Source organism: Mirounga leonina, unplaced genomic scaffold (genome assembly GCF_011800145.1).
Source record: "Mirounga leonina isolate KUSES-001 unplaced genomic scaffold, KU_Mleo_1.0 Mir_175, whole genome shotgun sequence".
Lineage (NCBI taxonomy): Eukaryota > Metazoa > Chordata > Mammalia > Carnivora > Phocidae > Mirounga > Mirounga leonina.
Genome location: NW_023270453.1, coordinates 35,759,959 through 35,868,093, shown reverse-complemented (window position 1 = coordinate 35,868,093; position 108,135 = coordinate 35,759,959). Strand labels below are relative to the sequence as shown.

The 108,135-nt window shown below is 45.0% G+C and overlaps 2 protein-coding genes and 1 pseudogene across 4 annotated transcripts in view; 2 read left to right on the top strand and 1 right to left on the bottom strand.

The window, feature by feature from the left end:
• Positions 1-1,675: 1,675 nt before the first annotated feature.
• TMC5 (transmembrane channel like 5) lies at positions 1,676-73,520 on the bottom strand. 3 transcript variants are annotated; one of them, XM_035022368.1, is made up of 21 exons: positions 73,140-73,520; positions 50,647-51,510; positions 47,402-47,565; positions 42,042-42,131; positions 36,317-36,416; positions 33,800-33,887; positions 33,110-33,358; positions 29,780-29,931; positions 26,887-27,031; positions 25,642-25,797; positions 21,529-21,680; positions 19,279-19,357; positions 18,197-18,294; positions 16,287-16,382; positions 13,621-13,696; positions 13,306-13,439; positions 10,936-11,109; positions 9,233-9,311; positions 3,968-4,072; positions 2,744-2,786; positions 1,676-1,993 (listed from the first exon to the last, which is right to left on the bottom strand). In XM_035022368.1, exons 2-21 carry the CDS (start codon positions 51,435-51,437, stop codon positions 1,947-1,949), a joined length of 3,018 nt encoding a protein of 1,005 aa, XP_034878259.1. In that variant the 5' UTR covers positions 51,438-51,510; positions 73,140-73,520; the 3' UTR covers positions 1,676-1,946. The 3 variants fall into 3 exon arrangements, with proteins under 3 accessions (XP_034878259.1, XP_034878261.1, XP_034878260.1); XM_035022370.1 differs by lacking the exon at positions 25,642-25,797; XM_035022369.1 differs by lacking the exon at positions 73,140-73,520 and having other exon boundaries at positions 50,647-51,820.
• LOC118021958 lies at positions 23,290-25,116 on the top strand (annotated as a pseudogene).
• A 21,250-nt stretch (positions 73,521-94,770) lies between the features above and the next one.
• Positions 94,771-108,135, top strand: part of TMC7 (transmembrane channel like 7) — a 50,180-nt gene continuing 36,815 nt past the window's right edge. The window contains exon 1 of the mRNA XM_035022367.1: positions 94,771-94,853. Within this exon, the coding sequence (XP_034878258.1) occupies positions 94,787-94,853 (67 nt within the window). The 5' untranslated portion in view covers positions 94,771-94,786. The remainder of the gene's footprint in view (positions 94,854-108,135) is intronic.

Sequence of the window (108,135 nt, the reverse complement as noted above, 5' to 3'; positions counted from 1 at the left end):
AGCAGCCCTAGCAAGCCAACACATTCCCTATCTCAAGCTCAAGGGTTTTTTGTTGTTGTTTTGTTAATTTTTTAAAAAGATTTTATTTATTTGAGAGAGACAGAGCACGAGCCGGGGGCGGGGAGGGGGGGGCAGGCAGAGGGAGAGGGAGAAGCAGACTCCCCACTGAGCAGGGAGCCCAATGCAGGACTTGATCCCAGGACCCCAGGATCATGACCTGAGCCAAAGGCAGACATTTACCCGACTGAGCCACCCAGGCGCCCCTCAAGCCCAAGTTTTAAAAGCATCTTCACATCCAAATGTGTGTGATACCTACAGATTAGATCTTTCTCCTTTGTTTATAGCTCCAGGAGAAGCAGGAGTTGACCCAAACCATGGAGGCAAATGGAGAAGCATTCCAGATATAAGCCCTTAGCATAGGGTAAATAAGCAAAAATGCTACTTACAGAAGGAGTTCATATTTTAGTGGAGAAGCCAATGAAGCACAAAACAGAGTTAAGGTGACACAGGGGGGAAAAAAACCACTTCAAGCATCAATTCAGTGGGCTGCCTTCACTGACCCCACCGACAAGTTAAGTCTCCCCATAGTCCCCTGGGCTTCTCTTTCACAGCATCTATCACAATTACAATTAATTACTATTTAATTATTAATTTCCTGTCTAAATTAATCTGCTAGACAATAAGCACAGGAGAGCACAGACTGTGTCTTGATTTGCTCACCATCTTGTTCATGACTACTTGGCACGTATTTGTTGAATGAATGAATGAACACTACTAGTAACCACTAGCAGGGATAACACCAAAAAAATTAACTCAGTTGATGAAATTTAGTTGATGAAATGAGCTAACGAATAAATAAGTGAACGAAAACGTGAATCGATGACTGAGCATTGATTGGATGCTTGTGTTTCAAACACATGTTAAATGTTGTCAAAATTCAGTTCCAATTACATTTCATGGTAGTGATTACGCAAGAGGGGACTTCTCCCCTGAGTAATTTGGTCAATTCCACCTTTCTGCTGGATGCTTCAGTTCTAAGTACAGTCACATGCCTTGTGAATCATTTGGCAAATCTGCAAAAGAAACTCTATGTTGGAGCGCCTGGCTGGCTCAGTCAGAAGAGCGTACCACTCTTGACTTCAGGGTCCTGAGTTCAAGCCCCACATTGGGTGTAGAGATTACTTAAATAAATAAAAACTTTTCAAAAAAGAATGCTCTATATACATATGTGTGTGTATACACACACACATACATATATATTCATTCCACACACGTATACATACATACATGTTTCACACATCACCGCTGATTCCATGTTCGATTCAACATAAGACTTTGATGCTGACTCATGTATCAACCTCACAAGGGTAGAGTCCCCGTCCACACCCACACCAACCCCAGGTCAACCCCAAAGACTCATACTTGATATGCAATAAAGTTTGTAGATAAGACCTCTCGTTGTAGTTCACCTTTGGGTAACATGGGGTAGGACAGATGTAGTTCAAAGTCACAAACAAATGCAGGTTCCCCAATTCAGAGGCCTCACATCCCTGATTGAGGATCCCATTTTTATTCAGGCTGGACCATTTGTCTGAGCACCGGTTTCCAAATCTTTGCCAGGTCTGGGAGTAGAGATTTCTAAGGACCAATAATTCATATGCACATCTCTTAAAGACTGAACACATAATTCCCAGGTTATCTCTTCTGGGTCTTTAGGAATCAGTTTAAATGTTACAATAGTCTTTATTTTAAAATTCCGAATATTTTATCTTGGAAAATCAGCAATCCAGGTATAAAAAACCAGCAGGGAATGGCCAAATTTGCTTGAGTATATACACTGGGGTCAGTTTCCCGTCCTGGCTAATGGCTTGAATTCTCCTCCTGGGAAGCTTAGAAAGGCCCGAGTGTCTTTTCATTTGATTGGTGTCTGGCTGCCACAATAAACATCACGCCTTTGAATTCTCTTCTTGAACTGATCGCCTAAATCGCAGGTCTAGGTTGGACACGGAAAAGAGAAGTTAGCCCAGATGCACACTGCCTCATGTTTCCAAGGGAAAGACCAAATTTAGGATCCCATGGCTTCTCACACCTCCCGCCTTCTGTTACGGTTCTGCAATATTCTCCCCTTGAACTCCCATCATTGGGTGCCATCAGTAAATGCTATCCCAAAAAGATGGATGGGTTTGTTTGATTCCTCCCCTGTATTCATTCCCCTCTGGCTTCAGCTCCTGATTTTCCTTGGGAAGCCACCCTTCCCGAACATTCTCAGTCCCTGTGGTCTGTTTGGTTGCACCACCTCTATCTACAGATCTCCGATCTGGCCACTGAAATAATCACATTTTCATGGCCACAGTAATTGGTTCCCGTACATCAACCAGTCAGATCCAATGGAACACACTGAGAATTCTGGGTCTCTCATTCTTTCCCACTAGACTTGAATCTGAGAAGGTACAAGAGGCTGATAAAAGCATCTTGCAATTGTGAGGAAGAGCCTATTTGAGAAAGGAGCTAACATGGAAAAGAACGGAACAGAAAAAAAAAAACAGGTTCTGGTGACATATTGTGAGTCTCAGCTTCTGGCCATGCCTCAAGAAAGAATTATTCTTGGATTTTTGCTAAAGCCAGTTTGGGCTGGTTCTTTTAATTGAAAGAGTAACTGATGCATGAGCAGTTGTGACCCTCCACCTTGGGATATATCACTTTGTTACACTGGGTCTCCTTCAATGCCAATTTGGTTACTCACCACGAGCAGCATCAGGTTCCCTGACAGGTAAGGGGCCTGGTTGCTGAAAGGGAATAAAACAGGTGGCCTCATCACTGGAAAAGAATTCGACTCAGGTCCTGTTGCATAGTTGGTGGGATTTGTGAGCCCCCACCATTTTAAAATTAAGATGTGACAAATGAAAACCAAGGCTCAGCCACAGACAAAGCGAAAGTGTTTTGTTTGGTCTTTTAGGGAAAGTGATTCCATTAATTTATTCATTCATTTCACAGACATTTACTGAGCAGCTACAATATGCCAGGTAATGTATTAGGGCCCAGGGCTGGAAGGGTACAGACAGGGTCTCTGCCTGCATAGGATTTAGAGTCAGGCCTCTAGATCCTTTATCTACATCATGCTGATGGTATTAATTTGCACAGATAGTAAATGGCATGGCATGGCACTGTCTTCTGACAAGATCCTCATTTCCAAAAACTAGCGGCATGTGAATTAAGGTAGGTTTACTGTTTATCTCTATTTTCCGGGACACCAAGGAAGCCAGCATGGGCTTTGGACTTAGAGCAGGGTTTCAGACACCTCTTACACCCTCTTGGTAAGCATGAAATTGGTAAAATCTTCTTAAGAGTATGATATGGTAACATCTATTAACATTATCATGTGCATGCCCTGTGGCAAAAATACTCACATAAAATAATTAAAACAAGAATGTTTCATTACGGTTTTTAGTATTAGAAACAAAAAACCTGGAAACAACCCAAATGTCCAAATATGTACAGACTGAAACAATGTCAGAAATATAGCATGAAGCGATGAGGGATGGGGTTATGATACTATGTGTACAGTATAGCCCCATTTTTCTAATAAATTAATAAACAAAAGTGCTAGTAGATGCATGTATACTTGCAGATGCCTAGGGGAAAAGATCTGGAAGAGTCTACACTGAACCATTAACACAGTGGGGTAAGATTTCAGGGTACTTTCCTTCTCTGTGGGATGTACTTCTGGATGACTGGATTATACAAAAGATGCATCCAAGCCCCATGAGGGCCTTCACCATAACCCCAGCACCGAGAACAAGGGTCAGCATGGAAAGGGTTGAATAAATATTATTCGTTAAATAAAAAAATACAGAAATGTTTAAACATAGAAAGTGAAGTGCCCTTATGTTATTCTAGTTTTCTGTCGTACATTTCATGAGGAGGCAAGTCTGTGTCACAAAGACCCCAAGGCAACCTCCTGTCTCACCTCTACATCTCTCCTTTCCATTGTGAATGAGGTGGTGTTTGTTCTCTTCTCCATATCCTGCAGCTTGGTCAACTTTTCTATCAGGAACATTTTATCTTTGCCCTCCTGCCAAGAAGGAAAACAAAAACAAGAACAAAAACATGGAAGATGGTGTGAGGTCAAGAAGTAAATGATGGAAAGAAGGTTGATTTTTTTTAGGCAGGTAGGGTCCCAGACACAGGATAGAGACTGCCACTGTGTTTTCTTTTTTTTTTTTTTAAGATTTTTTTATTTATTTGAGGGCAGTGGGGGAAGGGCAGAGGGAGAGAGAGTCTTAAGTAGACTCTGCAGTGAGCACAGAGCTCGATGTAGGGCTCGATCTCATGACCCTGAGATCATGACCTGAGCCCAGGCCCAGGACAAATGGTGTATAGTAGCCCCCTTCTTGGCATGCCCTCTGTCTCAGAACCCTGTCTGGGCACCAGCATTGTTGCTGTGTCCTCTCACTGAGCATGTCAAAGCTTACAGCTCTGCATTTAGGGACATCAAACATATTGCACTTGTCAAAGTTATCAGTGTCAATGGAGTAGACCCAGATAAAGAATTCTCAAATTGGGAAGGGAAACTGAGGAAGGGGGTATGTCTTCCCCAGGAGCATGAATCACTTACCTGTGAATCTGCTGCAGATGGGAGGGTGGAATATTCCACCAGTATTGAAGTGGGCTAGCAAGCACCACTGATGGTCTGGCCAGTCTAGATCAATCCCATTTCCCATGCCCTTGTTTCTCCTCAAACTTTCACCCAACAATTATTGAGCATCCAACAATTATTGCTGTGGTATATGCTTCATAATAATTTTCTATTTCCCTTATTCCTTCTACATTTATTCACTAGAATTCTGCAAGGAAGAGCTATCCTTGGGAATTGGCATTTTAAACGAGTCTGCTAGCTGTCTTGGATATAACCAACTTGTTTGAAAATTGCTGGTGTCTAGCCTCTGTTTCCATACTTTAGTGCCAATTAGAATTACCTGGAGAGCTTGCAAAAAATCGGACTTCTAGGATTTATCCAAAAGATCTTGACTCAGGGAGGCAAAGCTGCATGGTAGTTAAGAGTACAAACTTTGGACTTGCCCAGTTCAAATTCCACCACTTACTAGCCCTGTGACTTGGGGCAGGTCACTTCACTCTGTAAGCCTCAGTTTCCTTTATTTTAAAATAGGGATTAAAGATGTATACACCCCAGAGAGAGTAATAAAAGTTAAATGAGAAATTTTGTTCATTATTTAGCACATACCAGGCATCATGTAAGTGCTCAACAAATGTCATCTGTTGCCATTACTGGCTGGAGATCAGGGTAATAGGAATTTGCATTTTTAATAAGCATCCAAGAGTTTCCAATGTAGGTGATCATACTTTGAGAAGGATTGTTACTGAGCCTATTCCTAGCCTCTTAGCAATGGGCCTGTCTTTGTGGTCCATCCTCTGGGCAAGAATTGCAAGCACAAAGGCCTGGAGATGCTTCTGGTGCCTCGCTGAAATGATGCCATCTAAATTCCTCCCCAGTTTACTTGGCAGTGCCCTTACAAGAGAAGGTTTTAAAATCAAAACCCTCCCCTGTTAAGATCTTCTTAAGACTTGCCCAAAATATTCAAAGTGCTGCATCAGAAAAATACAGGCCATGCTTGCAGGGACAGGCAGGAGAAAGAACATAATTAATCCATGCCCTTTCTTTACACCATATAAAGGACCAACCCACGTGATCTGAAACCCCAAAGATTCAAGCAGAGAGAACCCTGGGGAATCCTGCTTCTTTCTCATGTTCTAAGATGTAAGTGTTCGTGTCATAATTATGTTGGTATTTAGAAGAAAAGGGAACCAGCCCAGTAGCAATGAGCAGACTGTGGTCTCTAAATACCATTTCACCAGGACTCCTTGAATAAATGTCTGATTCATGTTCTGGGACAGGTAATAAACAAGAAGGGCCAGGAACATCTTGTCCTTCCAGGTAGCAAGCAAGCTATCAAAGACTTCTGGAGTCATAAGGGGTCCCTGGGTGGCTCAGTTGGTAGTGGATGCCTTCGGCTCGGGTCATGATCCCGGGGTCCTGGGATCGAGCCCCACGTGGGGCTCCCTGCTTAGTGGGGAGCCTGCTTCTCCCTCTCCCTCTGCAGCTCCCCCTGCTTGTGCTCTCTCTTTGTCAAATAAATAAATAAAATCTTTATTTTATTTTCTTTAAAGCTTCTTTTTTTTTAAAGACCTTATTTTTTATTTATTTGATAGAGAGAGACACAGCGGAAGAGGGAACACAAGCAGGGGGAGTGGGAGAGGGAGAAGCAGCCTCCCCACTGAGCAGGGAGCCCGATGCGGGGCTCGATCCCAGGACCCTGGGACCATGACCTGAACTGAAGGCAGATGCTTAACGACTGAGCCACCCAGGTGCCCCAAGATTTTATTTATTTTTGACACAGAGAGAGTGTACAAGCAGGGGAAGAAGCAGGCAGAGGGAGAGGGAGAAGCAGGTTCCCCGCTGAGCAGGGAGCCCGATGCGGGGCTCGATCCCAGGACCCTGGGATCATGACCCGAGCTGAAGGCAGACGCTTAAGGACTGAGCCACCCAGGTGCCCCATAAATAAAATTCTTAAAAAAATAAAAAAGAGGGCGCCTGGGTGGCTCAGTCGGTTAAGCGACTGCCTTCAGCTCAGGTCATGATCCTGGAGTCCCAGGATCGAGTCCCACATCGGGCTCCCTGCTCGGCAGGGAGCCTGCTTCTCCCTCTGACCCTCCCCCTTCTCATGCTCTCTCTCTCTATCTCATTCTCTCTCTGAAATAAATAAATAAAATCTTTTATAAATAAATAAATAAATAAATAAATAAATAAATAAATAGATAAATAAATAAATAAAATAAAAAAGACTTCTGGAATCATGTCAAAGGAGCCCGAGAGCTAATCCAAAAGGATTTCCATTAACAAAGGATGAGACTATTTATGCATAAACAAATTATTATAATTGAAAGATGTCCAAGTATACTTAAATCTATGAATTCATAAGGACAATTTTAAAATCCTCACTGGCCACATTTGGAGATTGCTAGGTGTAGTAGGTCTAACAGTATCTCCCTTTTATTTTTTATTTTTTTAAATATCTCCCTTTTAAAAAGATATGTCCAAGTTATCCTAACCCCAGTACCTGTGAACATGGCCTTGTTTGGAAATGAGGTCTTTGCAGACATAATTAAAGATTCTGGGATGAGATCCTTCTGGATGAGGATGAACCCTAAATTCAATGACAAGTCCTTAGAAGAGAAGGAGAAACAGGCACACAGGGAATAAGAACTTGCGAAGATGGAGGCAGAAACAGCAGCTAGGAAGCCCTGAGCCGAGAAACAGCCAGGTGAGCCATGGCCCCCAAAAGAAGCTAGGAGAAGCATGGAGGAGATTCTCTCTCAGAGCTTCAGAAGGTACCAACCCTGCTGACACCTTGATTTTGGACTTCTGGCATCCAGAACTGTGAGAGAATAAATTTCCATTATTTCAAGCCACCAAGTTTGTGGTTATTTGCTATGGCAGGCCCTAGAAAACTAAGACACTAGGATACCAACCCATCCTTTCAAAAACTGGTAAATAAAGGGGAGAAAATCATGCATCTATGTTGCCTTTCCTCTATAAATTGTATTACAAGGTAATCAAATAGTTGGCGAGCAAAAATTCCTTTTTTCATGGAAGAATTCTAGCCAATCAATGCAGAAGAATCTCTAGGAGTAGAGTACCACTATTTTGTCATCTCTAACGAAATCAGTAGGTCCTCTAGGCAATATTCATCAAAGGCTACAAAATCCATCAGGTGAAAGGCGGATGGGGAGCCTTATGAAGGGTGGGTCAGGCCAACAAAGCATGGACCCACTGATTACTTTTAACATCACACAAAAATAGACAACTGGACATTTTCTGTCTCAAGGTGATGCTGTAAGAAGTGCATAGCATCATCTATGAAGTATTCTTGCTAAAACGCTGAATCTGGATTTAATCAGGTTTTTAAATCTCATCACCAGGGTACAGGAAATAAAAAGAAAAAATAAACATGGTAAACACCACGGCAAGGCCACAAATCAGATATATCCAGTAAGAACTACAAGACAAATGACCCGGTTTCTTCAACAATAAATGGCAAGAGAAGAGAGGAGGGGTGAATGACTATAGATGAGAAGAAACAAGAAACATATCGACCAAATGCAACCTGCAGCACTTTCTCAGGCCCTGATTTGAACAACCCTACTATAAAAAGACACCCCATGTGGGCGCCTGGGTGGCTCAGTTGGTTAAGCGGCTGCCTTCGGCTCAGGTCATGATCCTGGAGTCCTGGGATCGAGTCCCGCATCGGGCTCCCTGCTCGGCAGGGAGTCTGCTTCTCCCTCTGACCCTCCCCCCTCTCATGTGCTTGCTCTCTCATTCTCTCTCTCTCAAATAAATAAATAAAATCTTTAAAAAAAAAAAGACACCCCATGGGACAATCGGGGAAATTTGACCATTGATTGCGTATGAGCTAATAGTAAGGAATTATTGCTTTTTTTTTTTTTAAAGATTTTATTTATTTATTTGCAGAGAGAGACACAGCGAGAGAGGGAACACAAGCAGGGGGAGTGGGAGAGGGAGAAGCAGGCTTCCCGCAGAGCAGGGAGCCTGATGCGGGGCTCGATCCCAGGACCCTGGGATCATGACCTGAGCCGAAGGCAGACGCTTAACAACTGAGCCACCCAGGCGCCCCAGGAATTATTTCTTTTAGGTGCAATGATGGTATTGTGGTTATGTTTTTTAAAAGTTTATATCTCTTAGGTGCAAAGAAGTTTTTACAGATAAAATGATATAAGTCTAGGATTTGCTTTAAAATAATCCAGAGATTTGCAGTGAACGGTTAGTGTAGATAAGAGGATACTGGCACGTCTGGGTGGCTCAGTCAGTTAAGCATCTGCCTTCAGTTCAGGTCATGATCTCGGGGTCCTGGGATCGAGCCCCAAGTTGAGCTCCCTGCTCAGCGGGGAGTCTGCTTCTCTCTCTCCCTCTGCCCCACCCCCACTCATGCTCACTCTGTCTCTCTCAAATAAATAAACAAATAATCTTGGAAAAAAAAAAAAGAGTACACACATGTTGATGGTAGTTGGCACTGGGTGGTGGGCAGGTGTGGGTTCATCATACTATTCTATTTTGGAATATGTCTGGAAGTTCCCATTATAAAATGTTTTTAAAAAATGGTGGGAGGAGGATAACAGAGGGACTAATGGAACTTACATTAATAATCTGTTCATGGAGCAGTCTGATCATAATCTTTCTTCCCTCTGTGATCTGCCAGTAAAGGTAGGTGATGATTCTAGAAGAGAAGAAAAGAAAGAATGACAGACACTTTTGCCAATGTCTTGCGGGCCCCAAATTCCAAAAGAGTGCAAAGAAACCAAGATATTTGCTTGCAAGTGGATTTTGGCCCCACAGTGTTCCCGAAAAGTTGTGTCTGGATGAGTTACAGGTTAAGTACACCACAGCAATGGTTCTAGGGGCACCTGGGTGGCTCAGTCGTTAAGCGTCTGCCTTTGGCTCAGGTCATGATCTCAGGGTCCTGGGATCGAGCCCCACATTGGGCTCCCTGCTCAGTGGGGAGTCAGCTTTCCCTTCTCCCTCTGACCCCCCACCCCACTTGTGCTCTTTCTCAAGTAAATAAAAATAATAATTTAAAAAAAAAGAGCAACAGTTCTCAACCTGGCTGCACATGGAATCACGAGAGATAGAAAAAAGACTCATTCCATGACCTCTTCTCAGATCAATTATTCTCATAATCAGTTGTCTGGCAGAGGGCCAGAAAATAGTATTTTTACAGATTACACATGATTCTCATGTGCAGCCAGAGTTTGTGAGTCTGCCCAGTGCTATTCAAACTTCAACGTGATACAAATTTCCTGGGAATTTGTCAAAATGCAGATTCTGGGGTTCTGTAGGTCTGGGGTAGGGCCCAAGATTCTGGATCTCTAACAAGCTCCCCAGTGAATCAGAAGTGTGATACAACAAGGCCCTAGGAAAGCTCAGCATTTTAAAGAGGCTAGTGGCAACCTAGTGTAGGGAAGGGAGGGCATGACCGGGAGCGAGGACACCCAGGTTCTAGCCCCTGTGTCACTCATAGGCTGTGCAGCCTGGAGCCTATTTCTGCAAGTCAGTCCATCTCTGTCTCATCACTTCCACCTGCAAACCTGAAAGGCTGCTCTATAAGCAACATCCACTGGTTCCACTAGTCTGTGCTTTTGAGTTGTGTCTCTCTCTCTGAGGAGTTGCAATTTCCAGTGCTATCAGGGCTAGGCTTCTAAAGAGGGACAGCTATTAGCCAACCAACTGTTCATGCAGGAAGATGAACCTGGTCTTGGCAGATCTGTTTTTTCATAAGAAGTCAGAAACTGGCTCAGTCATTAAGCGTCTGCCTTCGGCGCAGGTCATGATCTCAGGGTCCCTACTCGGCGGGAAGCCTGCTTCTCTCTCTCCCACTCCCCCTGCTTGTGTTCCCTCTCTCGCTATGTCTCTCTCTGTCAAATAAATAAATAAAATCTTAAAAAAAAAAAAGTCAGAAATTGATTGTTTTTATTTGGAAATGGAAGAACGCTATCCTATGTACCAACACTGCCCAACCCATTTGAACGTAATCACAATCTCAGAAAGAATCACACCTAAAATTTTCCTAAGCAGTCTCAAATCAAAATTTTCATTTTGTTTTCATGTAATTTCTTAAGAGGGAGCACAGAAGGTATTGCTTTCTTCATAAAACAGGTAAAAAAAAAAAAAAACACCACAGAAAACAAAAACAAAAAACCTAGGACAAGGGCAAAGTCAGGGGCATCCAGAACACTGAGCTAACACTGTAGCCCTTTGCCTTCCTGGCAAACCTCGCCCAGACTATCCACCAGCAGAGTTAATGGTATGTTTCCCCCTCCGGGTTCCCGAGGTGCTCCACTTACAACACAATGAGGGTGAGGATGAAAAAGAAATGCACGCTTCCGATGAGGTTCCGGTAGATCCAAACAACCCACAGGTAGCTAGGCCTTTTACTCAAGGTGTCGATCCAGCCGTAGATGGAGTAAATGAAGAAGGGCAGACCTCGGAAGGGGCCACAGTCAGCTGAAGGTTTCAATCTGGTAAAACAAGGGACAGAGGGGCGCCTGGGTGGCTCAGTTGGTTAAGGGACTGCCTTCGGCTCAGGTCATGATCCTGGAGTCCCGGGATCGAGTCCCACATCGGGCTCCCTGCTCAGCAGGCAGTCTGCTTCTCCCTCTGACCCCCCCCCGCCCCATGCGCGCTCTCTCTCTCTTTCAAATAAATAAATAAATAAAAATCTTAAAAAAAAAAAAAAAAAACAAGGGACAGAAAAACCTCTCTAGCACAAGACTCAGGTATAGCTTTTTCTAGAATCAAACTGTCCTTTCTGGGCTCTGGACCTAGAACCAGCAATTCTTGTCTGCTGTACATATACCCTCCTTCCCGAGGAAACCCTCTCCCTCACAGCCTCAGCTGGGATATCTTATACTTGTGACCTACGCTCTGAGGACCTGCTCCCAGACAGCTTCTCACTGGATCTACTGATCGCCAATCCAAAGAGCAGATGTTGAACTCTGCGATATCCTGGCTTGAAGAAATGAACTGGGTGATCAGATTCTTTTTCTGGGGAACTTGAACTAAGAAATATGAAGAGGGGACCTTGTGATCTGTGGAGGCTGAAGTTGTGGCAATGGTGGCCACGTGTAGTCAGTTGTTATGAACTAGCACAAACTAGAGGGAAACTAGGAACTGGTTAGGAAGAGAGAGAAAAGAGAGATACAAAGACGTCGTAAAACAGAGGAGCCTCCCTTGAAGCCACTTGAGTTCCTGATGGTTCCAGTTCTGCTTACAACCTAAAAGTCAACTCCTTCGTTCGTTCATTCATTCATTCATTCATTCATTCATTCATTCACTCATTCATTCTATAAAAGTTTACTGCACCTGTACGAGGTGCTGTGCTAGATACTAAGCCTTGGGGATTCCATAGTAAACAAGACAGACATGGACTCTGCCCTCTCGGATTTACATTTTAGTAAGAAAGATGGACAACTAGGGACACTTGGGTGGCTCAGTCGGTTAAGCAGTCTGCCTTCAGCTCAGGTCATGATCCCAGGGTCCTGGGATCGAGCCCCGCATCGGGCTCCCTGCTCAGCGGAGAGCCTGCTTCTCCCTCTCCCACTCCCCCGCTTGTGTTCCTTCTCTCGCTATGTCTGTGTCAAATAAATAAATAAAATCTTTAAAAAAATAAAAAAATAAACTATGAAAAAAAAGAAAGATGAACAACTAATGAGTAATGATTAAACAAAGATCCAAATGAAGGCATCTCTGGCCATGAGCGATGGAATGAAGAGACAAGAGGTGGAACTGACATAGATAAGCAGGGTCACTTCTGAGCCAAGAACCAGAGGGCGGGCAGAAGGCCACCAAGCAAAGGGAGTCGGGAGAACACTTCAGAGGACTCCACCCTGTGTCAGGAGAGGCTCACAGGGTCCCAGGTGTGAAGCAAGAGCCATGAGGATGAAGGAAGGTGGAGCCAAAGTGGGCTGAGGTTGGAGAGCTAGGAGGGAACCAGCTCAAGCAGGGCATTTCCGTTCATTTCGCTCAAGTTCTGTCCCCATTCTGGGAAGTTGCAGTCCTTCCAGGAAGTGAGGAAACTGTGCCAAGTCACCTGATGGGTGGTGACCGAACCAAGAGCTACTCCCTCCCTTGGTTGTTTTGTCTGCTGATTTCCAAGGGAACTTGGGTTAAACAATGTACTAAGCGCTGTCTTCTCACTCTGATGTTTTGACATCTGGGGTCTTATTGACCCTGGAGAAATAGCCCTTGATCCAGAGCCCATATCCCACCCTCCACCTACTCTATCAGGCTCTCACACTCAGGGTCACTATCCCCCTGCCCTGATCACCCCAGAGCCAGGTACCAGACAACTCCAGTCAGCCCCTTTACCTCAAAACCCACTGAAATTGTTCCAATTAGCCAATCCTAAACCTGCCTACTCCGCCTTGCTCTTTCCTTCCCACCGAAACCACAATAAAGGCTCTTGCTCACATTTTCTCCTCACTCCCTCTGCGTCCTGACCAACCCTGGGGCTTCCTCATGTGGCCCTCCGTGGCGTGGTATTCCCACCCGCCACCACCACTTCTACTGGGGTCTGAGAACAACAGATCATCTTTCAACAGCATTCGCCTTCTGATCTGCTGGTCTCACCATACCTTAATAATAATAAAGCTGACATGTTAAAACACTCACCCACCACATCTCTAAGACCTCACCACAAGGCCACTATCTCCTACCTCCAAATGGTGATGGCTAGGGTGCACAAGACCCCAGTGAAGGATGGGAAAAAGAGCAAGAAGATGAAGAATGTCATCATCTGTGAGGCTCGCCAGGCTTTGCTGGGAGGTTGGAAATTCATCATCAGGCTGATCTGAAGAGAGAGAAACGGCCACCTCCCATCTGTGGTCAAAGAAGCAGGGACCCCAGCCAGGCACCAGCTTCCTGACCCCCTTCCCGGCACCACCCCCCACCACCCCCAACGCAATTCCAACCACCATGGGGTCACATGGGACTGAGAGAGGCTAATCGATTCCAACTTCAGACTGACTCACATTTTTGACGTAAAACATGATGAAAAGAGTAATCATTTGGATAAAGGGCAGCAGAGGGCAGAAGAAGGTTCCAATCCTATGAGGGAGAAAGAGTGTCAGAGGTCAGGGGGAGACACGCAGAGTGGGGAGCGGGGGCAGATACAGGGTGTGCAGGGAAGGGAAAGAGGGTGTTAAGGGGTGAACCGTGTTTCTCCAAAATGCATACGCTGGAGTCCTAACCCCTAATACCTAGGAATGTGATTATATTTGGAGATAGGGCCTTTAAAGAGTTAATTAAGGTACAGTGAGATCACTAGGGTGGGCCTTAATGCAATCTGACTAGTGTCCTTCAAAGAAGAGATTAGGACACACAGAGGAACCATGTGAGGACACTGGGAGAAGGTGCCATCTACAGGCCAAGCACAGAGGTCTCAGAAGAAACCAACCCTTGAACACCTTGATCTTGGACTTCTGGCATCCAGAATCGTGAGGAAATGTTGTTAAGCCACCCCGTCTGTGGTACTCTGTTATGGCAACCCTAACAAACAAATACAGAGGGAGAGTGCTCTGTCCCCCTGCAAACCAGGAAAATCCCCACCATACCCAAGATCCTCAGCTGCTCTCTTCCCAGCTTTGGAAAAGAGATTTTGCAGAAAGTACCACCCACATACCACCAAATGGCCTTCAGCAAGCCCTAACCTAGGTGTCCCGAATGTGGGACATGTCCCTCTCCTCCCTCCATGGCAGTAGAGAAGGTCTGGAGGTCCTGCAGGGACACTGGGTTACACATGAGAAGGACATTCCCCTCAATTCTCCCTAACACTCCTGAGTAGAGATTTCCAAGAGAAGAAAATCTCAATTTGGTGGGCCTAACACTTGCCGACCTCCCTTTTTCTCCTAAAAGAAATGGTGGGGACAAGCTTTAAACTGAGAACCTTGGCAGACAGGAGCACCCAGCTAGAATTTGACTGTTTGTGATAGGCTTGGTTTTATTTTATTTTTTAAAGTGACTGACATTTTTCTTTAAGTGATCTCTATGCCAGAGAACCTACGACACTGAGATCAAGAGTCAGATGCTCTACCAACTGAGCCAGACAGGTGCCCTGGTTGGATTTACTTTTCAAGTTACTTGAAGTTTCTCTCAAATGACACAGGTTTTCCACTTATGGTTGTAAAATAAAGACTCCTTTAACAATGTATTTAGGGGCATCTGGGTGGCTCAGTCGTTAAGCGTCTGCCTTCGGCTCAGGTCATGATCTCAGGGTCCTGGGATCGAGCCCCGCATCGGGCTCCCTGCTCCGCGGGAAGCCTGCTTCTCCCTCTCCCACTACCTCTGCTTGTGTTCCCTCTCTCGCTGTGTCTCTCTCTGTCAAATAAATAAAATATTAAATAAATAAATAAAATAAAATAAAACCAGTACAGGTGATATGTAGACATGCCAAAAAATAGACAAGCTGGTGTGCAAAAGATACTTACCTCACCTCATCTCTACCATCGTCCCTAACATACACTCCCTTTCTGTTGTCTTCTTTTTTGTTATAGAGAGAGAAAGAAAGAGAGAGTGAGCAAGGGAGGGACAGAGACAGAATGCCAAGCAGGCTCCACACCCAGCACGGAGCCGACAAGGGCTCGATCTCACGACCCCGAGATCATGACCTGGGCTGAAACCAAAAGCTGGATGCTCCACCGACTGAGCCACCCAGGCACCTTTCCCTTATCTTCTTTTAAAGCTCATGAGCAAAGGCAATCTTCTCCTAAAAAGCACAGAGGTTAAATCTATAATTGCCGTGGAGAAAGGAAAGGATACATGGGTTTTCAGTTGTGCTTATTTACAGTTTATTAACACAAACCATAAAGGCCCAGAAGTAATAATGGCCACCTCTGATTGGAACTTTTCCCCCCCGCTCATGGCTAACATTTCCCTTTGGAACCTTCAGCAAGTGATCAGTAGTATGAGCACTTGGTGTCTAGAGTTCAAAAACCCGGCCAAAGTAAGCACTCGATAAATGGAAATATATTGTTATTATCACATCAGCTGATCTATGAACATCATTTAATTAAACAATCTAAGAGTGTTCATATGTGCCATAAGATTGAATTGAAAGCAGGGTCTCAAAGAGACATTTGCATACCCATAATCATAGCAGCATTATTCACAGTAACCAAGAGGTAGAAGCAACCCAAAGGTCCCTCCATGGATGAATGGATAAACAAAATGTGGTATATCCATACAATGGGATATTATTCACTCTTACAAAGGAAGAAAGTACTGATGTATGCTACAATATGTAGAACCCGAAGAACATTATGCTAAGTGAAATAAGCCAGGCACAAAAAGATAAATTCCGTATGATTCCACTGACATAATGTATCTAGAGTAGTCAAACTCACAGAGACAGAAAATAGAGTGCTGGTTGCCAGGGGCTGGGGAAGGGGGAACTGGGGAGTTCTTGCTTGATGGGTAGGGAGTTTCCGCTTTGCAAGATGAAAAGAGTTCTGGAGATCTGTTGCACAGCTATGTGAATAGACACGACTCAACTGTACATTTAGAAAAGGTTCAGATGATTATTATATGATGCATTTCCCTACGACAGTTTTTTTTAAAAGTGCTCATAAAGGTAACAATACCCACAATATCCCCACTTACAAAATATTTCTGAGTCAGTCTGAAGATTTTCAAAACTTACCACACCAGAGTTTGTGCATAGATCAGTTCCAGGACGTTCCTGGCAATGTCAAACTCTTGTAAGCCAAGGCTTGTGATAAACTGCATTCCAATGAGTCTGTGAAAACATCACTGAGTTTAGTACCCAAATCATCAACTCTCTCCTTCAAAAGATTCCCCACAATCAACAAAGTAGAGCCTCACCAGTTTGGAATAAAGTCCTAAGTTTCCTTGCAAATGTTTGAAAGGTTCCAAGTACAAGCATATTTTCAAAGAAATAATTGAAGGAATTGAGGGAAAATGGAATTAATACAATACATTTGAATAGAGGTACTGCTGAAGTGGTTTAAAAAAAATTCTAGAGGGGTGCCTGGGTGGCTCAGGTTAAGAATCTGACTCTCGATTTCGGCTCAGGTAAAAATCTCAGGGTTGTGAGATTGAGCCCCGCATCAGGCTCCATGCTGGGCATGGATCCTGCTTAAGATCCTCTCTCTCCCTCTCCCTATGCCCCTCTTTCTAAAAAAAAGAAAAATTCTAGAGAACATTATTTAAGTTATCCCTCCTGTTATTTAAATAGTTAATTATAAGCTAACAATAGATATTATTTAAATGAGATCACTATTAAAATTATCCTATTATCTCATTTATACCACTCTTTGCTTATTCAACCTTTTTCTCAGGGACCAGATAAATTCAGAACCTCCAAACCCAAATAAACTGAACATTTTTCCATTTCTGGTTACTGCTATTGGATTAATAGTGCTTGCTTGCTTTCTAAATCCACAAGAGGAAGCCAAGGTCTCCATTTATTCTGAGGAAACTTGAGACCACTTTGAATTCTTCATACAGAGAGGATGCCAATTAAAAAAAAAAATTGCCATGAAAAAAACAAAAACAAAAAAACCTCCCTACCTTTACGTCCAGACCCTGAACAGAGGCTGTAATGAAAGTGAGTTTGGGCAGACTGAGTGAGGAGATTGGGCATGCAACCTACCCACCGAGGAAAGAATCTTTATGTTATGCCATCTTATCATGGGGGCAGCTCAAAGAAACGTGTGTCTATAAGGAACGAGATGCTCGGCATATTATTAACAAATAAATGAATAAATCAGTAAAAGAGGACTATATATGGGTCAATGATTACACTGCCTCAATTCTGTATACCTGGCATCTGAAATAACAATCACCATAATAATCAAATTCAATTAAATGAATCATGACATAAATCTAGATGTACTGTTAGGGAAAGATACCACAGCAGAGTTTTAAGATTAATAAGAGCACACACCACAGTGATTTTCATTGTGACTCCATTTTTGTCTTTGAAATTATATAATACACACACACACACACAAAGCAGTATGTGCACAGAAAAATCTGGAAGGATAAAATTATCTATGGTGGAGGGGCGCCTGGGTGGCTCAGTCGTTAAGCGTCTGCCTTCGGCTCAGGTCATGATCCCAGGGTCCTGAGACTGAGCCCCGCATCGGGCTCTCTGCTCCACAGGAAGCCTGCTTCTCCCTCTCCCACTCCCCCTGCTTGTGTTCCCTCTCTCGCTGTGTCTCTCTGTCAAATAAATAAATAAAAAATCTTAAAAAAAAAAATTATCTATGGTGGAAAGTTCTCAAATGACTTTCAGTTTCTATGTTTTATTTCTAGCCCTTTTTTTTTTTTCAAGAGAAGGTTGTAAAGGGCTAGCTGAAACTTGGACAACAGGACTGTCAGATAAAAGTGAAATATCAGTTAATTCAGAAAGAATCAGTATCCCAAAGAATGAAAGGCAGACTTCTAACAGTGCACACTAAAGTATATAAGGGATACTTATGTACTAAGTATATAAGTATAAAGGATACCCATACTTCCTGCTCAGCCAAGACTATGGCTCTGGTTCCAACATCAGGTATTAATTACTCAAGGCTGACAAATATTTACCTCCTCAGGAACTCGCCCAGGAAGGAATCAGCTAAAGAGAACACAAAATCCATCAGAAGGAGTCGGTAGATTTCCTGGCCAATGAGGGTTTCCCAACACTGAAAGGCAAACAAGAGTCAGGAGATGCGAAGCGGCTTTGCTTCTTCCTCAATTTCCATCTGTTCCTGGCATCCTGCACTCATCAGGACATGGCTGGTGGCTCGGTCTGACCGAGTCCTTGTGTGCGCAGAAAAGCAGACCCACTCCGGGCAGAGATGCACCATTAACTTGTTGAGTTTGTTTTCAAGGGTGTTTATTCCCTTTCTGTGCCCCTTCTTCCCCCGGTAAGTCTTGCCCCCCACATGTACCCCAAACTTTCCCTTCTCATTATCTCTCCTCTTAAAACTTTTCATCCCTGTCCTATGCCCTCTGGATCCCATTTCTCAGCCAGGGAGAGCAGAACGCATCGATGGCAATAATGCCTTCACTCGTTTTATTAACCTCATGAAAATTCATTAATATCTGCCTGACTAAGAAAGTGCCCTAGGGGGGTGCCTGGGGGGCTCAGTCGTTAGGCGTCTGCCTTCGGCTCAGGTCTTGATCCCAGGGTCCTGGGATCGAGCCCCACATCCAGCTCCCTGCTCAGCGGGGAGTCTGCCTCTCCCTCTGCCTGCCGCTCCCCCCTGCTTGTGCTCCCTCTCTCTCTTTCTCTCTGTCAAATAAATAAATAAAATCTTTAAAAAAAAAAGAAAGAAAGTGGCCTAGGAGTTTAGCAGGCTAGCACAAACTAGAAGGCTGAATTAGTCAGTTCATAAAACTGATAGCCACTTACCTGTGCAGGAAGTCAGTGCTATGAGCTGATGGACTGAGAGCTTTTAGATTTGGCTGAACAAGGAGAAGGAGGTTTTGAGTGCATAGCCCAAGGATGGATGGATGGACGGATGGATGGAGGGAGGGATGGATAAATGGATAGATAGATGAATGGAAGGATAATATGATATCTACTCTAAGATCATGAGTAGAAACTCTGAGAAACTCACTTCTTCCCTGGTGGTCAAAGGTTAAGAAACCAAACTCAAGGCAGAACAGCATAGAAATCTCACCTCTTCACCAGCCTGGGCCACAATGTTGAGCCAATAGTAACAAAGAATTCCAATGACTGATATTTTCAGAAAGATGTTTCTAGATAACAGAAGAGAAAACAACTATCATTACCTTCCATGACAGTCATTAGTACTGTTTGCCAATATGTCCTTTTGGTCATGTGGTAGGACCGAAATTTCTGCTCCCCTCTGGTTTGAGTGGGGCCATAGGGCTAGTTCTGGCAAATGAGTTGTGAGCAGAAGTGATGTGTGTCACTTTGTGTCACTTCTAGGCTGCAGCATTTAAATGCCAATAAGACTCTCTGGAACTCACTGTCTTCCCTCTGAAATGGCCATCAGCAATATTTGAGATGGTTGCTGCTCTCAGCCTGGATCCCGGCATGAATGACATGACCAAAACCCTCTGCCATCCACAAGGGTCATACAATATGAGCAAGAAATAAATCTTTGTGTTCTAAGCCACTGCCACTGAGAAGAGAGGGGATGTTTGTTACTGCAGCATAACCTAATTTATATCAACTGATATACCCTCTTTCGGTGCATCTCCAAACTATCTGATTTCACTTCTCATTGACTATAATAACAGTAAACATACATACTATTCACCGGGTGCTGACCATGGACAGTACACTGTGTTAAGAACTTTACTGAATCACCTTAGTCTTTACAAGTTAATGTTTACAACTTTCTAACTCTTAATACTTACAACTCTATCATCACGTAGATAGTATTTTATGTCTATCTTACTGACGAAGAAACTGAAGCTCAGAGGTGAAACAATTTGTCCAAGGTCACACAGCTTCCGAGGGGCATGACAAAGATTGAAACAGAGGACCATCTGCTCTAACCCCCTGAGCTCTTAAACCCAGTCATTTTGCCTTAAATCAACACGTGCTGGTTTTAATAGGGCTTCAACATTGGTGTGCCAACAATCGTGTGCCTCTAGACCAGTGGTTCTCAAAGTGTGTCCTCCAACCCAGTAGCATCGGCCTCATCTGCAAACTTGCTAGAAAGGCAAATTTTCAGGCCCCACCCCAGAGCTACTGAATCAGAAACTCTGGGGACAGGGCCAAGCAATCCCTTCAGGTAATTCTGGTGTATGCTGAAGGTTGGGAATCATTGTGTTAGACAGTAAGTTTCATGAAGGAAGGAAACTGGATCTTTTTCAAAGCCAGATCCTAATCTCTTGCTCATACCTAGCTTGCAGTAGACCCTCAATATCTCCTGGATTAATGAGTTAGTGTACCTTTGCTGCAGGGTGGCGCCACATTAAACTTGAGAAAACATACTCATCTAAGCTGAGAAAAGCTCATCTTATATCAAAAAGAATTGCCTATTTCGAACCTTTCCCATTTCCTCTTCATGCAGAGAAGATTTTGAACATTTTGAATATTTTGTGAAGCAGTATAAATGACTGATGTCTGCGAAAAGTCCATTAACCTCTTTATGTGATCAGGAAAAACACAAATAGCAAAGTGATTGGTTCAAAATGGCCCACTAAGCACACAGGTCTACCAGCTCTCCATCCAAATTCTCCAAATGCTGTTGGAGAGCTGGTCAGGACTCAGATCTCAGAGGCATGGAAGGCAAAGGCTCTCGAATTGATCAGTAAAGAAACTCAATCTGCATTGGACAGACCTATTATTATAAACACCACCATAACCAGGAACTGGTCAGGGAACTAACCAGAAGAAGGAATAAGGACAAAATTTGGGTAATTTTGTGCTTTGTTTATCGAAACCCTGGGTTCACCTCTAGCACAAAAAGTGATGTGTGTCCCAGCCGATGAATTGCCAAAAGTACCCTCTCTACCTCCATATGGGTGTCTGAATTGCAAAAATGCCTCTCTTCCTCCCAGCTGAGGCAGTGGCTATCCGGGCTCACAGCTTGACTAATGGGAACACTGGATAAATTTCAGTCCTCGCGCAGCTCCTCAGCCAGGAGCCTTTCTGCAGTCCACAACATACACATCTGTACATCTCATAACTGAGACCTATGTTAAACCTCAGGCTGATCGCAATCGGGAAGGATAAGCCCTTACTTTGAGCAAAAGGCAGATGGACTGCTCCGTATTTCCTGAGCGCCTTTTGGATTTTCTGGCAATGAGCCCCCACCACACGAACACACTCTATTCCTGCAACTCTTTCTGGAAAACAGCACTTTGGTACTTGAGCCTAACCCTTTCTAGCTCCCACCTCATTGCCCCCCATGGAAATGGAGGCTGGTGCTGGAGGCGGCGGACACACCTACCGGATCAGGAGGGCATAGACTTCGTGCCGTGGCATCTCGTACCGCTCCACGAGCCTGAACAGGGAGTAGAGGCGTGGCACTGCCAGGTTGATGCAGGACACAGTGAAAGGCAGCAACAGTACTGCTCCAGGGTCCTTGTGCTTCTTCAGGAACTGCAGGGGATGGAAGGCAAGAGCTGAGAGGCCGGGTGTGCACTGAACTCCTCTCGGCCTCCCACAGGCGACTGCCCACAACGGGGAAACCCCAGGAGTAGCTCCTCAGGGGTTCTTGAGCACTTACCCTGAGCCAAGCACCACCCACACGACTGGGTGTAATCCTCACGACAGCCCGGCAGGTGGCTATGAACAGACTTACCTGATGGGCAAACTGAGGCCCAGAGAGGCAAAAATGCTTGCCCAGGGTCACCCACTAGGGGCTGGCAGATTTGAACCGGGTCCATGTGTCTTAGGGCCCTGAACGCAAACAGCCATCCTGTGACTTTACCATCCTCAGCAAGAGGTCTAGGGCCCCGAGAAGGTGCTCCCTGGCTGTCAGAGCAAAACCTTAAATCCGGTGAAGCTACAGCACGTGGGTATTGATCACTGTAGCATGTTTCCTCCCCTATCCTGGGTGGCCCTGTTCATCTTTACCGGGCTTTGCTGTCCTTGGATGCTGAATTAGGGGAAAGGGGGGGCCTCTGCCAGCCCATGCCGTACCTTTGTATGAGGCCCAGAGAGACACCCCTTCCTTCATATGGATGTGACACCCTGGCATTTGGCTAAGAGTGGGGGCTAGGGTGCCCCTCTGCCAGGCATCCTTGGAGTAAGGGATTCCAGTGGATTTTTCTTCTGTCTCCCACTACCCCCTCCCCCACCCCCAGGCCTGACCCTGCCTCCCTTTACCTCTGGATGGTTTTGGAATGCCCCGCTTGCACTTTTGGCAGTATTTCTGTAGCCATAGATCCAAATGCCGCCCCCTCCCCATGCTTATAAGCTGCATGAGGAGCCAGAGACATAGCTTCTCTGAGCTTCTTTTCCCTGTCTGTATAATGAGGAGATTATCGTGTAACCCATAGAGTTATTTGAAGAATTAAATGAGAGCGAGGGCACCTGGGTGGCTCAGTCTGTTAAGCGTCTGACTCTCAACGTCGGCTCGGGTCATGATCTCAGGATCGTGGGATTGAGCCCTGCATCCGGCTCCATGCTCAGTGGGGAGTCTGCTTAAGATTCTCTCTCCCTCTGCCCTTCCCTCCACTCTCTCTCTCTCTAATAAATAAATCTTTAAAGAAAAAGAATTAAATGAGACCAAATAAGGCAAAGTCTGGCCCCTGAATAACACAGGTAGGACACCATTCACAGGAAATGATAGTTGCCAATGAGTATGACCCCTGGAGTGGTACAAGGTTGTTCCTGCCTGGCATAGAGCAGATGTTCAAACAACAGGAATGACTCCACTCTGCCTCCTCACCTCCTTAGCTGCCCTCCTTCACTTCAGGTGGGTGTAGAGGAAAGCTTCCAGGTGAAGAAGAAACTCACAAGTCTTCTTTAGGCCTATAGCTGCCTGGTCACAGTTTGCATCCTAAGTAGACATTGCTAAGCCCTTAAGCATTGAGACTTAATTTCCCCTCTTTCAGGGCACACCTTAATATGGTTAATGGCAAACCCTTAGATTTATATAATCCCACATCCATTTTCTTCCTGGCTTCTCCTTTACTTATTCAGCCATTTGGTTGAGCACCTATTATGTATGAGGTATTGAGTCTGGAGCCCAGCTACCAGACAAATGTATAAACAGGTATTTTCTTTTTTTTTTTTTTTAAAGATTTTATTTATTTATTTGACAGAGAGAGCAAGAGAGCACAAGCAGGGGGAACAGTAGAGGGAGAGGGAGAATCAGGCTCCCCACCAAGCAGGGAGCCCCATGTGGGGCTTGATCCCAGGACCCTGGGATCATGACCTGAGCCGAAGGCAGGCACTTAACCATCTGAGCCACCCAGGCACCCCCGGTATTTTCAATACCACACATGACAAGGGCACAGGAAAAGCCTGCAGAGTCAGGAACACTCAACTCAGTCTAGTGAAGGTGATGGTGGTGAGGAAATGACACTGTGCCGAGGTCTAGAGAAGGAGAAGTTTGCCAGATAACAGAATTAGGGGACGTGGGGTGGACAATGAACTGCATGTTTCCCACCTAGAGATAAGGAAATGCATGATATGTTCAGGGAACTGTGTTCAGTTCAGCATTTAGTGTTGCTGGTGTGTAGGATATGGGTAGTTGTGGGGTGTTGAGACTAGAGATGTGGGCAGGGTCAGATCATATAAGATCTGTCAATCATGCCATGGAGGATAGATTTTATATTAGGAGTAACATGAAGCCATTAAAGACAGTGACATGGGGCGTCTGGGTTGCTCAGTCATTAAGTGTCTGCCTTCGGCTCAGGTCATGATCCCAGGGTCCTGGGATCGAGCCCCGCATCGGGCTCCCTGCTCCGCGGGAAGCCTGCTTCTCCCCCTCCCACTCCCCCTGCTTGTGTTCCCTCTCTCGCTGTGTCTCTCTCTGTCAAATAAATAAATAAAATCTTTAAAAAAAATTAAATTAAAATTAAAAAAATAAAGAAAGTGATGTAATCGGACCAACCTGTACCACAATTCAAGAGGTCAGCAAACTGGCTACAATTAGCCTCATTTTCCAACGGATTTGAAAGCCAAAACCTACAGAAAAACAGTACTTTGCCCAGATCACCCAGCTAAATAGTCTCCGAGTTCATATCACTAGGGAAAAAAAAGCTAACATTCCTTCACCACCCACAGTACTGGACACTGAGGAGATTCTTCACAAAACTTTTCTCTGGTCCTGACCACACACCTACAAAGCCAGGTCCGATCATTCCTGTTTTGCAAGTGAGGAATACAGGGCTCAGAAAGGTTAAATCGGGAAGAAGGGCCTGGCCTTCGAGTGACAGCGACGCAAGATGGCAGCCACCACGGGCTTAGACTATTTATGAAAACCGAATATACAGCCTTAAAATAGAATGTGGACCTAAATACCCAGAAGCACCCCCCTTTGTAAGATTTGTAACAAAAATTAATATGAATGGAGTTAATAGTTCTAATGGAGTGGTGGACCCAAGAGCCATATCAGTGCTAGCAAAATGGCAGAATTCATAAAGCATCAAAGTTGTCCTGCAAGAGCTCCAGCGCCTAATGATGTCTAAAGAAAACATGAAACTCCCTCAGCCGCCCGAAGGACAGTGTTACAGCAATCAATCAAAAAGAGAAACCACAGGGGCACCTGGGTGGCTCAGTGGTTAAGCGTCTGCCTTCGGCTCAGGTCATGATCTCAGGGTCCTGGGGTCAAGCCCCGCATCGGGCTCCCTGCTCGGCGGGAAGCCTGCTTCTCCCTCTCCCACTCCCCCTGCTTGTGTTCCCTCTCTTGCTGTCTCTCTCTCTGTCAAAAAATAAATTAAAAATTTTTTTTTAATTTTAAAAAATTGAAAATTTTTTTTTAAATTAAAAAAAAAAAGAGAAACCACAGGCCCTCTTCCCTCCCCCCCATTCGATTTAAGCAGTCATTTTCCACAGTAGCACATTTTCTAGATACGTCTTGTAGACCTCAAAGTACTGGAAAGGAAGCTCCCATTCAAAGGCAATTTATCTTAAGATTCTATAAACGATACTAATTTTTTGTCCATTTGAAATATATAAGTTGTGCTATAACAACAACAACAAAAAAGAAACAAAGGTTAAATCGTTCACAAAAGTCCATCAGATCACAATATTTCCTGAGTATCTACTTAGAGCCGGGGGCAGTGGGAAGCATTAGGGATATAATAAGGAAAGAAGAAACCCCAAATCCCAGGTCTGTGGTCCCGGTGTTCATCTCTCCACTGGCCCAGAGCTGCTCTCCTGAGGTGTGCACATACATCACCTGGCGACATGGTAAGGATGGATTCTGAGTCCATGGGCCAAGGGAGGGACCCAAGATTCTGCATTTTTTTCACAAGGCTCCAGCTGATGTCAATGCTACTGGCCATGGAGTCTGTGAGTACTGCTCTATGCTGCTCTTCCCTCCAGCATCCCATCCCTTCACCTGGTTCTGTGCTCTGGACTCTGGGACTCCCTCCCCTGTGGTTACCTCTGAGTTGTTCTCAGCCAGGTAATAAACAGCTACGCAGCAGGCAACCGCCACTCCAGTGGAGACAACCCAGGCCGCCAGGTGGGCAGAGAAGCGGATCAGCTGCTGATTGAGCCTTAACTTGACATTCTCCTGACGGATTTCCGACAGGTTTTCCTACAAACACAAGGAAGTCAAGCTGGCCCACAGGACCCTCTCCACTGTTAGCAAAGACTCTCCGGGTGAATCTCTGTCACTTCAGGACACAAACCCACCCCAGATCCACAGAAGAAAGAAAGGGGAAAGTTCATGTCGGATGTGGATTATGAGAGACCCATGGGAAAATCTCAAATGGACCAAGAACCCCCATCATGGCGTCAAACACTTTTTCCATCTTAAGAGGATTGGGACCGTGCTCTTGAGGAAAGTGCTTTGAAGTCATGAAACTCTTTTTTGAAAAATAGGCTGGGTATCTACACCAAGGAAGTTAGCATCGTCAAACCTCTTGTCAAAGCTCCTTTGCTAATAAATTCTGCTTCCTCTTTCTTTTTTTTTTTTTCTATTTCACCCAACACCCGCCCCACCCCCCCAACCTCCCATCTGGCAACCACCAGTTTGTTCTCTGTATTTAAGAGTCTGGGTTTGGTTTTGTTTGTTTGTTTATGGGGTTTTTCTCCTCTTTCTCTTTAATAAGTTTTTTTCTACAGACCAGGGTTTCTCAACCTCAGCATTAGTAACATTTTCAGCCCTTTTTCTGTGTTGTGACAACTTTCCTGTGTATTGCAGGATGTTTAGCAACATCCCGGCCTCCACCCACTAGACACCAGTAGCCCCCTCACCCTCACTGTGACAATCAAAAAAGTCTCCAGATATTGCCATATGTCCCCTGAGGGGCAAAACCGTCCTGAGTTGAAAACCACTGGAAAAAATATTAAACTTGAAACTGTGAGGTCAAGAAGCATTTACACTTAACGTTTTGATATAAATCCCTCAACTACCCTCCAGTAAGCTCGTACCAACTACAGAGCCAGCATAGCATGTGAAAAGGGTCATTCCCTAAACCATCACCAGCACTTGGGCATTAGGAATATTTTTAGGTGTTTTTGGTTCAGTTAGTTTGTTTGTTTCTTTTCTTTCTTTCTTTCTTTTTTTTTTTTTTGCCAGACTCACGGACCACCAAAAAAAATCATTATCACTTTAAGAAAAGTTATAGACATACTGAAGGAAGTTGGCTCTGGGAAAGTGAGCACAGCAAGTTCGCCTTACCCTTATTTCAGTGCTAAGATTCTTCTGTTTCAGCTTCACAGCTTTTTCGTGAGTGACGGTGAAGTCCCAGCAGAAAATCAGTTTAGCGATTCCTCGGGAGTAAATGTGGGGGTTAATGAAGTTGTTCCGGAAGTACCTAGCCATGCTGGGGAAGGCAGAAACCAAAATACTCAAAAGTTATTGGAGCAGGCACTGGGGAGTGCAGGAATTAAACAAAGGAAAGTCCGATCATCAACAGCGAAAGGCAACATGGCAGAGCCAGCCCCAGGTTCTACTGAACAGTGCGAGCGCCGACATAATGGTTAAGAGCATTGGCTTCAAGATCCGACAGGCCTGGCTGACTATCCTGGATGGCCACCTGGGGGATCTTTGTTGTATTCACTGCTATGAGCCTCGGTTTCCACATCTATATAATGGGGATAATCATAGGACCCACTCACAGAGCTTTTACGAAAATTGTGTGAGTTTCTGTTAGCTGCAGCACCAAATTGCCCCACACTCAGTGGTTTAAGACAACACACATGTAGGGACGCCTGGGTGGCTCAGTTGGTTAAGCGACTGCCTTCGGCTCGGGTCATGATCCTGGAGTCCCGGGATCAAGTCCCGCATCGGGCTCCCTGCTCAGCGAGGAGCCTGCTTCTCCCTCTGACCCTCCCCCCTCTCATGTGCTCTCTCTCAAATGAATAAATAAATCTTTAAAAAAAAAAAAAAGGGCGCCTGGGTGGCTCAGTTGGTTAAGCGACTGCCTTCGGCTCAGGTCGTGGTCCTGGAGTCCCTGGATTGAGTCCCGCATCGGGCTCCCTGCTCAGCGGGGAGTCTGCTTCTCCCTCTGACCCTCCCAACCCTACTCCCTCTCATGTGCTCTCTCTCTCAGTCTCTCTCTCTCAAATAAATAAATAAAATCTTTAAAAAAAAAAAAAAAACAACACATGTATTCTCTTACTGGAAGTCAAAAGTCAGAAAATGGTTCTAAACTCAAGGTGTCGGCAGAGCTGTGTTCCTTCTGGATGCTATAGGGGAAAATCTGTTCCCCTGCCTTTTCCAGCTTCTAGAGGCGGCCCGCACTTCTTGGCTTAGGGCCCCTCCCATCTTCAAAGCCAGGAGAGCAGCATCTCCCATCCTCTCTTTGACCCTCCTGCCTCCCACTTGTAAGGACCCTGATGATTAACTGGCCCATTTTAAGATCCTTAATTTAGTCACATCTGCAAAGTCCCCTTTGCCAGGTAAGGTAACATATTCACGGGTTCTGGGGATTAGGACCTGACATCTTTGGGAGGCAGGGGGCAGTGTTCAGCCCACCACGCGAGGCAATGTAGGGGTTAGAACAGCAAGCTCTTTTTAAAGGCAGACGCTAATATCACGGCGACATCAGCAGGACTCAGTGAAATCAGCCTAGGAAGCATTTAGCACTGAGCCTGACATGTAAAAAAATGCTGATTAAATTTCACTACCTCTCCAAAATCTGCCACCACTGACTTAACAGCAGCTTAAGAAGCATTTCGTAGTTTCAATAAAATAGAACAAAACGAAATCTCATTTTAATTGTTGAGTTATAGTGCTGGAAGTGAGGTTGTTACGGGCTGAATTGTACACCCTAAAAGTCTGTATGTTGAAGTCCTAACCCCCAGTATCTCAGAAAGCGACAGAATTTGGAAGTAGGGTGTTTATAGAGGTAATTTTGTTAAAATGAGGTCATCAAGGTGGGCCCTCATCCAATATGACTGGTGTCCTTATAAGAAGAGGAGATTAAGGGGCACCTGGGTGGCTCAGTCGTTAAGCATCTGCCTTCGGCTCAGGTCGGGATCGAGCCCCACATCAGGCTCTCTGCTCCGCAGGAAGCCTGCTTCTCCCTCTCCCACTCCCCCTGCTTGTGTTCCCTCTCTCGCTGTGTCTCTCTCTGTCAAATAAATAAAATCTTAAAAAAAAAAGAGGAGATTAAGACTCAGACATGCACTGGAGGGAAGACTATGTGAAGTCACAGTGGGAAGGTAGCCGTCTATACGCCAAGGACGGAGGCTTCGGAAGAAACCAACACACCAACACCTTCACCTTAGACTTCCAGCCTCCAGAACTTGAGAAAACACATTTCTGTGTTTAAGCCACCCAGCCTGCGGTACATGGTTATGGAAGACAAAGGTTGAACACCTGTACCTCCTCTTGGACAGTTGTCCCTTTGACAACTGTCCAGCCGTGCCCTTCTTGTCATAGAAACAGTTGGGTCGGGGCGCCTGGGTGGCTCAGACGGTTAAACGTCTGCCTTCGGCTCAGGTCATGATCCCAGGGTCCTGGGATCGAGCCCCACATCGGGCTCCTGGCTCAGCGGGGAGCCTGCTTCTCCTCCCTCTGTCTCTCCCCCTGCTCATGCTCTCTCTCTCTCTCTCTCTGTATCTCTGTGTCTCAAACGAATAAATAAAATCTTTAAAAAAAAAAGAAAGAAATAGTTGGGTCACTACAACCTTATTTTCAGACTGACCGATTTCTTTGAAAACACACAAAAGCCTCTCTTCTTATCCAAACTTACAGTCTGTGGCTTTTTTTAAATATATTTTTTAAATTTTTTAAAAAGATTTTATTTATTTATTTGAGAGAGAGAATGAGAGAGAGAGCACATGAGAGGGGGGAGGGTCAGAGGGAGAAGCAGGCTCCCCGCCGAGCAGGGAGCCCGAGGCGGGACTCGATCCCGGGACTCCAGGATCATGACCTGAGCCGAAGGCAGTCGCTTAACCAACGGAGCCACCCAGGCGCCCCAGTCTGTGTTTTAAAACAGGAATGATCAGACAGCAATAGGAAGTCAAAATTGCAGAGAAACTGTTCTCTGGGTCGCTTTTGAGACTCTTGAATTTTACCTAAATCTAAACAGAGCTTAGAATCAAGAAATGCAGACGCTCCATACCTGAATAGCAAACTGAAAAAACAGATGACCAAACATGCTCCAATTGTGAAGAGGTAGGCCAGCTGCATGTTGTAGGATGCCCCACCGTTCCTGTGCCCGATCGTAGAATTGGTGTAAAAGCCATAGTACATCACTGTGTCTCTAAAATAACCCTGAAAGGGACAATAAACCCTAGGTCAGGTGGGTCTACCGAGAAAACGATGACTATGGTCAGTCAGCACAGTGCATCTTTCCCATCTGCAAGAAACTTGCATCAGTCAGTTTAGACATTTTATTTGCAGAGAAAGGGTACCCAAGGCCGCTGAGAATGTAGACATTTTATCACTAGGCTCTTCAAGTTGGAAAGGGCTCTCAAACCCTCCTTACAATGGAGGAACCCAGCTGTCACCACCTGAAACAGTGATCAAGCAAAGCATGACTAAAACCAGAAAAGCCAGCCATTATGGGCCTCTGTCATCTGTTAAGTATTATGGTCAAACATGTTCAATAGGAAAGGAATCAAGCCATTAGGTCTAAATTTCAATTTATGGGAAATAATGGGTCAGAGTAACAAATCAGACAGACCATAAGGAAACAATCAGACAATTCCAGAAGGTAGGACATTGGTGTCTGCATGACAACTGGCCTGGTTTCTACAACAATGTCAAGAAAAAAGGGGGCTGTGTCTGGAGAGATCATTCTAGATTAATTGAGAATTCAGAGAAAACACAAGCAAATGCAAAGTATGGGCCTTAACTAGATTCTGGTCTGAATGAGCAAGCTAGGAAAGACATTTTGGGGACAACTGGAAAATTTGAATATGGTTTGGATTTTAGATAATATTAATTTTTAATTTTGCTAGATGTAAGAACTGCAGAAAGTGTCCTTATTTTTCAGAGATGCATGTTGAAGAAATTCGGAGTAAAATATCCTGATGTCGGGCGCCTGGGTGGCTCAGATGGTTAAGCGTCTGCCTTCGGCTCAGGTCATGATCCCGGGGTCCTGGGATCGAGTCCCGCATCGGGCTCCCTGCTGGGCGGGGAGCCTGCTTCTCTCTCTGCCTCTGCCTCTCTCTCTCTCTGACTCTCATGAATAAAAATTAAAAAAAAATATCCTGATGTCTGTAATTTACTGTAAAATGCTTCCAAAAACTAATAAGATAAAACAATATGGCAAGATATTAATAATTTAAAAACCTATGTAGTGGGTATATGAATGTTTACTTACTATTCTTTATTTTCCTATATGTTTGAAATTTTTCATAATAAAATGTTTCATATATACAAATATAAAAAATATACATCAGGGGCGCCTGGGTGGCTCAGTTGGTTAAGTGTCTGACTTTGATCTCAGCAGAGGTCTTGATTCTCACGGTTGTGAGTTCAAGCCCTGTGAGTTCCATGCTAGGCATGGAGCCCACTTAAAAAAAAAAAAAAATATATATATATATATATATACACACACACACACACACACACATCATAACGAGGAGAAAAATGAAGATGAAATTTACAGAATAATTCCACTTCAATGCAGCTATCCCAAGGAAAAATTTTTAACAGAAAAAGAAATTAAAAAGATAAATGGAAGAACCTGACTTTGAACATTCTACTTCAAGAGTCAGCAAATTTTTTCTGTAAAGAGCTAGACAGTAAATCTCTTTGGCTCGGTAGCTACAGCCACAACTCCACTCAGCCACCATAGCAGGAAGGCATCATAGACACATAAACAAAGGGATGTGGCCATGTTCCAAAAGGACTTTATTTATGGGCACAAAGTTTAATTTCACGTATAATTTTCATGTTTCACAAAATGTTATCCTTGTTTTGATTTTTTTTTTCAACCATTTAAAAATGTAGAAACAGGTGGCATGCCAGATTTGGCCCCGGCTGTTGTTTATCAATCCCTGGCCTATAGAATCCCAATGGCAGGAATGTCTTCTGGAAAGTAAACTCACAAGGCAGGGGCCATATGTCTCTCAGTAGGGAGCTGGGTAATGAAAAAGGATACTGCAGATCTATATAGATGCTCAAGATACATAGTGAAGCAAAAAATGTTGCAAAGGAAGACCTGTAGTATCCTGGGTTTTTTTAAATTATTTTTTTAAAGATTTTATTTATTTATTTGAGAGAGAGAGAGAGCACAAGAGGGGGAAGGGGCAGAGGGAGAAGCAAACTCCCTGCTGAGCAGGGAGCCTGATGCGGGATTCGATCCCAGGACCCTGAGATCATGACCTGAGCCAAAGGCAGATGCTTAACCAACTGAGCCACCCAGATGGCCCATCTTTTTTTTTTTTTTTTTTTTTAAGATTTTATTTATTTATTTGACAGAGAGAGAATGAGAGAGCACATGAGAGGGGGGAAGGTCAGAGGGAGAAGCAGACTCCCTGCCGAGCAGGGAGCCCGATGCGGGACTCGATCCTGGGACTCCAGGATCATGACCTGAGCTGAAGGCAGTCGCCCAACCAACTGAGCCACCCAGGCGCCCCTCAGATGGCCCATCTTTTTATTATTATTTTTTAAATGTTTACCTATCTACCTACGTATCGACCTAAGTATCTAACTGCATATAGAAAGAAAACAGTGGACAAAGATATGCTCTGAGCTGGGGCATTAGACAAGGGGAAAAGGCTAACATGGACTTTCACTTAGTTTGCTCTCTTCTACAGTAGGAACTTTTCAAAAGGAGCACTGTATATTGTGGAAAGAAAAATAAGAAAGAAAAGGTAGCTCTATGAACACCAATATGACAAGTCCACCACAGAGCAGGTGAAAGAAAGCAAGTCATAGGTGGTATATATGAATAATTCATCTTTTGTTAAAAAATCAAAAGAAATGGATGCATATGTACATGTGTATGTATGTGCATGTGTGTGTGTCCGTATATGCACAGAAAAAGAGATCGTGAACAACACAAACTATTAATATGGTTACCTCTAAAGACAGAAAGTCTACTGTGTTGTGTGCATGTCACTTTGGGGGAGAAAAAGAAACGTTTTAAAGCCCCACTTTCAGGGCACCTGGGTGGCTCAGTCGGTTAAGCGTCTGATTCTTGATTTCAGCTCAGGTCATGATCTCAGGGTCCTGGGATCAAGTTCCATGTCAGGCTCTGTGCTCAGCAGGGAGTCTGCTTGAGAGTCTCTCTCTCCCCCTGCTTCTCCCCCCCTTCTCTCTCATTCTTTCTCTCTCTCAAATAAATAAATAAATCTTTAAAATAAACAAACAAATAAAGCCCCACTCCCCCTATCATCTAACTCCCAGGCAAAGTGAGAGGTCTGGAAGGGTGACTGGCAACGTATGTCCGGGGGATTCCCAGCTGGTGAACTCCGGGTAGGCAAAATGAAGGACTTACCACCCCAGTGAAAAACTCCAGTCCGGTGAACTGGAGGGTGTTCTTCTCGGCCACCGTAAACTGAGGGATTATGATAAAGCTGAAGGTCACAATGAATGAGAAAATGTTGAACTTCAAAAGCCACCTCAGAAAGTTGAAATAGGAGAGGACGCTGGTTCCGAACTTGCCTCCGATGACCTTGAGCGTCTTCTGCCATAGGCTGATGGAATCGAGCAGTTCTGAGAGGCTGTTCTTAGATCTCCGGTACGCCTGGGGTAGGGACACCAAGCATGAGGCTTAACATTCCCTCAACAAACACCTACTGAGCAGGTCCCCTAAGAGCAAAAACAACCACTGTGTCTAGAGTATTATAACATGCCAGGCATGCGCTAAGCATGTTTGTAAATGTTATCTCATTTAATCTGCGGGACCACTCTTTAAGGTGAGTGCTCTTATTACCTCCCCAGGTTTGCTGTCAAAGGTGACACTCACAGTAGCTCAGCTGTCCAAATAACTCAGCAACCTCTTAGATTTTTGCATCCCTACCTGGTTTCTCTGCACCTAGACTGACCCAATTTCTACAGCTTTCAATGAAAAGCCCTGAATTTTGCTTTCTCTTCCCCTTGGGTCCCTTTCATTCCCACTCTGCCACCTCCCTGTTTTTACTCTCTTGTTATGCCCATTTTATTGACTGCAATAGAGGCCTCTTACCCGTGAAATGGAGTTTAGACACTGAGCACAGCAGTTGAGCTCAAGCATACGACGGGACCGCTTACTTTTCTCTTTGTCAACCATTTTCCTGTGGGGAACGGCAGAAGAAAGGGAGAGACACCCATGCTGTAATGATTTCGTTCCCAAAATATTTACTGAGTGACTATGATGTGCTAGGCAGCGCCCGGGTAGCAAGACAAAAGAAAATGATTTCCCCGGCTCATGGAGCAGACATCTCTACCAGTTGGGAGAGAAAGACAATAAACAATAAATAAAAGGTGTACTATGGAAAAGAAAAAGGAAAATAGAGCAAGGTAAGGAAATGGGAAATGCTGGAATGGGGACTGTGCTATAATTTGAAATAGCACAATATTCAAGCAAAGTCCTTTAGGAAGGGAGGGGTTAGTAGTATGGATAAGGGATTGTTGTGTCCATAGGGAACAGCCAACCTGGGACCCCAAGGAGGCTGGGATGGCTAGAATGGAATGAGCAGGGGGAAGGGAGGAGGGTTTGAGTGATAATGAAGGGTCCTATAAGTCAGTGGTCCTCAACCTGGGGAGATTTTGCCCCCCAAGGGACATTTGGCAATGTCAGGAGACATTTTTGGTTGTCAAACTCTGGGGGAGAGAGGCTTGCTACTAACATCTAGTGGGTAGAAGGCAGGGATGTGCTAAAACCCTCTACAATGAACTGGACAGAACCCCACAACAGAGAATGATCCAGCCCCCAATATCAGGCATACCGGGGTTGAAAAATCCTGCTGTAAAGTCTTTGGGGCCCCTATAAGGCCCTTATCCTGTGACAGAGGCAGCCATGCAGTTTGAAATGGAAGAGTGTTTTCAGAAAGATCCAGCCACAATTGGGTTCTTTACCTTTCCATGAATTCATTGCATCTACCTTGCTCTGGTTCTTTTCTGGTTTTCTTTGTCCATCCAAACGCCCACCCCCACATCACGGTCTTCCAAGGCTCAGCTCACATGCCCTCCTGCTTTACCCAAGTAGGCTGTATCACTCCAGCTAGTCCTGTCACTGCAGTTTCCTCTACCTTGATTTGGCCTGATTTCCTTTTTCTCAAGTGAAAGTTACTTATTGACAAATCCATCTCCCCTGTCAGACTTTGTAAGTTATCTTTGCAGCCCCAGAACAATTGCATCGTTGAATTATTTATTAGCCGTTGTTGCATCCACTCCACTAGTTTCCAAGGGTACAAATTGCAAAAGAAAAAGGATGAGGAACAGTAAATGTGAAGTCTGATGGCTAAAACAGCCGTCATTCTTTCACTGTTTTTTTTTTTAGTTCCTGCCGTTAGAAAGCTTCTGAGGACTTCTTTCTTTTTTTCTTTCCAGTAAACTTTGAATTTTAGAGTAATTTGAGATTTACAAAAAAGTTACAAAAACAGTACAGAAAATTCCTATACACTACTCACCATTATTTTTTCCTATTAACATCTTACATACATTTATTTATTTATTTATTTATTTAATAGAGAGGGATGGGGGAGTAGCAGAGGGAGAGGGAGAGAGAGAACCTTAAGCAGGTTCCATGCTCAGTGCGGAGCCCAACGTGAGGCTCAATCTCACGACCCTGAGACCACAGCCTGAGCTGAAATCAAGAGTTGGACACCCAGGCTACTGAGCCACCCAAGCACCCCAACATCTGACATTTCCATGGTAGTTGTTGAAACTAAAAAATCAACATTAGCACATATACCAGTACCTAAACTCCACACTATTCTGATTTCACTCGTTCTTCCACTAATGCCATGTTCTATTCCAGGACCCCCTCCCACATTCTATTTAGTTTTTATGTCTCTTTCGAATCCCCTAGTCTGTGACAATTTTTCTGACTTCCTTTATTTCTGATGACCTTGACAATTTTGAGGAGTACTGGTCAGGTATTTTGTAGAATATCCTTCCACTGGGGTTTGCCTGATTTTTTCTCTGGGAATACTGGGGTTATGGTCTTTAGGAGAGAGTACAACAGAGTGGATGTGCTCTTCTAATCACATATCTCTGGGGATGCTAACCTTGATCACCCAGCCAAGGGAGTGTTGGCTAGACCACATCACTGGAAAGTCACTCTCCCTCAGTTCCCATGCTCCACCCTTTGAAAGCACATCACTAAGCACAGCCCACACTCCAGATAAGAAGAGAGAGGAACATCTATATAGATTATTTGGAATTCTTCTATAGGAAGATTGTCCCTTCTTTTGCATTTATATATTTCTTTTTTTTTCTTTAAGATTTATTTATTCGAAAGAGAGAGAGATAGAGTCCGAGTGGGAGGAGCAGAGGGAGAGGGAGAGAATCTCAAGCAGACTCCACACTGAGCGCAGAGCCTGATGTGGGGCTCAATCTCACAATACTGAGATCACAACCTGAGCCAAAACCAGGAGCTGGACACCCAACTGACTGCACCACCCAGGCACCCCCATTTTTTATCTTTCTGAGATGGGACAAAGTAGAAGACTGAAATTCATGTGAAATCTGATAAAGAAGAAAAGCTTTGGGTCCATACTTAAGGTTCCTTTTCTCTTCCATGGTTCTTGGCTGAGTCCTGATGGCTTTAATTCTGTCTCTAGATGTCATTGGTATCAGAGATGCGATTAACTTTTGTCCTGTGGAGGAAAATAAATTGAGTTTAATTTTGTTTCCTTTCACAGAATATCAGCATTTTAAAGTATGGCACTGAACTTCAAGCATGTTTATTTTTTATAAATTTTATTTATTTATTTATTTGAAAGAGAGCAAGTGAGCGTGCAAGCGCAAGAGTTGGAGAAGGGGCAGAGGGAGAAGCAGACTCCCCATTGAGCCCGAAACAGGATGTGGGGCTCAATCCTGGGACTCTGGGGTCATGACCTGAGCTGAAGGCACACACTTAACAGACTGAGCCACCCAGGTGTCCCTGAGCGTGTTTTTATAAGAGTACAAGGAAAGAAGAATAAATATATGGACTCAGTGATCCCCAAGCCACAAATGAAAACAAGACAACATGGTTTGTTGTTGTTTTTTTTAAGTAGGCTCCATGCCCAGCATGGAGCCCAATGTAGGGCTTGAACTCACAACCCCAAGATCAAGACCTGAGCTGAGATCAAGAGTTGGACACTTAACTGACTGAGCCACTCGGGCACCCCAATGTGGTGTATTTTTTTATTAACCTCAAAGCCAAAGCAAATGATAATGTTTGCATGCAATTCCAATTTGATATTTTTCTTTTTTCTATGACAAGAAGCATTCAGTGAAGCCACAAGCCCTTGCACGTCTGGTCAGGCTTGCTCTCCTCTCCTACTTGAATGTCCGAATCACTTTCACTTGACCCCCACACTCCAGGCCCAGGCACCTTCTTTACATTTCTTGACTGTTTTCGTATGCTCTTCTGGCCCCTGGAATGGTCCCCCATCTTCTCCGGATAACTCATATTCACATCTTCACTCAGCATGGCAGATATTGTGGGTCACCTACCCCAGTCATTTCTTCTTTTTAATAGAATCCTGATTTTGTTTAGGAATCTACCCCCTCTTTCCCAAGGCCCTGAACTTCTGCAGGGTAGGACCCATCGTCAGGCACAGGGGGTGAGCCCCATGAGTCCAAGCTGATCCTTGCAGGTGACTGATTTAGGCATAAGCACATGACAAGATGCTGGCCAATGTTCTGTGATGGGTGATCTGCTGAGGAGTTTCTTGGAAAAGGTTTCTTCCTTCTCAAAAAGGAAAACTAAAAAACCCCCACAAAAACTCCAAGAAAAAGATCCATCTCCCTCTGGATGTTGTTGTGGCCACATCTGAAGCCTGGAACTGCGATCACCATCTTGTAACGATGAGGAAGCCAACCGGGGGGCTGACCAGGGCAACAACAGAGGGAGCGGGCTGGCTCCCTGGTTGAGTTATTGAGCTGAACTCTTCATTTGACCTAGTTGAGGTGAAAAGGAAATCCCCCAAAGAGGGTCACCAAACTCACTCTGCTGAAGACGAGAAATTTGTGTCTCTCCTGAGAGGGAAGGGTGGCTCAACAGAGAAGAAGAAAGGACAAAGAGGAGGAGGAAAGAACACAGAGATGTGGGGAGACAGTAGCATGAGAGGAGACACACCAATCTTTAATAAAGGGGTTAAACCCACAGAATGCTTTAGTGTGAATGGATTTTTCTCCCTCCTAGACATCACTGAGGCTGGACTTGATGTCTGGAGTATGATGGGATGACATAGAAACAGCAGTCAAGAACCCAGGGTTTGGCCTCAGGAACAGAAAGGCAGGGAGGTAGTGTCAGCTAAGACCTGGTTTCATGGCAGACTTGGCAATAAAGGCCATCCTATGTTGCTGAATCCAGGGTGGGGGAGGAACTGGACCAAAGCAAGACAGCGGTGAAAGCATCGGGCTTGGAAACCAGGCAGACCTGCATTTGAGCCCTGGTTCTGCCAAGGCTCACCAAGCAAATGGAAGTGATTTAATTTAATTTAATTTACTCACCAAGCAAATGGAAGTGACAAATGTGCCTACCTCAAAGTGTGGGGAATAAAGTCAAACTATATTCAATGGATAACAAAAAGGAAGTATTCAGCAGAGTGTTGGGCACAGAAAGTGAGCTTGATCAAGGTGAACTCCTTTCTAGGTGTTAGGTGCTCCTAAAGTGACCCCTTCCTGGGTCTGTCACATCCTCAGATCATCTATAAACTTCAACCTACTTGATGTCTTAAAACTAAATAATCCTGGGGCGCCTGGGTGGCTCAGTTGGTTAAGCGACTGCCTTCGGCTCAGGTCATGATCCTGGAGTCCCGGGATCGAGTCCCGCATCGGGCTCCCTGCTCAGCAGGGAGTCTGCTTCTCCCTCTGCCCCTCCCCCCTCTCATGTGCTCTCTCTCATTCTCTCTCTCTCAAATAAATAAATAAAATCTTAAAAAAAAAACAAAAAACTAAATAATCCTGTAGACAAGTTGGAAGCCTTCCTTGCTCCCTTCCTAACTCCTTTCTCCCAGGGTCTCACTACCTTGGAGGTTTTCATGTGAAGTACAAGGAGTGTCTATGCCCACACTTCCTGGGCTATGAAGGGTCTGAGAAAATGATTCATTCAAAGATGTTGAAAACCGCAACAACTGCTTGCTCTTTTTGTCATTCAGGCTGCTGAAACTCTGAGAGTCTGTCACATCGATGTCAGAAGCGGATGAGACCATGCCGAAGCTTGAGATCACCAGCATCTTTTCTGGAACAACCTCAGATGGGACATTCTCAACCTCAACGATGATTTCATTCACTTGGTCATCAGAGAGCATCTCTTGCCTCCTCCCAGCTTTGTTCTCCACCGGAGTGGCCTTCCAGAGCAGTCACACTGACATTGTTGGGAGCCGCCAGGAAAAGTGATGACAATCACAGAGGGATGCCCCATTCACATTTTTTTAAAGACCAGGATGAGATTGCCAAAGCCAGCCCTACACAAATCACAACATAACTCCCCACATCTACACCAGAGGGGTCTCTTCATGAAGAGATGTGTTTTCCTACAGACACCTCTGTCTTGGTAGCTAGGTAAGAAATTGGAAACAGAATCCTTCATTAAAGACAATAGGGTTCTAGAAACAGAAGGCAGGGATTCTTCTAAATGACTCATAACCAAAGGGCAAGATTTTCCTTTTTAATTTGGTGCCCCTGGCCTAAAACTTATATTTTATATTTATAATTTTACATGCCTATATAAACCCAGACGGGTTTATAGTAATAACAATTATTATCTCCTGACTGCCTTGGGTAGCCAACCCTACCACTTGTCTGTACCCTGTATCCGATCTCCATTTTTCTCATACCCCCAGAAGTTTCCTTTCCTGTGTAGGCACTGGGCTCAACTAAAATTCTCCTAGCTTCCTTTGTCGCTAAAGATAGACTTGTAACCCCACCATTCTGGTCAATGAGACATAGAGCGTCCAAGAATCCTTTTTAAAAGGTGATAGTCTGCCTGGTTCCACTTTTTGCCCTTCACCATTTCTCCTTCTGGCTTACCAGAGGCTGCCATTTTGAAAACAAGAGGATACACGTTCAGCTGTGAAGAATGGTGGAGAAAGAAGCTAAGAAGGAGCTCAGTCCTGAGAGCATCCTGGGCAGAGCTGCCATACAAACTGTGAACCCCCTCCCACAACACTTCTTGTTACATGAGAAAAATAATTCCCTTTATTGTAAAGCCGTCCGACTTCAGTGCCAGGCACCTGAACACAATTCCCACCCAACAGACATGATTTGGAAATCACCTCAGCCACGTCATTTATTTAATAGTTGGGGAAACTGAGGTGCACAAAAATAAATTGACCTCTACTCTCATCATACTCTCATAAAATGGCAGAATTGGACCAGGACTCTCCTCCTTATCCCCATCAATGATAATTAACAGTAACAATACCTGTCATTACTACAGGCCAAGTACTTTAGATTATATAATTTAATTTTCATAATCACCCTATGCATTATGTACAATAACCCCCATTTTATAGCTAAGAAAACTGAGGCCCAAAAAGGTTATTTGTCTAAAGTCACAAAACCAGCAAGTAGCAGAGCTGAGACTTAAACCCAGGTCTGTCTGGACCCAAAGAAGGGCCTCTTAATCCCTTCACCCTGGCCCCTTCCTCTAATGAGATGCTGATGTATCATTTATTCATTCACAAATAAATGAATATTTGTGAGTACCTACCATGTGCCAAATGCTTCATAGGTGCATAGCATAATCCATCAAAGTGACGTTTTATCAGGAGGCTGTCCACCATCTAACTGTACATGGTTTGAGAATCCAAACCATTGCAAAACAAAATGGTGAAGAAAACCAGATTCATCTCTTGGTCCTCTATTTCCTTAATTCTCTCTGCCTTCTGGGACTCCCTTTCACCAGAAGCCCCAACCTCAGGCTGGCTAGATTAAGCAGTCCAATGAAGTTAAAAGCCATTTTCTTTCCTCAATAGTTAAAGTCATTTTCTGCTCTAGTGGGAACCAAATAGAGAGGGTGATCATTTATACCTCCATGGTTTTCCCTCCCAAGTAGCAATACCCAACCCTTGTAGAAGTTATACCTCTCCTTTTTTTTTTTTTAAGATTTTATTTATTTATTTGACAGAGAGAGACACAGCGAGAGAGGGAACACAAGCAGGGGGAGTGTGAGAGGGAGAAGCAGACTTCCTGCGGAGCAGGGAGCCCGATGCGGGGCTCGATCCCAGGACCCTGGGATCATGACCTGAGCCGAAGGCAGTCGCTTAACCGACTGAGCCACCCAGGCACCCTGAAGTTATACCTCTTCTTGAGAAGGCTCTTAAAGAATGAGGCTAGGGGCGCCTGTGTGGCTCAGTCAGTTAAGTCTTCGACTCTTGATTTCAGCTCAGGTCATGATCTCAGGGTCGTGGGATCAAGGCCCATGTCGGGCTCTGTGCTCAGTGTAGAGTTTGCTTGAGATTCTCTCTCTCCCCCTGCCCCTACTCCTGCTCTCTCTCTCAAATAAATAAATAAAACTTAAAAAAAAAATTGAGGCTAAAGGCTGTCATATCGGCTAGAATGCAGGAAGGTGAGACATGGTTTTAGGTCATGAGGCCCTTCAATTCGCATTATTGTATAGAGAATACCATCAGTTGGTTTACTCTTTGTTGTCCATAGATTTGCCTCCAAGTTTCAGCATTCCCTGGCCTCTCTCCTCTTTTGCTTCCTTTTTATCTCTCAGTCTCTGCCTCTGATCAGACCTTCACCACCACACACAGTGATCCTTACAGGGCTTCCTAACTGATTTCCCAGCATTCTGTCTTTCTCTGGTCTGACTTCTCCTAAACTCCAGCGTCATAATAATTCTACGATTATTCAGAAAAATGTTGATCAATGCAGACTCAGAGGCCCTTGTTCCTGTAACTCATTCACAAATTAATTCAACAAATATCTCTGAGCATCTACTATGTGTCAAGCTCTGTACTAAGTCCTGCAAGGTAATTCTACCTTCAACTCTTTGCTTCCCCCCTGTCCTTCCCACCATGTGAGCCAGTACATTCACCTTGGGCCCACATGAGTTGGGTTTCTGGCACATGAGACCAGAAGAGTCCTGATGAAGACACCTTGATATCCAGGAGAGAAAAAAACCCTGCATAACTAAAAGAAAACCCCGTTATGGTAAATTAAGCAAGTACTACATCAGTTACCACACCGGAAGCCTAAATGAAATAGTGATGTCTGCATTGCCTTGAAAACATTCCTCTCTAGGGTTGATTTTTTTGGGATACCACCAATTTAAGCCTTACCTTGGGGTGACTCGTGCCAGTCGCATCCAGACAATGGTGGGTTTCCATAAGCTGGGCGGGGGCTACTTTCACCCACATAAGCAGGGTTCACTGGAACGAAGAGTTAGGACACATCACCAATTAATCCCACCATACTAGACATTACTAAGCACATAATGGTCAGTAAGACCCCGACCTTGACCTTGAGGTCCTAACAGACTAATGATTGAGTGCTTGGGTGGAAAGTAGGTCATAAATATGGAAACAATGTTATTAAGTACAAACAGCTTCAATCGATGGTTTTCATTTAAGTATAAGCCATGGTTAAAAATAATTGTTACAAGGGAATATTACTCAGCCATAAAAACAATGAAATCTTGCCATTTGCAATGACATGGATGGAGCTAGAGGATATAATGCTAAGCGAAATAAATCAGAGAAAGATAAATACCATATGATCTCACTCATATGTGGAATTTAAGAAACAAACAAGCAAAGGGAAATTAAAGAGAGAGACAAACTAAGAAACAGACTCAACTATAGAGAACACACTGATGGTTACCAGAGGGGAGGTGGGGTGGGGGGTTGGGTGAAATAGGTGATGGGAATTAAGAGTACATTTACCACGATGAGCACTGGGTAATGTATGGAATTGCTGAATCACTATATTGTACACCTGAAACTAATATAACACTGTATGTTAACTATACCGGAATTAAAATTTAAAACTTGATAAAATTTAAAAAATTATTACATTAAGATCCTGGACATACCTACACATATGTAACTGAAAAACGAGTTTTACCAAACAATACTTTGCTTGACTACATAAGAGGCACTCCGATCTATTCTTATTCTATTCCATTCCCTTTTTTTTTTTTTAGGTATGCTCCACGCCCAGCAGCTCAATGCAGGACTTGAACTCATGACCCTGAGATCAAGACCTGAGCTGAAATCAAGAGTCAGATGCTTAACCGACTGAGCCACCCAGGTGCCCCCTATTCCATTCTTTTCTATCTCATTTTTCAGAATTAATTTCACAACTTGTTAATGGGCTACAACTCGAGTTTAAGAAATACTTGTCTAGGAGGTTGAGATAAATAGGCAGACCAGAGGATGTTTAGGGCACTGAAACTATTCTGTATGATACCATAAGGGTGTTACATGTTATTACACATTTGTTCAAACTCATAGAATTTATAGCACCAAGAGTGAACCCTGATGTTAACTATGGACTAGAGATAATAATGATGTGTTGGTGTAGGTGCATCAATTATAAGACATGTATCATCCTGGGGCCAGATGTTGATAATGGGAGAGTCTTTGCTATGTGGGGAAAGGAGTTCTGTGGAAAATCTCTGTACCTTCCCTTCCCTCAATTTTACTGTGAACAACCCTGTTCTAAAAAAAATTAAGACAAAAAAAAAAAAAAAGAAACAAAGAAAGAAACTTGTCTAGATGATCATAGAAGTTCCTTCTATTTCTAAAATGTTATGATAACGCATGAATAAATTTGAAAGATGGCATGATTTGCTTAGGGACAGAGTCTACTCTCAGCATCTACACAACAGTGTCATATTTCAGTATATTTTTATTCAGCCCACAGTAAACATTAAAAGCTAAACTCCGTGACAGAGAAAATGGAACACAGTTTGATGTGAACAATGCACAAAACTACATTGCAGGAAGTTCTGAACTTCTTGCTGGGTATCAGTTCCCAGCTTTGTTACTGGCTGATGCCCTCCAGCATGTTACCTAACCTCTCTGAGCTACAATATCGTAGTCTGTAAAACAGGAATAATGATGGGAGCTTCACATGGCATTGTTGAGGGAATCACATCAGTTAACACATGCAAAGTGCTTAACGTAATCCTGGAACATAGTAAACTATTGCTATATATTAACTATTGTGGTAGATCCATTGTTATTCAGCATATATCACACCACCATTCCCTGGACACCTCCCCTGAAGTTGGGCTTGGTCATGTGACTTTGATCAATGGAACATGGCAGAAGTGACCGTATGCCAGGTCCATGTCAAAACCTTAGACACACTTGTGTGTTTTTGCTTGTCACTTCGAGCACTTCCAGCTTATGTCATGGAACAACAATGCCCCCAAGTGGCTCCCTGCTTCAAGAAGAAGGACACTAGGCTCTAGACACAGAACCCATGACCTGGAGTCAAGCACAGCCACACCCAGCCTAGTTCAATCAAACTCCAAGCAAACCTGAACATGTGTGAGTGAGAAATAAATGCTTCTTTATTGTACAACACCGGTTTTCTGCATCTGTTTGTTATGCAGCATTACTGTGGCAATAGCTAACTGATACATCCTTACCAATACTGTTGCTATTAATTCAGTTAGCACTGCTTTAGTACCTACTGTGACCAGGCACTGTGACACTAGGAAAATCACCTAGAGCTTTAAAGAATACATGGATGAAGATAGGTTCTTAATGAGGGCATCATCTATAATGACGGCATAGTATGGACAAGTGATTGCTAAGGGCTACAACCCTGGTCCTACAAAGGAGTCCAGAAAAAGAAGTCATACTCAACTACTTTTTTTTTTTTTAAAGATTTTATTTATTTATTCATGAGAGACAGAGAGAGAGAGAGAGGCAGAGGGAGAAGCAGGCTCCCAAGGAGCAGGGAGCCCGATGCGGGACTCGATCCCAGGACCCCGGGATCATGATCTGAGCCGAAGGCAGACGCTTAACCATCTGAGCCACCCAGGCGCCCTACTTTTTTTTTTTAAAGATTTTATTTATTTGACAGAGAGAGACACAGTGAGAGAGGGAACACAAGCAGGGGGAGTGGGAGAGGGAGAAGCAGGCCTCCCACTGACCAGAGAGTCTGACACGGGGCTCAATCCCAGGACCCTGGGACCATGACCTGAGCCGAAGGCAGATGCTTAACGACTGAGCCACCCAGGCGCCCCTACTTTTTTTTTTTTAAGCATAAGTAGTCAGGGGCACCTAGGTGGCTCAGCTGGTTAAGCATCTGCCTTCAGCTCAGGTCATGATCCCAGGGTTCTGGGATCGAGCCCCACATCAGGCTCCCGGCTCAGTGGGAGTTTGCTTCTCCCTCTCCCTCTGCCCCTCCCTCCGACTCGTGTTCTCTCTTGCACGCTCTGCTCTCTCTCTCTCTCTCAAATAAATAAATAAATAAATTTTAAAAAAATAAATAAATAGGGGCACCTGGGTGGCTCAGTCCATTAAGTGGCTGCCTCCGGCTCAGGTCATGATCCCCGGGTCCTGGGATCAAGCCCCACATCTGACTCCCTGCTCAAGAGAGCCTGCTTCTCTCTCTCTGTCTGCCTACCACTCTGCCTACTTGTGCTTTCTCTCTCTGTGTCAAATAAATAAATAAAATCTTTAAAAAAGAAAGAAAGAAAGAAAGAAAGAAAGAAAGAAAGAAAGAAAGAAAGAAAGAAAGAAAGAAAAAGAAAGAAAGAAAGAAAGGAGAGAAAGAAAGAAAGAAAGAAAGAAAGAAAGAAAGAAAGAAAGAAAGAAAGAAAGAAAGAAAGAAAGAAAGAAAAAGAAAGAAAGAAAGAAAGAAAAAGAAAGAAAGAAAGAAAGAAAGAAAGAAAGAAAGAAAGAAAGAAAGAAAGAAAGAAAGAAAGAAAGAAAAAGAAAGAAAGCAAGCATAAGTGGTCAGGAATCTTTTTGCATTTGCCCTGATCCTACCCAGCAATAATACAGGATAAGTAAGAGTCAGGCTTTGGGTCAGAGAGACTGGTTCTTTCAATATAACAGTGAGATAATCTTGGGCACTGTGCCTCTGAGCCTCAGTTTTCCCATCTATAAATAGGGAGAGCAGTAGTGGCTGTATGAAAGGTGGTTGTTCAGATTTAAACAAGACAATAAAAGTAAAGTGCTTGGCAGAGGTCTCCAGGGCATAGGAAACACTCAAAATCTGCTTGGCATTATTAGCTCCACTTGCATTGGGGTAGGGATGTGTTTATCAATCTTTTTTTCATTATTTGTCCCCTAAAGAGTCTTTTTAGATATTTCTTTCCAATTATCCTCCACCTATGAAATTTTAATACTACAGCTATACTGTGTATCTGCTTACATATGTGTATCAGATGTTTATATATAAAAAGAGGAAGACTTTTCTCGCCTTTCAAGAATAAATTTTACCAGGGCACCAGGTGGCTCAGTAAGTTAAGCATCCCACTCTTGGTTTCAGCTCAAGTCATGATCTCAGGGTCCTGGAATCAAGCCTTCTGTCAGGCTCTGTGCTCAGGAGAGAGTCTACTTGAGATTCTCTCTCTCCCCCTCCCCTAACTCTCCCCCACTCATGCATGCACATGCACTCTCTCTAAAATAAATAAATAAATCTTTAAAAAAAGAATAAATTTTACCCCCTTGGGATTTATATTGCTCCCCCCCACCACCCCACTGAGAATGCATGACATAAAGGTTTGGAATAGCCCAAATGAATGTTTTTCTATGCAAATGTGTATTAGTCAGTGTTTTTCATCAGTGCATGACAAGGCATTCCATCCTTTCTTCTCAGCCTGTTTCAAACTCCTCCCCATCCACCCTCTCAGGCATAAGGAATCCTCCATCAGCACCAACCTGCACTTGGGTCTCTCATTCTGTTCTTGGCTGAACACTCCTTCTCTTTTCTGGATCTCAGGGTGGGGGGGTGGGGGGGCTCTCGTGTAATGAACTGGCTCCCTTTACTAGACAGCAAGTCCCTATTCCCTCCTGCAGGATAAGAACTTTAGAATTTCCTTTGCCTCCCAGAGCTAAACCTTTGCACACAGTAGATTCTGAGGATGACATGATTGTTCACATATGAATAGTCTGCTTGCTAATTTTGTCTTTTTTCAGTCTTGACATGCTGGTGTCACCCACCTTTATGCTTTAAGTAACCTGAGGACAGAGCTGCCTCTTTCTACCCTTGTCCCCCCAGTAGGTTCTGAATACCCACTTGCTAACTGAACAGTAGAGACTAAATCTAGCCCACAAGTGATTTTGTTTGCCCAGTTCAGTGTTTTGATTTTTTTTTCTTTATTTTGGAGCATTTAAAAATCAGGAGGTTTCACATAAAAACCCAGCGTTCTTCCTTCTTTAGAAAAATCTGAGGATTTGGTCATACTGAGCCCACATTTCCCCATAACCCCAATGGGCTGGCACAGGGTATGCACACTCTCATTTTTCATATTCCCTAAGCAGGCTGCTTTGACAAGTGATGATACTGCTTGTCTTTTCTAGACCCCCAATGTTCAGCCTCTGTAAGGTAGGTGTTTGAAGGGGGAGGGATAAACCAATTCTTCTCTTCCTGGAACTGTTAAATAACTGCTCCCCTAAGTCCACCGATTTTACTTTCTTCCCAGAATATGATCTTCATCTTAACAAATGCTTACCATAGCCATTGCCAGGAGCCCCGGGCACAGAGTCGCCATATAGACTCATGGATTTCATTGCAATGCTTTCAGGGTAATCTTCATTCTCTCTCTCAAGGACACCCAAGGGGCCATCACCCCTATGACGAAATGAGGGCCGGATTGAAGATGTTCTGCTGAGCACCCTGAAATCCCAAAAAAAACGGATCAAGATTCACCCAGGAGCATAGGAAGGACTGTCATCCATTCATCATCCATCCATCCATGCATCCATTCATTCATTCCACAAATGCTGACTGAATGCCAACCATGTGTTAGGCAAGGTCTAGGGGGTGAGAACACAAAGATAAAAACACGAGGTGTCTACCCTCAAAGAACTCTCAATCCAATCTGGTAGAGCTTCTTAGACACAGTCAAGCAATTATAATACAAGTAGTAACTGGTGAGTACCTGAAGATAGGCCCAAGGAGTTCAGAGGAAAGAGAAAAGAATTCTGGCAGGCAGTTTGGAGGGAAATCTACATGGAAAAGAAACATTGCAGGTAGGATTGGAAGGATAAATTCATACATAAAGGGGCGCCTGGGTGGCTCAGTCATTGAGCGTCTGCCTTCGGCTCAGGTCATGATCCCAGGGTCCTGGGATCGAGCCCCGCATCAGGCTCCCTGCTCAGCAGGAGGCCTGCTTCTCCCTCTCCCACTCCCCCTGCTTATGTTCCCTCTCTCACTGTCTCTCTCTCTGTCAAATAAATAAATAAAATCTTAAAAAAAAAAATTCATACATAAAGAGTTAGGAGGAGAGCATTCCAAGGATGAAGAACAGCATAAATAAAGGTGTAAGACCATAAACAGGAGTGCTGAATATATAAAGGGAATACTATAAAAATGAATTAACCTGGAGCAATGGTCTCAATTTTATGTACATACCAATTCCCAGTCCCTGCCCCAGACAATGACATCAGAAGCTCTGAAAGTTGGGTCCAGGTATTTGTATTATTTTTATTTATTTTATTTATTTATTTTTTAAAGATTTTATTTATTTATTTGACAGAGAGAGACAGCCAGAGAGAGAACACAAGCAGGGTAAGTGGGAGAGAGAGAAGCAGGCTTCCCGCTGAGCAGGGAACCCGATGCGGGGCTCAATTCCAGGACCCTGGGATCATGACCTGAGCCGAAGGCAGACGCTTTACGACTGAGCCACCCAGGTGCCCTGTGGCATTTGTATTATTTTTAAAGTTCTCCAGGTAATCAGGTGATTCTAAGGTTCAGTCCAGGTCAAGAACCACTGTACTAGAGGTAGGGAGGGTAGATAAGGAAGGTGGGGAGATGGGAGGAAGTCAGTTAGGTGGGTCTTTGGAAACACTTTACATTAGACCAGTGCATCCTACTTCTTAATTGTTATCAGGGCGCCTGGGTGGCTCAGATGGTTAAGCGTCTGCCTTCGGCTCAGGTCATGATCCCAGGGTCCTGGGATCGAGTCCCACATCGGGCTCCCAGCTCAGCGGGGAGCCTGCTTCTCCCTCTGACCCTCTCCCCTCTCATGCTGCTTCTCTCTCGCTTGCTCTCTAAAAAATAAATAAATAAATAAAATCTTAAAAGAAAATGTTATCATAAGCAAAGCAGTGTGGTCTTTCTTCCAAAGGTTATGGAGAACCATGGAAGATCAAAAACCAAGGAGTGAGGGGCGCCTGGGTGGCTCAGTCATTAAGCGTCTGCTTTCAGCTCAGGTCATGATCCCAGGGTCCTGGGATCGAGCCCCGCATTGGGCTCCCTGCTCGGCGGGAAGCCTGCTTCTCCCTCTCCCACTCCCCCTGCTTGTGTTCCCTCTCTCGCTGTGTCTCTCTCTGTCAAAATATAAATAAATTCTTCAAAAAAACAAAAAACAAAAAACAAGGAGTGAGAGAATCAAAGGTATATTTTGAAATGATGAATCAGGCAGAGGGGGTAAGGCCAAGGAGGCCATTTTGATCTGGTTCTGTCAATCCTCCTCTTTAGGTTCTGAAGACATTTGACCCTACCGCACACCCAAATCTTATATCCTTATTCCTCAAGATAAATACAAGCCATTAGCTTTTGTTGGATTTATACATATTAGTAGTAGAACTAGTACATGCCAAATGAGACTCATATTGGTTAAATTTTCACAGGGTAAAATTTTTTATAGATTAAAAATAACCTGACTAAAGAATCACGTCTTGTTGACAACAGGAACATCAAAAACTTACCCCAGAAAAAAATCAGATTTGGTAGAACTAAGTCATCCAAACTAACACTGTCAATGTCCAGTATTGTACTTAGTAAAATTTGTCAATGACCAAAAATTGCTGGAAAATTAAAAAGATTTTGGACAAAATTTAGATCTACAAAATCTGAACTAGGAAAAACTGGACTTAGTTTTTTAGAATGAACTTAAAGGAATACCAACAATGGGGGAAACTATGATTGATAAAATCTGATGACTACAACAACAATGTAGAAGATCAATAAGCTAAACCTGCCATAAACATGAAAAGTGGTCAATTCAGATGACAATAATTATAGTAAAATAAAAGTGAAAGTGGAAAGAAATCAGGAGTGGTTCAACCACCTTGAATGAAAAAAAAAAAAAACAATTGAGGAATTAAGTTGAGTTCATGGAGTTAGATCTTCAAAAGATTTTCTTGGTTAAAAATGCATTCCTGTGGGGCGCCTGGGTGGCTCAGTTGGTTAAGTGACTGCCTTCGGCTCAGGTCATGATCCTGGAGTCCCTGGATCGAGTCCCGCATCGGGCTCCCTGCTCAGCAGGGAGTCTGCTTCTCCCTCCGACCCTCCCCCCTCTTATGTGCTCTCTCTCAAATAAATAAAATCTTTAAAAAATAAATTAATTAATTTAAAAAAATGCATTCCTGTGGATATAATTCTGGTTAAAATGTTTGAGTTCATAACTATCAAGTCTTAACCCTAACTTTATTGGCAAAGTAGCAGGGTCAAAACAATGGGAATCTAAATGTCTTGTAGGGATTATAGGAAGAGGTAGGAGACTGGGGAGGGTGCTATCCAAGCAAGAGGTGATGAAAGATTATGTTCAGGTAAGGGCTTGAAAGTTCAGACTGAAAGTCCATGGCCCAGGTGAGGTCTACGGTAGGTATGAAAGTTTCCTACAACTTCAGATCACAGAAACCATCTTACGCGTCCCTAACCCAAACAACACCAACCAGGTTCCACTGGCTTGATGAATTATCATTCAGCCCTCCCCCCCGCCCCCCATAGGACGGAGATGCTTGCGCTTACTCTCTGGTCATTTCTGAAGTCTCAGAAGAGCCATAATCATGACCATTCTCAGCAACTGGGTAATCAGGCTTCCCCCAAAAGTCTGGAGAGTTCTGATAGTCCTCAGCATTGGGATAGTCTGGTTCCCCAAAAAAGTTTGGAGAGTTAAGTTGATTCTCAGCTCCTGGATAATCAGGCTCTCCCAGAGTGTCCATGTATGGATTGATTCTGGAACCAACATATTCTGGATTCCTTCTGGTACCGGGATGGTTGGAATTTGCCCTGGAGCCAGGATGATTAGAGTTTCCCTGAGCTCCAGGGTAGTCTGGTTCTCCCAAAGAGTCGAGATAACCGGGATTTGTTCTGGAGCCTGCATAGTTTCCACTGCTTCTGGAACCTGCAAAATCAAAATTCCATTGGGATTCAGAGTAGTCTGGCTCTCTGGATGAGCCTGGATGGTATGGTTTGCTCCAAGATCCAATATAATCTGGCTCTGCCAAAGATATGGGATAATCTGAACTTCTTCTGGAGCCAACAGAGAATGAGTTGCTTCTGGTGCCAGACTGGTCTGGATTACTCCGAGATCCAGGATAATCTGGTTCTGCTAGAGACCCAGGATAGTCTGGACCTGTTCTGTAGTCTGCAGAGTATGGGTTGCTCCTGGTGCTAGGGTAGCCTGAGTTGTTCAGAGCATCTGGAGAATCTGGATAATCCTGAGTTTTCAAATGCCCCCACATATGGTTCCGAGATCCTGAATAGTCAGGGTAATCTGGATCTTCCTCATACCCATTATTCCTGTAGTAGGCAGACATGCTGGCACAGATTCTTCACCCTGGAGTGTTAAAATGTTCCTGCATTTGAGTTACTCAGGGATCTTTTTTTAATCTGAAAAACAAAAAGAAGGAAACATTCATATTTTTTTCTTCCCTGCCGAGACTGCTGGTTATCTTCCATTATCTATTCTCCTTTCTTTCACAGTTGGGTGCACAGCTGCCCAGAATCAGAAGTATGCTTCCCAGTCTCCTGTGCACCAAGATGTGACCAGGAGAGTGGACAATGGGTTGTGAGCAGAAGCAATAAATAGAACTCCCAGGTTTGTGCTGTTCAAGGCAAGGGGCATTTCTCCCCTTCTTGGTCTTCTTACCTACCTCCTGTGGGCTGGAATGTGGAAATGATAGTGTGCCCTCTTGGTCCATGGACACAAAGGCGGCACCTACCCTAGAGATCACAGCACAACAGATGGAAGAAGCCTGGGTTGCTGATGACATCACAGATCAGTGCCAACATATCAGCTTGGGCTTTTATGTAAAAAAAATAAAATAAAGGGGCGCCTGGGTGGCTCAGTCGTTAAGCGTCTGCCTTCGGCTCAGGTCATGATCCCAGTGTCCTGGGATCGAGCCCCGCATCGGGCTCCCTGCTCGGCGGGAAGCCTGCTTCTCCCTCTCCCACTCCCCCTGCTTGTGTTCCCTCTCTCGCTGTGTCTCTCTCTCTCAAATAAATAAATAAAATCTTTAAAAAAATAATAATAAATAAAATAAAACTTTATCTTCATAAACCACTGTTTTGGGGGGGTCTCTGATACATGTGGCCAGACTTAGATCCTAACCACTACATTCCTTTGGTTGTAGGAGAAGCAGAACAAAAAAACCAAAAGACTGGAAGAAACAAGGACCCTTTGAGCACTTTGAATGCACTTGTGGTTGTAGGATTGATCAAAGCATAAATTAGTATGAGTGTGCAAAGGAAGAACAGTTGATGGTAACTAGAGGAATTGGGTAAGAAGACAAATGCTACCACTCCTTCCTGTTTGAAGATGATTTTGTGAGTTCTCTGAGCTCTAATCTATAGACATGGTATACTTTCCAAATCAGAAAAAATGGGATTTTAATTTCTAAGTGTGCTGGATATCTGTTGCTTTTACTAGCCTATTATTCATTTACCCTTCTTTTGGCATCAACGCCCTGATTTTCATCTCGCGTCTGCCCCTGCCCATTCCTGACTCCAAGAACTGCCACATGACCCAGGCCTAGCCAATCAGTGTCCACTATGCCCCTGGCCACAGGGTTTGGCTCAGGAATGGGCACATAACCCATATTGGTCCTCCAGGACCAAATTAACTGAGAAAGACGCACTCTTAGGTCACTAGGTTGCCATGGTGATGGAATGTGAGCCTGGAACTGCTAGTATAGTGACCATAGAAACAGAGAAGAAAATAAGTAGGGGAGAAAACAGAAAGGAAAAATCAACAGGATTTGTGGACTGACCAGATACTGGAAGGCTGAAAGGTAAATCAAAAGACAAAAATAGCTCCACAGTTTCAAGCCAGCCTGATTAGGTAGTGTTGATGTAATTGAAAGCAGGAAGTATACCATTTTTAAAGTTCAGCCAATGCTGACAAGTTTATCTCTATGCAAACGAAAAGGGTTAGACTCTTTGTTGAGTAATCAGAGCTGAAGAATTAACTGTAGTCTTAGAATGTTCATTTGCCAACTCAATTCCCGATTCCTCAGCATAGTGGAAGTCGGCTGTTTATTATTTTGTCCCTGCTCAGCATCCATTTCTCTCTTTTGTGATAATACTTCTCCTTAAGTAATACCTCTTCCCCATCTCAGTCCATATGGGCCACATGTGGACATATAACCCGAGTGGAATTCTTTTCTTTCTGGCCACGGTGATTGGGTCAGGGTACATAACCCAGTCAGAGCCAGTGAGATTCAATTATGGAAGTTTTGTAAGAAATGTTGGGAAGAGAGAAGCTCTCTCTCGTGGCTGGACTTGAGGTTAGGGAGTTGTAAGACTGAAGCTGCCAGTGGTCACCAGTGGAGGAGGCCAGTCTGAGAGTGATGTCAACAGGGAAGAGATGAGTCAAGAGATAAACCGAAAGATCAAATACTGATGACAGTGTTCTAGCACCTGAATCCAGCCATGCCTGAAGACAGCTGACCACTGGATACCTGAATCATTACATTCCCTTTAGACTTAAGTTAGTTTAAGTTGGGTTTCTGTCATTTGCAGATGAAAGAGAAGAATTCTGACTGATACATCCAGTTTTGCAAACAGAAACATCTACACGCAAGTGCACACGCAGAAACATCTACACAAACTGTGTCATGAAGACCAAATGCTATGTGATAATGCAAATTATTTGCTTATATTTAAGACTACAAGTTAATATATTTATGATGTAGGATTTCCGTGGCCTACCAAAACCCCAGCTATCCCATCTAAAAAGCTAACTGATGCCTTCTAAATTCAAGAGAGTGAAACCTGGTACAACAATACAACCTAAGAGAAATGAGTGCATCCACCAAAAGGCAATAAGAGCATTCACAGCAGCTTTTTTTCCATAAATGCCAGAAACTGGAAACAACCAAATGTCCTTCAACAGCAGAAGTCAATAAACTGTAGCATATTCATACAATAGAAACACTACACAGAAGTAACAAAGACTGACCATCTGCTAGATGCAAGGACAGAGATGCAGCTCACAAATGTAACAATGACTCTAAGAGTCAGATAGAAAAGTGTACAGACTAAATAACATTTACACCAAGTTCAAGAACAGAAAAACTAGTAAATGGTGCTAAAAGTCAGAATAGTGATCACCTTGGGGAAGGGAGGGGTCAGGAAATGACATGAGGGGGCATCTGGGTGCTGGAATGTTCCATATCTTGATCTGGGTGATGGTTACATAGGTGTGTGTGTGTGGTATACGTGTGTGTTTGTGTGAAAATTCATCAAATACACTTGAGAATTACGCACATCTCTGTAAATATATTTGTCCTTAATATTAAAAAGAAAAGGAGGGGTGCCTGGGTGGCTCAGTTGTTAAGCGTCTGCCTTCGGCTCAGGTCATGATCCCAGGGTCCTGGGATCGAGCCCCGCATCGGGCTCCCTGCTCTGCGGAGAGCCTGCTTCTCCCTCTCCCACTCCCCCTGCTTGTGTTCCCTCTCTCGCTGTCTCTCTCTGTCAAATGAATAAATAAAATCTTAAAATAAATAAATAAAAAGAAAAGGAAAGGAAAATGAAAAAGACCTAAACTGGAAGCCATAACACAAAACCCTCTATTTCCCCCAAGGGGCTATGAAAAAAAAAAAAAGAAGAAGGGTTCTGGCTTACAAATATCCCCATTTTTCTTTTTTCTTCCCTGCTCAGCAGGAAGCCTGCTTCTCCTTCTCCGCTCTCCCTGCTTGTGTTCCCTCTCTCGCTGTGTCTCTCTCTCAAATAAATAATAAATAGTATTTTAAAATCAAAGTGGCGAGGTGCCTGGGTGGCTCCGTCGTTGGGCGTCTGCCTTCGGCTCAGGTCATGATCCCAGGGTCCTGGGATCGAGTTCCGCATTGGGCTCCCTGCTCGGCGGAAAGCCTGCTTCTCCCTCTCCCACTCCCCCTGCTTGTGTTCCCTCTCTTGTTTTGTTTCTGTCAAATAAATAAATAAAATCTTAATCAATCAATCAATCAATCAATCAATCAAAGTGGCTAGGAGCCCAGCCCTTGGCATCAGGTATAATGGGATTTAGTTTCCCTCTGCTCCTGTGGGGACATGGGAAAGCCACTTAACCTCTCTGAGTCTGTTTCCTGGCCCATCCAATCCTAACAATAATATCTCATACGGCTATTGTAAAGAATGAACAAGATAAGGCACATAAAGCAGTTGGCACCGAGGAAGCAGGAAGCATTCACTGAAAAGAAGCTATTATTTACCATTATTTGTATTTATGTGTAATATAAACGCTGGCAAGTTCCAAAAGAGAAGGAAGTTGGTAGATAATAAAAGTCCTGCACTCAACCAGGACACGATTAAAAAATAGACAATGTTTCTGGGATGCCTGAGTGGCTCAGTCAGTTAAGCAGCTGTCTTCAGCTCGGGCCATGATCCCAGGGTCCTGGGATTGAGTCCCGCATCGGGCTCCTTGCTTCCTGGAGAGCCTGCTTCTCCTTCTGCTTGCCTCTCTTCCTTCCCTCCTTCCCTCTCTCTCTCTTTCTGACAAATAAATAAGTAAAATCTTTAAAAATAAATAAATAAATAATAAAAAATAGACAATGTTTTATAATAGAGGGAGGAGCAATTCTGCATAATTCCGAGATTGACGTAGTGAGTCTACCTGAGAATTAAATTTTGCTGTGAGCTTCTTATTAGTCCAGACTGAAAGGGAATCATGAAAGGCTATCTAATACTCACTACTTGTGAAAAAGAGGAAGTATACCAGTTCTTCAAGAGGGCCACACTTCTTCCCAGGATGAATTTCTTAAAAGAATATATCATAAGAATGTTTCCAAAGGGATTGGATAACCACACAATAAAGCCAGGATTCAGGGTCACTGCAAAAAGCTCAGAAGCTCTAGCAAATCCAGAACAAGCTGCGAGAGTAGAAGGGGGAGGAGACACTGGAGTCCCCTCCAGGTCACTGTGAGATCAGCTGGCTATTTCTGGCCAAAGGTTTGTGAGCCTAAGTGACAATATCACTTCCAAGCCAAAGCATTTAAGAGCCAAAACACAACCTTCTAGCTCCATTTTTCTTCCTGCAATGGCAGCGAGTGTCATTTCAGATGGGGACCCATTCATAAGCCTGGGTTCCTGCCTGACTATATAGAGTACAGCCCACCTCCACCAATGCACGATAGCTTCTCATGAGCAAGAAATAAATTTTATGATTAAACCATATGTTCTATATTCATAGGAGATAAGATAGATTTTATATGTGATCAGCCAACAATTAGTTCCAAGTTTGTTGGTTCAGTTCTCTATTCCACTGATATCATCTGACAGGAGCTTATCATCTTTATCACATCTTTATCACAGCCCAGACCCGAACGGTGCTCTCACCACTACCACCCACACTGGGACAAATTCCTAAACAAACCAAGAGCTAAGCCCACAGAAAAGGACTGGAAAAGAGGAGGGAGGAGGAAATAACCACCAGGAAATAATCTTGTACTGACTGTCAAATGTAGTGGGAGTGATCTTCCGAGAATCCTACTCATAGTTTCTATTAACTCTTACAGAAACAAATGCCCCACCCTTTCAAAAGAACACTTTCGCTTGTGCCTTGGAAAAGAACAAAGAGGATACTATATATATATTTTTCCCCTCCAGATTGTATTGCTCTACTAACTTCCCGATAAGGGCTATTGAGCTATCTATTCGGAGTTCTCCTTTTGACACCCCATTGACATCCATCTCATCCTTGACATCCCATTTAGGATTTCCCACTTCACAGTTTCGATGGTTTTTCAGTCACATTCCCAAACATTTATAATGCCTTCTAAATCTGTTCATTGTAGACTCCCTGTTTGATCTTGCAAGGCTTCTGGTTTGAATGGGTGATCCTAACAATCCTGCATTTGTCATTCAGCTAGTCCAGGAATGTTCAGGGGAGGAACTACAACCTACAGTCTTGATGAGGTCTCATTCCAGCTACTTCATCCGTTTGTCAGCTGCCTCTTAGCCTTCCCAGACTTAAGACAACAAGCCAAGGCAAGCCACCGATAAGCTCGTTTCTGCAGGCACCAAAGTGGCCTCACAAATCATAGCGACACGGAGGCATTAGGGTTGTCAGGCCAAGTTTGTGTGTGATGACAAAAAACTGGAAATAATCCAGAAACCATGAACAGGGGATGGGCCAAAGCAGTGACAGCACATCTGCATAGTGGAATATCATGGAGTGATCAAAAAGAATGCTTGAGATCTTCACAGAGCAGCAGAAGATAGCTGGCTTTGTATGGCCCCTCTCTCTAATCTCCTTTTTCGGTCTTCTGCCCCAGGCCCAGGCTAGAATCGGAACCATGCAGATGTGAACCACGCAAAGGTTAATTATGCTAATTGAGGACAGTTATTACCCAAAAGAAAAGGAAAAAGAAGCCAATGGCCTTGTAAAATAGCATGAAATGCAGAACGTCATCCCATAACATCACTGCCACAAATTCTAATTTCAGCTGCACATTTTATCTTTTAAAGAGGTGAACTTTGGGGGCACCTGGGTGGCTCAATCGGTTAAATGTCTGCCTTCAGCTCAGGTCATGATCCTGGGGTCCTGGGATCAAGCCCCTTCATCGGGCTCCCTGCTGAGCAGGGAGTCAGCTTCTCTCTCTCCCTCTGCCCCTCCCCCACCCCCAGCTCGTGCTTGCACGTGCTCTCTCTCAAATAAATAAATAAAATCCTTAAAAAAAAAAATAAAGAGGTGAAGTTTGTTGTGCCAACAAGTGACAGGGTAAATCTTTCAACCTAAGTGAATGTTGCCTATGCCAGCTGTATTCCAATAAATGTAAATGATATAAGATACATGCATATTAAGACCAACAGTCAAAATTACCAAAGTAATCCTGTAGAAATTCATAACTAGTTCCAAAGAGCCACCATCTGTTTTGGCTTGACTGTTTTCAATGTCACTGGAGATGGTCCCCAAGTAGTTGTACTAATGTCCAATGGCTGCAGGTAGGTAGCCTTTTCACTTGCACATTCTCACCCCAGAAGGACAACCAGGAATACTCCCTAAACTGATCTTTCTTCCTTTTCGTTGGATTACACCCACTCACCTACTTTTTGCGGCTTGCAAAAAGTCAAGTGCAAGATGCTAATATAGAAAACAAGAATGGCAGGATTAGCCTCCATTAAACTAGGTTTTCTCAATCTCAGTATTGTTCCCATTTGAGACCAGAGAATTCTTTGTTGTTGGGCAGCTGTCCCGTGCATGGCAGGATGTTCAGAGCACCCCTGGCCTCTACCCACTAGGTGCCAATAGTTCCTTCCCCAAGGTGTGATAACTAGAAATGTCCCAGGCATTGTCAAATGTCCGCTGGGGACAAAATCACTACTCCCACCACCCCAGCCCTGTGTTTCAGAACAGCCGAGTTAAACTGATATTAATGTGGGAAGATTTAGGGGCGCCTGGGTGGTTCAGTAGGTTAAGTGTCTGCCTCCAGCTCAGGTCATGATCCCAGGGTCCTGGGATTAAGTCCTGCGTCGGGCTCCCTGCTTAGTAGGCACCTGCTTCTCCCTCTCTCTGCCCCCCACTTGTGCTCTCTCTCGCTCTCTTTCTCTCTCAAATATATAAATAAATAAATCTAAAAAAAATGTGGGAAGATCTAAGAGGGCTTTTCCAATTCTCCAAATCAATTCTGCGAAGAAAAAATTATAGGGGAAAAAAAAAGAAAAAGGATGCAGGGCGCCTGGGTGGCTCAGTAGGTTGAGCATCTGCCTTTGGTTCAGGTCATGATCCCAGGGTCCTGGGATGGAGTCCTGCATCAGGCTCCCTGCTCAGTGGGGAGTCTCCTTCTTCCTCTCCCCTCCCTCATGCTTATGTGCTCGCTCGCTCTCTCATGCTCTCTCTCTCAAATAAATATTTTTTTAAAAAAGGAAAAGAAAAAGGATGCAGAGCCAAAGGAGACTTCGTCATAAAAGAGAGAGGAGAGGACATTTTGGGTGAAACTGAAAGCTAAGTGAAGAAGTAAAGTGGACAAAGTAAGAAAATGTGTACTTCTGAGCCAGGAAGTGAGCAAAACAATGTACATGCACACTCTCGCTTCATTTTCACTTGATTCAGCATGGAGACTCTCCATGATCGCATCTTACAGATGAGAAACTGAGGCTCAGAAACACTTGGTAACTTCTCTGAATTCTCACAATTAGTAAGTGGGGACAAGGATTAGAATATAAGTTTCTTAACTACTACAGTTAACCATCTCCCACACAGATGGACTTTTTCATTTTTTAATTTACTTATTTAATTACTTACATATTTGGAACAATCAATGAAGATTGCTCAAGCAGAAAGGGAAACAAGGGGCACATTTTTTCCCCTATTAAAGACAGAAAATAAAAACAACACAACTCTGATCCAGGTGAAAAGAAGCCTTCTTTGCAGAAAGGAAACAGTAAACAAGCTGAATAAAAGGAGGCAAGAATTGGTATAAAGACAGACACATAGGGGCACCTGGGTGGCTCAGTCAGTTAAGTGTCTGACTCTTGCTTTCGGCTCAGGTCATGATCTCAGGATCATGGGATCGAGCCCCACATCAGGCTCTGTGCTCAGCATGCAGTCTGCTTAAGATTCTCTCTCTCCCTAGCCCTCTGCCCTTCCCCCTGCTCTCTTTCCAAATAAATAAATAAATAAATGAAATTCTGGGGGCGCCTGGGTGTCTCAGTTGGTTGAGTGTCTGCCTTCAGCTTGCGTTGTGATCTCGGGGTCCTGGGATTAAGCCCCACATCAGGCTTCCTGCTCAGCGGAGAGCCTGCTTCTCCCTCTCCCACTCCCCCTGCTTGTGCTCGCACACGTTCTCTCTGTCAAATAAATAAATAAAACCTTAGAAAAATTAAAAATAGAATTACCATCTGATCCAGCAATTTCACTGCTGCATATTCATCCAAAAGAATTGCAAGCAGGGTCTCAAAAAAGATATATATACACCCATTTTCATAGCAGCATTATTCACAAATTCACATTATTCATTCACATTATTCACAGCATTCACAATGAAAAGGTGGAAGCAACCTGTGTCCATCAATGGATGAAGGGATAAACAAAATTTGATACATCCATGCATTGAAATATTATTCAGCCTTAAAAAGCAAGGAAATTTGGGGAGCCTGGGTGGCTCAGTCATTAAGCGTCTGCCTTCAGCTCAGGTCATGATCCCAGGGTCCTGAGATCGAGCCCCGCACTGGGCTCCCTGCTTGGGGGAAGCCTGCTTCTCTCTCTCCCACTCCCCCTGCTTGTGTTCCCTCTCTCGCTGTGTCTCTCTCTGTCAAATAAATAAATAAAATCTTTTTTTAAAAAAAAAAAAAAGCAAGGGGCACCTGGGTGGCTCAGTCGTTAAGCGTCTGCCTTCAGCTCAGGTAATGATCCCAGAGTCCTGGGATCGAGCCCCGCATCGGGCTCCCTGCTCAGTGGGAGGCCTGCTTCTTCCTCTCCCACTCCCCCTGCTTGTGTTCCGCCTCTCGCTATGTCTCTGTCTGTCAAATAAATAAATAAAATCTTTAAAAAAAAAAAAAAGCAAGGAACTTATGACACCTGCTACAACATGGATGGACCTTGAGGACATTAAGCTAAGTAAAAGAAGCCAGTCACAAAAAGACAAATATGTATGACTCTAGTTATAGGCGTTATCTAGAGTAGTCAAATTCACAGAAATAGAAATAGGCAGCAGAATAGCGGTTGCCAGGAGCTGGGAGGAGAAGGAAATGGGGAATTGTTATTTGTTGTCTGCTCATGACATATTAAAAAAAAAAATCTTAAGATTTAAGTAAAAAAAAAAAGGTATACTGTTTCAGTTTTGCAAGATGAGAAAGTTCTGGAGATGGGTTGCACAACAATGTGAATGTACTTAACATTAGTGAATGTATACTTAAAAATGGTTAAGATGAGGGGCACCTGGGTGGCTCAGTCGGTTAAGCGTCTGCCTTCAGCTCAGGTCATGATCCCAGGGTCCTGGGATCGAGCCCGCATTGGGCTCCCTGCTCAGCGCGGAGCCTGCTTCTCCCTCTCCCTCTGCTGATCCCCCTGCTTGTGCTCTCTCTCTGTGTCAAATACATAAATAAAATCTTTAAAAAATTGGTTAAGATGATAAATTTAATGTTATATATATATATAATCACAATTTAAGAAAAGACAAAAAAAGGGAGCAAGAATTTTTCCAAATGAGTCATTTCAAAGTGAAAACCCATTTTCTAAAAAAAAGTAAAACACTAAAGCACTGTGTCTGGGGGAAAACGGGAGAGAAAATGCTGGAATAAGCTGAGTGTGAAGGCTTTTTCCCCCAGTTCCCAAATAAGCTACAGAAGCTCTAAAATAAATCAAAATTCGCTACAATCAAAGCATACTGAGTTTTTAAACTGTGTCATTTCCTTAAGCCTCAAAATAAGCACAATAAAACCATCACTGAAATGTTGAGCATAGCAATCATCCCAGCAACGAAAGGAAATTGAAAAACCAACAGCCCTGAACACATTTCCAGCCCCACCTGCACTTGACAAAGACAGCTGACAAATGGGACATATTCAGCCCACCTCCTCTACCGGGGTGGCAAGGAGCAAAGGAGAAGCAAAACCTGGGGGTACAGATAAGAGTGAAGAGGATTCTCTTGCTTATCCAGAGGAATGCCCTTCCTGGGGCCTCCAAAAACACTAGACCACAAGACAAAGTTAAAAAGCACAGAGAGAGAGACTCAACAGCTCCCCAACATCTACCCCAACCCTGCTCAATGGCTTTCCACTGAATCTAGAATAACATCTAAATTCCTTACTATGGGGGCACCTGGCTGGCTCAGTTGGAAGAGCATGAGACTCTTGATCTCAGGGTCATGAGTTCAAGCCTTAGGTTGGGGGGTAGAGATTACTTAAATAAAACCTTAACAAAAAAAGTAATAATAAGGGGAGCCTGGGTGGCTCAGATGGTTAAGCGTCTGCCTTTGGCTCGGGTCATGATCTCAGGGTCCTGGGATCGAGCCCTGCATTGGGCTCCCTGCTTGGCAGGGAACTTGCTTCTCCCTCTCCCTCTACTGTTCCCCTGCTTGTGCTCTCTCACTCTCTCTGTCAAATAAATAAATAAAATCTTAAAAAACAAAAAAAAGTAGTAAGAATAATAAATAGGGGCACCTGGGTGGCTCAGTCGGTCAAGTGTCCAACTCTTGGTTTCAGCTAAGGGTCGGCCTGCTGGGGACTCCCTGGGTGTGGAGCCTGCTTGAGATTTTCTCCCTCTCCTCTCCCTCTGCCACTCCCCCTGCTTTTGAGAGAAAGACAATGCAAGCAGGGGGAGTGGCAGCGGGAGAGGGAACAGCAGGCTCCCTGCTGAGCAGGGAGCCCAAGTGGAGCTCAAGGCGGGACTCCATCCCAGGACCCTGGGATCACCACCTGAGCCTAAGGCAGACCTTAACTGACTGAGCCACCCAGGCGCCCCCCCCCGCCCAATTTTTAAATAAGTAAAAATAAATAAAAAATAAACTCCTTACTATGGTGTGAAAAGTATCCATGCACTGGCCCCTGCCTAGTTCTCCCCTTGTTCTTCATCCTCACTTCATTGACACACTTTTTCAGTAAAGAGTCAGATAGGAAGTATTCTAAGCTTTGTGGGCCATACGAACTCCGTTGCAACTACTCGACTCTGTTACTATAGCACTAAAACAGCCCTAGACAATATAGAATTGAAGAGGTGTGTCTGTGCTCCAATGTATGGACACCAAAATTTGAATGCCATATAATTTTTAGACACCATGAACTATTCTTCTTTTGATTTTTGCCAACAATTATAAAATATAAAAACCATCCTTAGTTCACAGCCCACATCCGAACTGAGGGGCATAGTTTGCCAAGCCCTGCACTAAACACACTGGCCCGTTTTCCTGGGTCATGGCCTTTGCATATGCTATTCCTTCTGCCTAGAATGCTTGTCCCTTCGCTCTTGGCCTGGCTTACCCTTCATCTTCAAGGTATCAGCTTAAATGCTGCTTTCACAGAGAGGTCTCCTTTATTCCTCCACATGCAAATAGTTCCCCCTGAGCCTCTAACATAGCATCCTGTCCTTTTGCCCATGGGACTTACCAGTTTGTAATTATATATTATACTTTCTGTGCTTATATTGTTCAGTATTTGTCCTCCACTAGACTGAAAGCTCTGTGATGGCAGGAGTTACACTATTTTGCTCATTATATGCCTGGCATGCAAGAGCACTGAATTAATATTTGTTGAATGAACAAACGAAGGTCGTCCTACAAAGTTCTCATTCATCTCATCCATCACCTGTGGCCCATCATGATGATGACACCTCAACCAATGGGAGGCAAAACAAACCTACACTGGGATCAGTTGGACTACTCTGGGGAAGGCGGGGGGGGGGGGGGGGGGGGGTTCACACAGACTAGCATTTCTCATGCCTGGGTCCAATTTTTGGTACAAATATATCCCATTTATAAATTGAGAGTTTGGGATCAGTTCAGGGATTTCTGAAAGGATCATTTCCCTTGTGGAAAATACTAAGGAATCTCCTGGTGATCATTTCTTCCTTCTTAATTCCCATTCACTATTTCTAACTAACAACTAGGTAAAGTCTCCATTGGTGCTAATCAGTCTTTAACACCTGTCTGAATTTGCCATTGTCTCTCTTCTTTTTTTAAAGATTTTATTTATTTATTCATTTGACAGAGAGAGACACAGTGAGAGAAGGAACACAAGCAGGGGGAGGGGGAGAGGGAGAAGCAGGCTTCCCGCCGAGCAGGGAGCCCGATGCAGGGCTCGATCCCAGGACCCTGGGATCATGACCTGAGCCAAAGGCAGACACTTAACGACTGAGCCACCCAGGCGTCCCACCATTGTCTCTTTTGCAATAAAGACAGAGCAAAGCTCCAAGCTCAGAACCCTCATGATGCCACAACTTATGACTAGAATTTATTTTATTTTTGAAATTAGCATGCAAAAAATATCTCTGGTGTCTAGTTCTACAAGTTTGAACACATGCATACCACTACCACCATTGGGATACAGACCAGTTCCATCACCCCAAAACTCCCTCATGCCACCCCTCTGTGATCAACCCCTCCTACCACCCTCTGCCCACCACTGATCTATTCTCTGTCCCTCTATCTTTGCATTTCTTCAAAATGTCAAATAAATGGAACCACACAGAATGTAGCCCTTTGGGACTGACTGCTTTCACTCAGCATAATCTAGCTAGGGTTTAATAACATGGTTTGGTTTTCCCTGTATGTATGTATATATATTACTGTATAGTCACCTATATTTATAAGCAAGTGATACAAGTTTTCCATTTACAGTAATGACATGAGTTTCCTTTTAAAATAAATCTGTTAGGTAAAAAGAATGGATAAATATTAGTATGCATGGTAAGAAAAGGCGCAAAAATCATGAAGGTGAAACACAAATGACTAAATTCTGGGATACAATAGACAGTAAACAATACTATAATTGTATCACACTCTCTTCCCCCAACACACACACACACACAAAATACCAGTCCGTGATTCTAAGAATTCCTGAAAGTGAAAAAAAAAGAATTTTAAAAGAAGAAATGGTCCATTCCCAGGCATCTCATTTCAAGCAAGCTTTCATAATTGCGGTTCTGGAAGCTTCCATTCCTTTCTCAGGCACCTGATCTTGGAAAGACAATTCCAATACAAGGAGTGAAGGACACCACCCATCCCTGAGCAGTTACCAGGGCAGGAAGCTATCCTATACTAAACACACCCACATTTCAGCAGAAACATAGATTTTGTTTATGTTCTTTGTTACCATGTTAGCTTAATAATTACCTTGGCTGTCATCATCCACCACAAACAAATGCTTTAGAATCTTTTACCTGCAGTGTGTAATGTTTAGAACAAGGAAATAAAGGCAATTTAAATCGTATCTTATAAGCATGTGAGGGCAGAACCTTCAATCATCCATTTCTCAAAACCCTCCGGTAACTAAGCATTAGTTCATGCCCCACGGGACTTCTCAGAGACTTTCCACCTTTGATCCAGGTGCAGTCATAACTATACATTTGGACCCTTCAGAAAACAAGGTGTGTTCGCAAAAGACCAATATCAAAACTATGAAAAGGAAGGGAAAATATAAATAGAGCTATGTGGGTATATCTTCCTCTTCTTTATGTTTCCCCTTCATAAAAGAATTTACTTAATTTTTAAGACATTTACTTACTTCCCAAAGAAAGGTAATTATATTTTATGAATGCAAATAGAGGGGCACCCAGATGGCTCAGTCAGTTAAGTGTTGGACTCTTAATTTCGGCTCAGGTCATGATCTTGGGGTCATGGGATCAGGGCCCCCCATGTCAGTGGGCGTGGAGTCTGCTTGAGATTCTCTCTCCCTCTCCCTCCCCCTCTGCCCTTCCACTGCCTTATAAAATAAATAAAATATTTTTTTAAAAAAGAATATAAGATTTTTAGCTTGCTTAACATGTGAGAAAGAGTCAGAGGCTGGAAAATGAACATGAACTTTAATCTCATGAAGGGCATCACCTAGACATGGCAAAAATTCACCCAGAGAATGGTCTAATGTGCTGCAGTTACCATGGAGGTGGCAAATGCTTTTTACAACACCAAATTAAGATGACTTTAACATATTTTTAAAACTTTTTGGGGGGCGCCTGGGTGGCTCAGTCGTTAAGCGTCTGCCTTCGGCTCAGGTCCTGATCCCAGGGTCCTGGGATCGAGCCCCGCATCCGACTCCCTGCTCCACGGGAAGCCTGCTTTTCCCTCTCCCACTCCCCCTGCTTGTGTTCCCTCTCTCGCTGTGTCTCTCTGTCAAATAAATACAATCTTTAAAAAAAATAAAAATTAAATAAAATAAATAAATAAATAAAGTTTCGTTGATCAGGGTGCCTGGATGGCTCAGTCAGTTAAGCGTCTGACTCTTGATCTCAGCTCAGGTTATAACTTCAGGGTCGTGAGATACAGTCCTGTGTTGGGAGACTCTCTCTCCCTTTCCCTCTGCCCCTCCCTCCCTCTCTTTCTCTCTCAGATAAATAAATCTTAAAAAAAATAAAATAAGGGCGCCTGGGTGGCTCAGTCGTTAAGCATCTGCCTTTGGCTCGGGTCATGATCCCGGGGTCCTGGGATCGAGCCCCGCATCGGGCTCCCTGCTCAGCGGGGAACCTGCTTCTCCCTCTCCCTCTGCCTGCTTCTTCCCCTGCTTGTATACTCTCTCTCTGTCAAAAATAAAATCTTGGGGTGCCTGGGTGGCTCAGTCGTTAAGCTTCTGCCTTCAGCTCAGGTCATGATCCCAGGGTCCTGGGATCGAGCCCCATGTCGGGCTCCCTGCTCTGCGGGAAGCCTGCTTCTCCCTCTCCCACTCCCCCTGCTTGTGTTCCCTCTCTCGCTGTGTCTCTCTCTGTCAAATAAATAAATAAAATCTTTAAATAAATAAATAAATAAATAAATAAATAAATAAATAAATAAAATCTTTAAAAAATAAATAAATAAAATAAAATAAAACTTCATGAATCAGTGCACATCAGAGAGCATCAAGCTGAGGAGCCCACGAGACTCACTTGGGAGCTTGCTGGAGGCCTTCAGATGGAGGATCATCAGATGACCAACTAGTCCCAGTTTACCCAGAACTTTCTTGGTTTTAGCACTGGTCTGGGATGGGACCTGGTAATTTGCCTCCTTATCAGGCAGGTGGAGGGAGATGGGAAGGGAAAAGTGGTGGGTTGCTTGCACCTTGGCAGCTCAGTGCCTTCTTGCATGGCTGGCCTGCTCCAACTTGTCCCAGAAGAACAAGGAACCCTCTCTGGGAGAGCCAGAGACAACACAAGATACGTGTAATGGCTCTTGCACCCACTGAGAGCTGCAAGAAGCAGAGGCCTCCTCTGCAACCCAAGGAAGGACCTCACTTCCTGGAGACCTACAGGTTGTGGAAACCCCTCCTCATCCCCTTCGCCACCATCCGTGTGCTCAGACTCCTGCCAGGAGCAGTGAAAAATGATAAACCTTAATATCCCCTGTGGCTAGGATCCCCTACCGCTTTCTCTACCACTGGGTCTCAGAAAGGCAGGAGAAGACAATAAAGCCAGGGTGAGCTCTATCCATACCCTGGGTCTGTGGCAAACCTCTCTCTTTGAGAGGAAAAAGAACCCCTTTCTGGATCCACCTCTGGGACTAGAAGCTTAGTTCTTAACCAGACTAATTGAGATCCCGATACTAGTCCTTATAATGCCTATTTAAGCAAACATTATATAATACAACCCAAGTATTAGGGTTCCAGATTTGGAGAAAGAAAAACAGAAGCAGAAACCAAGGATAACAAAACAACCAATATGTATATGCCAGACACGATTATGAGAATCTGATGGGTATTAACTCGTTAAATCCTTACCATAGCCTTAGCAATGAGGTACTGTCATTATGCTTATTTTACTGAGAAAGACATTGAGGCACAGAGAGGTTCAGTAACCTGGCCAGGGAACACAGCCAGTAAGGAGTGGAATACAGTATTGTAAATATCCCTTCCTCTCAGGGAAGCAGATTGTTCTCTTTTTCAACTCATTTTTTCAACATCCACATCCTGCGTTTAGCCATCTTTTTGCCCATGCTGGGTAAGCATGATGTTAAGCTTGGGAAGTTTCTAGATTCAGTGCTAATTGCAGAATGGCCAGGAGCAGGGTGAAGCAGGGTGAGGAGTTTGCATGGGACCCAAATTTAAGGGGGAGTACCAAAACTCCCAGTAACCTAGACAAATACTATTTTATGCAATATTTTTAAAAGTAGGAAATAATGCAAAAATACATAGTGAATAAAATATCAACATTTGCAATAAAGAACAGGCTTGGGATTCTTTTTTTTTAAGATTTTACTTAATTACTTGAGAGAGAGAGAGAGAGAGAGCACGAGCAAGGGGAGGGACAGAGAGAGAGGGAGAAGCGGACTCCCTGCTGAGCAGGAAGCCTGAAGCCCGAGGTAGGGGCTCGATCCCAGGACCCCGGGTTCATGACCTGAGCCTAAGGCAGATGCTTAACCGACTGAGCCACCCAGGTGCCCCAGAACAGGCTCAAGATTACTGATTTTTGTTTCTGTTCCAATTTGGCTCAGTTCCACAGTGACTAGCAGAGAGAACCCTGCAATTCAGGCATTCATGAGTCACTCCAGGAATGACAGTTCCAGCAGGACAAATTAAACCATCTTCCTGGGATTTCCACCTACCTCCTCTCCTGCTAAGGGGTTTCCTCTGATAAAATTTATAAGTCAAGTCTCTGCCACAGGAGAAAACTCCACGTCTCCACTGGAGAGCCACAATTTTTCATTTATTGCGGGTGCTAACAAATGAAAGATTGGGACCAGCAACTCTGGACCTCCAATTCTCCCTGTGAATTTATAGAAATAGGACTTTCTGCGCTTCTTTTAAGTGCTACCCACCCCGATTCAAATGCCATCGAAAATGAAACTTGTTTGTTCTGACACTTGTAAAAATACAGAAATCTTACCCAGCCCCTTACTTCTTTTCCTATAAATAAGGAATGTTCTTTCCACAAATGACTCTACTGATGATTAGCATTGCATCAACCTGGTTTATCTCTGGGAACATTGAACCTGAGATGGCTGAAAATAGCCTGAGCAGTAATCTAATCCAATCTCCTGGCACTCCATTCTGGGAACTCTTGGCAAACATAAACCACGGAGTGATTCACTGAACTTCTAGAGAGAAGTGTATACCTTCAACCTGGCCCTTCCTCCTGGGGAGAGGACCCTGCCTGGCAAAACGTGATTACACACCCCACTTCTCTGACATCCATATCCACTGAGCAACTCTTTGCCTCTTCAGGGCAGAAGGAAACAAGGCAGACAAGAACTATATCAATAAGCATAAAGACAGCACCATATACTGAGCACCTTCCTGGGGGCCAGGCACCATGCTATGCCCCTCACATGCAGTAGCAATCACATCCTCCAACAACTTTATGGGGAGGTATTATCATCCCCACTTTATGACGATTACACTGAGGCCCAGAGAGCGTACAAGTGTGTCCAAGGTCACACAGCTAAATAGAAGCAGATGGGATTCTAACCCATGCATCTCTGACTGAACTTGGATCATGATCATCATCCTCATTGTTATAAGAGGAAGAAGAGAAGGGCAAAGAGGAAGAGGGGGAGTTAGAGATAATATTTATTGAGTGGCTTACAGTGCACCATATTTTCTTATTAACCCTGATAGCCACCAGGAGGAGGTGGGAGCTCTTAGCACACTACCCATTCTACAGACAAGCAAACTGAGCCCTGAAAAGTACAATAACTCAGCCACAGTGGCACAGTAGGACCCAGGGAAGCCCAGATTTTGATTCAGGCAGACAACTCCAGAGCTTGCTGAGCCAACATGCTCCCTTGCTTCCCACTTCCCCATAGTCATTCTTTCCTCTGACAAGTAATGATCGTGCATTTATTCTGGACCTGGCATCTGGTGGTAAGCGACAGGACAGCCTGTTTCTGCCTCCTCTCATGGCACACTCCCAAGGGTTTTCTCTATCATTTCTGTGACCCCCCACACCACTTTCAAAACACCTTTTCTTGGGGTGCCTGGGTGGCTTAGTCAGTTAAGCCTCCAACTCTCGGTTTCAGCTCAGGTTATGATCTCAGGGTCCTGGGATTGGGCCCTGTGTTGGCTCCATGCTCAGCGCAGAGTCTGCTTGGGATTCTCTCTCTTCCTCTCCCTCTTCCTCTTCCTCCCCCCACTTGTGTGCGCACACACACTCTCTTTCTCTCAAATAAATAAATAAAATCTTTAAAAAAAACAAAGCAAAAACCTTTCTTACCTGCCCTCCGTCCCGGCATTTCCTCTCCACTCCGCGGAGACACGAGTCCTTTTTTTTTTATACTAACCCATAAAGCCCGTCCATCTTATGCCTGAGACACAGCTCTGCTTGCTCTATTAGTCACCCCGCTGGGCCTGGCAATCCAGCTTCTCTCTCCTCATCGGCCGATAAATAACCAGCTCACACCCACCTAAAATGCAGATCAGTCCTTGACCCCCAACGTCATGGTTGTGCCACGGCGTCTGTGCACTGGGTCTGCAAAGAAACCCTGCCTGGGAGCTCAAATTGTGTATTTCTTTCTTCCTGAACCCCAGACCGGCCCTCCCAACAATGTTCTTTTGGCATCAGCACTCTGAAAAGAGCAAAGTCCTTTCTAAACGTTATTTTATCTCTTAGACACCATAAGGAAGAACTAGGTTGATTTTTTTTTAATCCCAGAGAGTGAGTTGGAGTGCAAAGAGCCTATCTTTTCGTGTATTCACCAAAGTATTCTTCCACAACATGATGCTCCACTAGACACCCTCAACATGGGCCAGTTTGTTTTGCATGTATGGCCCCTGGGGCAACATTCAGACCTTATAAGTTAACTCCATGATTATGATGGCGTGGCCCTTCCAGAGATAAAGGACAGGCAGCGTGGAACCAGCCCACATTTCTCAGCAAGCTCACTTGCATCAAATCCTGACTCTGGTGCTCTCCAACTCTACCCCTCTGAGGCTCTACGATTCTATTCTTTTGAACCTCAATTTTCCCTACCCTCATCTGTGAAATGGGGACAATATACTCTACCTGCAGTGGGTTTAACAGCTCCCAGAACTGTCATCCCTGGGGCGACTTGTGGAATGCCTGGATTGCAGAATCCTGCCTGCCAATCAGGATGGAGCCGAGTCAAATCAGAATCCAAAGCAAAAGGACAAATCAGTAATCCTCTTGTAGGTGTAAGTCAGAGTTTCTCAACCTCAGCACTGTTGACATTTTGAGTGAGATATGCTCTGTTGTGGGGGCTGTCTTCAGTATTAGAGGATGTTGAGCAGCATCCCCAGCTTCCCTCCATTAGGTACCAGTAGGATACTCCCCATCACTAACCACACAAGCTGTGGGCAACCAAAAATATCTCCAAGAATGGACAAGTATCCTCTGGGAGGTAAAATGGCCCCCAGCTGAGAACCACTGCCGTGAATGATATAATGTGCCACAAACTTTCCACAGTATCTCCCAATTCCCATTGATAAGACAAAGAAATTAGTACTTCACCATTTTCCTCTAGGAAAATTTTTCTTCCCCTCCATTTCCCTACTTCTAGAAATTATACCATATTTTTACATATTGCACCCATCCTACAGATCAGGGAACTGAAGCTCAGAAAGCAACTTGTCAAAATCCCAGAGCTGGGAATTACTCCAAGACAATATCTGAATCCAGATCTAGCCAGAATAACTAGTATGAACTGTCCCTTTGCCACCTGAAATCCTCCTCCCAAAAGCCTCATCAGCTGCAGTGGGTAATGCACTGAAGCAGAGGACCTTGTGCTTTCATTGTACAACAAAAGGCTCCCAGTGACAGCCTCCTTGTACACTAGATGGAGACTAGGATACCGGGTGACACCTCTCACTCTGTACTGAGTGTAGGGGGTTTCTTAGGAATGTTCCAGATAGCAAACAGGGGCCTGGTTCTGTGAACCTCACAGAAGGCAAGAAAGCTCTTTGGTCACCTCCTCCCTCCCCTCCCACTTCAACTCTCCCCTCTGCCTCCTCTAAATGAACATACCTGCCCTCTACTCTTGCAGGGGAAAATCATAGCATTCACTGTAGCCCATGTTTATTGAGCATCTGCTAAGTGCCAGGCACTGTTCTGAGTGCTTTATCTGATCCAGAAGAAAACCACAGAGGGTAGTTATCCTTATTGTCCCCATTTTCCAGGAAACTAAGACCCAGAAGAGCAATAACTTGCCAAATTCACTCAAACTAAGCGATGATGGAACTTGAACTGAATGTCAAGAACATGCAGACTTTATGATCAATAGACCTTGGTTCAAATGCTGACTCCTCTACCAGCCACCCATGTAACAACCAGGAAGTTACCTAACCTCCCTGAACCTCAGTCTCCTCATCAGTAGTATGGGGCTAGCAGGGATTGTTGTAAGAATAACAACTAATATGTGCTTCTCACCCACTCAACAAGTGTTTACTGAGCATCTACTACTGTGTGCCAACCACTGGGGATATATCTGCAAACAAAACCGCAAAAGGATCCTACCCTTGTGGCATGCACACTCTAGTAGAGACGCACTTATGTGTGTTAACTCAGTTAATCCTCACCATAACCCCTCACAATTACATCATTGTACCCAATTCACAGATAGGGAGAAGGGGTCTCAGAAGCAGCTTTCCCCCACCTCCCTTCAACCTTCTAAGAAATAGTGGGACATGGATTAGACATTAATGCCCAGTCTCTGGAGCTCGACTTCTTGGATTCAAATCCTGCTGTTTCCATCTAATTGCTGCGGACAAGTTACTTAACCTGTCTGAGCCCAAATTTCATGGGTAAAATGGAACCCGGAGGCCCTATCTCAGGAGACTGTCCCAGGGGAAAAACAAACGTCTAACATTCAGGAAGTGCTTCTTGGGTCCCCAGCACACACAAGGCTCACAGAAACCCTAGGACAGACGTCTTATTTTAAGCCCCTTTTTACGGAGGTGAACACTGGAGCCCAGAGAGGGTAAGTAACTTGTCCAGAGGCGCAGAGCGCATAAACAGTGCAATTCCAAAGCGAGCTCTGAATCACGACCCGGCGCAGAGACAAACTCACCCGGTCCAGCATGGTTCAGTGAGTACTAGATAACTGGATGCGATTATTCTTTCCCTCCTGCAGCCTCGAGGCGGGCTGCACAGGGCGGCGGATTGTGTGCACTCTTCAGAGGCTTTCCTAACGCAAGGGGTCAGCGCAATGCAGCCAGAAGCGGGAGCCGCCGCCTAGATCCTCCCATTTCGAGATTCCAGCCCCGGGGTGATTCTCCCCCCATTTCTTGTTCCGCATCCCGGCTCGCTCCCCGCTCCCCCGCCACAGCTGCCACCCACCCTGGCCACTCCCCTGCCGCCCCGAGTTGTGGACAGACCCCGCTGGGGCGCCTGGTTCTTCCCATCGATCCCCTCTCTCGGAGCCAGGAAGGAGGCTCCGCCAAAGCCGCTGAGTCTCGGTGGATACCCGGGAAGACAGTCCCAGCGCCGGCCCCGAGACCTGGCGAACCCGCCTCACCTCCAGCCGGCTTTTGCGTCCCCAGCGCCTGGAGCTCTGGCCGCTGCCGGGTCTGCTCGCCCACGCGGCACAGCGACAACCCTGGCGGGGGCAGAGCGCACCTACACAGCCTGTCCGGACTTCCTTCCTGGAGGGGAGATCGCTTTCTTGGAATGTAGCCAAGTTCCTCCAAGCGCTGGGTTAGTACACCTGTTGGCATCGGAGACTTCTATTCACAGTCTCGGGTCTGCATTCATTGTTTCCTTCCAACCCGCAAACTTTGCCAAGCGCCCACCGGCTGCCGCGCCCCTGCACCCAGAGGATCCCAAGGGCGCACAGGCTAAGGTTGCGCTCTCCAAAACATTGGCCACTAGCCACGTGTGGTTATGCAGCATTGAAACCATGGCACCAATGAACTGAGATGTTTTTTTAAGACACAGGATTTAAAAAAATAATAATAATAACAAAACCCAAACACAAAAAAACACATTTTTCAAACTCATTAAGAAGTTTTAAAATGGGGGTGCCTGGGTGGCTCAGTGGGTTAAGCATCTGCCTTGGGCTCAGGTCATGATTTCAGGGTCCTGGGATGGAGCCCCGGTGCCCAGCTCCCTGCTCAGTGAGGAGCCTGCTTCTCCCTCTGCCACTCCCCCTGCTTGTGCTCTCTCTCTCTAATGAATGAATTTTTTTTTTTAAAAAAAGAAGTTTTAAAATGATTGCATGTTAAAATGATAATATTTTGGATATAGATAGTTAAATAAAATATATCATCACAATTATTTTCTCCTGTTTCTCCTTTTCTAAAATACAGCTACTAGAAACTTTAAAAATTATGTGTCTCCTATTATACTTCTATTGGATTCTGCCGGTTTGGGGATCCCATAGGATGTTCCCCAAATACCTCTCCCAGTTCTCTTCTAGAATGTATTCAGCCCTTCCTTATTTCCTTCAAGAAACACTTGGTGAAGTCTGGTGGGAACCAGGCATAGTGCTAGTGTTGGTTTGCAAATTCAGGAGCTTCCCAGGTGTAATTTGAAATTGGCCCTATATACAGAGGGCAAAGAAAGACCCAAGAAAGAGAGAGACCACTCCAGATTGATAGGTTTAATAATAGGTTTAATTATTTAATAATAATAGGCAGGTTTAATAAGCAAGGGAACTTATATACAAGGCTTGTTTTAGACAGTTGCAAGACAAGTAGATCCCTGCACTGCCTCCCAGAATCTTAAAAGTTTATATAGAAGCCTTAATGGGGTTCAGTCATGTATCAAGTCCAGATATTTCCAACACCACCTTGCTCTCTCAAGTTTGCATTCTTGAAACCAGCTCCTACTGTGGGAATAGTGGGCAGAATGTACATACCAAGGACAGGAGACAGGGTGAGGAGCCTGCAATTACCCAGGGCCAGCTCAAGGGCCAACTAATGTCCATGTCCTCTCCATGACATCCTCCAACAGCTAGACTTGGGGGAATAGCATGGTAAGCTAAACAGATAGGTCAGGTCAGGTTAGAGAGGTCTATTAAATAAAATGTACAATGAGTAGAAAAGGCAACCTAAGGAGTGGGGGGAAATATTTGCAAACTATGTATCTGATAAAGAGTTAATATCCAGAATATATAAAGAATTTCTACAACCCAACAACAACAAACAATAAAAATAACTAGATGTTAAAATGGGCAAAGGATTTGAATAGACATTTCTCCAAAGAAGACATACAGATGGCCAACAAATACATGAAAAGATGCTCAACATCATTAGTCATAAGAGAAATGCAAATCAAAACCACAATGAGATATCACCTCATATCCATTAAGATTGCTACTATCAAAACAACAGAAAATAGCAAGTATTGGCGAGGACGTAGAGAAAATGAAACCCTTGTGCACTGTTGGTGGGGACGTAAATTGGTGCAGCCGTTATGGAAAACGGTTCCTTAAATAATTAAAAACAGAACTACCATCTGATCCAGCAAATCCACTTCCGAGTATACATCCAAAAGAATTCAAAGCAAGATCTCAAAGAGATATTGCATACCCATGTCCACTGCAGCATATTCACCATAGCCAAGAGGTAGAATCAACTCAAATATCCATCAACAGAAGACTGGATAAAGAAAATACGATGTGTACATACAGTGGCATTCTATGCAACCTTAAAAAAGAAGGAAATTTTGATACATGCTACAAACATGGATGAACCCCAAGGACATTATGCTAAGTGAAATCAGTCAGTCACAAAAGGGCAAATTGTGTATCATTCCACTCATATGAAATACCTAAAGTAGTCAAAATCATGGAAACAGAAAGTAGAAAGAGTGTGGGGAGGGAGTGGGAGCATTAGCGTTTTTTTGGTATAGAGTTTTGATTTTGCAAGATGAAAAATTTCTAGAGATCTGTTGCACAACAGTGTGAATATACTCAACACTTAAAAATGACAATGGTAAATTTAACGCTATGTGTTTTTTACCACTATTTAAAAAACTGTTCAGGGGCACCTGGGTGGCTCAGTCGTTAAGCATCTGCCTTCGGCTCAGGTCATGATCCCAGGGTCCTGGGATCGAGCCCCACATCGGGCTCCCTGCTCAGCGGGAAGCCTGCTTCTCCCTCTCCCACTCCCCCTGCTTGTGTTCCCTCTCTCGCTATGTCTCTCTCTCTCAAATAAATAAATAAAATCTTAAAAAAAAAAAAACTGTTCAGTGATGTAAATGCAGTGGTGAGTATTGCAACCAAAGTGGGTATGACATGCTGTAAGAATTTATAACTAGGGGGTTTACTGGGTGCAAGGGAAGGTTTCCATAAGGAAGTGATGCTTCAGCTAACTTCGGAATCAAACAGGAGAGGAGCGAGGGCGGCTTATGCAGAGGTGGCAGCCCACGCAAAGACCCTAGGCCAACAGGTCACATGATGAGTCTGAATTTATTTTATATAGCACGCCCGTCTCCAGCTTGCCTGCTTCATGAATAGAATCCATGATCACGGGCGCCTGGGTGGCTCAGTTGGTTAAGCGACTGCCTTCGCCTCAGGTCATGATCCTGGAGTCCCGGGATCGAGTCCCACATTGGGCTCCCTGCTCAGCGGGGGGTCTGCTTCTCCCTCTGACCCTCTTCCCTCTCGTGCTGTCTCTCATTCTCTCTCTCAAATAAATAAATAAAATCTTAAAAAAAAAAAAAAAGAATCCATGATCACGATGACAATGATAACCAACATGTACTGTAAATTACTTCACTTCATTAACTACATAATTAACATAGATGTTAAGTGCAGGGATTCTGAACCAGTCTACTTCGAGTTAAATTCGAGCTCTGCTATATCCTTAGTAGCTTCATAATCTCGGGCAAGTTCCTGAATCTCTGTGCCTCAGTTTTGTCATCTGTAAAATGAGGACAGGGGTGCCTGGGTGGCTCAGTCATTAAGTGTCTGCCTTTGGCTCAGGTCATGATCTCAGGGTCCAGGGATCGAGCCCCACATCGGGCTCCCTGCTCCGTGGGAAGCCTGCTTCTCCCTCTCCCACTCACCCTGCTTGTGTTCCCTCTCTCGCTGTGTCTCTCTCTGTCAAATAAAATAAATAAAATCTTAAAATAAAATAAAATGAGGACAATAACGGGACCTACCACACAGGGTTGGTGTGAGGACTAATAAGATAGCATACACTATGAGTTAATATTACATATATGGTGCCTGCCACACAGTAGGGGCTATTAAGTACTTGTTAAATAAAATAAAACTTAATTACATGTTGGGCAATTGTGCTAACCACTCTACATGCTCTGATATATTGCAAATTGGTCATAAATTCCTCCCATCCCTGTAAGTGTACCCTTTTGCATTGTGACCTGCAGAACCAGAATCCATTTTCCCACGTAAAAGTAGGGTGCATCCCAAACCCAACAGCGCTAACCTTGATCCCCAAGGGTCCTTCCTCTACTCTGTCTTTCCCACCATCTCCCCTCTCAGGAAGTGACAGCTCCATTTTTGCAGATGGTTGCTCAGCTCAGAAACCTCAGAGAAACCATCAATGGCTTTCCTATTTTCACTCCTCACATCTGCTCTGTCGGCAGGTCCTGGTGGTCGGATCTCTATGTCCAGAATCTGACCACTTCTCACTGTTTCTACCCTGCCACCTCCCCGGTCCAGCCCATGGTCTCTTGATTACTGCACTGGCCCCTTCATGGTCTCCCTGCTTGTGTCCTTGTGCGTCTAGTCTATTCTGGAGCCAGTAGTCCTAGAACAGTCCTGCAGAGGCACCTCGGATCTTCAAAGCTCTAGTTACATCTGCACCTTGTCCCAGCCTGGGTTCTCTCCCTACTCTTTCCTGCTTATTTTTTCCCAAAGCACTCATGCTCTGACACATTACAGGTGCATGTGTGTCTTATCTGCCTCCCTCCACCAGAATGGAAGCTTTTTGAGAGCAGGGACTTGTGCCTGCTCTGTTGTCTGATTGTTGAATCCCCAGGGCCCAGGACAGAGCTTGGCCCACAGTGGGCACTCAGTATTTGGTGAATGAATACAGTCATGGGACTAAGAGTAAGAAAGGAGAAGGAAGTAGACCTACCCACAAATTCAACGAGGACCCTGCAGCCCCTGATTATTTCCTCACCATCATCAGCATCTTCAACTTTGTCAGCATGCCTCCTCCATGTGTGGACCTCGCTTTACAGTTTGCAAAGCACCTTCACACTCATGTCACATTTGATACCTACACAACCTCAGGAGAGGGATATTAGTGGATGAAGAGTCATACCCTCCCCAGACCCCAATTTTTCATGGAGAAACAGAAAAAAACTGCTGACCCTTGCCCACAGCAAATTTACTCGGTGGTGAAACGGCTGTGATTCAACCATGACTTCTGACTCTGAGTCCAGGAGTCTTTGCCTCAAGCAAAAAGGCTGTATGTGCAGTGGTTAGATGCATGAGCTGTGGAGTCTGGATAAACAAGACTTTGAAACTTGCTTCTATAACTTCCTAGCTGTGTGATGTTGGGAAAGTTGCTAGCCCTCTCTGTGACTCCCATTTTCTCAATCGTCAAGCAGGGATAATGATAGTATCCCCCACATAGGGTTGTTCTGAGGGTTAAATGAGATAAGATTTGGTATGTCACGATTAGCCAGCTTTATTTTTTGAAAGATTTATTTATTCATGTATTTATCTAGACAGAGAGAGAGAGTGCACACATGAGTAGGAGGAGGGGCAAGAGGGAGAGAGAGAATCTCAAGCAGACTCCCCCCCTCAGTGTAGAGCCCCATACAGGGCTGGATCTCACTACCCTAAGATCATGACCTGAGCCAAAATCAAAAGTCAGAAGCTTGACTGACTGAGCCACCTAGGCACCCCATGATTAACCAGTTAAAAAAAATACCCTTGGGGGCACCTGGGTGGCTCAGTTGCTTAAGTGTAGGACTCTTGATTTTGGCTCATGTTATGATCTCAGAGTCATGATCTCAGGGTCGTGGGATAGAGCCTGTGTCAGGCTCCGCACTGGGCGTGAAGCCTGCTTAAGAGTCTCTCTCCGTCCCTCCCCCCTAAAAAATAATAATATTTTTTTAAAAATATGAGCATGTTACTTTGTGTTCATTCACACACTTTTTTGAGTGGCCCCCAACTCTGCCCAAATTTCTCCAGCTAACTTGATGGGGAGGGAATGGAAAGTATGATGCCATCTATTTTAAAGGTGGTGAAACCAAGGCTCTTAGTCACAAAACGGCTTTGATTCGTGCTTTTGGGAAAGGAACAGTTGTGAAAATTCCATAGCAACCAGAAGGCAACCTCCCCAGAGGCAGAGCAGAGCTGTTGCCACCCCCTGGAGCACTCATTATATTCACGACACAATTTTATTCTGCCATCTCCTGAGAGGATGGTGTTTACACACTGCAGGGATATTTGTAATGAATACAAAGGTGGCATCTGAACCTCGGCACCCCGCACAGCCCAGGGGCGGCAGTGCACTCACACCTGCTCACTTGCGCCCTCTTGTGGGCAGTTCCGCACTCTGTCCAAAAGGTGCGGTGACAGCGCTAAGCTAGACTGAGTACCTCAGGCTAGGAGCCTCCCTGGCACCTGACATCATGGATGACCTCATTTCCTATCTCCATGAGGTGGCTTTACAAACTGGAGACTGAAGGAGAGAGATTAATACAAAGAAAAGCAAACCTTGCCCAACGTCACCCCACTAGTAAGCATCAGGGCCAACATTGGAATCCAGACGTGTCTTGACTCCAGAGCTCACAGACTTTCCCCAACATTGCATTACAGATTTGAAATGGAGTCAAGCCCTACTGACCTATCTGGGGATCAAACTTTGTCATGACTCCATTATTCCATTCCACATGAAATCGCAAATTATTGGGGTACTGGGGTGGCTCAGTTGGTTAAGCGTCTGCTTTCAGCTCAGGTCATGATCCCAGAGTCCTGGGATCGAGCCCGGCATGGGGCTCCCTGCTCAGTGGGGAGTCTGCTCAGGAAGAAGTCTGCTTCTTCCTCCCTCTCCCTATGCCCCTCCCCCCACTCGTGCTTGCATTCTCTCTATCAAATAAATAAAATATTTTTAAAAAAGAAATCGCAAATTATGAGAACATGTCCCTGCCTCCTAGAAAAAGTCCTTGGGGAGTGAGGAGGGACTGGAGACTGTCATCTAAATGCATTGACATAACATGCATGATTTCCAAGATAAACTGTTCAACCAATTTCTAAATCACTCATCCGTATATACAGTAGAATTCCAATTATTTAACACTAGTATAACACATCTATAAATTAGGACAAAGTGGTCAGAAGAATATAAACTTAATAGTGGTTACTCCTAGGGAGGGAAACAGGATAGAGTATGAAGAAGGGTGACAGTTTTTATTCTTCCTGTTTCTGTATCATTGGGAACAAGCAAATGTTATACATATTTTTGTAAAGTTGAACAAGCATTATTGTTTTCATAAATTTAAAAACCATTTAGGGGCGCCTGGGTGGCTCAGTTGGTTAAGCCACTGCCTTCGGCTCGGGTCATGATCCTGGAGTCCCGGGATCGAGCCCCGCATCAGGTTCCCTGCTCAGCGGGGAGTCTGCTTCTCCTTCTGACCCTTCTCCCTCTCATGCTCTCTGTCTCTCATTCTCTCTCTCTCAAATAAATAAACAAAATTTAAAAAAAAAAACACATAAAAAATAAAAAAATAAAAACCATTTAAAATTATTTTAGGGGCACCTGAGTGGCTCAGTTGGTTAAGCGTCCAACTCTTAATTTTGGCTCCGGTCATGATCTCAGGGTTGTGAGATCGAACCCTGCATTGGGATTCGAGCTGGGCGTGGAGCCTTCTTGGGATTCTCTCTCTCCCTCTCCCCCCATTCTCTCTCTAAGAGAATATACATATATATTTAAAAGATACTAAAATTGTTTGAAAAAGCAGTATTAAACTGCAAATCCCACAGGTGATTCTGAGGAGCCTCTTAGGTTAAAGATGGAAAGATTATTGCCTTAAAAATTGTGACAGTGATATGGAGTTGAAGAAAAGGAAAAAGCTACCCTGTGGGCCAATAATATCAAAAGCTAACATTTATAAGCACTTACTGTATGCAGAGCATTGGTCTAGGATCCTTTCATGTACTAATGCATCTCATTCCCACAACAACCCCGTGAGGTAGGTACTGGTGGTAGCCAGCCTGCAAGATGTCCGTCAGTGATCTTCATCCCATGGTATTCACACCCCTGTATAGTCTCTTCCCACACTCAACAGTACTGATCTGTGTAACCAGTAGGAGATTGTGGAAATGACAGTATGTGACCTCCAAGGCTAAGTCATAAAAGATATTGCCACTTCTGCCTCAAGCTCTCTCTCTTGAATCACCAGCTCTGGGAGAAGACAGCCGCCATGTTGTGAGGATACTCAAGCAACCCTGGGGAGAGGCCCACAAGGATCATGAGTGGCATTTAGTTTCATGCCTCTTTATTCTTCTTTAATCTCCTTTTCCTTTAATTTTAATTTGTCCCATTTTTTTTTAAAGACATTGGCATTTTTGAAACATCCCAGCCAGTTGCCTCTCAGGAACGCCCCACAATTTGGATTTGCCTCTATTCCTCCAGAATAGATCCAGTTAATGGGTGAGGTTGTATCAGATGAGGCGGTTTATCCCATTGGTGTCATTGACCTGCGTCTCTTCTTTAATCGGAGGCTCACAAGTTTCTGTAATGCACAGATACTGTTTGTTTCTTGCTGATGATCACAAATCACTCTGGTATTTAACCTTTTTTTGAAATTGCAAAGATGCGAATGGCCCAAATCTTGACCCTGAGAAAGGACCCTAAAGAAGAACCGTAAATGTTAACAAAAGGAATATAATTTACAGATATAAGCAGAAAGAGTTAGGGGGTCCCCAGAAAAAGCACGATGAGACATAGCTTTTGTGATGCAATAGAAATCATTTTAGACCCCCAGCTATTTCCCGTTATCTACGCCTTACTGGCATTTCTCCGCCTGGCACACTTCTTGCAAAACTTCCTAGGTGTGAGAACAAGGAAATGCAAAAACCTCAGCGGTTAAGGATTTTAAGGGAACAAAGGGAATGCAAAAACCTAACAGTTCCCACCAGGCCAGGAAAAAAACCTAACCGTATCAGACAGAGTCAATCAATGGTAAAACTCCCAGTGCTGTTTCAGAAGTAAAGACTGACCTAACGCACATTCTCCAGTTGTTTTTGCAGGATTGAAACCGTGCCCCATGGGGTGGGCGCCTGGGTGGCTCAGTTGTTAAGCGTCTGCCTTCGGCTCAGATCATGATCCCAGGGTCCTGGGATCGAGCCCCACATCGGGCTCCCTGCTCAGCGGGAAGCCTGCTTCTCCCTCTCGCACTCCCCCTGCTTGTGTTCCTGCTCTCGCGATCTCTCTCTCTCCCTCTCTGGCAAATAAATAAATAAAATCTTTAAAAAAAGAAAAAAGAAACCGTGCCCCATGGGGTTAATGAGGTTAAAACTGCTGCCACCAGCAGCACCCCCACTGACTCCGCTTCTTCTTACCTTCTAGAGGCGAACAATTGTTGGAGAGCTCTGACCAGCCTAGACCAGTTTGAGCTCCACCACGGACTCACACCAGCGCAGAAGGACCAGGGGGTATCCCCCAGTGACGTCTACCTCATTATAATGTTAAAAATCTCCACCCAAGTGGCACCCGGGTGGCTCAGTCAGTTTAGCATCTGCCTTCGGCTCAGGTCATGATCCCAGGGTCCTGGGATCGGGCCCCGCATCGGGCTCCCTGCTCAGCGGGAAGCCTGCTTCTCCCTCTCCCTCTGCCCCTCCTCCACCCCCGCTTATGCTCACGCGCGCTTTCTCTCTCAAATCAATGAACAAAATCTAAAAAAATAAAAAATAAAAAAATCTCCACCAAAAGAGGACACAGGCTTTTAAGAACACAACATAGGATACACGTAGAGGCATGTTTTCTGAGAACGCCTGCGCAACCTTTTGCCCGCCTTTACATGCATGACAAGACTCCCCTTCCAGAATATTCATCCTAACCCTGAAGAAACCCACTCGCCCCTACCTGAGGAATTAAGGCTTTGCAAGTTATTCCCCATGATGTCCTATTTACTACAAATAAAACGTCCTCTGTGTGACAACCCCACCTGGTGTCCTCTCTACCTATAACCCACCAAGGAACGAACTTGTCACCCGCTAGGCCCCAAGACCGGACTTTCACGGTCCACCGGCCTGTACTCACTAGCCTTTTTCTTGCATTTTTCCTTAAGCTCTTCCTTCCGGTTTACCTCTTACCTCAGGCCAATGAAACCCGAAACCACCCCTCCGGGGGAGGGCAAGAGCCCTGGGAAGACCTCCCGTTGGCCAGACCACCCAGACCCTTTGAGCTAAACCGCCTAGGAGCCTGCCCAGATGGACGGGGAATGACGCACCATTACCCTCACCTCATTATAATACCAAAATCTCCGCCTCACGGAGGAGCATAAACCTCATTTCCATAACATACAAGGTCTGTGTAGGCACGTTTCCTTAAGGCGCATGCGCGATCTTATGCCCACCTCTACATCCAATGACAAGGCTTCCCTATCTAAATATTCATCCTAACCCTAAACCCATTCGCCCTCTCTTGGAGAGTCAAGGCTTTGGAAGCCAACCCCTGCGGTCTCCTCATTTGCCGCAAAGTTTTCTCTTTGCCCCGACTCACCTGATGCAGTTTCTGTGACTCACCAAGGTGCGAACTCGCCTTGGTTTGGTTACAGAGCAGGAACGCTAGCGAGTCAAAATGGTCCAAACTTGGCGCTTTAAAATTCCCAGACTCGAGAAATTAAAACGATTCCATTTGCAATTGCACCAAAAAGAATAAAATACCGAAGAACAGGGCGCCTGGGTGCCTCAGTCGGTTAAGTGTCTGCCTTTGGCTGAGGTCATGATCCCAGGGTCCTGGGATCGAGCCCCGCATCGGGCTGCCCGCTCCGCGGAAAGCCTGCTTCTCCCTCTCCCACTCCCCCTGCTTGTGTTCCCTCTCTCACTGTGTCCCTCTGTCAAATAAATAAAATCTTTAAAATAAAATACTGAAGAACAAACTTAACCAAGGAAGTAAAATTCCCAAACTCCCCAGGTCGACAAAGCGAACAAATTTAACATCACCAATAGCGAGACAATCCGACGTCATGGGCCTCCTGGCGTGTTGGACTATGAAGTATATAAAACAGTAACATTTCTCCTATGCACTTTGGGAACAAACTTGGGGTCACCAGTTTTTTTTTTCACATGGCCAACACCAGGCAAAATTACATAAAAAGAAGAAAAAAATTACCATTTACTAACACATTTAATGAAATAATTATTTAACAAACATTTATATACCACTTACTCTGGACCAGGCATTGTTCTAAGTGCTTTATAGAAATGACTTCCTTACCTCATTCCAACAGTCTTAAGAGTTGAGCTGGGACGGGGATTGGGGGAAGTAGGGGAGGGTAGAAGAGGGAGATACTAACCCTCAGATGCCAACCCTGTACTTGCAACCCTGGGTATCTCCTTAAATGGTGCCCCTAGACCCCCTGCCTGCCTTACTCTAGTCCCAGCCCTGTGTTGGCCGTAGATACTGCTATTAGAATCACTTGATAGATGAGAAAACAGGAGCACAGAGAGGTTTAGCAACTTGCCTCAGATCACACAGCTAGTGAGTGGCAGAGCTAGCTGTCCAACAACCCAGGCTGTCTGGCTCCACGGCCCATGCTCTTAGCCACCTCTCTCTGCAGATAGGACATTTCAACATGAAAAAGGACACCGAAGTGGAATAAAACAGTCCTTCCTGAGAAAGAAGGCTTTGCAACTTGACACACTCATACGCACAGATGCACAGACGGACCTAGAGGTTTATAATAAAAATTTAATGTAGCAATTGTCCTGTGCTCCACAGCTTGGTGGTGTTTGCAAAACAAGCTGAGAGGGCGATTTTTTTCTCCCCTGTCACTGAAGGAGCCATCGTCCGCTCTAACAGGGGTTTTTAGGCTTGTGAGCCGCCCCAGGGTGAATACTCCTCGCCTTTGTTAGGATTCAGCTCCCGGGTGGGAGGGGATTAAAACTGAATCATCCCAGGGTGAAGGGGGATGGTCTGTGCTTTGTGGGAAGGCGAAGGAGTGGTTTAGGGCTGCAATCCAAGTAGGGAGGGGGAGGCAGGAAGGAAGTGTGTTCCAGATGGGCCCTTGGTCCATCTCTGAGCCCCCTGGGAAGGGACAGGCCAGTGTGGATGTTCATGGAGGCAAGATCACAAACACTTAGGTCTTTAAAATAGCAGCTGAGCTTTCTCCAGCAGGGAGGGAACCTTTGCGAGGAGCCCTTTGCTGGCCGCCAAGAGCCTGGAAAACTAAAAGTGGGCTCAGCCTCTCTTGACCTCAGAGGCGTTTGACCTTTCCTGAATTACCTTGCAATTTGCCTTAAAATTACTTTTCATGACTACAACCAAAGAAATACTGTATTTAAAAATCATGGAGCAATTTATACCAGAAAGGAAGAGAGATACCCCCCTCCTTCACCCCATTATTTTTCACATTTCCAGAAAAAAATTCATCAGGAGCTGACTAGAGTCTGGAGCCCCCTTTATAATCCTCAAATGAACTTCAGGAACCCGACTTATACAAGCAGCTGGAGTCACTGAATTCCTCCTGTGTGCTGGACCGTCTAGACACGTGGAGTCTATCAGTGACCACAGACACACCAGGATCCCTGCCCTTGTGGGACTTTCCTTTTAGTGAGGGAGACGCACGATAGACGGAAAACAGTCAGCTGTATATTTTATTACAAGATAATGACTGCCATGAAAAAAAGTCATATACTTGTACCAGGACAATGACCTACATGAAGAACACGGTTGATGAGGCCAACAATTTACTTTTTTTTTTTCCTTGAGAGAGCAGAGTGAGAGAGGTGGGAGCGGGGGGCGGGCAGAGGGAGAGGGAGAGAATCTTTCTTTTTTTTTTTTTTAAGATTTCATTTATTCATTTGAGAGAGAGAGCGCGAATGCGTGCATGCACAAGCAGGGGTGGGGGGAGCAGAGGGAGAGAGAGAAGTAGACTCCCCGCTGAGTTGGGGGAGGGCTCGGTCCCAGGACTCTGGGATCACAACCTGAGCCAAAGGCAGAAGCTTAACTGACTGAGCCAACCAGGCGCCCCGAGGGAGAGAGAATCTTAAGCAGGCTCCACGCTGAGCGAGGACCCCGAGATGGGGCTCCATCTCACAACCCTTAGATCATGACCTGAGCCAAAATCAAGAGTAGGATGCTTAACTGACTGAGCCACCCTGGCTCCCCCCAAGAATTTACTCCTGATTTAAGTCAAGGGTCAGAGGGCTAGGAGGATAGGGCAACAGAGGCAGGCAGTGTTAAACAGGTGGTCTGGAACAAGGCCAGTGAACAAGGGAATCCGAGTCTGCTTAAATGAAGGAGAAGCAAGGGAGTGAGCCACATGGCTCTCTGCAGGCCGTGTTCCCTGCACGTGCTATAAATCTACCTGCACAGCTAATGTGGAAAACCAAACAATATCCTGACCCAAGTCTAAGAAGAAAGATAAAACACAAATATTTATAAGAAGATAATAGTCATGAAATAGTGGATGTCTTCTAGAAGAGATATCTCAAAGGCCTCAGCTACAAAAGCAGAGCGATGCAGAGGTGTAGTGGTGATTGATGTAGTTTTTTTTTTGGAATGTGGGTGAGGTCCGGAGCCGACAGCCACGAAAGAATTCTTGAGATGTCTTTGGTGCAAAAAGGTGATTTTATTAAAGCACGGGCACAGGACCCGTGGGCAGAAAGAGCTGCTGCCCCGGGACTGTGAGGAGCAACTGATTATATACTTTGGTGTTGCGGGAAGTAAAGTTAAGGGAAGTTCCAAGAGGATTTTCATATGCTAAAGAAGACTCACAGGATACTGGAGGCCTTGCAATTGTCCAGCTTTGGTTGTTTTTCCCTCTAACAAGGCATTAATGTTAAGACAGCTGGGAGCTTGGGGCGCCTGGGTGGCTCAGTCGGTTAAGCATCTACCTTCAGCTCAGGCCATGTTCCCCCGGTCCTGGGATAGAGCCCTGCATCAGGCTTTCTGCTCAGCAAGGAGTCTGCTTCTCTCTCGCTCCCTCTGCCCCTCCTGACTGCTCATTCTCTCTCTCAAATAAATAAATAAAATCTTAAAAAAAAAAAAAAGATAGTTGGGAGCTTCGAGGGGGAATGTTACTCTGCCTGCCTCAAATATTTGTCAATGGGCTGCAGGTTATAAGGACTCTTTTTTTTTTTAAGATTTTATTTATTTATTTGAGAGAGAGAGAATGAGAGAGAACACATGAGAGGGGGGAGGGTCAGAGGGAGAAGCAGACTCCCTGCCAAGCAGGGAGCCCGATGCGGGACTCGATCCCGGGACTCCAGGATCATGACTTGAGCCGAAGGCAGTCGCTTAACCAACTGAGCCACCCAGGCGCCCGGTTATAAGGACATTTAACTTTACCCACATTTCTTTCCGCCTTTGTTTCCCACATCAATCGTGACCCAAGGACCCTGAACGGCTTTGATTTTCTGAAATAGTGAATAACTCTTGACTGAAATAGAAGCTAGATGATATATACTCTGCTCAATGTACACGGTAGCCGTGTTCCTGGAAAATTAAATACAGGTTGAAATCATACAAAAATACTGGGTGTTTGTCAGAGTTTGGTTCTTGGCTCAAATCATTAGAATGGGTTTTAACCTGCTTGCATGTCTGCTTGGATGCTGGGCGGTTTGTGTCTCAGGAAACAGGATGTTGATTTCATGGGATGGGAGCCACCAGCTCATTGTTAGGAAGCAACCTGGCTTTCACCTTTGAATTAAGTCAGTAGCATCCCCTGTCCATGGTAACTGCTAACCTGCCTCCCCATATTTCTAAAGTGCCCCATGGTGGTGGCTATCACCCCAGGTTAAGAACCTCTGCTCTAATCCATTTATTTTGCAAATGTGAAATCTGAGGACTCCATGGTGGGAAATGGTTTTTCTGTGACCACACAGTCAAACCAGTAGAACTATGTTATTATTACCAGTTGTAGCAATGATAAAAATTGTATGTTCAGCATCTTTGTGTTTTTCTACTAAGAGTTTGACCCAAAAGAAAACATAGGGATAAAGAACAGATGTCCTGTAATATATTATTTAAAAATAATAATTTTCATTTCTCGATTATGAATGTAATTTTGTCAAGAAACTGGCAGATACAGAAAAGCAATAAGAAAAAAAATAGACTTCTACGGTTATCACCTAGAAATAACTACTGCTAACCTCTTGGTGTAACTGTTTCCATCTCCTTCTGAGGCTCAGCAGCATCTTGCCCACTACCCTTTCAGTAAATTCCCATTATCCCTTAAGAGAATCTCACTGGGTTATCAATGCTGCCAAATAGAAGCAAATCAGCCTATACAACATTAAAAAATGAGTAAAAAAAAAAACCAAAACACCAAAATCAAATGAGTAAAAAGGCAAACAAACCAACAGCGATCTTAAATTACCCACGAAAATACAAAGTAGCCAAGACATTGGCTAACTCTTTTTCCATAAATGAACTAAAATGATCGGCTTTACTTGCATGTATCTATTGGTACATAAAATTCTCTCTTCTTTGTCCGATTTTGCAACCCCATCGTTATATGAGTCTTACACGGCCAAGCTACTATATAAACATTTACTTAGAGATTTACAATTTACCAAGCATTTTTGTTTTAGGCAACTTGTGGAATGACAACTGGTGGAGGCAGGAGGATGTTTCCAAGGCATCAGTGATGAGAGAGCAGAAGGCAAGCTGAGGACAAAGCACAAGCTGACACCCCGCAACCCAGGTGGGATATGTGTGACATGCCTAACCCTAAGGCACTCCCCGCTGCCCTAAAACTAAGGGAAGGGAAGAACAAATGGTGAGCTGATAAAGATCAGAGTCCTGTGAGACATGAGTCTCCATCAGTTTACCAATGTCTTAGTGATTGTTTAAAAAAGATTTTCATTTGGGGCGCCTGGGTGGCTCAGTTGGTTAAGCGACTGCCTTCGGCTCAGGTCATGATCCTGGAGTCCTGGGATCGAGTCCCGCATCGGGCTCCCTGCTCAGCAGGGAGTCTGCTTCTCCCTCTGACCCTCCTCTCTCTCATTCTCTCTCTCAAATAAATAAATAAAATCTTAAAAAAAAAAAAAGATTTTCATTTATTTGGGAGAGAGAAAGAGAGTAAGCACGGGCGAGGGAGGGGCAGAGGGAGAAGCAGACTCCCCACTGATCAGGGAGCCCTATGTGGGGCTCGATCCCAGGACCCCAAGATCATGATCTGAGCCAAAGGCAGCCGCTTAACCAAGTGAGCCACCCAGGTGCCCTGTCACAGTGATTTACAAGGAGAAAGCATTCTCATCAATAGCCTAATTTCCAGAGACCCATAACTCAATTTCCTGGAGCCCTATCACCCCCCTCCCTTCCATGAGTGATGTGAGAAACAGAAGCAGAAGGGAAAGTAAACAAAATGAAATTTCTTTAGGACCTGCAGCCCATTGACCAGGACCTGAGCTAGGGAAAGTATAACACTCCTCAGGAAACTCCCAACTGTCCTAATGTTAGTGCCTTATTAGAAGGAAAAACAACCTGAACTCGGCAAACGCCAGGCCTCCAGTATCCTGTAAATCTTCTTTAGCATGTCAAAGTCCCTTTGAAAATCTCCCTTTTTCCTTACCTCCCCCAACTCCCAAATATATAATCAGTCATTCCTCACAAACCCAGGGCAGCAGCTCTTTCTGCCCACAGGTCCTGTCCCCGTGCTTTATTTTATTTTTTTTAAAGATTTTATTTATTTATTTGACAGAGAGAGACAGCGAGAGAGGGAACACAAACAGGGGGAGTGGGAGAGGGAGAAGCAGGCTCCCCGCCAAGCAGGGAGCCTGATGCGGGACTCGATCCCAGGACTCTGGGATCATAACCCGAGCCGAACGCAGACGCTTAATGACTGAGCCACCCAGGCGCCCCTGCCCCCGTGCTTTAATAAAACCACCTTTTTTTTTTTTGCACCAAAGAGGTCTCAAGAATTGTTTCTTGGCCGTCAGCTCCAGACCTCACCAACATTCCAAAACTACATCAGTAGGATGCACAGGTGTTGTAGGATTTCTCTGCCTTTAGTGGCCTACGGTTCTTGGTCACCCCACTTCAAAGAATGAAGAGGGAGACCAGACAAAAAGTGGTGGGCAGAAAAGCAAAGTTTATTGAGTAATTGTATAAAGCTCCCAGGGGTGGGGGGGCCCAGAGGGTTGCCCCCGGAGTTTCGAAGTTTAGGGGTTTTTATGAGCTCTTCAATGGAACTACCTTAAGCAATCACGGTGTGCTGAGTTGTGCCAGTCAGGGCTTTGGTCACGTATCTGTCTACCTACTAGGTTAATGTCAACATGCTGGTGGTCTTTTTTTGCTGACATTTAGGGGCTTATGTCTTAACTGCCCCTTGCCCGTGATATTGACAAATGCTTTATGGTTAATTGCCTTATTTTAGGATGTTTTATGGAAGTCATTTCTGCAAAGGCTGCAAAGCAGAATGCTAGTGCGGTCCTGTCTAAGCTGCAAAGCAGGATATTAGTGCTGTTTTATTTTAGCTGTCCTGACTCCATATTTTCTTGTTGGGGACCCTGGCCCTGACTACCTAACTGTCCATCTAACTCCTAACACAGGGAACCCTGTTTGTACCAGGACAACCTACATGAAGAACACAGTTGATGGAGCCAGGAATTTACTCTTGATTTAAGTCAAGTATATCAGTTTAAGTATATCAGACTCTCCCCACCCAGGATTTGGGAATTATGACTCACAGACTTCCACTCAGTCCTTGCAGAGTTTATGAAAACTTGGAGCTGCGACGTGACCATCTTTCACCACGGGAAGGGAGAAGCAGACAAAATCAGGGCAAGTGTGAGATGCAGGTTCCAAGGATAAAGAAACAGCAAACACAGAGCCCACCGGCAAGAACATGCTAGGTGTGTTCAAGGGACAGAAAGGAGGCCAGCCACAGTGGCGATGGTAGGAGATGGGGTTGGGGGGGATCCTGCAAAGCCTGGTTCACACACCATAAGGAGGGTGAGTGTGTATTCTAAGTGGCAAGAGGAAACCAATGGAGGAGGGGGTGTTTAAGCAGGAAAATGACAAGATCAACTTCCTTTTTGAGAAGGTGGCTTTGACTGCTGTGTGGACAATGTTTGGACAAGGCAGGGAGATAGTCAGGAAGCAGTCCTTGCCTTGGGGGAAGCAGTGGTGCTTGGGGTAGAAGATCTGCTGGGGGTTGGTGGGAAGGAGGAAACAGAAGTGATTCCACTCTGCCTCTTAGGGAAAAACAGGGCTCTTTTCTCCATAAAATGGGGTTTAGAGGCTCCCATTGTCTTCTTAAGAATGACGAAGGTTAAGTGAAGTAATGCATGATAAAGGGTTGGTACAAAGTAATTTTTCAATAAGCAGTAGCTGTTGTTGTTGTTGTTGTTATTACCATTATTAGTCCCCTAATAATAAAAAAGAGCCCTCACGGAGCCTCACTACATTTTAGTGTGGAAAATAGATTTAAACAAGTAGTAAAAATAAAGTGCTAAAACTGAGAAAGGAGATGGGGGCGCTGTTGGAAGACATGTGCCTTCCCTTGAAATAAAAGCAATTAAGGGAATCAAGGATTTCATTCTTGTTCTGTTTTCTGTCTTACTGGGCATCCTTCTGTCTGAATTTACTTGTCCGGCTGACAGCCTTCTTCCTCTTTTACTTCTTTCCAACAGGAGATTTTTATGATCTTTTCCCAAAGAACTACCCTATTTCTTTCTTTTTTTTTTTAAGATTTCATTTGTTTGAGAGAGAGAGTGAGCGAGAGAGAGCACAAGCAGGAGGTGGGGAGAAGCAGAGGGAGAGGGAGAAGCAGACTCCCTGCTGAGCAGGGAGCCCCTGGGACCATGACCTGAGGTGAAGGCAGATGCTTAACAGACTGAGCCACCCAGGTGCCCCAGAACCACCCTATTTCTACTCCTGTAAAATTAGTCCTCTGCTGGGAGGAAGGAGTCTCCTTCAGGAGCCTGGGTTCATTCCCTTACCATGGAGAGAATCTAAGGTCCCACCTAGCCCAGGATGCAGACCCAAACCAGGGCCAGGTGCCAGGTGAGACTAGCAGGAAGGAGATTCGCACCTGGGGTTCTGAGCATCTTCTCTAAGGTCGCCCCATTCCCTTTACGCCATTGGGTTCTGCCAACCCCGTCTGGATCTGTAGGCTGGGACTGGGGACTGGGAGGTGGCCTCTGATGAGCAAGGGGATGAGGGGATGAGGGAGGCACTGCCTCATGATAGAAATAGTCATCATTTGTCAACACTCCACAAACTTTAAAGGTAATTTAAAAAAATACAAACACGTACATATAGGTAATACATCTATGCAGTACAAAAAAAAAAAAAGGATAATCACTAAATACCCCCCACTCTTGTTTAGAGATAGTCTATGCATTTACAGACATAAACTTTTTTTACCCAAATGGTAGCTTCCCCAATACACTTCTTCTACATCTTGCTTTTGTCAATTATATACTTCTCTATGCAGAATTTCCTATATGTCTGTTTATAGAGCTATATGATAGCTGGACGTAGATGTCAAAATTTATTTAACCAGCCTCCTACATACAGAGATTTAGACTGCTTCCTGTCTTTTGCTATTATAAACAACATTGCAAAGAACATCCTTGTACATATGTCATTGCTCATGGTGCAGAATTTTAAATTTGTATGTAGTTGGATTTATCATGCTTCTTTGGCTTCTGGGTTTGGGTCAAACTCAGTAAGGGCTTCCCCTCAGTGATACATTTAAAAAAAAAAAGATTTTTATTTATTTGACAGAAAGAGAGCAAGAGAGGGAGAGGGAGAAGCAGACTCCCCGCTGAGCAGTGGGCCCCACAAGGGACTCCATCCCAGGACCCTGGGATCATGACCTGAGCCGAAGCAGACGCTTAAGCGACTGAGCCACCGAGGCACCCCCCCCTTTTTAAAAAGATTTTATTTATTTGTCAGAGAGAGAGAGCACAAGCAGGGGGAGCGGCAGACAGAGGGAGAAGCAGGCTCCCCACTGAGCAAGGAGCCCAATGCAGGACTCGATCCCATGACCCTGAGATCATGACTTGAGCTAAAGGCAGATGCTTAACCCACTGGACCATCCAGGCATCCTCAGTGATACTTTTTTAAAAAAAACTTCCTTTTTCTTTTTTTAGTACCTCTATGGTTTTACTTTTTCATTTATATCTCTCTCAAATAAATAAATAAAATCTTTAAAAAAGCATTTATATCTTTGTTTGGATTTTCTTTTGTGTAGGTATGATATTGGCATCGAGATTAGGATTCCCCCTGCTCCCCCAAATGTTCTGCCAGGCATTTCAGGTGAGTAATCTCACTACAGACCAGGACCTAGTAATATATCCTCATTTTACAGGTGAAAAAAACAGAGGCTCAGAGAGGTAGAGGCACGTGGTCCAGCTCACTCAGGGAATAATAGGAAACTAGGTTCAAAAGGGAAACCCAGTGACCCCACCCTTAACTACAATAAAAATAGTCTTTATTTTGAGCCAAGCAATTACTGTAAAAAAAATAAATAAATTTTCTATTTTGGAGCAGTTTTGGAGTTACAGAAAATAGCCCAGGGAGTACAGAGTTTCCATACAGAGAATGGTACAGAGAGAATAGTACATAGTTTCCATACACCCCAGACTCAGTTTCTGATTACTACTATCTTACCTCACTATGATACATTTTTCACAATAGATGAACCAATACTGACACATTCTTATTATCTAAAGTCCATCCTTTATTCAGATTTGCTTAGGTGCTCCTTTTTTTTTTTTTTTAAGATTTTATTTATTTATTTGACAGAGAGAGACACAGTGAGAGAAGGAACACAAGCAGGGGGAGTGGGAGAGGGAAAAGCAGGCTTCCCGCTGAGCAGGGAGCCGGATGTAGGGCTTGATCCCAGGACCCTGAGCCACCCAGGCGCCCCAGTAGGTGCTCCTTTTTTTGGTTCCACATCCCTACCCTTCCCCATCCCTGCTACACTTACAGGGGTCATGTCTCCCTAGGCTCTTCTTAGCTGTTCACAGTTTCTCAGACTCACTCTGTTTTTTGATGAACTTGACAATTTGAGGGAGTAGTAACCAGGTATCCTGTTAGAATGTCTACCGTGTGGGGTTTGTCCGATGTTTTCTTATGATTGGACTAGGGTGACAGGTTTTGGGGACAGAGACCCCCACAGGTAGTGTAATTCTCATCACATCATACCAGGAGTGCATACCATCAACGTGACTTATCACTGTGGGTGTTGACCTTGAAAGTCTGTCTGAGAAAGTGTTTGCCAAGCATTTCTCAGGTAAAGTTACTTGCCCTCCCACCCATACTGCCCTGTTTGGGAGGAAATCACAGTGTGCAGCCCCCATTTAGAGTGGAGAGTTCGGCTCCACCTCCTTGAAGTATCTCTATATAAATTATCCGGAATGCTGCACAGGAGATTTATCTACACTTCCTCATTTATTTATTTAATTTGGCAATTACTCATATACAAATGCACACAGAACTACATTTACTTAATCATTTTACATTTATTTATACTTGGCAATTACTTTTAATTTTGTTTGAAACTGGCCATGGATAGACGTCTGGCGATGAAACATGGGTATGGTGTGAAATTTATAACCCAAACTCATTAGGTGGTGACATCCTCCCTTGCACCGCACTGAGCCTCCCAGCTCCCCACCCGCATTTACAAACCTGTACACATACTCTCCCCCCACCCAACTTTTTGGACCCAAATGGCAACTTACTAGATACACTTGTTCAGAGTCCCGGTTATTTTTATTAATAACCCTTCTTAAATTTAGTAAGACATCCGGGAGGTCGCCCCTTCTCTCGGCCGCTGGGTGGAGCCTTCCCGGGCCTGCGGCTCCGCCGTGTCTCGGATCCCTGCTCCCACCGCCCGCCGCACTCCCACCCCGCGCCTGGGCCCCCGGGGGTCCGGCGGCGGCGCGCGGGGAAGGGCCGCCTCGGCGCCGCGCCCCGCCCCGGCCTCTGTGACGTCCGCGCCGGAACCTGGAATTTCGGCTCCGGGAGCTGGCGGCGGCGGCGGCGGCGGCGGCGGCGGCGGCGTTCGGAGCGGGTCTCCGGCGGCCTGTCGGGGGCGCGGGCCGTAGCCATGAGCGAGTCCAGCGCCAGTGCGCTCCCGCCAGGCAGGCGCAGCAGGCAGCCCTTCATCCACCCAGGTAGGGCGGCGGGGACCGCGCTCCCGGCGGCCGGCGGGCGAGCTGCCCGGGGCTTGGAGCGGGCCCAGCCCCTCGCCACCTGCCCGCGCCGGGCGCTCCTGGCTCTGGGGGACAGCGGATCTCTCTTTCTCCTGGTCTCCCTTCTGCAACCCATCCTCGCCCAATTCCGAGGGCGCGTGCCCTCTCCCAAAGAAGCATCAGAGTGGGAGTCCCGACCGTGTGGTGCCTTCCCGATACTGCTCTAGGGATCCCTTATCTGTTAACTGAAAAAGAGTGTGAGAGCCCCGCCAGCCCTACCATTCTGCCACGAGGTGCCCGCCTCCCAGACACTTCAGGCTTTACAGTTAGACAGACTTGGAAAAGAATTCTGCCTGGGCTGTTTATTGCTGTGTGATCTTTGGTAAGTGGCTTGCCTTCTCTGAGCCTCCGATTCTCCAGCAGTAAAATGGGACGAGGGTGGTGGTGGGATCAGTTGAGAGAAAAATTTGTGACGTGCCTACCACACCGCCTGGTACGTAGAAAGGCACAAAAAATGGTAGCCAGTCAAGTGTTACAATCTTTGTCCTTTTTTACTGAGTGAAACTTACAGTGACGTGTAAACTCTGTGAATTTTTACATAAACATGTACAACTGCCACCCAGTCGAGACAGAAAAGTTACCAGCACCTAGGCGCGCTTTCTTATAGCATTCCCATCTTATATTTGCCCTTTAACAAAACACAAGACCCTGCTGTGAGTTTTATAAGCAGCGTTTCCTCTGTTTCAATTTGAGAATAGAAGTTTTGTTACAAGGATTTACAGTAAACCATGAGTGTAGATTTGGGCATTGGGCCCTTCTGATTGGATTGTTCTCTACATCTAGAAGGAGAAAAAGAAGAAGACAGATATCTAAAGAGATCCAAACCCTGGGAACTTGCTCAGGAATCAGAAAACAGAAGTCAAGTTCCGCTCGATGCCAATTATTTTCTTGCTCATTATTAATAGTGCTGTTGTCAGCTCAACTTCAGCCTTTCAATGATAGCCATTCAAGTATTTTTCTAGTTGGCTTCCATTTATCTTCCTCTTATTTTAGCACAATCCATCACATTTAAGATGCTGACCTTGGTTTCCCTACAGATGAGATTCATCTATCTTGGATCTTTGCTGGGTGTTAAAGGAGACTCTCTAAGCATCTTTTTTAGAAGTGTCATAACTGGCCCCTCTGACTAAAAGGCCTTCCCTGTCCCTTGCACAAATGATGCTTTATGAACTTGTATCCACCAACATGGCTGGGAGGCTCAGAAGGGACCGCATTTGTAACTTTGTTGTACTTTGTAAATGGTGGCCTGCTGTATGGACATCACGGGAGGACAGTTGGAGCCAGGCAGGAGACAAAGGGGTTCTGGTTTACAGATTGGGAAATATGTATCCTTCTAAATGATAAAACAGATCATATGGCTCCCCTTCTTAAATTAAAACTTCCCAGTGGTTTCCCATTGTGCTCAGACTAAACTCCAGGCTTTAATGTGGTGCCTGGTAAGGCCTGGTGATTCCATCCCAGCCCACCTTTCTAGACCCTCATCACCTACGACTCTTCCTTAACCTGTCCAGCTCCAGCTACCCTTGCTGCTTTTCCATTCCTCCAACATACAGTTACTGCCTCAGGGCCTTTGCACCAGCTGTTCTCTTTGCCTGGACTACATGTCTCTTTGATCTTCTTATGGCAGCTTCTTCCTCCTCCCGTCAGATCTCTGCTCAAATGTCACCTCAGAAATGCAGATCTCTGGAGCCTCGTCTGAAGAAGCATCCCTAGCTCCCTTCCCCTGACTAGTTTCCTTGCTTATTTCTTCAAAGCACTTACCACCATCTGAAGTCATCTGGTTTGATTGTTTTCTTGTTTATTAGCTGTCTCTCCTTCTAGAATGTAGGTGCCATGAAAAGCAGGGACTTTGTCTTCTCCGAGCACCTAGAACAGTGTCTGGCACATAGTAGATGATAAATATGTGTTGAATGAATGAATGAATGAATGGGTGAATGAAGTATACCCGAGGCCACACTGACAGCTATGGTGTAGAGGTTGAGAATCTGGCCTCTGGGTTCCCAGATGCAAATCCTCATTTTCCATGCCCTGGTCTTGTCTTTGGGCAAAGTGCTTAAGTGCTTTGTGCCTCAGTTTCCTTATGTATTAAATGGAAGTCATGATGGTATCTACTTCAGGGGGTCAATGTAAGGATTAAGAGAGTTAACACAAAAAAACTTGGTAAGTACTTATATTAGTTATCTATGCTGTGTAACAAATTATCTGCAAACTTAGAGGCTTAGAACAGTGATAACCACTTCTTATCTTACAGTTTCTGCAACTCAGGAATTTGGGGATGACCTATCTGGTTCTTGCTCAAGGTCTCTTACGAGGTTGGATTCATGATGTGGGCCAGGGATGCAGTCCTCTGAAAGCTTGCCTGGGGCCGCAGATCCCTTCCAAAGATGAGTTGCTCATAGGGATGACAAATTGACATTGGCTTTTGGTAGGAAGCCTCTCTATATGGACCTTGCAGAGGCTGCTTGAGTGCCCCATGGACATGGCTTTCCCTGGAGCATGTGATCCAGGAGAGAGTATAGAAGAAGCCGTATGTCTTTTATCATCTGCTTTTGGAGATCACACCTTGTTATTTCTGCAATACCTTATTGGTCACATGGGTCACCCTGTTCAGTGTAGAAAGGACCCATGGAAGGGTGTGAATGTCAGGGCATTTAGGGGGAGAGGATCACTGGGAGCCACCCTGGAGACTGGCTGCCACAGCACCACGTGTTAACTGTTGTTATTAACGTCCCTATTCCCTACTAGATGATAAGCCCCAGGAGAACAAGGGCTGGGCCTGTTTGGCTCACCATCATGTCCCCATGCTTAGTGCAGTGCTTGGTGCATAGTAGGCCTTCAGTAAATATTAATTGAGTAGATGCCTTTCATGGTTTGGCCCCATGATGCTTCTAGAGCCTGTGAAGCCCCTTATGTTCCCTGTGCCATGGGTGCCATTCATTACCTTATTCCATTATAAGGCATACTCCTTCTCTTTCAATCCGGCATCACTTCCTCCTGGAAGCCTTCCCTGACTGCCTCCCCTCTCACAAGCTGGACTCTCTGTCCCTGCTCCATGTCCACATGGCCCACTGGCCTCACCCTGCCCAAGTATCTGTTGAGCTGTATTCTTGCTTCTCTTGAGTTATATCATTTTTAAGAGCAGGGATTTTAGAATGGAACAGACCTAAGTTCAGACAATGATTTGCCTCAGTTTCCACCACTATAAGTGAAGGTTCTGACAGGAGTAAAAGCTGGAAGACCACCTTCTGGGGCCTCTCTGAGCCGGCCCCTGGCTACCTCTCCTGAGCCCTGCTGCTTTTCCTTGCCCCCCAGGCCCCAGCTACCCACTGGTCCCTTCCAGTGTTCTCCTCCTCAGGTCTTGCAGTCACTATTCCTCTGCCTGATCTCAGCTTGAGTGTCACCTCCTCCAAGAGGCAAAGACCCCACCCTATCTCAGGCACCCCCCAGGAGGCATTTGCCCACCCCCGGTCCCTCAGCCCCATGGTTCCTGGCATGTTCTGTGTTTACTGCATGGAATGACTTTTCAAGGCTTTTCCCGTTTACCAAACATTTATCATATTCCATTCGGTAAATACTTCATCCTAGATCATCTTCAACTAGCTCGTAGTCAGTGACTTTTAAATTGAGTTATGATTCATATAACAAAATCAACCACTTGGAAGTGTCCCCTTTGGGGGTGAGGAACGGACATTTTCCTCACCCCCAAAGGAAGACCTGTGCCCATTAAGCTTTCACTCCCTGATTCCCCCACTCCGCCCAGCCCCTGGCTACCACCAATCTGCATTCCTTCTCTATGGATGTACCTATTTCGGACATTGCATATAAATGGGCTCATACAATAGCATGACCGTTTGTGACTGACTTCTTCACTTAGCGTAAATAATGTTTTTGAGGCTTGTTCATGTTACAGCCTGTATCAGTACTTCACTCCTTTTTATAGCGGAAGAGTATTCCGTTGTATGGCTATCCTACTATCTGTATATCCATTCATCCATTGATGGACATTTGGATTGTTTCCATCTTTTGACTATTAGGAAAAATGCTGGGGCGCCTGGGTGGCTCAGTCATTAAGCGTCTGCCTTAGGCTCAGGTCATGATCCCAGGGTCCTGGGATCGAGCCCCGCATCGGGCTCCCTGCTCGGCGGGAAGCCTGCTTCTCCCTCTCCCACTCCCCCTGCTTGTGTTCCCTCTCTCGCTGTGTCTCTCTGTCAAATAAATAAATGAAAAAATCTTAAAAAAAAAAAAAAAATCTAAAAAAAAAAGAAAAATGCTACTGTGAACACTTGGGTACAAGTGTTTGATTGAACATCTGTTTTCAGCTTTCTTGGGTATATACTTAGGAGTGGAATCACTGGATCCTATGGTCATTCTGTGCTTAACTTTTCAAGGACTGGCCAAACTCAGGGACTTTTAACTCTTATGTGAGGGTTTGCTGTGACCATTATCCCATTGTTCATCGGGGGAACCCAAGTGACTCAACCAAGATGGACTGATTGTCATTATGTCACGGCCGGACAGGATTGCAACTTATGCGATGGCTTCAGAACCACTCGCCTCTCCTCTCTCCTCGTCAAGGGGCAGCACTTGGGGCAGGGTGACTGTATTTGCATTGACCCCATTTTCCACTGGGTGGGACTCGGTCTGGGCTTTTGGAGCAGGAACACTTGGAAGGGTAAAGGGAGGGTAAGGGATAAAACTAAACAGCCTCTTTAGACTCCTTCTCTTGGGCGGGGGGTGCTGGGATCTGGTTTGTTTTTTATTTTTGTTCTGTTTTAAGGTAAATAAAGAAGACATCTGACAGTTTTTATGAAACCTGCCCAGCCCGTGTACAAATTCCCAGCGTGGCCGATTACCAGGTGTGTGACCTTGAGCAAGTCCTGTTACCCCTCTGACCTTCCGTTTTCTTCTCTGTGAAATGGGGATAATCATACCCCTATCTGCTAGGGTCGCTGAGAGGATTTTTTGTTTTTAAGATTTATTTATTTATTTTAGAGAGAGAAGTGTGCATATGCATACAATGGAGCACTGTGGAGGGAGGGGCAGAGGGAGAGGATCCCAAGCAGACTCCCCACTGAGCCTGGAGCCCCACTCGGGGCTCATTGTCACGACCCTGAGATCATGACCTGAGCCAAAATCTAGAGTTGGCGGCTTAACCGACTGAGCCACCCAGGCGCCCCAGTTCCTGCGAGGGTTTAATGAGATAAGCATGTTGAAGACTTAGCATTACACCTGGCAGGCGCTGAGCACTCAAATGGTACTGTTGCTATTATTATTATATTATTATTATTTGGGCCTTCTCTAGCCTTAATATTGTAAGACTTGATGACTTCATGTGTTGTATACCTACACTTTCTGGGGTTACGCTATCAGTTATATAGTTAACAACTATTTGGGTTGTTTTAGTCTGACACATTGTCTTAAACTGGAAGACAAGTAACCATTGATCCTGTAGTGTTTATTTTCTTCCCCTCATCGGCTAAGCCCATGGGTCAGGGTCACTTGTCACTAAAGGTGTCCCGGGAAGGGGGGATCTTCTGCAGGTCTGGACGCAGCCGGAGACTGCACAGGCCACGAAAGACCACACAAGGCCAAGTGGTTCTCTGGTGAGCCAGCCAGCCATATGACTTGAGTTGTTTTTTCCCCTCTGTCTGAAGAGGCTGAGTGAGCTCTGCCCAGCAACTCAGGCCAGATTAGGCCCAAAGGCCCTTGGTGGCTTTTTTTGTTTTTGTGTATTTTTTTCAGGAAGTGAAGAATTTAGAGGGATAAAAGGGGGAAATGACTTTTCAGTGTTGTAAGCTTTGTTGCAATCTGGTTGCTTTATAAAGGAGCTTTGTTTGAATGTGGGACTACCCAGAACTTCGGTGGGGCTCCCCCCGCCACCCCACCAGCAGGAGGAGGAGGAGGAAGAGAACTGACCTGCCTGACATGACCCAGTACCAGGCGAGGAACCCAAGTAGTGAGAGAGACAGGGCCAGAGACATGCTTTCAGGAAGCGTCTGGTCAAGCAGGAGAAACATTCGCTGAACAGGTAAAGAGGAAAATAGGGTAGTTAACAGCTAACCATACCTGCTGAGAAGGAAATAAAGGGGTGATGAGCTAGAGAGGGGGAGGGCCTACTTAGCTGAGGTGGTCAGAGTGGTCTCTCTGAGGTACAGACTTCTGGGCCCAGCAAGAGCACCGGGTGGAGGTGGGCATGACATTGGTGTATTTGAGGAGGGCTCAGGCTGGAGCCTAGAGGAGGAGAGGGGATGAGGTCAGGCAGGCAGGAGCCAGTTCCTGAGGATCTGGTCAGCCCCGGTCAGCAGTTTGACTTTGGACTCAAGTAGGTAGGTTTCTGGAATTACTCACAGCAACTCAGGAAGTGTGATTTGCCTATTTTATCCCGCCCCCCCAACCCCAGAAACTGAGGCTCTTAGAAGTTACTGACAAGCTACTGAAACAGAAGGACATTAATGTTGTGACTCTAGATGCAGTGTGTCCGTGTGTTCATTTGACAGATGTGTATTTGATTTAAGACATCCCAGGTGCCATGCTAATTGCCATGGGTGTCAGACCTTGGCTCAACCTTGGGCAAAGTTCTTCTCTGAACTTTCTATATTGCCAAATGAAGGTAACACCCAAGAAGGACCCATGCGGTGAAGTGATGGTGAGGATCACAGAAGCTAAGTATGTAAAGGGTTTGGCATAATCAAGGTGGGTGGCAAATGCTCAGTAAAGTCTAGTTGTTTTTGTTGTTGCTTCCAGAAATGCTGGAAATCTTTTTTGGAGAAATCGTGGCCAAGGAAGATAAACACTCCACATAAGGAGTAGCGTGGTCCATAGGAAGATCCCTCACAGCAAATATGAAATCTTTCTGTACATTGAGTTCATTAGTAAATAACTGGATGTATAGCACAATGTGCCAGGCACTGCTCTAAGCCAGGGGTCTGCAAATTACAACCCATGGGTGAAATCCAGCCTGCCACCTATTTTTATAAATAAAGTTTTATTAGAGCACAATCATGCCCATTCACTTATGGATTATGGCTGCTTTCCCGCGACAATGGCAGAGATGAGTAGTTATGACAAGAGACTGAGTGATAATAGTAAGGAAATTGTAAGGTTTGCTGACCTCTTTTCTAAGCAAATAGTAACCATCTAATCCTCAGGATGGTCCTGTCAGGTGGGAACTCCTGTCACCATTTTACAGGTGGGAAAACTGAGGCATGGAATGGTCAACAAGGTAGCAAGTGGACCTGGGATTTGAATCCAGGCAGTGGGCTTTGGAGGCGGTGCTCTTAACCACTCTGTCTGTCTCCTCCTCAGACAGAATCACAGTGATTGCTCCACAGATAGCCCCCTGGATGCTCCACCCACTTGAAAACCGGGAGACTCGGGTTCAGGGCCCAGAGTCACTCCGATTACCCAGTTAGTCACTCCTCTTGAACTCTGCTCATCTGGTCATAAAGCCTTGGAACCAGCCAGTCCCTAGGCCCCACCCAGGTGCCAGGTGGTGTGACTCATACAGGTCCTCCTGGTCTGGCAGATGGAGGAGGCTCCCAAGGCCCTTGGATCCTCCCCTCTCAGACTGGGCTTTGGACTCCGAAGAACGAGGCCTCTCTACATTGTCCAATCCAGTAGCTACTAGCCACATGGGGCTATGCAAATATAAATTTAATAAAGTCTGATAAAGTTAAAAATTCATTTCCTTAGTCTCACCAGCCACATTTCAATTGCTCAGTAGCCACATGTGGCTGGTGGTCACCATACTGGACAGTGCAGATATAGAGCATTTCTCTCGTTGCAAAAGGACAGTGCAGCGTGACACATGATGCCCTGGCATGGGATATAGCCATGCCAACCTGTGCAGCTCAAGGACAGAAATAGCCACAGGGCCAGCCAGAGAGATCTTGTTAAATCTGAGTCAGATTATGTCATTCTGCTGCTCAAAACCCCTAATGGCTCCCACCTTACTCGACTAAAAGCCAAAGTCCTCACCATGGCCCACAGATATCTATTTCTCCCCAGAACTCTTACCCCATCACTCTCCTCTCTGTTGACTCTCTTTCAGCCACACTGGCCTCCCTCTTGTTCCTTGAACTCACTGGGCACAGTCCTGCCTCAGGGCCTTTGCACTTGCTTCTCTCTCTCCCTTGGATGCTCTCTTCTCCCAGATAGCCACATGGCTCTTTTCCTCCCTTCCTGTAGGCTTTGCTCTAACCCATCCCTGCCTTATTTTTCTCCACACACTCTCAGCATCTGAAATATATTGTTCCTAACTTGTTTACCATTGGTCTCCTCTGGCTAGAATGTTAAGTCCCATGAAGGCAAGGGAACTTGTGTGTCATATTCAAGGCTATGTCCCAGTCTTAGAACAATGCTTGGCTGGCACATAGCAGTTGTTCAGTAAATGTTTTTGAGTGAGCGACTGAATGGATGGATGGATGGGCAGGTGTGTGGCCTTTCCAGGAGGAGGGCAGTGATAAAACTCAGGCCTTGGACCACTTGGTGGAGATGTCCTAGCAGCTTCAACTAGATCCCCTCGACTGTGAACCCTTGGGTTAGGGTTAGGGTGAGCTGTGAGTACAAATTACTTGAGGTATGCCAGTTAGCATCCAAAATAAAAACAATGTCAAAGAATATGAGTAGAAAGAAGTCCAAAAAGTTCTGAAATCAATGTCTACATTGCCTTATTGGTAATCTCACACAGGATGTGCATGAGCCATTTGAGCATTTCTTGAGAAATAACAGCAAAGCACGCTTCTAACAGGGCTTGTTTGTGTGAAATACCTTAAAAAGGAAGGATATAATATACGGTCAACATCCCAGTCATTATTTTTTGCCAGCTTATTTTTTCTCCTTTAAAATTTTTTTTCAATTGTGAAAAAAAAAATATCATCCATATAGAAAAGAATAATACTCAGTGCTTAAATTCCTTAAATCTTTTTCTCCCTTTTTGGTGCCCCTGCTTTGCTGGTGTGCTAAACGCATGCTTTGGTCTGCCTGGTAGGTGAGCGAACATTGCCCATACCCCACACACCGGATTCATTCATTCATTCATTCATTCATTCAGCAGGTGTTTATTGAGCATCCACCATGTGTCAAGTTCTGTGCTAGACCCTGGGGACTCAGCAGTGCAGGAGAGAGATGGGCTCCCTGTCCCCGTGAAGATTGCTAGTCCTAAGGGGGGGAGGGAGAGGGTCAGAGACAAGGTGCAAGTGAACAATTAGGGATGAGTGCAGTGGGGTGGGCACTTGGGAGATAAGACTGAAAGAGTGAGTGAAAGGTCGTTGAGGCAGGAAGCAAGTCTGTAAACCTTCCTCCTCTCTAGAGCCTCGCGCAGAGAAGGGCTCCATGCAATTTGTCAAACAGAACTCATTCCCCCTGCAGCTGGCGAGAGGCCTGAACCAGATGACCCAGAAGGTCCCTTCTTGCCAGGAGTTTCCATGATTCTGCAAGTGGGAAGAAAACCCTGAAGTGAGCCCAGTGCCAAATATGGTTGGGCTAGGTTCTTGGCAGGCACTCGAGGGAGGCTGGTGGTGGTTTTAGTCCCATTTAGATCACAGTTGGCCTGTGCCCACATCCTGGGAGTGTTCGTGCCTATGGATAGGATCTCGTGACCTGTGGAAAGAGCTGCCAAGAAAGTTGGGACCTAAGGATGCTCTCCAGGTTTCCCCTCTGCCCATTCATTCATTCATTCATTCATCCTTCAGATGGAGGGCTCTCCATGAGCAAGACACTGCTTTAAGTCTCAGAGAGACTAACTTTGTCTTTAACCTGGAATAATGCCAGATATCAGAAGTACTTAATGCCCACCTCTGCCCCTGCATCTCCTGTAATTACCCAGTCATCCTCCCACCTAAATAATAATCTCCTAATTGCTGAAATCCAGCTCCAGTGGCCAACAGATTCTAGACATTCCTAGATGGAGGCCCCCCAGTGTCTCAGAAACGCTCCTGCCTCCCATGCAAATGGCCAACAGGCAGCCCACACACTGACCACAGGACTTCATTGGCCATGCTGACAACAATCTCAGCTGGACCCACTCAGGAGAACATCTGACAGTAACTATAATGAGACATTCTTATTCTCTAAGGATGAGAAAAGCAAGGCTCTGAGAGATGATGCAACCTGTCTTTCTAAGAAGGTAGAACCGGGAGTCTGTCTTGACAGCAAAGCCTGGGGCAAGCCGCCATTTCTCTGGGCCCCAGTTTCCCTGTTGAAAAGCCGGGGCCGTGAAGCCTTCCCTGGCTCCCACTGCAGGTTGGCGTGGGAAATCAGGTGATATCATGCTTTGACAGATGTGTGGTGGATGAAAATGAGTGGAGGTGGATCTTTGTGATAGAAATAATGATGCCTGTGTTCAAAGGTATGCTTGTGATTTTTTTTCTCTATTTGAAGATGAAGCACTTCCCAAGAACGTCTGAAGAGGAAAAATCATTGCTCTTCGATGATGGCCATTTTGAAACTACAGTTTTCCACCAGGGACTGTTGTTATGGAACATGAATAGGAGTATATGGAGGAACAGTGAAATAATTTCTATCTTTAGTGTTCACAAAGCACTTTCAAATCCATGGCCCACCGAATCATTTCATGCTGAGGACTTCAGCTTTGGCATTTGGAAGACCCATGATAGGGTCCTCATTCCAACACATACTAGCTGGGTGAGTGGGCAAGGCCCTTCACCTCTCCAAACCTCAGTTTCTTCATCCATAAAATGGGATGATTCTATTTAAAGAGTAGTTCAGAGTATTAAGTGTGGTGACGCATACTGAGTACCTCAAATAGCCTGGCACAAGGTAAGTGCTCAGTAAATCCTAGCTAACATTATTGGTTTTGTTTGTAACGCCACCCTCATGATCATGCTGATGAGGTCCGTGGTATTATATACCCCATTCCTGAGACGAGAAACATGGGACCCAGAGACAGTCCTTGTCTCGCCCGGGGTGGCCCGGCTAGTGGGTGACAAGCCAACCCAGGCTCCAGCTCCCGCCCTTGGTCCCTGACCCTACAGTTGCTGAATATTCAGTTGGTCAGTGCTGCTCCATATTCAAAGACCTTTGTTTGAGGTTAATAAGAGCCCTTTGTTGCTGTCCAGAAGGAGTGGCCTCCAGCCAGGGCCTGGACCCTTTAGCCTCTAGGCCCCCGCCCGCCCCACCCACCACATTGGCTCTAGGGAGCCGCTGTTACTAATGGAAGTGGATCATACCCGCAGGGTGCGCAGGGGCAGGGAAATGGAAGGTTGAGTGAGATTCGCCGGCAACTGGCAGGGTTCCAGGCGCGTGTCTGTGTGTCATCTGCAGTGAGACAGCTGACCGTTGTGTCTGAACATGCTCATCAGAGAGGCCAACGTTCCAAATCTGCTCTGTCAGACTCCAGCTCAGAGAGCGAGGCCTTGGCTGGTTTCCCCCTCCCCAGCCCTCCCTCCTCCTGTTAGCTGTAAGTACATTTATGGAGCCCACTGCGTGCCAGGGCCTGTGCTGGTTGCCTTTCTCCCCATGTGGTTGCCTTCACTGCTCGTAGGCTGGCCCCTGTGGGTGGGTCCCGTGCTTGGCCAGGCAGCCTCCAGGGTGATCCTTGAAAATGTGGTCAGATCTCGACGGGCTTCGGCCCGAGCCCTCAGTCCGCCACATCCAAGCGTCATACCCAGCCCACAGAGTCTGACTCAGTCTGGCCCCAGGCACCTCTCTAACCTCTGCTTTTCCTTGCTCCCTGTCCCAGTTACCTATTGTTGTTAGCACACTACTCCAAACGTGATGGCTTACCCTGTTTTGTTTTATTGTTTCTGCTGACTCTGTGCGCCGGGAAATCAGCAGGGCACAGAAGAGATGGTTTGCTCTGCTGCATGTCCTGTCTGTTGGGTCTGCAGCTTCCAGAAGGCCTCTTCGTACCCATGGGGGCACTTCATGAGGATGACCCAAGGGCTGGGGACTGGCTCCATAGCTCACTGGGGTCAGAACCAGAGACTTTGGTTCTCGCTGTCCACTGTTTCCTTGGGTCTCTTCCTTGGACACTTGGGGCCTCTTCCTCTCCACATGGTTGTCCCAGCAACATTGCCAGACTTCTTACACGTCAGCCTTGGGGTCCCAACAGCACAAAAGTGGGAACTTGCAGGCCCTTTTAAGGCTTGAGGCTCGAATTGGCAGAGCAACACTTCTGTTGCAGTCTTGGCTAAAGCAAGTCGCAGATCCAGCCCAGATTCGAGGGGACTGCAGAGGGGCTGGTGTGGCTCATTGGAGGTCGGCAACAACAGAGCCTATGAGGCTCCTGTTCATTCAGTCTCCTCTAGCCACATAGACCTCCATGCTCTTCCTCAAGCATGCCGTACACACCCCTGCCTCAGGGTCTTTGCACTTGCTGTTTCCCTCTCCTGGGATGCTCTTCCCCAAATATCCATAGGGCTCATGCCCTCTAATCAGCCTCAGCTTAAATGCTACTTTGGTACAGAGACCATACCTGACCCACCTTCTCAGAACCGGTGCACTCCGCCTATCACCTGTCTCCTTACCGCACTCTGTTTTTGTTTTCTCACTTATCACCTCCTGGCATAATATTCATCACCTATTTACTGTCTAATCTTCCCCTCCCCCACCTCAAAATATAAGTGCCATGTGAATAGGGCATTTGTTTTGTTCATGGCAGTATCTCTAACTCCAGACCGGACACATGGTGGATATATTTGTTGAATGAATGAGTATTTGAGATAAGGAGACTTATCTCAAAGAAGTTCAGAGGTTTAAGTAACTTTCCCAAAGACACACACACTAATTATCAACAGAGCTGGGATTCAAACCCAAGCAATTTAGCATCTAATATTAAGTCTTAAAAGTTTTGCTGCCTATGGGGGTAACTACTTAGGTAATTATGACTGTTTCCTACTTCCTCTCCCTGTGTCCTGTCTCCATTCAAGGTAGTCTTTCCACAACTAAAATTGGATCAGGCATAAAACCCATCTTGAAGGTAGTGTCCTTCAACTTCAATGGAAGGCCCTTCCTTCTTAGACCACTGCATAAGGCTCAGCAAAACTTGGCCTCCAGCAGTGGCATGATGTAGTAGAGCAAATACAGATTTTTGAGTCAGGCAGACCTGGTTCTGTTTTCAGCGCCCCCACTCACAGGTTAAGCATGAGCTAATTAGTAATGTCATCCATCCATTCATCCATCCATCCATCCATCCCTCCATCCATCTTCCCATCCATCCACCCACACATCCATCTTCCCATCC

What these genes read in the sequence shown, in the direction of transcription:
- TMC5 (XM_035022368.1), bottom strand. Translation starts at nt 51,437, where the DNA reads ATGTCTGCCTACTACAGGAATAATGGGTATGAGGAAGATCCAGATTAC. An exon ending in TTTTTCAGTTTGCTATTCAG is followed by an intron (nt 27,032 to 29,779) that starts GTATGGAGCGTC and finishes TGCCTTCCCCAG; the next exon opens with CATGGCTAGGTACTTCCGGA. An exon ending in GTCTATGCCCTCCTGATCCG is followed by an intron (nt 19,358 to 21,528) that starts GTAGGTGTGTCC and finishes TCTGTTATCTAG; the next exon opens with AAACATCTTTCTGAAAATAT.